The 126,730-nt window shown below is 43.3% G+C and overlaps 2 protein-coding genes across 2 annotated transcripts; one reads left to right on the plus strand and one right to left on the minus strand.

The window, feature by feature from the left end:
- Positions 1-9,665: 9,665 nt before the first annotated feature.
- On the minus strand, positions 9,666-99,129 carry pus10 (pseudouridine synthase 10). Its single transcript, XM_078229916.1, has 18 exons — positions 99,051-99,129; positions 92,960-93,096; positions 81,759-82,007; positions 75,525-75,611; positions 54,775-54,809; positions 41,046-41,157; positions 40,577-40,638; positions 37,067-37,112; positions 34,206-34,270; positions 29,883-29,968; positions 24,962-25,087; positions 23,087-23,143; positions 18,054-18,130; positions 17,918-17,973; positions 17,698-17,815; positions 14,817-14,959; positions 12,177-12,276; positions 9,666-10,086 (listed from the first exon to the last, which is right to left on the minus strand). Exons 2-18 carry the CDS (start codon positions 93,083-93,085, stop codon positions 10,048-10,050), a joined length of 1,584 nt encoding a protein of 527 aa, XP_078086042.1. The 5' UTR covers positions 93,086-93,096; positions 99,051-99,129; the 3' UTR covers positions 9,666-10,047.
- Positions 99,130-99,607: 478 nt separating this feature from the next.
- Positions 99,608-118,965, plus strand: pex13 (peroxisomal biogenesis factor 13). Its single transcript, XM_078229918.1, has 4 exons — positions 99,608-99,779; positions 109,894-110,588; positions 115,676-115,801; positions 117,251-118,965. The coding sequence occupies exons 1-4, from the start codon at positions 99,709-99,711 to the stop codon at positions 117,553-117,555; spliced, it is 1,197 nt and encodes a 398-aa protein (XP_078086044.1). The 5' UTR covers positions 99,608-99,708; the 3' UTR covers positions 117,556-118,965.
- The last annotated feature ends 7,765 nt before the right edge of the window (positions 118,966-126,730 follow it).

Here is a 126,730-nt window from a genome sequence, read left to right on the forward strand (position 1 = left end):
CCTCACTTTTCTTTTTGACCAGTCCCTCAATTTCCCTGGTTATCCACGGTTCTCGAATCCTGCCCTTCCTATCCTTTTTTACAGTGATGATCCAATTGTGCCCCGGGTTTCCCAATCAGCACAGAATTCTTTGCTGATAGCCCGAGTTACTATCTTTCTCCGGATATGCTCCTTCTGAGGGCATGGAACAGTGAGTGGCCCTATTGTTCCTACTGCAAAAAGGATCGGGAGGGTTGGTGTTGCTGTCGTGTAGGTACTGTTGAAGAGGAATACAAATCCCTTCTTAGCCCGGTAGCATTTCGTGTCCTGATTATTAGTTTGTGTATACTGCCAATTGCTCAGTTTACTTGACTCCCCGTTTGATCCCACCACCTGGTAAGTATCAAACGGATATGTCCATTCGGCTGAGCTGACATGAATCCCATTACACTGTCCACAAATGAGCTGCCTCCCCGCGGTTACATTCAGGCATTTCTGCTTATCACAGGTGCAAGTAAACTGACCCCTATTTACCCGACAGTGCTGACGGACACACTGCGTCTGTACGCAGGAATCATTCTTGGGGACCAAGGCATATGCACATCCCCATCCCTGCCCCGAAAAACAAAGCGGATAGCTTGCATTATCCGATCACGCTCTTCCTCTCACCCCTTGGAGCCCCCTTGCACACAGGATCTGTGGGATTTACAAGTTCCACACATCTCCCCTGTATACCCCTTTTATATTTGCCAATTTGTCCCTTACAGAGTGCGTCTGATGTATCTACTGTATATAAGTCATGGGGGGTCCACCCAGGGGTGGCCACAAATGGGGCTTCTACCGATTGGGCTAACGGGTAACATACAGTTCGATTCCCGTGTAAATGTATATGAGCCTTGTAAAATAGGTTATCCTCTAGCCCAGTCAAGTTTACAGTCGCGACAACACAAAGTAATAGTTACATACGCAATCTCATACATGTCAACAACAAGCAAGTATCAATCTTATTACTTCAAGTTATACAATTTTCCAAAAGTTATATTGCCAACCCGAATGTGTCAGTTACTCTTGCTTGCAGTCTTCACCGGTTTTGGGGAAAGCAATCTGGTCACTTTAATTCATTCATTCATTTCTTTGTGTAATTTCAGCTGGGTCCAATGTTTCCATACACCTTTCCCTCTTATGTCTAGACAGGCACAAGTGTCTCCACTAATTATAACTTCATATGGCCCATTCCATCTTGGTGCAAACCCTGGTTTTTCGGGTAATGTTTTTACTAGGATGCGACTTCCCGCTGTTGGGACGTCAGGGAGCATTTCAAGCTTTCTCTGTGCGTCCCTTTTTTCCTGATTATCTTTTACCAATTTACGCATCCCTTTTAGTTGGGCGCTTAGTTCCAAAACATATCTTTTGATTTTATCTTTTAGTGGACCTACATCGGTCCCAGCTGTTATGATGCTTTCTGGTAATTGTATCGCCCTTCCTGTCATTAGTTCATAAGGGGTTAATCCGGTTGTCTGGTTTGTGGTAGCTCTTAGCCCCATTAATATAGTGGGCAATCCTTCTGTCCACATTTTTCCTGACGATTGTATGGCTTTAGCCAGTGCATTCTTAAGTGTTCTATTCATACGTTCCACCATTCCAGAACTCTGGGTGGTAAGGGATGTGGAATTTTTGTTTTATCCCCATCAATTGGCAATACTGTTTTTACCACCTTTCCAGTGAAGTGCGTCCCTTGGTCTGAATCGATTTGTAGGGGTACACCCCACCTAGGGATTACCTCTTCTGCCAATATCCTAGCCACCGTGGTAGCAGTACAATTTGTAGTAGGGAATGCTTCTACCCACCTGATGAACTGGTCTATAATAACCAGACAATAGGTTTTGCCATGGGATTGTGGTAGTGGCCCTGTGAAATCTGTTTGCAGATGTTCCCAGGGTCCCTTTGGTCACGGCTGGTGTCCCATCTTAATTTTTATGGGTCTACCAGGGTTGTGTTGCACACACTGGTGACAGTGTCAGGCTATGTCTCTTCCCATTCCTTTCCACCACCATTGCTTTCCTATACTAGTTATCATGGCCTCTCTACCCGCATGTGAGAGTCCATGGTGTAATTCCAATAGGGTGTTTTGTATGCACTCTGGTGCCATTACCTTATCTTCTTGTCTCCAAATGTTATCAGTCCCTTTGCTCGCTCCCTGTGCTTCCCACTTCCCCTTTTCCTCTTTCAAGGTATCCTCATGTAAGTCCCAAATATCTATTTCGTCTCCTGTCTGTTCTGTTGCTGCTATTGGCAGCTCGCCAACTGTCTCCTGTTCTAAGGCTAACTGTGCTGCTCTATCTGCGGCTTGGTTCCCTTTGAAATTTAACCAGTCTGGGTTATCTCTTCCTGGTTCTTTCTGGTGTGGATTAATTTTTATTACTGCGGCTTCTCGGGGTTTCTCAGTAGCTTTTAGCAATGCCTCAATTCTTTGTTGGTGTTTAATAGGAGTTCCTCCCGTGGTTATGAACCCCCTTCTACCCCATGCTGTCATATAATCATGTATAACCCCGAATGCGTACCAACTATCTGTATATATGTTTACCGTTTTGCCTTCAGATAACTCTAGTGCCTTTGTGAGTGCCACTACTTCTGCCACTTGCGCGGATAGACCTCCGTCAATCCTTTCTGACCTTACTATTTCTAATTTGTCATTTACTAGTGCCCGCCCTGTCCGGGGTGATCGATCCACATATTTGCGTGAACCATCCACAAAAAGGGTCTCCTCAGCTGTTGTTAAAGGTACATCCTTTACCCTACCTTCTTCTGCGTCCATATCTATATCCCCACAATTGTGTGGCTCTCCTGTGTCTAAAATCCCTTCTGCTGGGTTATTTCCTGTGTCCATTATTATTATTATGGATTAGCTTGGACGTAGGAGGACAGCTTCCCATTTAGCCCTTCTCAGGTTTGAGCCAGACCTTAGCTTTCCCGTGTTCAGCATTTCCACCAAGGTGTGTTTGGTGTGGAGGATTATACTCCCTGTCATTATTATTGGCTCGCTAACCTTTACGACCCAGGCAGCACAATCCAAGGCAGCTATGCACCTTGGTAGTCCGGTGACTACTGGCCCTTCTGCAGTTGAATAGTAACCTATGTGTCTCCTTTTGTCGCCATGGTCCTGTGTTACCACTGCGGAATAGAACCCTCCCTCATTACTACAATGTATGTGGAAATCTTTATTGGAATCTGCTAATCCTAGTCCAGGGGCTGATATCAGTTCTGTTTTTAATTTGTCATAAGCCTCTTCTTGCTCGGGTCCCCATTCTACAGAATTTAAAGCTGGTTTTCCCTCTTTGACTAGTCTTTGTATAGGTTCTGCCAATTTTGTGAATCCCGGGATAAAACTTCGGCTACAGCACCTTCCTAACCCCTCTTATGGTGACGGGCCACGGCATTTGTTGTACCGCCTTCTGTTGGAATTTCTTTAAGCCCTTGGAATATAAGGTGTCCTAGGTACAGGATTTGTGTTTTCCCGATTTGTGCCTTTTTGGGGCTCACCTTTAACCCTGCGGTTTTTAGTTCGTTTAAGACTAGATATAGTGCTTCCTGATGTCCTGACTTGGATTCTGAAGCTATTAAGATATCATCTACATATTGTAGGATCATGCTACCCTCTGGCAGTTCTACCCTGTTCAGGATGTCACTCATTACTCGATGGAAGATAGCGGGGCTGTAGTGGAATCCCTACGGTAGGCGAGTCCAAGTGTACTGTTTGTCTCCCACTGTAAAGGCGAATTTGTCTTGGGATTCGGGATCCAAGGGTAGGGACCAGAATCCGTTGGCTATGTCCAATACTGTGAATATTTTGTGCTCCTGTGACAGTCCATTCGGGATTGTCGAGGGACTTGCTACAATGGGGTGCAACTTGGACGTGACTTTATTGAGTCCGGTGTAATCTATCGTGAGCCTATAGCTTCCGTCAGGCTTGCTCACCGGCCAGGTTGGGGAGTTCGTGGTGCTCGTGGTTTCTCTCAGAATTCCTTTTTCCACAAACCCTTTAACTATCTCCACTACAGCTTTCTCTGCCTCTGGTTTTATTGGGTATTGTCAGTGGGGCTTATACTCTGGGCCAGGTACTTTTATTGGGTCCGTTTTAGTTAAGCCGGTATCTAACTTTGTTTTAGCTCATATTCCGGGGACGGAAGCACAGATAGCTCTGAACCCTCCTGTCTCTAATTCCCAATTTCTGGTGGTGGCTGTGGCCACCTTAATAGTTTCGAGGTGACTTGTGAGTTTCCCTATTCTAGTTTTCCGACCGTCCTGTCTTGGCCAGATTAATTCTCCCTTTCCACAGTCTATCAAAATCTCATATTCTTTCATTAAATCATTTCCCATTATTGTACCCTCGTTATTTTTACAGACACAAAACCTCATTGTTATATACAAATTATTTATTTGTTGGTCTCACTCAGATAGGTGGGAGTTTTGTTTCCTCCTATCCCGGTTAGGTAAATCATTTTACTTGTAGTGGGTAAGGGGAGGTCGGTGACAGATATGGATGCTCCTGTGTCCACCAGCATCTCACATTGCCTGCCCTCTACTTGTGCAGACACATAGGTCCTTCCCTCCTTCTTACCCTTATGAATGGAGGCTGCAGACTGTCAATCTTGCTGACCTCGCAGGTTCCTTGGTTCCTTCGATTCTGCTGTGGACATAGATCGGGGGGGGGGGGGGGGGGGTCTCCCATGTTTGTCCCAACGCACTGCTTCTGTGTGTCCATTTTTATTACAGTGATTACAATGTTTCCCACTGTTTCCAAATTTGTTTCCTTTCCTTAGGACCCCGCAATCCCCCGCAAAGTGCCCTTGTCGGCCACAATTGTGACAAGTCAGTTTGGACTTAGTTCTGTTCCCGTTACTGTAAGCGGCTACTCTTTCTTGCCTTACTCTTGTCTGAGATTTCTCCTCTCCGCCTCCTGGTACACCACCAGCCCATCCACTAATTCATCATAATCCTGGGACATAATCACTCCCATTTTTTGGATGGTTTGGTGAGCACTAGAGAGCCCATCCTTGAAAGCCTGGATGAAAGCTCGATCTCCACGGCCTGGATTCCCTTGCCCTGAGCATTCCTGGTATACTTGGAACAACCGTTCCCCGTACTCAGAAGCTCCTTCCCCCTATAGCTGCTTGGTTGTGGTAATTCTGCTCCAGTTAGTAGGAGCATTTCCTAATACTCTCTGAATTTCTGTTTTAAACTGGGTGAAGGGTGACTGTTGGGCATTATTTCTGCTGTTAGGGCGACTACATGTGTCCAACGTCCCCCACTATAATCTTGTGCTGGAGGAGTGGCGGGTCCACCTGCTACCTGTCTCCACTTATCCGCTGGACATGCTGCCCTGACCAGTTGGTGTATGTCTCTCGGGTGTAGTTGGCGTCCTACTCAAATTGCATCTAATTCTTCCCAGAATTTAGTGTTTGCGCTTCTAATTTACCCAGGGAAGCCATTATCTGCTGCCTTTCACCTGGGGTGAATGGTTTATAATTTGCTTTTGGCTGCGCATCTGTTCCCCCTCGGGTTACTAGCGCTAAGTTGTGTTCTAGCACTTCCCACTGCTCTGGAGGAGCGGTTGGTCCCTGTCATGTGGACTCATAAGGAGGTAGAGGAACAGTTTCCCCTCCCCATCGATTCTCTTCTAACACTTGGTTTCGTTTCTCCAGTTCCCTTACTCTGGATTCTAACTCTCTAATCTTCTCTTTATCTTCACTCCACTTTTTAGTAGAGGTGACTACTTGTTCAATTAGTCCAGCTAACTGATGTACTAATAATACCCCTGCCTTCTTTGTCTTGTTTCTCTTTTCCCCATCTATCCACTTTATCTGCTCTTCTAAGGTCTGAGAAGCATCCCAGCCATCCCTTTGCATCCTCTTTATTAATGCTTGCCTGTCTGTCATGTACACTTCAATAAGAGATCCTGCAGGTCCTCTCTTAACTTCTTTATCTGCCATCTCGCAGACTTCACTACCCTGGTCACTATTGCCTCCTTGGCAATGTGTTTTGGGCACCGTATGGCCACCATTACTTCCTAGTAATGTGTTCTCTCTACCGTAGGGACTTCACTACCCCGGCCACTATTACTACTCCAGCACCATGTCTCACTACCGTCTCAGGGTTTCAATTTATACTCACGGCTCCACTATTACTGCCTCGGCAACGTATTTCTCCACCGGAGTCCGGCTCTAGGTCAGAGTTGATCAGCTCCTTTTCCGCACCGCTTTACAACATTGACAGTCCAGTACCCAACTTTACAAACTTTCATGCAAACAGGTGGCAAACTCTGCGTTTGTTCACCACTATAGAGTTTGATGTTAACCGACCTTTGCCACTTGTGCTTCACAATCCTAAGTGCCCTTGGTGCCTCTACGCCCACTTCAGGGTCCTGACCTTTGCATGGGGGATTTCCCCTCTTAACAACCAGTCTAAGGCTGCGCATTTGAGACAGGCACTTCCTTGTCCTCTAGTCGGTCAGCACAAGTAACAGTCAATCAATACTTATCACTATACCATCAGCAGTTAGTACTTATCACTGTAATATCAGATACAATCAATACTTATCACTATAAATACCCCTTTTAAACTATTGTTGATCTCGTCTGACTCCCACAGATTCAGTGATCTCTACCCCGGCTTTCCGATCGTGGCCAATCGATCGAACTTACCAGCAATGAGATCCTGCCGACAACGCCAATTGTTATGGGAAATTTACCACTTCGGAGTCAGACTTGGAGGTTCAACAAAAGTTTTATTTCGGACAAAGCTTTGGGAGAAGCACTGGTACTCCGCAGTACTTGGCAGCTCCCTTCTCAACTCCACAATGGTAGTTGACCATCTTTATACCTTTTAGACGATAGGCAGTACGGACATTAGCCGTTAACACATCGTTACAAGTTGAGTAGACAGATACGGACATCGACAGTTAACACATCGTTATAAGCAGACAGGTACAGACATGGACAGTTAACACATCATTGTACATAGAATGGATACATTCATGCAGTTATGTCCTCTATCAATGACTGGTTTCGATATATATACATTTGTGCATTCATGTCCCCATCAGTGGCTGATCTTATCAAACTCATCCAGTTTCCTGCAGCAATTCAGATACTGCAGGTTTTAACTCTTTGTGTAACTGTCTGTGCCCAAAGTCACTGCTTTTTAATGTCCCTTCCCAGAGTCCATGTTGTGTGCCAGGTAACCATTTTGTGTCCATCACTTTAATTTCACCATAACAATGGCAAAAGCAGGAAATGTCACCTGTATGGTCACTGATATCCCAGGAAAATAAATAAGGAAGGGGACCTGAATAGGATTGGAATAAAGAATGTTTTAACATATCCCACAAAAAGACAGGCATGGCTGAGATCCATGTGAGTTCCCATACCAACAGCTTTTAATTAGAGGAAGTTAATAGAGTTCAAGGAGAAATTCTGAGAAGTTCAGTGAGGTGGAGGAGGATGGTGGTCGACGGAGACTGGGCTTCAGTTCAAGGAAGAATTGGAGAGCCCTCAGGCCTCCTGGTGGGGGATGAAGGTGTAGAAGTGGGCATCCACAGTGAAGTGAGAATTAGGGCTAGGAAACTAGAAACCATTAAAGTAGGAGGGGGCATTGGAAGAGTCACATATATAGCTGGTAAGAGACTGGATATGGGTGGGAAAAGAAGAGTTGAGATAGAAATAAATCAGTTCCATAGGGCACGAACAGGCTGAATTGATTGAGTCTATTGGGTGATCTTGAAGGAGGCAGAAGCAAGCTGTTCCAGTTCAGAGGACTGAAGTTGGAGGCTATGGAGGGAAGATCTCCAGAGGAAATGAAGTCTGTGATAATCATGGAAATGAAGGCTTAATGGTTGGTGATGGGGTTATAGACCAGGGATAGGTGGGGTGAAGTGCAGAGAATTAGCATTCAGCCTCCATCACAGAGGTAAGTTCACCAATCAACAGGCCCAGGCTTGTCAGTAAGTTTGATGACAGTTTTAGAGCTGGACCTGAAAGCTCAAGAGTGTTACAAGTTCAGAAGGAGGTAGGCTGGAGGTAGGTGTGGGGAAGCAGAAAAATTGAAATGTTTGATGTCATGGCAACAGTTCTAAAATATAAAGATCTGGAGAGAGTAGGACGTCAGAGGTCCAGGTGGAGGGAAATCTCTGAAGGCAGGAGAAAATGCCCACTCTGTAGGTAGAAGTCCTAGCCAAAAAAATCCTGGCGCAAAGAGAACTCGGTGCAGTCCATTCATTGAAGTGGCAGTGGAGGACATCACAGAGGTGCTATTGCATATTCTGCAGGAGGAAGAGAGTGAGCCAGACGTACTAATCGACGTCAAGAGGGCAGATATTGAGGCCAGACTTTCAGGAGCTGGCTAGGGAAGAAGTTAAAAAGTTAAACCTCATAGGTAGTGGAGAGTTTTTTTCCCTGACTAAGAATTCTTGATGCTACTTGATCAACTGATGCCTCAGTGCCAAGAGCAGTCACTTCACTTCTCCCCAAACACCAATGCACAATCACACCCACTCACGCAGGTCAATGAGTAGCAAATGTGCGAGAGGAACAGCTAGTAATTTGAGGAACAATTTATTTCTGAATTTTCCACTTCACTTGCCAGCATTTTGAAAACTACCTCTAGGGGCCACATTGAGGCCTTCACGGGCAACGTACAGCCCACAGGCCGCATGTTGGACAGCTGTGTTTTAAACAGTAAATTGGCATGGTACATTGAAGGCTTTCCATACCTTGTATTTTGCCAGGGTCTGTTCTTTGAGTGCAGGTTTTATCTTTTATATTGTAAAATATAGGGAGATACGGGTGTTGTGTTGATGTCATTGGGCTAGTTATCTAGAAGCCCAGGTTAATACTTTGAGAACACAAGTTCAAATCCCACCATTGCAGCCGATGGACTTTAAATTCAATAAATAAATAAAACCTGGATTTGAAAGCCTTGCTGGTGATTACCATGGCCAAAATATGTGGAGTTGTTTAACTTGAGCTAGGCACGACAGAACCACACCCAGATATGGGTTAAGGCAATGTAACCCACATGGCATTTAATCAAAGCATTATGGAGTTTTCTGTGAATAACTCCAGTGGCCTGGTTGGACAATGTGACCAGTTTCTGGTTACATAATTGGCTGAGCGCCAGAAAACTTTCTGGAAGGTTGGGACAGTTTGGGGATAAAAGAGGTGTTTCACTCCTTTGTCTACAGCGATAACTCAGAGATCAACCATTGCAGAGTGTCGTGAAGAAAATCTTCAGAGAAGAAAAAGAACCACCAGAAACCTACATCGGGAACAGACCTGGCCATTTCGTTCTAAACTGGGTTGTATGGTTGCATCTGTTTTCAGTTAAAGAATTAGAGTTAATGTTTAGTTAAAGAGTTAATGTTCAGCGAAGAGTTAAGTTCAGTTGAGAGTTAAAGTGTTGCAACTGTTGTAAGTTTGAGTTTGGTACCTAAAGTGTTAAATAAACGGAAGTTTATTGAAGTGAATCTGAGTTGACTCCTGTCCTTTGCTTTGTCATACTTAACCGAATGCTTGGAAAGAGTTCAAACTAGTAGCCAAATAACACAAGTGATTACTATTTTATTTAAGTAATGGATTCATCATATTGCAGAATGAAAGATTTATCTTGAAAACAAAGTTTTTTTGGTGATAGATATCAGTTTAGATAGATATCAGTTTAACAATATATTCACCCGTTCAAAAGCTGCAGAACAACTTTATTGTAAATGCAGAATGCCAAATTACTAGCTGCAGTGCAACTAGGCTATTGGTCAACTTTGTACAAAAACAGACACGTATGTTAAAACAGGCCAATTTATTTCAAATTTGTTGTTCATAAGCCACAGATATTCCTACTGGTTTACTTTGCAACTGATCCATTAGGGAATGAAAACAAAACTATACTTAAAAAAATACTGTCTAATGTCTGTTTTCTTCTTCAACAGATATGCGTTCCCATGATACATCTGGTAGTCTTTTTGGTGGAAGCTGGAACTGGGCTTAGTAACCCAGCAATTGTACAAACACCAGGACTTCATTCATCCAATTTGGGTGGCCAGTCAACATCTACAGACTGAAGGAAAGAAAGTATAACATGTGTGAATTGTTTTACAACCTGTGAACATGACAGTAAATCCACGGCATTGACTGACACTACAAGACTGTGGTTAGCCATTATTAATCATCCCAAGAGAGTTGCAAAACCAATTTTATGAAGCAGCACCATTACACTATCCTACAGTTTTGCACTCAAATTTTTAAAACAGATCTAGACGTGCAAGGGGGTGGCTAATGATGCACCATCCCTGTAAAATGGATGGGGGGGAAGAGAGAGAGAGAGGCAGGTAGGCATAGGACTGGCCACGCACTGCATTTTATGAGACCCCCACCTTCAAACACACCAATATCCCACCCCATGTGCAAAAGTGAAATTAAGAATTTAATTGTAGACAAAACATTTTCAGTGAAAAGAGTTGCAGTTTTAAGGCGGCACGATAGCACAGTGGTTAGCACTGCTGCTTCACAGCTCCAGGGACCTGAGTTCGATTCCCGGCTTGGGTCACTGTCTGTGTGGAGTTTGCACATTCTCCTCGTGTCTGCGTGGGTTTCCTCCGGGAGCTCCGGTTTCCTCCCACAATCCAAAGATGTGCGGGTTAGGTTGATTGGCTATGCTAAAAAAATTGCCCCTTAGTGTCCTGGGATGCATAGATTAGAGGGATTAGTGGGTAAAATATATTTGGGTAGGGCCTGGGTGGGATTGTGGTCGGTGCAGACTCGATGGGCCGAATGGACTCTTTCTGTACTGTAGGGTTTCTATGATTTCTATAATTTCTATGATTTCTATGATTTTACTCTCTAATACATAATGCCAGCTTGGTTCATTTGTTTTAGGGTCAAACTTTGCTACAAACCAGAAAACACAATCAGACAGGCAATTTAGTTGAATACTGAAGATGTTCTTCATTGTGAGAGATGTGTTCGTTCAGATGGGATGTTAAACCAAGGCTATGCTATTTCAGCAGTAGCAGGGAGATCTCCTGGCCAACATTCCTCCCTCAACCATATCATAAGAACATAAGAAATAGGAGCAGGAGTAGGCCATCTAGCCCCTCGAGCCTGCCCCGCCATTCAATAAGATCATGGCTGATCTGAAGTGGATCAGTTCCACTTACCCGCCTGATCCCTATAACCCCCTAATTCCCTTACCGATCAGGAATCCATCTATCCGTGATTTAAACATATTCAACGAGGTAGCCTCCACCACTTCAGTGGGCAGAGAATTCCAGAGATTCACCACCCTCTGAGAGAAGAAGTTCCTCCTCAACTCTGTCCTAAACTGACCCCCCTTTATTATGAGGCTGTGCCCTCTAGTTCTAGCTTCCTTTCTAAGTGGAAAGAATCTCTCCACCTCTACCCTATCCAGCCCCTTCATTATCTTATAGGTCTCTATAAGATCCCCCCTCAGCCTTCTAAATTCCAACGAGTACAAACTCAGTCTCTCCTCATAATCAGCACCCCTCATCTCTGGTATCAACCTGGTGAACCTTCTCTGCACTCCCTCCAAGGCCAATATATCCTTCCGCAAATAAGGGGACCAATACTGCACACAGTCTTCCAGCTGCAGCCTCACCAATGCCCTGTACAGATGCAGCAAGACATCTCTGCTTTTATATTCTAATCCCCCTTGCCATATAGGCCAACATCCCGTTTGCCTTCTTGATCACCTGTTGCACCTGCAGACTGGGTTTTTGCGTCTCATGCACAAGGACCCCCAGGTCCCTTTGCACAGCAGCATGTTGTAATACCAAAAACAGAACAACTGGTGATTCATCTATTTTTTCTGTAATCACCCTTGCTGTATGCAAATTAGCCTACAAGTGACTATACTTTAAAAATAAACTGGTTGTAAAGCATTTGAAGAACATCCTGAGGACATTTAGATACAAGCTCCTCGTTGCAATATTCAGCATTCGTAAGTCATAGCCAGGTGATGTATATTTTGACATGTTCACAGAAATCCAGCGTTCAAGTATTCAAATTCAGATTGGTGAAACACTCAACCTTGTTCACGATCAGGAGCCTGATTCAAAAATCCTTGCATAAATTCTTGCATGCAAACGTTTGACATAAAACAATACAAACAAAAATTGAAAGGGCTCTCACCTCTACGTCTAGTTCAAGAATATCTGTTGTCATGTTCATTAGAGTGCCAAGATTTGGTTTTGTACGTCCAAAGTCTCCATGCACAAACTCTTTAACATAGCTATTAGACAGTTCAGAAAACTTCTACTTGTTGAGTGGAATATTAAATACAAACCATCAGCACATGTAATCATCTTATCCAGTTTAAAGTTTAGTCAGCTTCAACAAGTTCTGGAACAACCAGATGCTATCTTGTATTTATTAAATAGTCAAACAATTCTAGTACCACAGATATAAAATACTTTCATATATCTATTAAACAAGTAATTAAAGTTCATCTAAAATTTCACTGATGTTTGCACATCAGGCATCCTATTTAGCTTCAAGTTTCTGAGGCACCAGATATTCCCAAAGGTGGTCATAAATCAAAAAACTGCAGGGCTGGATAACTGGGAATGAACATTGTAAGTTCTTGTCTGCACCTTGAAGGGTATAAAATGCAGGGAACTGCAACCAGTCTCCTCCATCCAGAAAATGCCCCTCAATGTCAGGGAGAGAATACATTTCCTTTTTTCTTAAATCCTCCGCTATTCTCCTTCAGTATAGACCACAATTCCAGCCTAGATCCTAATTGGGATCACTTACATTGATTGAAACCCTGGTTCCACCAGCTTAAGCATGAGCAATTTTTCAGTGGTTTGTTTGAGGACCAGGGAAGCAGAACTCCCAGTAGTGGGAGTTCTCACTTCTTTCTATGTTTTGCTTGCCTTGTAAGGCTTCACATCTCCTCCTGCCTCTTTTAGGGCCCTGATGAATCCCAAACTTTAGTCTAGAAACCAGCTGAACACACAGGCCACCCCTACCAGAATTGCAACTTGACTGCACCAGAAGGCCGAGGAATTTTGACTCAAAGAGCCCTCATTGCCTTCAAAGCTTCAGCTGTGCTTCAAGAATTTCAAGTTTCAGGTCATTTTTGCTTTGGCAATGTCAAAGTCTAATATGGGTTAAGGTTGGTGTTTAAAAGTGAAGCACAGTTCCTTTCTGACTGTATCATCCAGATAGGAAATGGATCAAGATCTTTCATTTATTTCTCTACTGAGTAGTTGACAGTCTGAGAGATAACATGGAAACAGGAGGCTGGGTTTCTCCTTCAGCCCCTGAACAATTTATTCATGAAAATCTCTGGTTATGAATGACAGGGAGAAACTGTAGACTTCAAACTGTTGAACTCTTAGATAGCAGTTAGTGCAACCAACTTAGTATCAAAGACAAATAACTGGGGTCAAAGAGCAAACAAAGTCTTCTGGTAATGAGGAATAAATAACCCTCAGTGGAGAGAATATGGAAGTCCCATTTCACCAAGTGTGGTTATAGAGGTGATGCATCGCTCAGTAACAGCACCCAGAGGCAGCAAGAGGCACCAGTGCTAGTGCTGGGCAAGGACTGACCAGTCCTTGTCCTAATGCCTAGACACGCTAACATAAAGCTTTCCATACATGCAGCAAGACACCACGGCTCAGATATTCTGCAGAGTCGTAATCTTTGTCGGATTGCCGCTGTGCTCAAAACTTTTGCATGCCACATTTCTTGCTGAGTCTTCTGACCCTACTCCTTCAGAAATATGGAGTACAGCATCCATCAAAGAATTCCATCACAGTGCTGTAGCGTCAGGAGGAAGACAGGATAAGCCTTTCCTTTATGGCACTCGCTGCCATACGGTAAGATCCAGTGTGAATGCTAGTGAATGTGTGAGTGGATAAATGGGTAGAGTAATGGGGTAGATAGATGGGTGAGACAAGTGGGTGGGGTGTCAGGTGGGTGGGGTGTCAGGTGGGTGGGGTGGCAGTGGATGAGATGGCAGGTGGGTAGACTGGCAGTGGATGAGGTGGTAGGAGTAGGTGGCAGGTGGGCGAGGTGACTAAGATGGCACATGAGTTGAGGTGGAAGCTAGGTGGATGGTGGAACTGACAGGTCAGTTTGGTGGAGTAGTTGAGAGGTGTGGTTGGGAGGGACAGTTGGATCATGTTGGGGGGTGGCTGAGGGGTAGTCAGGGGGAGGTGGCCGGTATGTGTGATTGGGGGCTCTATTCTTTCATTACCCAGTGGTTGGACTAGACATTTTCTAACATTTCCTGCCTAACTCCTCTGACAAATACCACAGAACTCTCCAAATCTTTCAACTCTAGCTCAGAGTTGAAGACTTTTGTGCAGGGACCGGGGAGAAGAGGAATTGCCTGTTGGAAACCGAAAATTTCCACGGAGGTCAGTGCGTCAGGATTTTGGCAAGATCCCGACGCACATCTTGGGTCGTACACCCAGTCTCCAATGTTCTGGAGACCGGAAAATCTGGGTCATAATGATGTATCTGGTGGAAATGACCACCCTGCCATCAAAGAAATGATCCATCAGTCAGAAAAGAGATAAGGGAGACTCTCTGCATTGCCAAGAGCTTCTCAAAGAGACTTACTCTCTGACCTGGCATCCTGGATTTAATTGTTGTAGTATAACTCTGTTTAGATGCTGAATGAGTCAGACGAAAACAGCCTAGTTTCAGCTTTTAAGTTCTGAAAACTGAACACACTCTTAAAACTATGCACATTCTCTAAAACGATCACTGTTACTGAAATTTTCCAGCTTTTTTGCACAAACCATAAAAAGATACGTCCCAGCCTGAGTCTTCAAATAAAGATGAAAATGTTGCTGATCTATATACTCCACTTTCATGCTGTGTATTAACCGAGTTCTTACAGCTAGAGGCCTTCGGTGAAGAACTCGCAATGGAGTCTTTTGGTCAAGCTTCAGGTCCTAAAGAGATGTGTTAAAACATTCAATTCGCATATCATACATTCTCTTAAATTTCATGTATGTTAAAATTTTCTTTCAAAAATATTGCTGCAAGTTTCACATTTTTAAAACTGCTTCAATATTTAGGAAATTCACCATCCAGCTGTAAATCCCTGACCATCACGCTATCCTTCATTTAACACTAATCAAAGAAGCTTTGAAAGAAAAAATGCTTATCCCTTAGAAGGTCTGTCGACAAAATTTACAAACATATTTTCTTTAAACTCTATTTTAAAAAAGCAAAGATCATTAAGACCAACAAACCAGTCTGTTTTGAAACCTTTTCCAGCACCATACTCCTCAATCCATTTGCTCTCGAGAAATACTTACAATCAAATCCATTTATGCTGTCCAATTCATCATCCTTCCCTGGTATCTTATCCTCTAATTAGTTTTAATACATTAAGTCAAACATCCCCTCTTACTCCCATCTCGTTCATTTTGACCCATGCCCCCAATACTTGATCCATTTACCAAGGTGAACAATTTGCTTGGATTTTATGTAGGTTGCCTTAATAACCTTGGAAGTTTCACTGGCATGACCTTGAAGTTTCCACTTCTGTGAGGAAAGCAAGCCCAGCATCTTCAACATTCCTAATATCATGGCACTTCAGTGCTTCAGGTGGTCTTCGATATTTAAATATCTGATTCTGAGAGCAGGGTCCTGAATCTCAATAAAGGTAACTATGATGGTGTGAGGCATGAGTTGGCTGTGATGGACTGGGAAACATTACTGAAGGAAGGACAGTGGAAAAGCAAAGGCAGTAGGCGACAAATAGGTGAACTCCAAAAGTCGTTTAGTCCTGTTTGACGCAAGAATGGAAAAGGAACTGGAGCCAAACCATGATTTACAAGGGAAATTAGAGATGGTATTAGATTCAAAGAAGACGCATACAAAATTGGCAAGAAAAAGTAATAGACCTGAGGATTGGGAGCAGTTTAAAATTCCGCAGAGGCAGGCCAAGGGATTAAGAAGAGGGGAAAAAGTATGAAAGTAAGCCAGTAGGGAGCAAAAAAACTGACTGTAAAAGTTTCTATAGGTATGTAAAGAGAAAAAGATTGACAAAAATAAATGTAAGCTCCTTACAGTCAGAAACAGGGGAATTCATAACAGGGAACAAAGAAATGGTTGAGGAACTAAATTCATACTTTGCTTCTGTCTTCACAAAGGAAGACATGAATAATGTACTGGAAGTTCTGAGAAACACAAGTTTTAGTGAGGAGCTGAAGGAAATCAGTATTAGTAGAGAAATGGTTTTGGGGAAATTTATAGGATTGAAGGTGGATAAGTTTCCAGGGCCTGATAATCTTCATCCAGAGTACTTAGGGAAGTGGCTTTAAAAATAGTAGATCACCTGGTGGTCATGTTCTAAAGTTCTTTGTACTCTGGAATGGTTCCTACAGAATGGAGGATAGCTAATGTAAGCCCACTATTCAAAAAGGGAGGCAGAGAGAAAACAGGGAACTATAGAACAGTGAGCTTAACGTCAGTAGCAGGGAAGTTGCTAGAGTCCATTATCAAGGATTTCATAGCACAGCATTTGGAAGACAGTGGTATAATCAAAGTCAGCATAGATTTACGAAAGGGAAATCATGTTTGACAAATCTGCTGGAATTCTTTGAGGATGTAACTAGTAGAGTTGACCACAGCAAATCGGTGGATGTGCTTTACTTAAGACTTTCAGAAGGCTTTTGACAAGGTCGCACATAGCAGATTACTATGTAAGGTTAAAACGTGTGGGCTTGTGGGTAGTGTCTTGAGATGATTAGAAAGCTGGTTAGCAGACAGGAAGCAAAGAGTTGGAATAAATGGGTCTTTTCCCGACTGGCAGGCAGTGACTAGTGGGGTACCAGGGCAGCCTATTAGGGTTGCATGGAAAGAGTTACTAAATTTGTCTACAATGTTACTACCTTCCTTCCATGTAGCAAAACTGCTAAGTGCACAACAACAGAGAATCGCTGAGCAGAAACTGATAGCCAAGTTCTGCACACATGAGGACGGCCTCAACCTGGATCTTGGGTTCATGTCACACTATCTGTAACCCCCACGACTTGCCTGGGCTTACAAAATCTCACTAACTGTCCTGTCTGGAGACAATACACATTTCTTTAACCTATGCTTAACCCTCTCTCCACTCACATTGTCTGTATCTTTAAGACTTGATAACCTGTAAAGACTCACATTTCAACCATTATCTTGTAAATTGAGTTTGTGTCTTTATATGCCCTGTTTGTGAACATAGCTCCCACTCACCTGATGAAGGGGCAGTGCTCCGAAAGCTTGTGGCTTGTGCTACCAAATAAACCTGTTGGACTTTAACCTGGTGTTAGTGTGAAGATACATAGGCCACGCTAACACTAGGGAATAAGCCAGTGGCATTAGAGTTGAATGGTATCAGACTCACTCAGTTAAAGCTGCATTTATTGGGTTTCAAGACAATGTCATTAAAAGGACATTGTTTTTAGACTGAACTGCAAGAAATGCAAATACTCATTGAACAGGTTACTCCCACAGAAGTGAATTCACATTGAGGCACAAGTCAAAGCCCCAAAATTCATTGGACTTAACAACATTTATAAAGATGCAAGTGATGAACCAGATTCATGGTGCTCACCTCAGAAGATTGTTTCTCTTTTGAAGCACCTTGCACACAACATGCGATTCCAAATATATGCAAACAGCTTGATTATTTTAGTACCTTTAATTCCTCGAGAAAATCGATATTATTTTTTCCTATAGCTTTCTCTGTCCATATTAGGGCACGGTATGACTTTGTCTTCTCTTCCTCACCTTCTTTCATATGTCCTATTGCCTCCCTAAACACAAGTATTAGGAACAAATTACTTGCTTGCTGAGTTAATAAACCATTTTGAAGTGTGGGGCCTGACCTAAATGCTGAATTGGTTGGACATGCTCACCTGGTCACCATCTGTAAATCTCGAACTCGGATTTTATCAGTTGAACCATTAATTTTCTGTAAAGAACATTCCACGTTAACACATAAGTAAACCAGCTCAAGTCCCAAGGAATTCAATTTTTAAACCTCTTAATTACCTCCTGAAGTTCCTTTAGCTCTTGCTGAAGAAAGGATGTTCGATGTGGGTTAAGCAGCTCAATTGCAAAGGGTCTGCCTGAAACAAAGGGAAAGAAGGAGACAAGAGAATCAGTCTCACCCATTTGCTGGAATATTGAAAATTCTTGATGTAGGAATTACTGTTATCAAACAAATTGGTCAATTATTCAAAGCAAACGTAACTTTCATATTTTCTGAGCACCAAAATAATCCATAAAAACCAGTACCCGAAAATATCAATGGTATAAAGCCTTAGTTCAGTGGTACCACCCTTGTTCCTGAGCTAAGCACCTTGCACACAATCTAGACTGGCATTTCAGTGCAGTACTGAAGGGGTGCTCATTGTAAGAAGTGTTGTTTTTAAACCAAGGACACATCCACATGGATGCCAAAGGCCCCTCATTGGAGCGGGGAGACTTTCCTGCTGTCCTTGGCAACATTTAATCTACAACCAGCATCACTAAAATATTTATTTTACAAGTTGTGGAATCCTGCTTTGTCCAAACTGGCTGCTGTGTTTGCCAGCGAAATACCAGTGGACTCGATTTTAAAAATAATTCACTGCCTGTGAAGGGCTAGTAGACATCCAGAGGGCATGGCAGATGCTACATAAATGCAAGTTCTTTCCTTTTATTCAAAACTCACCAAATTCTTCCGACAATAGCTCAGTGAACTCGAGGCGGACACACTGAGAACGTTCATCTTATCTAGATAGCCACATGAACGGAGTGGGAATGGAGGGATACAAAAGAATGGTCTAGTTTGGACCAGGGAGCGGCACGGGCTTGGAGGGCTGAAGGGCCTGTTCCTGTGCTGTATTGTTCTTTGTTCGAATGCCACACACCCATCCCATATACACTTTTTAATGTATGACTCGCACACCTTTTCCTTTGAAATACATTTTAAGAATACACTCACAGCTGTTATTTCAGCCTTCAGCTCAGAAATATCTGGCAATTACATACAATGATAGAAGCAGGAGTAGAGTTTTCAGTCCCTAGACCCCTTAGCACAGAATCTACATGTTGTGATTAACTATCAGCTGCACTTCTGCTTTCAATCTTCTCACTCTGACTGTCTGGTTTGCTCAAGGATGTTTCCTACTTTAACCGCAGGCCTATGTTCACTGTTGCATATACTACCTCCTCAGTACATGCTAACTATCCATAAGAACATAAGAAATAAGAGCAAAAATGGGCTATACAGCCCCTCAAGCCTCCTCTACCATTCAATAAGATTATGGTTAGCCTGATATAAAAGCAATATGCTGCAGATCTGAGAAATCTGAAATTAAAGCAAAAAATGCTGGAAAAACTCAGCAGATCTGGCAGCATCTGTGGGGAGAAAAACAGAGTTAACTTTTTGAGTCCCTATGGCTCTTCCTCAGAACTGCGAAGAGGAGCTCTGAACAAGACATCCTGACTCAAAGTGCTAACTTGATTCCCCTCTCCAGATGCTGCCCAACCTGTTGAGGGTTTTCCAGAATTTTCTCTTATTATGGCTAATCTGATTTTGGCCTCAATTCCATTTTCCTGTCTGTTCCTCATATCCCTGATAGTTCAAATATAGATGTCTAGCTCAGCCTTGAATATATTCAGTGACAGCCTCCACACAGCTCTCTTGAGGTAGAGAATTCCAAAGATCATGACCCTCAGAGAAGAAACGCCCCCTCACCTCCACCTTAAATGGGTGAAACCTTTGGTCTGAAACCTTGCCCCTAGTCCTAGATTCTCCCACGAGGGATAACATTCGTTCAGCATTTGCCCTGTCAAGCCCTCTCAGAATCTTATATGTTTCAGTAAGATCACCTCCTGTTTTTCTAAACTCCAATGAGTATAGACCCAATCTGCTCAATCTTTCATAGAGGACAACCTCTTTGCCCTAGGAATCAATCTAATGAACTCTAAACTGCCTCCACTGCAAGGACCTTCCTTTTAGGTGTTAAGGAATGAAAGCTCCAACAACTGAGGGTACCAATACTCCTCCAGATCGTCCTTTCCCTTCAGTTCCCGCTGACCCCTTCTCTTCTTCTAATCTCACCTATTGCTGTGTATTCACAAGCTGCTTCCCTCCACCCCTTCTTTGGCCAGGACTGCTCCCCATGAACAGCAGACTTTTTCAACTGTCTCCAATATTCTTCCTCCACCTGGACCCCTCCCTTCAGCCTCTTACTACCTTTTCATCGAGAACTCTCGGGGTGACATTGGCCTTTTCAATTTCTCTGCTCCCCTCACACACTCTAACCTGTCTGTCTCTGAATTTGCAGCACTCTGTACGCTCAGGTCTAACCCTGATATTGTTATCAAACCTGATGACAAAGCTGGTGCTGTTGTTATCTGACGTACCGACCTCTACCTTGCAGAAGCTGAGCGCTAACTCTACAAAACTTCCACCAACCTCTCCTGGACCATAATCACACCACCGATCATCAAACCTTTGGTTCTAGCACTGTCACTGACTGTTGCATTCCTGTGACGTGAAACTAAACCCAACACTGCATGTTCAATAACTTTATCCTTATTGCTATATTTTTTACAAATAAACTTTTCTGCCGAACAAAAAAAATCAATGGCTGCTACAAGTAACCTGACCACAGGGTTAGCCTTTTTCTGGGAGCTATCCCCAGGAATTTCAAGGACAAAAGCATTCTTTTCAAAGCTTCTGGAATTTCACAATTCATTATACAAATCCCTTGTATTCAACTAAAGCAGAGGAAGGATAGATTACGGAAGAATAGGGCGGCACAATAGTTAGCACTGCTGTCTCATGGCGCCAGGGACCCAATTCACAGCTTGGGTCACTCTCTGTGTGGAGTTTGCGCATTTTCCCATGTCTGCGTGGGTTTCCTCCGGATGCTCCAGCTTCCTCCCACCCTCCAAAGATGTGCGGGTTAGGTGGATTGGCCATGCTAAATTGCCCCTTAGAGTCAGGGGGACTAGTAGGATAAATGCATGGAGTTATGGGGATAGGGCCTGGGTGGGATTGTGGTCGGTGCAGATTCGATGGGCCGAATGGCCTCCTTCTGGACTGTAGGATTGTATGATTCTATGAACTGACTCCCCCATCCTGAACTATCTCAAATGAGAAAAATCAAAACTCGTTATACTGGAAGCGATATTCAGTAATATGTGGGAACATTAGACATGACTGCAGTGAACAATGGCCCAGTTCACAAGTCTGATGTGGGGCAAGAACAGTTGAACTGAATGGCCGTTGTAAAAGCTTGCTAACAGATCTCACAAACAAGTCTAAACAAGACTCTGAATAACCGGTAACAAGACAAATGAAACTTTTTGGGGAGTTAGTGTGGTGCCAGAGATGGAATGGTATGGGTGATGGAACTTCTTTGGGAAATAGGGCTTGTGAGGTGATAAAGAGATGAGGTAAGAATGACCAGATATGGCCATAATCTGAGCAAGAGGCCTTCAAAGGAAGTCCAACGTAAAGTTTAGAGAAAGAACTCTACTTTGGATATGGTATTTTGATATAAAGTAAATCGTCAGAAGACCAAAAGGCCTCATCAATAATTCATCCACCCTTGAAAATGGGTAAAAAAGGAGACTTTGGAAATGTTCACTGCAGTAGATGGTGGACAAGGACTCTGAAGCAAGACTCCAGTCAAACATTCCTGAAGGGTTCCAGAAGTCAAGATGACTTGAACACTGAGGAGTGGAAGGAGCTGTTCATGCATGTCAGCTGCCCTGCCCAATATGGATCGTTAATTGCTACTTCTTATGGTTCTATGTTTATGCTGTGAACTAGTAAAATTATATCCTGTCATGAACCCTTATTAAAACCCAACATATTGGTTTGTTGCCCCAGAATCCTGATTGATTGATTGGATAGTGAAAACTCTCAAACAACTTTCTAAGTTTAATTTGGTAACTCTCAAAAGTAAAATTCTCATAATGTCACCACCAAACACATCTTTCTCTCCTCCTCCTCCACCATCCTGCCACCACCCCCCCACCCCCCAATACCCACCCCCTTCCGCGATTCCCTGGTCCACTCCCCAATCACCTTCTCCCCTTCACATGCAAGCATTGGAGATGCAATGCCTGTCCTTTTACCTCCTCACATCCCACCTTCTAGAGCCCCAAACACTCCTTCCAGATAAAACAGCAACTTACTTGTACTTCCTTCAATTTAGTATATTGCATTTGCTGCATTGAGACCAGCCGAGGACTGGACAACTCATTGCAGTAACCTCCAATCAGTCCGAGCACTTGATCCAGTGCTACTGCTCACCTGTTACCTTGTCTACACTCTGATCTCTCTGTACTTAGCCTCTTACACTACTCTAATGAAACTCATTGTAAGCTCAAGGGACAGCACCTTGTCTTTGGATAAACATATTACAACCTTCTGGACTCAACACGAGGTTCAACAATTTTGGATCATAAGCTTTGCCCATTTTTTTGACAATTTTGGATTCTGTTATTCCCAGTTGAACCTCCTCTAGACCCACCTTTGCTTCTTTACTTGCACCATTATCATTTTCTTTTGCTTTGCACCATCATCCCTTTTGTCTTTTAATCTCACTCACTTTGCATTTATTTAAAACCAATTGCATCTCTAACTTCTTTCAGTTTTGTTAAAATTCCATTGGCCTAAAGCACTGTCTCTCTCTCCCATAAATGCTGTCTGACCTGCGAAGTATTTCCAGCATTTTGCGCTTTTATTTCAAAGTGCATCTTTCCTGAGGTATGGTGCATGCAGTACTCCAGATGTGATCTGAAAAAGACTCTTTATAACTGGAGAATAATGTCCTCCCCTTTTTATTCCCAGCCCTTTGAGGTAAAGGCCAATATTCTATTAGCATTTTTGATTTAAAACAAATTACACCAGCCTTTACTGATGTTCCCTTTGTCTTAATATATTCCTGGGTGATGACAGAAACACTGTCACAATGTGTGCAACAGGAACATTTTGAACCTTTAAAAAACTGCCGTTCAATCAAGTACTACGTTCCATGTAAAGTAAGACATATCATATGAAGCAAAAACATAATTACCATTTCCCAAGGCTCTGACATCGACATCTTCCCTTCCTGAAGATGAAAAGTTTAAATCTGTGGGTATAGAAATTTTGCAGAATATCAACTAGTGGAGTTTTATAATCCAAACTATAAATTATACAATTTTTAAAAATATTCTTTCATGAGATGTGGCATCGCTGGCTAGACCAGCATTTTTATAGCTCATCCCTAATCGCCATGGAGAAGGTGGTGATGAGCTATCTTCTTGAACCACTGCAGTTCCAGTGGTGTAGGCACACCCACATTATTGTCTGGAAAGTTATCCAGGAACTAAGTTACTAATTTATTACATTAAAGCTATCAGACTACAAGAATCACAATATAAATACATACCTCATTACAGGGGTAAACTGATATGAATTCGATAGGAGGTGAGAGAATAAAAGGGTAGAAGAACTGCTCCAGCCAACATTCGAAATAATGTTTTTACAATGTCACTTAAGTTGGGAGATCAAAATAATTATGAACTCATTCATACCCACACAAGTTATTTAAATAACAACCTGGTTTAAAATATCTGGAATAAGTGGCACTTAACAAGAGAACACATCTTCCATGTTTCATTTTTCTTTCTCTCAGTACTTCATGGGAAAGTTATGTTGCAAATATATAAGCAGAGATTGATAAGTACATAACAATAACAGGGCTGCCTGGCTTATCAGAACAAAAGCATTTCCTTTCATGTATCTGCTGTGCTAGGGAAAGTTTGGTTGCTGCCTCAGTGGTCCCTCATGCTTTCTCACTCAACAGTGCGAGTCTGTAATGTATTGCCGGAGTGTAAGACTAGTTCTTGGCTGGGGCAGAAATTGCATCATATAAAAGTTTAAGTGAATGTACAGCCAACACACACAGGATCAATGTGATTATCTGGATTGGTTTCAATCATCATCATAGAATCATAGAAACCCTACAGTGCAGAAGGAAGCCATTCGGCCCATCGAGTCTGCACCGACCACAATCCCACCCAGGCCCTATCCCCACATATTTTTACCCACTAATCCCTCTAACCTACGCATCCCAGGACTCTAAGGGGCAATTTTTTTTTTTTAACCTGGCCAATCAACCTAACCCGCACATCTTTGGACTGTGGGAGGAAACCGGAGCACCCGGAGGAAACCCACACAGACACGAGGAGAATGTGCAAACTCCACACAGACAGTGACCCGAGCCGGGAATCGAACCCGGGACCCTGGAGCTGTGAAGCAGCAGTGCTAACCACTGTGCTACCGTGCCGCCCTGTGGAGGTTGAGAAGGAATTATCTAGATTCTGCCCCACCACCACCCATTGGGCTTTTTATCTCTCGCAGGAGATTACTTAACCTGCAGAGGGGTTAGGAAGTGTTTGGCTACAGTGGCTCAGGCATCATGAGTGTGAGGCAGGCTTGATGGACTCATATATAACACGTGTAAACATGGTAATAACAACAACTTGTTGGGATTCTTTGAACATTTCAGGTGAATGCACACAAAGTGAAACTTCACTGAACTGTAATATTGCAGCAGTTGAATTTAACAGATTGGAAAGGAAAACATCACTCTGTCCAGAATGATGCTTCACTGGAGTTAGTACAATCAAATCGCCATATACTTTTGTAAACAAATTGTGCATACAATTTCTTAATTTTTAGCATCTATTTAGTTGTCTGGTATTTGATATTTTCCATCTTCCAGGTTAATACTGCACCTCTGAGCAACTGACTATAAATATAGAAATATTAGCTTTGGGCTATGTATATTAAGACTGAATTCCACATCACAAGCTTGGATTGTGGAAAGTGAGCCATCATCATTGAGACACACAACAATGGGGAAAAAAAAATTTAAGCAGTTTATTTTATTCAGGTAACTTACTTTCAACTTTAAACATCTTCTTTAGTGGCTCTCCTATAAGTTCCTCCACTGAAGACTCCATTTTCCTTTCTCCATCTATCACCCAAGGTGTCTGCGGCAGAGTCCTGGAGAACTTGTTGTATCTGCCTGAGAGAAACATAGACATTTACTTTTAAATCATCAAAAAATTCTCCTCTTGTGGATTATTTACCATTTTCATGTCACAATTGCCAACAACAGCACAACATGTTATTATCAAAGTACAAAGTTCAAATGAAGCAAGATAAAGGACATGTTACCCCCTTTAGAACCCTCACAATTAGTATTGTTCTTATCTTAATGCCACTATCAGTATCTTTCTCTAGCCCATCACACTGCCATTAACATTTCCTCTGTCTCACACCCCACACACCTCTGTTGCACTCTCTCCTTGCTCCCACCTATTACTGACCTTTTAGAACAAAGAACAAAGAACAATACAGCACAGGAACAGGCCCTTCGGCCCTCCAAGCCCGCGCCGCTCCCCGGTCCAGGATTGAATCCTGAATCCAGGATCCCCGCCCAATTTTCCAGCCTATCTACATACCAATATCCTATCCACCGAGCTGTCCCTCACAGCTACGATGCTTTGTTCATCACAACCTATTAACTCACCCCAACCCCCCCATTCCAGACCATGTGATCTCCAGGGAGAGGCGAAAACCCAGAGTGAAAACCCCAGGGCCAATATGGTGAAAGAAAATCTGGGAAATTCCTCTCCGACCCCCTGAGGCGATCGAAACGAGTCCAGGAGATCACAATGGCCCTGATCGGAAAATGCTTCCCAACCCTAGTCATTTCCACTTCCACAAACACCATATGAATTCCCTGCCCCCGAGACAGGTTCCCAACTATCCGCAGTCTCGCTCTGTACTGGCACCAGCAAGATGATCATAGAATGAAGCCTTGAAACGAGAAACAAGGAACAATTAGCCCGCGCCGCTCCCTGGTCCAAACTAGACCACTCTTTTGTATCCCTCCATTCCCACTCCGTTCATATAGCTGTCTAGATAAGTCTTAAACGTTCCCAGTGTGTCCGCCTCCACCACCTTGCCCGGCAACACATTCCAGGCCCCCACGACCCTCTGTGTGAAATATGTCCTTCTGATATCTGTGTTAAACCTCCCCCCCTTCACCTTGAACCTATGACCCCTCGTGAACGTCACCACCGACCCGGGGAAAAGCTTCCCACCATTCACCCTATCTATGCCTTTCATAATTTTATACACCTCTATTAAGTCTCCCCTCATCCTCCGTCTTTCCAAGGAGAACAACCCCAGTTTCCCCAATCTCTCCTCATAACCAAGCCCCTCCATACCAGGCAACATCCTGGTAAACCTCCTCTGTACTCTCTCCAAAGCCTCCACGTCCTTCTGGTAGTGTGGCGACCAGAACTGGACGCAGTATTCCAAATGCGGCCGAACCAACGTTCTATACATCTGCAACATCAGACCCCAACTCTTATACTCTATGCCCCGTCCTATAAAGGCAAGCATGCCATATGCCTTCTTCACCACCTTCTCCACCTGTGACGTCACCTTCAAAGATCTGTGGACTTGCACACCCAGGTCCCTCTGCGACTCTACACCCTTTATGGTTCTTCCATTTATCGTGTAGCTCCTCCCTACATTATTCCCACCAAAATGCATCACTTCGCATTTATCAGGATTGAACTCCATCTGCCAATTCCTTGCCCAAATTTCCAGCCTATCTATATCCTTCTGTAGCCTCTGACAATGTTCCTCACTATCTGCAAGTCCTGCCAGTTTTGTGTCGTCCGCAAACTTACTGATCACCCCAGTTACTCCTTCTTCCAGATCATTTATATAAATCACAAACAGCAGAGGTCCCAATACAGAGCCCTGTGGTACACCACTAGTCATGATGTGGAGATGCCGGCGTTGGACTGGGGTAAACACAGTAAGAAGTTTAACAACACCAGGTTAAAGTCCAACAGGTTTATTTGGTAGCAAAAGCCACACAAGCTTTCGAGGCTCTGAGCCCCTTCTTCAGGTGAGTGGGAATTCTGTTCACAAACAGAACTTATAAGACACAGACTCAATTTACATGAATAATGGTTGGAATGCGAATACTTACAACTAATCCAGTCTTTAAGAAACAAAACAATGGGAGTGGAGAGAGCATCAAGACAGGCTAAAAAGATGTGTATTGTCTCCAGACAAGACAGCCAGTGAAACTCTGCAGGTCCACGCAACTGTGGGAGTTACAAATAGTGTGACATAAATTCTGATTCTAGGATCGCATGATAAAGACTCAGGAGGAAAAAAGCAGAAATATTTATGTGAAATAGTGTGACATAAACCCAATATCCCGGTTGAGGCCGTCCTTGTGTGTGCGGAACCTGGCTATCAGTTTCTGCTGACCTGCAGAGTTTCACTGGCTGTCTTGTCTGGAGACAATACACATCTTTTTAGCCTGTCTTGATGCTCTCTCCACTCCCATTGTTTTGTTTCTTAAAGACTGGATTAGTTGTAAGTATTCGCATTCCAACCATTATTCATGTAAATTGAGTCTGTGTCTTATAAGTTCTGTTTGTGAACAGAATTCCCACTCACCTGAAGAAGGGGCTCAGAGCCTCGAAAGCTTGTGTGGCTTTTGCTACCAAATAAACCTGTTGGACTTTAACCTGGTGTTGTTAAACTTCTTACTGTGTACACCACTAGTCACAGGCCTCCAGCCGGAAAAAGACCCTTCCACTACCACCCTCTGTCTTCTATGACCAAGCCAGTTCTCCACCCATCTAGCCACCTCCCCCTTCATCCCATGGGATCCAACCTTTTTCACTAGCCTACCATGAGGGACTTTGTCAAACGCTTTACTAAAGTCCATATAGACAACATCCACGGCCCTTCCTTCGTCAACCATTTTGGTCACTTCTTCAAAAAACTCCACCAGGTTAGTGAGGCATGGCCTCCCTCTCACAAAACCATGTTGACTATCGTTAATGAGTTTATTCCTTTCTAAATGCGCATACATCCTATCTCTAAGAATCTTCTCCAACAACTTCCCCACCACGGACGTCAAGCTCACCGGCCTATAATTACCCGGGTTATCCTTCCTACCCTTCTTAAATAACGGGACCACATTGGCTATCCTCCAATCCTCTGGGACCTCACCTGCGTCCAGTGATGAGACAAAGATTTGCGTCAGAGGCCCAACGATTTCACCTCTCGTCTCCCTGAGCAGCCTTGGATAGATTCCATCAGGCCCTGGGGATTTGTCAGTCTTTATATTCTCTAACAAACCTAACACTTCCTCCTTTGTAATGGAGATTTTCTCCAACGGTTCAACACTCCCCTCAGAGACACTCCCAGTCAACACATCCCTCTCCTTTGTGAATACCGACGCAAAGTATTCATTTAGGATCTCCCCTACTTCTTTGGGCTCCAAGCATAAGTCCCCACTTTTGTCCCGGAGAGGTCCAATTGTTTCCCTAACAACCCTTTTGTTCCTAACATATGAATAAAATGCCTTGGGATTCTCCTTAATCCTGTTTGCCAAGAACATTTCGTGACCCCTTTTTGCTCTTCTAATTCCCCGTTTGAGTACTTTCCTACTTTCATTGTACTCCTCCAGAGCTCCCTCCATTTTTAGCTGCTTGGACCTAACATACGCCTCTCTTTTCCTTTTGACCAGTCCCTCAATTTCCCTGGTTATCCACGGTTCTCTAATCCTACCCTTCCTATCCTTCTTTTTTACAGGCACATGCTTGTCTCTTACTCTGCTCCAGCTGCTCCACCCACTCATACAATACACAATCTATCACATTTCTCCCTCTCTTATCTTTGAAGAAGAGTCATATGGACTCTGTTTCTCTCTCCACATATACTGTCAGATCTGCTAAGTTTTTCTGCATTTTCAGGTTCCTGCATCTGTAATATTTTGCTTTTATTTTAGTATATTTTAGAACAGACAAAATTCAGCTGACTGAGTTGCCACTGGCTGAATGCTCAGTATTGCATCAAAAGTGAGTTGGATTCAAGTTGCTCCTGAATGAGTTAGGTCCAATAGTACCTAGATTTCAGATCTGTTATGTGAAATTACAGGGCCCTCAAGTTATAAAACAATGTTAAACAATGTCGCACAGGTAAAAGTTATGCCTTTGGGTGGCACAGTGGTTAGCACTGCTGCCTCACAGCACCAGAGAACCGGGTTCAATTCCGGCCTTGGGTGACTGGCTGTGTGGAGTTTGTACGTTCTCCCTGTGTCTGTGTGGATTTCCTCCAGGTCTTCCAGTTTCCTCCGGATGCTCCGGTTTCCTCCCACACTCCAAAGATGCGCAGGTTAGATGGATTGGCCATGCTAAATTGTCCCTTAATGTCAAGGGGATTAGCAGGGTAAACACGTGGGGTTACGGGGATAGGGTCTGGGTGGGATTGTTGTCGGTGCAGGCCTGATGGGCCAAATGGCCTCCTTCTGACTTGTAGAGATTCTATGATTTTACATCAGCACACAAGTGCATTTTTCATCGCAGTGCCAAAATTGTAAGGAAATAAAATTTTTAAAAGGTTTAAATTCGATTACAAATAGCCGTGTTTCATATATGAATTTGCAACGTCTGTCTGATCTGGATTTCTATTGTTTATAGGCTTGCATATTTTCAGATAAAATGTCTGGCCTGAAGAATACATCAACACCAACTAAAATATTATGTTTCGCCAATTTCTCAAAGTAAAATTTAATGTAAAAATTATTAACAGCATTCTTTCCTGAAGCAAACTTGATGTCCCCAACATACATAGCAGTTTTCATTACCCTCAGACTTCTCAAAGCATTTTGCAGCTAATGGAGTACTTCTGAATTGTAATCACTGATATTCCAAATGTTATAAATCACCGATTTACAAATCACAAGCTGAGAGGGAATTACTGCAATGTCTTACCTGCCACATACACTGAATTGTGTGTGCACTGAATTTCCTGAACAACAACCGGGCCTTTAGGTGGTTCAAGCCGATGAGGAAAGTGCCTGTCGAAGATTAAAACACAATGGGTGGGATTCTCCCAAAAAAATTCGAAGTGCCGAATTCGCCTAAAACATGGAGTAAATCCCACTGTTTTTTCAGCAGGATTTTCAAAATGAATTTCCCACACTCTGTGCATCACAGAGAGCCCGAGCATGAATCACGCTAAAGATCAGTGGGCGGGGCCTATTCCCGCTGGAGAGGCCGGCAGGATAGTGCTGAGTGGGCCACTGCACATGCACCAAAATTGGCGCATGCGCAGTAGACCGCACTGCCGGCCTCCTGACCGCTGGCCAGCCCTGTGACCCTTGCATCACTGCCCCACCGATACCCCCATAGCTCGATTGCTGGCCTCCTGGACATGTCCGGGAGCCCACAACCCCTCACAACCCCCCGCAGTCCAGACTGACCCCACCGCCCCATCGTAGTCCTGACCCCCCCCCCAGCAGGCTGAACCACCGCGATGGCCAGGTCCGATCGCTGGCCTCCCTCCCTCTGTCACTGATCCCAGTGCAGAGTGGCAGCAGGACCCCCACCAATCATGTCCCAACAGGTCCCGCCCTCTGGCCCCATCCCCTTGGCACTACCCAATGCCTGGTGGGCAGTGCCAAGGTGCCCCCTGGGCATTGCCATTTTGCCCCTTGGGCGGTGTCAAGCAGTCAGGCTGGCATAACCAAGCTGGCAATGCCCAGGGAGCACCCCTCCTTAACCTGACCTCCTGGGGAGGGGCCTCATAACACCCCTTCACTCCAGCGGAGTCGGGCCATCAGCTCCCAGCTAGTGGGGAGCTGTTGTAAACCCCACTAGAGTGAAACATTCCTGGTGGGGGTGGGATGGGACGAGACTTCAGTCCTGGACCCGCTAATAAGATTCAAATGATCATTACAAATCCAGCAGCCAGAGACGCACAGAGGTCATGGTGCCCAGCAGAAAGCCCACTAAACAGCCTCCACTTAAGTCTCCCGGCCCGCAGCGGGCTGGGAGAGTCATCCCACTATGAGTCTGAGACTTAAAAGACATAGGCGTTAGGACAATATTCCATTATAGCCACAGTTAAAATACAATTCACCTCTACAAATTACTTTCCAAAACAACTTCAATAGGGCGGCACGGTAGCACAGTGGTTAGCACTGCTGCTTCACAGCTCCAGGGACCTGGGTTCGATTCCCGGCTCGGGTCACTGTCTGTGTGGAGTTTGCACATTCTCCTCGTGTCTGCGTGGGTTTCCTCCGGGTGCTCCGGTTTCCTCCCACAGTCCAAAGATGCGCGGGTTAGGTTGATTGGCCATGCTAAAATTGCCCCTTAGTGTCCTGGGATGCGTAGATTAGAGGGATTAGCGGGTAAATATGTAGGGATATGGGGGTAGGGCCTGGGTGGGATTGTGGTCAGTGTAGACTCGATGGGCCGAATGGTCTCTTTCTGTACTGTAGTGTTTCTATGATCATTTTGATCCCATACAACAAAATGATTTTGTGCGTCAGGTTACATATCAACTCATCTTTTATACATTTAAATCTGTAGAAGTGAGTCTGTGCAAATAATTTTCAAAACAATTTGCAATACAAGTAAATTTCAGCTTGATTTCATGAAATAAACTAGTTCTGTAATCAGAGCTTTAATCGCAATACTGATATTCTTTAGGATTTCTGAGTTTTAGAAATGCCTTTTAAAAATAGCTTGTCTTACTCATTCAGTCTCAATTTTTGAGTTAGTTGCAAGGGGGGGTCGGGAAGCCAGTACGAGTCTCCTTCTCCATTGCCATGTGCTACAATGGAGAGTTGTCCCAAGTGACTCTTCCATACGATTTTCATTCTTTCCCCCCTCGCTCCCTGGTCAGTTTGATACCTGTACGAAGCTGTTTGACTGATTGCCAAAATAAAAATTGTCTCACCAGAATGTCCATTTGAAAGTTATCGTGCTGTTCAGGGATGGTGATGCAGTGGGGGATTGAATCTGAGAAGCTAAAAACCCAAACGCTTTTATCTACATTGTACTTTTCATTACCCTTGGGCTTCTCAGAGCGCTTTAAAACCAATGCAGCACTTTTGATGAGCGTTCACTGTTGTAATGTAGGAAACACAACAGCCAATTTGCACACAGCTAGCTCCCACTAAATGCGACGTGATAGTTATTGAGGGTTAAATATTGGGCAAAACACCAAGAATAATTCCCCTGCACGTCTTCAAAATAATACCATGGAATCCTGTTTGCTTTGGTTTTGGTTTAACACTCATTCGAAAGATGGCATCTCCAATATTGCACCACTCCCTCCACATGGCACTGGAGTGTCAACCTTGATTTTTATGCTCCATAAGCTCCACCTACGTTCTTGACTTGTAACAAGTTCTGTTCCCTTATCACTCCTGTGCTCCATGACCTATTTCCCGATCAAATGTCTTGATGTTAAAATTCTTATCTTTATTTTCAAACATCTCCATAGCCTTGCCCCTGCCTATCTCTGTAATCACCTCCAATGTACCAGCTCAGCCTTCAGCCAACTGAGGAAAAGAATATTTGAGGACCATGATCTCAAACTTGATACTAAAGTCATAGTTTACTGGTTCAATATGCTTTGGAGACTTGGACAGTTTGTAGCAGGCACCTTTAAACACTGGAGAATTATCACCTTGAAAGATCCTCCACATCGGTGACTGGAAAGGTGGTCCAACAGCAGTTCTCTCCCAAGCCAACTTGCCTAGCATTGAGATGCTAATAAGTCAAGACCAGCTCCGCTGGACATGGCATGTCATCCGTATACCTGACACCAGACTCCCAAAGCAATTGCTCTACTTGGAACTTGGTCATGACAAGAGACTCCCAGGAGGATAGTGGAAATGCATTGGGGTTCATCAAAGCATCTCTGAAGAGGTCAAATGTCCCCCACCGACTCATGGGAGGCCCTGGCTTGTGACCAACCAAAGTGGAGAAGATTTATTCGGGAAGGCAACAAACACATTAAGAGACTTTGTCAGGAAGAGCAGAGGTGAAGTCAAGATGTTGGAGGGAGCATACAAACCCCTGAACAACCCATCTATCCAACCCTTCAAGTGTCTTCTGTCTGCATGTGGCGCAGTCTGCAGATCGCATACTGGATTATCAGCCATCAAATTACTATGGAAGCTAAATAACCTCGATTCCAAGGGGCTGCCTAAGAAAAAGCAGAATCTCCTTGAAATTCTGGACTCATCTATTCCTAGCCTCTTGAGCAGGGATCTAATTGAAATGTATAAAATTCTGATAGGACAGACCAGATGCAGAAATGTCATTTCCTCTGGCTGGGGGGGTCTAGAAGAAGTGGTCACAGCCTCAGGATATGGGCAGGTTATTTATGGAATCATAGAATCCTTACAGTGTAGAAGGAGGCCATTCGGCCCATCGAGCCTGCACCGACAACAATCCCACCCAGGCCCTATCGCTGTAAACACACATATTCATCCTGCTAATCCCCTGACATTAAAGGGCAGTTTGCCATGGCCAATCCACCTAACCTGCACCTCTTTGGACTATTTAGGACTGAGATGAGAAGAAATGTTTTCACTCAGCGGGTGGTGAACCTGTGAAATTCTCTACCACAGAAGGCTGTGGAGGTCAAGTTACTGGGGATATTTAAGAAGAAATTAGATAGATTTTTAGAATCTAAAGGTGTCAAGGGATATGAGATGAGCATGGGTGTATGGCATTGAGCTACGGGATTAATCATGATCATACTAAATGGCAGAGTAGCCTTGAAGGGCCAAATGGCCTACGCCTGCACTTATTTTCTATATTTCTATCCCTGATTTTATTCACTCCACCACTGGTGGCCAAGCCTTCAGTTGCCTCAGCCCTAAGCTCTAGAATTCCCTCACTTTCCTCTCTGCCTCATTTTACATCTTTAAGACACTTTTCAAAACCTCTCTCTAACCGAGTCTTTGGTCTTCTGACCGAATATCTCCGAATGTGGCTTGGTGTCATGTTTTGCAATTTTGACATCTGATCCTTCATTATATCCGAGCTCCATAACCTTCTCCATTGATCTGATATTCCAATTTTTTGCTCCATCAATTATAGTACTACATCATTCAAATTCTTTTGCATTTTTCTATGTGCTTTTCCTTCTCTCTGGGGTTTTTCCTCAAAGTATTTGTTCATTACCAGTGCAATTATAAATTTATCTCAATATCAATTCTGCATAGAAACTGTCCATTTACTAAGAAATACATAAAATCAATTTGAGGGGAAAAAAAGCTACTGTGCACTCACTGAAGGAAGTCATCATCTTTTATCTTTTCCAAGGCTTTCACCACTGCCATTCTAGTGAAGACTGACTGAAAAAAGAAACATCCGTTATAATTGGTTCTCAGAAGTGTAGGTATATATGCAGGATGTGGCGAGGTGAGTTACATCATACGCTCACTTTAAGGCACAACATTACCAACAAGTCAAATGACTTAATGATCAAGCCTAATTCAAGTTTAGTCTCGGTCATCCAGAGAAATTCTCTGGAATTTTCAGAGAATCACTGCAGCACTTCTGGTCAGCTGCATCACCAAAGGCTTCACCACAGCTTCCAGGGAGAGTTTTCTCACAGGCAGCACAGTTCCTAAACAGTGAGCATGTAGCTACTATAACACCAACTCATTTTCTCTTTATGGGTGTAGAATTTAAACAAATAGAGGGGAAGTTCAAAAGGCTAAGAAAGAGTTAAGTATCCTTCGCCCCCTCCCTTGCCTTTCATCTCCTTTCCTCTTTTCCCTCAATCTCTTAGCTCCAGCTGAAAGGTATTTAACTTGTATCAGTCCATCCATCACTGCTGATCCACTGTTTAAACTTGTTTGTTCCAACCAATTGATTTGTCTTGACCATTCTTTCAGTGCCTTGAACATGAAAACATCCATTTCCAAACCACCGAAATCATCAATTTTCCAAACCTAATCCTATATCTTGAACTCCTTTTTTTTAGTTTAGTTCTGTGAAATAATGACCACAACCAAAATAATTTGTAGGACTCATGAGAACTATGGCCAACATCATTGCCCTCACAGAGCTCAAGAGGGATGAAGCCGAGATCGCTGGGGAGGACAGGGATTGCCCTTGTGGGGAAGAGAGATCGGATTGTCTCAGCAACCAAGTATGGGTCACTCCTCCATTAGTTCAGCACATCCTGACAATCAGTAAGTGACATGCCGTTGTATGTTCCTCACGCTCGTGAACTAAAACTTCATCCTCCATTTCGTAGGCACCTGCTGATTGAGGCCGACAAGGGACACCACCAAAACTCCCAGCCCCCAGACCACATCTGTGGAGAAAGATGATGACAAACTGTCACAGCACTTACCTTACACCCTCCAGAGACACACACCTTGGTGGAGCACAGCTCTTGGGGTCACTTTCTGGGGAAGACCCTTACTGACACATCCCTGAAGTAGCTGGAAGCAGAGACAGGCCAGGTCTCTAGCTCAGCCCCAGTCAGGTGATGAGTCTCTGGAAATGGCATTCCAATTCATGGTGAATAGTCAGCAAGAGACAGGGGATCATCACACAGTGATGTTTGAAGTGTCCACAAAGACTCTGAAGAGTGCAGTTGAACAGAGGGATCTGGGAATACAGGTACAGAATTCCCTAAAAGTGACGTCAGAGGTGGATAGGGTCGTAAAGAGTGCCTTTGGTACATTGGCCTTTATAAATCAGAGTATCGAGTATAAAAGTTGGAGTGTTATGGTAAGGTTATATAAGGCATTGGTGAGGCCGAATTTGGAGTATTGTGTACAGTTTTGGTCACCTAGTTACAGGAAGGATGTAAATACGGTTGAAAGAGTGCAGAGAAGGTTCACAAGGATGTTGCCGGGACTTGAGAAGTTGAGTTACAGAGAGAGATTGAATAGGTTGGGACTTTATTCCCTGGAGCGTAGAAGATTGAGGGGAGATTTGATAGAGGTGTATAAGATTTTGATGGGTACAGATAGAGTGAATGCAAGCAGCCTTTTTCCGCTGAGGCTAGGGGAGAAAAAAAACCAGAGGGCATGGGTTAAGGGTGAAAGGAGAAAAGTTTAAAGGGAATATTAGGGGGGGCTTCTTCAAACAGAGAGTGGTGGGAGTGTGGAATGAGCTGCTGGGTAAAGTGGTAAATGCGGGGTCATTTTTAACATTTAAGAAAAACTTGGACGGGTTCATGGATGAGAGGGGTGTGGAGGGATATGAACAAAGAACAAAGAACAGTACAGCACAGGAAACAGGCCCTTCGGCCCTCCAAGCCTGTGCCGCTCCTTGGTCCAACTAGACCAATCGTTTGTATCCCTCCATTCCCAGGCTGCTCATGTGACTATCCAGGTAAGTCTTAAACGATGTCAGCGTGCCTGCCTCCACCACCCTACTTGGCAGCGCATTCCAGGCCCCCACCACCCTCTGTGTAAAAAACGTCCCTCTGATGTCTGAGTTATACTTCGCCCCTCTCAGCTTGAGCCCGTGACCCCTCGTGATCGTCACCTCCGACCTGGGAAAAAGCTTCCCACTGTTCACCCTATCTATACCCTTCATAATCTTGTATACCTCTATTAGATCTCCCCTCATTCTCCGTCTTTCCAAGGAGAACAACCCCAGTCCAAGTGCAGGTCAGTGGGACTAGGCAAAAAATGGTTCGGCACAGACAAGAAGGGCCAAAAGGCCTGTTTCTGAGCTGTAATTTTCTATGGTTCTAAAGAGGACGACCGTCAAAGTAATCAAAAATAAGAGGGCAAACAACTCTGCAGGTTGCCTTTTCCCCTGCTGCGGATGTCAAGGCAGAATTTAAAAGTGAAAGGCTTAGAAAAATAAAAACAATTTGTCTCGCAATGTGTTGCGCGGGTGAACACAAAAATTGTAAACAATTGGACATCTGAAAATATGTTCACTTTCAATGCATATTGTTTCTAATGGGTGGGATGGGAAAACCCCACCCATTACTTCATATGAAAGTATTTCAGACAGCATTCAGAAGCAATGAATCAGACTTAGTCGATGCAAAGAGTACTTACCAGGCCGGTATTTTCACTTTAAACTATTAGGATGCTATCTAAACAATTTAAAGCTGGAGAAACATGTAGAATTAATTCAGGTCAACCATGAAAAATGACTTTAAAAAATACCTGCTTGTTTTTTGTTGGTCTAAAGCACTCTCGACATACAGTGGCCCTAGATTAGTAACAAATACCATAATTAAGAACATTCAAACAAAAATCACAGCTTTAACGTTTAGGTTTATATTTTTTCCTTGAAAATACATGAGGTAACAATATAGATAAAACACTGAGGTTCCATTCACAGAATCTCAAATGTTCTAAAGGTAGCAGAATTCTTATTGATAGAAAACAGTACATACATTGATTCTCCAGTTTTATTCCCCCTATCTCGAGTGATTCAAGTTAGTCAATATATAGCCTGGAAAAGTACCACAATTAAGTACCACAATTACTTCCTTCGCCATTAGTTAAATACAGCTGTGGAAAAGCACAGCATACAGGATATTTAGGGAAGTGTTTAGAGTTTTATCTAGAACTACAATATGTGCTTATACACACACCAGTAATTGTGCAGCTCATCCATCTCAATGTCCCCTCTAAATTTTTCCAGTTATGTACGCCTGTTCATCTTAATATGCATACTTTAAAATTTTTTTGTATGGCCACGTACACGTAATATCTTAAAGAGGACAACTGGTCAGTGGCCTGTATAGTATGATTGGGTTGATAGCCAGTTGCTCTCACATGTGGCTTACATGCTTGTTTTTTGTTGGCCCAAAAAAATTGTAATATGTCGAGACAGGGCGGCACGGTGGCATAGTGGTTAGCACTGTTGCCTCAAAGCTCCAGGGACCCGGGTTCGATTCCCGGCTTAGGCCGCTGCCTGTGTGGAGTTTGCACATTCTCCCCGTGTCTGTGAGGGTTTCCTCTAGGTGCTCCGGTTTCCTCCCACACTCCAAAGATGTGTGGATTAGGTGGATTGGCCATGCTAAATTGCCCCTTAATGTCAGGGAGACTAGCTAGGGTAAATGCATGGGGTTATGGGGATAGGGTCTGGGTGGGATGTTGTTGGTGTAGACTCAGTAGGCCGAATGGCCTTCTTCTACACTGTAGGGATTCTATGATCCTATGTTAAGGAGATAGATCAGTAATAAATATCAAGATTGAAGGAAATCTGACAAAAATCACAGTATCTTAGCTGCGTGACTATTTCCTGTTCTTGAAAAAGCTGCCCAACTCATCACTGTACGTTAGCCTGTATAGTGTTCAGTTCAAAATGGATAAAATACAGGCACGAGAAGTTGCGACACTGTACAAGGAATGCCATAATGGTTCCCCAAACATCTTGTTTCTACTTCAGCAAGGCATCATTATTGCGTCTAACAAAAAGTAACAAGGTTCTGACGCAGGTGTGACCAGGCACTCAAAAGCTCAAAAGACAGAAGAAATTATTCGCTAACAAAATGATGAATATTAAGTAGTGTGCTCCATAAAGGGTATTCCTCTTGCTCAAGATTAGCTTGGCAGACCTAGCAGCAAACCATAACATGACATGGAAATAAACAGCTTTGTGGATCACCTGTTAGATTAGTTAGGGATTTTTGCAGTTAAGGAAACTAAACCAGTCATCAACACTTAAAGGCAAAAGTTGCAACGTGCGATTAACCCCTCAGATACACAAGATCATATTCATAGAGGATGACTTTGCCTATTACAGAAATTGCTGCTGGTATTAATTAACCCTGAGTCACTTCACCAACTGATCAGGCTCATTTATTGTTTTCCTCACGTGAAGGAGGAGACATGCCATTCTCAACTGGACTCTTAAGAAAGTTTCAATGGAATATGGATGCCCCCAAGAAAGGTGTGACAGGTAAGCGGCTCCTTTGTTTATGTCATGAAGAAACTCATGCACCGTGAAAAGGTGAACAAAGAACAAAGAAAACTACAGCACAGGAACAGGCCCTTCAGCCCTCGAAGCCTGCACTGACCATGCTGCCCATCTGAACTAAAACCCCCTACCCTTCTGGGGATCATATCCCTCCATTCCCATCCTATTCATGTATTTGTCCAGATGCCCCTTAAAGGTCACTATCTTATCTGCTTCCTACCTCCTACCTTCCTACCTCCCCCCGCAGTGAGTTCCAGACACCCACCACCCTCTGTGTAAAAAACTTGCCTAGTACATCTCCTTTAAACCTTGCCCCTCGCACCTTAAACTTATGCTCCCTAGTAATTGACTCTTCCACCCTGGGAAAAAGCTTCTGACTATCCACTCTGTCCATGCCCCTCATAATCTTGTAGACTTCCATCAGGTCTCCCCTCAACCTCCGTGAACTGGAAGAAAATCTTGAAGAAACAGACAGGTATCTTTATAGTGCTACTCTAATAAGAAATACATTATGTGGCATCATAAATGAATAAAGAGCTAAAGGGAAACTGGAATCAAAATTAAAAGACAATACAGAATATAAGAAATATTTTGATGCTGAGAGAGAGGAGGTCAAAAAGAAATAAGAACACTTAGGAGAGAAGTTCAAAAATGATGCGGGCAAAGAGAAATTATTAAATCAAATTATCAAGGAATACAAAGTAAAATAATAAAATATTCTACAGATACATGAATAATAAAAGGAAAATTAAAGTTCTGGTTCCGACCCCCTGGAAAGGCCCACTGCTGGTCAGTCAACTATCTGATTGGCACATACTAGTGACTGGCCCTCCTGGTAAGGTATACGCTGGGGTCTCTGAGACGCCGTGGCCAGCACAGGATTCTGCCCATTAAATCACTATTTTTTTACTAAAGAAGATAACAAAATAGACAATTCATTGCAGGATGAACTTAAAAAGAATATTAATCTAATTGGGATAGAAAAGGAGAAAATTAATAGACAAAAAGCAAAACTAAAAGAAGATTAACCCCATTTCCAAATAGTATGCATTCATCAGTGATAGGAAAAATACCGGGATCTATACAAAGTATGCATCTAAAATCAGAAAATAAATAATTAGCATGGATTCCAAAAGGGTAATTCACTTGACTAAGCACATAGCATTCTTCAAAGAGATTAAGGAAAGAGTAGACAAGGGTAATGAGTAGAAGCCATACATCTGGGTTTTCAAAATTCCCTTGATAGGATACCACATAGTAGGCGCATGACAAGGGTTAGGGCATGTGGAGTCAGGTGACAAATAGCTGATTGGAAAACAAAAGGACTGAAAAAAGCATAAAGCAGAGAATAGGGGTAAAGGACAGATTAGAAGTTAGAAAGCAGTGTTCCACAAGAGTAATGCTGGGAACACTATTGTTCATAATTTACATGAACGATTTGATCACTTGCATCTGGGTTGGTACAGTAAAAACACATCTGCATTAGGAGACACTTGGCTGAAAACACATCCTTTACGGTGTATCTTAAACGACTTTTTGTCATAAACAAAACCTGATACAACAAAGAAGTTGAAGTCAAAAGTTCTTTCAAGCACTCCAGAAACTTGATACAGTACTCATGATGCAAGGAAGCATAACTTACTCTCACACAAAATTTGCGAGTGATAATTTGCCTATATATATATAAAACAAAAATATGTTAGCATTCTACAGCAAACAGGGGAGTGATAAATAGGGCAACTTACAGAAAGTGGCAATCCCCATCTGTTTCAGGGTGCGCGAAGATCACACTTACTTCAAATAAACTCTAGTATTGAAAGAAAGGCAGTTCATCTTCAAGCAAAAAAAAGGCAATTTTTATAGTCCCAAAGCTTTTATTTGACCATTTCAGAATACAGTATCAAAAATAAAGCAAACCAGTTTACTTCTAATTTAAAAGAGTATCATTTCAAATAGTCGAGCGTTTTCCTTACATTTTTTTCCTTCAAAATATAGATAATTCTTAAATGTTCTCATAGGTGAATGAGATTTTATTCATTAGAAAAGCAATCAATTTAGCATCCCAGAAGTTAAAGTACAATTATCCTATAATCGATCTATATAATGCATTGCATTACATTTTTACATTCTAACATATTCAACTTTGAAACTATAATGGTAATAAAATAAATACTGCCAAAGATCATCCTGAATTTCTGGAGACATATACTCTACCTTTCCATCCACAGGTACACCAAGTTCCTCAGAAAGCAGAGGATGGGTTATCCACTTGTAGACTTCTTTAAGTTGTAAAATATCATCCTTTGCTAAAACGCTTCCTTGTTGTCTGTCAAACACAGAGTATGATACTTGAAAATCTCGTCTAAGCCTTATGTTGATTAGTGCTCAATTTTATGCAGTAATCTTGTAACGACCAGAATAGAATGAGAATTTGAAAAATTGTGGTCGCTTGGTTTCAGCTGCAGTGAGAACAGCAACATTAAATGTGATCAGTAAAGGAAACTGTACTTAAGACAGGAACTTGATTTGATTTATTATTGTCACATTTATTAGTATACCGTGAAAATTATTGTTTCTTGCACGCTATGCAGACAAAGCATTCTGTATATAGAGAAGGAAAGTAGATAGTGCAGAATGTAATGTTACAGTCGTAGCTAGGGTGTAGAGAAAGATCAACTTAATGTGAGGTAGGTCCATTCAAGTCTGAAGGCAGCAGGGAAGAGCTGTTCTTGAGTCGGTTGGTACATGTCCTCAGACTTTTATATCTTTTTCCTGATGGAAGAGAGTATGTCCAGGGTGTGAGTAATTATGCTGGCTGCTTTTCCGAGGCAGCATGAAGTGCAAAAGGACTCAATGGGTGGTAGGCTGGTTTGAGTGATGGACTGGGCTTCATTCATGACCCTTTGTAATTTCTTGCGGTCTTGGACAGAGCAGAAACCATACTAAGCTGTGATACAACCAGAAATAAAGCTTTCTATGTATGATGCATCTGTAAAAGTTGGTGACAGCTGCAGCGGACATGTCAAATTTCCTTAGTCTTCTGAGAAAGAAGAAGTGTTCGTGGGCTTCCTTAACTATAACATCCACATGGAGGGATCAGGACAGGTTGTGGTGATCAGGACACCTAAAAACCTGAAGCTGTCGACCATTTCTACTTCGTCCCCAATGATGTAGACAGGGACCTGTCCTCCACTATGACTATCTCCTTCATTTTGTTGACATTGAGGGAGAGATTATGGTCGTCACACCAGTTCACTAAATTCTCTATCTCTTTCCTGTACTCCGTCTGGTCATTATTTAAGATCCGACCCGCTACGGTGGTGTCATCAGCAAACTTGTAAATCGAGTTGGAGGGGAATTTGGCCACACAGTCACAGATGTATAAGGAGTATAGTAAGGGGCTGAGGACACTGCCTGTGGGGCACCGGTGTTGAGGATGATAATGGAGGAGGTGTTGTTGTCTATCCTTACTGATTGCGGTCTGTGGGTTAGGAAGTTCAGGATCCAGTCGCAGAGAGAGGAGCTGAACCCTAGGCCACGGAGTCTGGAAATGAGTTTTGTAGGAATAATGGTGTTGAAGGTTGAGCTGCAGTCAATAAATAGGAGTCTGACATAGGTGTCTTTGTTATCTAGGTGTTCCAGGGTTGAGTATAGGGCCAGGGAGATGGCATCTGCTGTGGACCTGTTGCGACAGTAGGCAAACTGTAGTGGATCCAGGCCATCTGGGAGGCCGGAACTGATTCGTGCCATGACTAACCTTTCGAAGCACTTCATAATGATGGCTGTCAGAGCCACCGAACGATAGTTATTAAGGCACGCTGCCTGGCTTTTCTTTGGTACTGGCTTGGTTTGCTCCTACTCTGATATTAGTATTCACGGGACAAGAGGTGAAGAGGAAATAATATTGAATGAAAATAGATAACACAGACGAATATAAGTTACAGAATCTCCCTTCTCCTTCAAACCTTCCAGAAACTAAATAGGTGATATACACCTTGGTAGAGAAGTTAACTTTGAGACAATCAATTAATTTTAAACAAAGTTAGCTGGGTATCTGCTTATAAACAGAATTGAGGATGATAAAGGTAAAAGTGCCTTTTGAAATGTCATAGCAAGGAAGATAATAAGTAATTAACATATATTACATGATGTAAGATTTAATAGGTGTTTTAGAGATTTGCTCAAATTTTCAGGGTGAAACTTCACTGGAGGTTTTCTGAAAAGACTAAATGCATTGGGTACAGTTTGCAATGGAACTGAATATCAACTATAGAATTGCACTTTAACACTGGCACCTATTTAGTTCCGATTCTGGCAGCCCTGCATTTTTCACATTGCTAAATCTGTAATTTTGAGGTTCTATAATTTTACCGGTGGGCCAAGAGGGCGGATCTAGTAAAGAGTAACAAGCTGGTGCATAGACGCAATCAAAACTGAATGAGCATAAGCAGAGAAATATCAAAACAAATGGGCCTGTTAAATGCAGAGAACTTTACTTCTTCCACATTTTCTCACTTAATGACTCACTGCCTTGTAATTCCTTGCTTCTTTTTTTTAAGTCAGCTTGTTTCTCCATTTCCTTCAAAAAGCCCCAACTCATAGCTGAAATGTATTTTCTTGGAATAGAGGTAAAGGGTTTTGATTTATTCACATGATTGCACTGTATGGGAGTGATCTTACCGTATCGTCACGCCAGTCAATCAGCATGGTGAGCCGGTAAGATCACATGAGAGGCTAAAAACTGGTTTGCACCCGGTTTCACGCCTCTCGCGATCTTACCAGCCTCAATCTGCAGGTGTAATCAGCCTTGCGTCCAAGAAGGGTGCAAGGCTGATTTTAATATTTAAATCTGCGGGGTGGTGATTGGCCGGTGGGGGGGGGGGGGGGGGGGGGGGGTTTGGTTTGAGGTGATTGGCTGGGGGGAGGAGCCGCAATCTGCAACCAGGCAATCAGGGGCAGCAATCGAGGGGAGGTGGAGAGGAGGAAGGGGAGGCAGTGTCCGGGGGGTGGGGAGGGGAATAGTGACAATCTCCCAGTGCACTGTGTACTCTTGACACACTGCAGTGGGGCATCAGGGTGTATGTACAATAGTGCCCTCTAGCAGTCATCAGCTGGCTTCCCAGTGTGAATGGACTCCGTCTACTCTCCCTACTGATGAGAATCACACTTTGCCTCTTTTTATTTTAAATGTGTCGTAAAATTTGATTTTTTCTCTCAGCGAAAAAACGGGTCTGAAACTCTCCCGTTTTCATGCTCATTTGGTTTTTGGAATTTTTTTGGTAAGATAGCTCCCTATATGTTTATCACAAGTAGAGGGGACAAGACTTCATGTCACTGAAAACTTTCATACGTTGCACATAACTTCAATCTGCTATTGCAGATTGCTCCAAGTACAGTCAGGTTTCCGCACAACCCACTTCTACATTCAAATCAAAAACTGACTTGGTTGCATTCATGGTTTTGTCAAATTGTCATTTGGAAGTTTTTAAATGGTCTGAAAGACATTTGAAATGAAAAAACAATTCTGCCAAATTTATTCCCAACCCCAAGTGGACAGCAGCAACCAGGAATAATAAACAAGGCAACAAAAAAACATTTAACTGTATATCATTTGAAGGAGAAAGTACTAAGAAGAAGTTAAATTAAAAGAAGTTAAAGGAAATAAATAAATGCTTTTAACAAAAAAAATACAGGGGACAAAAATGGAAAAAATATGGGTTAATTGAATTTTTGTTTCAAGTGTGTTCTTCATTTCCAGAAGTTAGTTCAGTAATAAAGCTATCCTGATATTACTTTATTAAAATACTGAACTTAATTTCAGCATCAGTGTAAGATTTGTAAATAAAAGGAAGATTAGTCAGTATTCGTAGCTAGGAATTCTGGATTTTAAATTTCGTAAATCTGTCACAGTATCACACATATTGCCAACAAAAATTAACCACACAGATGCTCTAACACATTGACCTATCTACCATACTACTCTACATTGTAACTGCAACAGCTACCCTATGCTGAGCTGCCAATCTCATCGGTAATCTGGGTTGAAGTGAAGAACAGCGTTTATCATGTGAGGTGATCACAAAGAGGACAGGGCAAGAATGAGAGCCAGAATGCGGATAGAATCTAGGAACTCTATTTTAGTGGAAATAGTGAATGTCGAGTGTATTTTGTGCAGAACTGCAGAATATTACCCTTTGTTGACCAAATAACAAGGCTGAATTCAAGTTAATATTTAGATTTTTGTTTTGAATAACAAAATATCTTATTGAAGGCTGTTTGCTCATCCTTCCTCCCTGCCCCTTTCCCACATTACCTATTATGTGCAGAATCAAACAAGTATCAGAATACTTAGCCAAAGAATCCCATTTTATTTGTGAAATTCTACATCACAGATTACTGATTCACAATGTTATTAAAACCTTATTTAGCCTTTGTCAATGAATAAAGATCAAAGCTCATTATTCACTCACATTACCAGTCCTAATACGGACAGTAGCCACTTTCACATTAATTACTAGTTTGAAAACTGCAGCGAGAGCCACAAAGACAGTACGAAGTTTTACTTCTTCATTTTCAAGCTTATAAAAAGAAATATTGAACTATGACTCATTAAATCCAGAGCCATTTGCAAATCTTTGCTCTGACTACACCGCTAGTCATGTTACTTTCAAATTAAGATATTCAAATACCATCTATTTAGGCCTATTTAGAAAAGCAAAATTAAATGTCCTTCACAGTATCATTTGGGAAATGATTTTCAATCTTTGTTCATCTGTTAGAGACTGCATCTTCCCCACAGATTTTGGATGGTTTCCTTTTCCCTTCCCTCCCCACCTTATCAACCCTTTTTCTTCCTGCATGTGCACCTCAAAACATATCTCTTTGGTGACTCCTCAAAATTCTGAAGCAGTCTGCACCAGTATGCAGCAAGACCTGGACAACATTCAGGACTGGGCTGAAGAGTGACAAGTAACATTCACACCACACAACTGACAGGAAATAACCATATTCAACAAGACAAAATTGAACCATCTCCCTTTGACATTCAATGGAATTATCATCACTGAATCCCCCATTATCAACATCCTGGGGATTACTACTGATCAGAAATTGAACTGGACCAGCCATTTAATTGCTGTGGCTACAAGAGCAGGTCAGAGCCTGGGAATACTGTGGCACATATCTCTCCAAAGGCTGTCCGCCAACTTTAAGGCACAAGGCAGGAGTACAATGGAATACTCTCCATTTGCCTGGATGAGCGCAGCTCCAACAATACTCAAGCTCGACAAAGCAGCCCACTTGTTTGGCACCCCATCCACCACCTTCAACATTCACTCCTTCCACCATGGATACACAATTGTAGCAGTGTGCACCATCTCCAAGATGTATTGCAGCAGCCCACCAAGGCTCCTTTGACAGCACCTTCTGGACATGTGACCTCTACCACATCGAAGGACAAGGGCAGCGGATACATGAGAACACCACCCCCTGCAACTGCCCCTCCAAGCCACACACCATCCTGACTTGGAAATATATCAACATTCCTTCACTGTTGCTGGGTCAAAATCCTGAAACACCCTCCCTAACAGCACTGTGGCTGTACCTACACCACATGAACTGCAGGGTTGGCATCCAAGCCTGCCATGGGCTCCCAGCTGAAGCTAAAAATCTCAACAAACAAATAAATGATTTATTTGTTTGGTTACATCCTTAATTGTCTATGCAGTGGTTGATAGAAACGACAGAAAATCTATTTCCAGCTGACAAGCAAAGATTTCAGTGCAGATTCAGTCTTTTTTGTCAGTGTAGTGCTTTCTTTAAGAAAGAATGTTAGTGAATCTGTTCACTTTACTGATCCTAATGGAGTGGCACCTAATGGTTCAATTTAAAAATGCAACTAATAAGTTGGGACTTTTACATTCTCAACCTTGCCCCTCGTCTGAGGTGTGGTGACCCTCAGGTTAAATCACCATCAGTCAGCCCTCCTGCTCAAAGAGGAGAGCAACTGCTATGGTCATCTGGGACTTATGGTGACTTTACCTCTACCTTATGACGCATTGCCTCTCAACAACTTAGGGGCACAAATGTAACTGCATCATGCATCACATGTGAACTGCATGGATTAAAAACTCATATAACTTGCATCATTAAAACTGTTCAGCTGCTTTCCAAAAATAGAAAACACAAGTAATATGATAAATAGTCATTAATTTCTGCATACTGTTGACAATAAAAAATGGCATCTTTCTTGTTAGTTTGAAAATATAGCAAACTGACTTGAGTTCCACATATGAATCAATGAACTCTTTTCAGAGACTGTGAATGACTCTCATGTTGCTCTCAATTTGACATCCAAAGCCTTCAACACATCACTGACGTAGTTTCCTGCTTTTCCCCCTCGCCAGCTCTGCTTTAGCCATTTTGTGGCTAAAGTCTATTTCTAGGACTTAAAATCAGTTCAGTTCCACCAATTCACAAGCAAATTACTGACACGCCAGCCAGCCTGGCTTCACAAAGGTCAGGGTGTCATTTTTAAAGGACTGCCCAATCTCAGAGTTCAGTGACAGGCTCCCCTCCCGCAACCCCACGGAAATGATGACCCCCACCGGATGATCAAGGGAGCACCCCCAAACCTTTCACTCTGGAGGGGCAACCTCTCCCCCAACACTAAACGGACGGGTCACCGCACCCCGCATCCCAACCGCGCCACCCCCCCCACCCCGCCGCCCTTGTGACACTCCAAATATGATGTCACAAAATCCCCACTCCCCTCAAGCTCCCCCTTTAAGCCCCAGCCTCTGGCAGTGACACCCAGGCAATGCCCCTTGCCATCACAGCCACTGTCAGTGCCAAGGTGTCAGGATGGGGAGCAGTGCTAGTCTCCCCTATGGCTGGAAGCTACCTCCAGCGCAGGCATGCTATTCCAGCATGAGAGGTTGAAGGAAACCCACTATGAAATGAAAATTCAGTCAAGATCTTCAGAACCAAGAATAAGCTGTTTCAAAAAATTGCAGTTAGAACTAGCAAGCACTTGAGATCAAAGAGAAATCCTGTTTTACAAAAAAACTACCGTTAGAAAAGAGAAAGCACTTCAAAAACAAACAAAGCTACTACCTGCTGTGAAATAGCCTGAACCCATCAATCAGGCGGCTAGTAAAAGGTACTGAAGAATGAAATTGAATGTAAACAAAGCTCTTCAAAACATTTACGCTTCTCAGCATGCCCAGAGACATGAAATGAAAGTGTGGTGTTAGAGAAATGGGGCCAGACTGAACAGATGTGGTGAAAAGAGGAAATACTTGAGGCTTACTGGAACGTGAACTGATTGTATCAACAATAAACTGTTTGATCTACTTTGGAGTTGTCAATCAAAGCAGTTCAAAGCTGGTCAGGCAGCACTGCGCCTCATTCGGGCTACAAAGGGGAATCACCCAGTTAAACTGACCTCTCCTGTCCATCAGAGTACTTCAAAGAGGTCTGGTCATACCTGGGGCTTCTGAGAGAAAGCAAGAAAATCCCTCTAATGAAACTGACATGTCCTGTCAATCAGAATACTCCAAAGGGGTCTAATCACAACTGGGGCTTCTGAATCAACCAAGGGCAATCCCCTCTACAGAATGGTAAGCTGTTGTGATTTTGAAGACTTCCAGGCATTCAGGGGACATGGATATTAAAGAACCAGGCCACTTTAAATGTTTTACAGAACACAGACAATAGTAAAGATTTTTTAACAGAAAGTTGCCTGAAATCACCAAGGTAAGAATGATCTGCACATTTTCCTGGGTGAGAAGAGGAAGTCCAACCACAAGACCTTAATTCCGGAGGAGAGACAGAGGTCAATCCCTCTCCTCCCAGCCTACGCCTACCCAACCCCCAGGTCCCTTGGGGTACCCTTCCTCTGCAGTCTGGTACTGGTAGAAGGGCACATGAGCACATACTTACCCTCCCTTGGAGTCCAAGATGCCAAGTCTACACTTGTCAGGACCTGTATTATTTGGTGGCTGCTGGGGTGGGGGTGGCAGGAGCATACCAGGAGGCCGGAGCATCTGGCCTCAAGCCTAGTAATTAGATTATAATGTCTATTCATGATTATTCATCACGTTCTCAGCCACTGTGGGCAAGGACCTGGTCGGGGCAAAGGCAGCGGACCAGGAGACTCCCAACGGATTTCGCGCCCATCATGAACCACATTACGACTGTCACACCCGATTCAACGGTCTATCGGGAATCCCGCTTGGAGTTAGCGACCCCGGAGAATGCCCCGCCTACACTGCATACTCACCAACACACACACAGACGCGCGCACTCGTGCACCCGCGCACACACACACCCATGCACCACCACACACCAACACAAACACACACACCCACGCACCAACACCAAGATGCACACTCGCCCACGTGCCTCCACGCACCAGCACGCACACACCCATGCCCACACAGATATCAACACGCACCCGCCCGCGCGCACACACCCACCTGCGCGCACACACCCACCCACCCATGCACGCGCACCCACGCACGTCCGCCCATGCGCGTGCCCACCAGCGCCCACCCGCGTCCACCCGCGCTCCCACCCACCCGCGCTCGCGCGCACACCCGCGCGCGCGCACCCATGCACACACCCACCCACGCACACACACACCCACCCACGCGCGCACACACACCCACCCACGCGCGCACACACACCCACCCACGCGCACACACACACCCACCCACGCGCACACACACACCCACCCACCCGCACACACACACCCACCCACCCGCACACACACACCCACCCACCCGCACACACACACCCACCCACCCGCACACACACACCCACCCACCCGCACACACCCACCCACCCACCCGCACACACCCACCCACCCACCCGCACACACCCATCCACCCACGCGCACACACACCCACCCACGCGCGCACACACACACACCCACCCACGCGCACACACACACACCCACCCACGCGCACACACACACACCCACCCACGCGCACACACACACACCCACCCACGCGCACACACACACACCCACCCACGCGCACACACACACACCCACCCACGCGCACACATACACACCCACCCACCCACGCGCACACACATACACCCGACCACGCGCACACACACACACCCACCCACGCGCACACACACACACCCACCCACGCGCACACACACACCCACCCACCCGCACACACACACCCACCCGCACACACACACCCACCCGCACACACACACCCACCCGCACACACACACCCACGCGCGCACACACACCCACGCGCACACACCCACGCACACCCACCCACGCGCACACACCCACGCGCACACACCCACGCACACCCACCCACCCGCGCACGCACACCCACCCACGCGCGCACGCACACCCACCCACGCGCGCACGCACACCCACCCACGCGCGCACGCACACCCACCCACGCGCGCACACACACCCACCCACGCGCGCACACACACCCACCCACGCGCGCACACACACCCACCCACGCGCACACACACACCCACCCACGCGCACACACACACCCACCCACGCGCACACACACACCCACCCGCGCGCACACACACACCCACCCGCGCGCACACACACACTCACCCGCGCGCACACACACACCCACCCGCGCGCACACACACACCCACCCGCGCGCACACACACACCCACCCGCGCGCACACACACACCCACCCGCACGCACACACACACCCACCCGCACACACACACACACCCACCCGCACACACACACACACCCACCCGCACACACACACACACCCACCCGCACACACACACACACCCACCCGCACACACACACCCACCCGCACACCCGCTCACCCGCACACACACACCCGCCCACGCACACACACACACACCCACACACCCACACACCCGCGCACGCACACCCGCGCACGCGCACACACACACCCACCCGCGCGCACACACCCACCCGCGCGCACACACCCACCCGCGCGCACACACCCACGCGCGCGCACACACCCACGCGCGCGCACACACCCACGCGCGCGCACACACCCACGCGCGCGCACACACCCACGCGCGCGCACACACCCACGCGCGCGCACACACCCACGCGCGCGCACACACCCACGCGCGCGCACACACCCACGCGCGCGCACACACCCACGCGCGCGCACACACCCACGCGCGCGCACACACCCACGCGCGCGCACACACCCACGCGCGCGCACACACCCACGCGCGCGCACACACCCACGCGCGCGCACACACCCACGCGCGCGCACACACCCACGCGCACACACCCACGCGCACACACCCACACGCACCCACGCACACGCACCCACGCACACACACCCACGCACACACACCCACGCACACACACCCACGCACACACACCCACGCACACACACCCACGCACACACACCCACGCACACACACCCAGGCACACACACCCACGCACACACACCCACGCACACACACCCACGCACACACACCCACGCACACACACCCACGCACACACCCCCACGCACACACCCCCACGCACACACCCCCACGCACACACCCCCACGCACACACCCCCACGCACACACCCCCACGCACACACCCCCACGCACACACCCCCACGCACACACCCCCACGCACACACCCCCACGCACACACCCCCACGCACACACCCCCACGCACACACCCCCACGCACACACCCCCACGCACACACCCCCACGCACACACCCCCACGCACACACCCCCACGCACACACCCCCACGCACACACCCCCACGCACACACCCCCACGCACACACCCCCACGCACACACCCCCACGCACACACCCCCACGCACACACCCCCACGCGCCCCCACCCACGCGCACACACACACCCACCCACGCGCACACACACACCCACCCACGCGCACACACACACCCACCCACGCGCACACACACACCCACCCACGCGCACACACACCCACCCACGCGCACACACACCCACCCACGCGCACACACACCCACCCACGCGCACACACACCCACCCACGCGCACACACACCCACCCACGCGCACACACACCCACCCACGCGCACACACACACCCACCCACGCGCACACACACACCCACCCACGCGCACACACACACCCACCCACGCGCACACACACACCCACCCACGCGCACACACACACCCACCCACGCGCACGCACACACCCACCCACCCACGCGCACACACACACCCACCCACGCGCACACACACACCCACCCGCACACACACACACACCCACCCGCACACACACACACCCACCCGCACACCCGCCCACCCGCACACACACACCCGCCCACGCGCACACACACACACACCCACACCCACGCACGCACACCCGCGCACGCACACCCGCGCACGCACACCCGCGCACGCACACCCGCGCACGCACACCCGCCCACCCACGCGCACCCACCCACGCGCACCCACCCACGCGCGCACACACACCCACCCACGCGCGCACACACACCCACCCACGCGCACACACACACCCACCCACGCGCACCCACACACCCACCCACACACCCACGCACGCACACCCACGCACGCACACCCAGGCACGCACACCCAGGCACGCACACCCAGGCACGCACACCCACGCACGCACACCCACGCACGCACGCACACCCACGCACGCACACCCACGCACGCACACCCACGCACGCACACCCACGCACGCACACCCACGCACGCACACCCACGCACGCACACCCACGCACGCACACCCACGCACGCACACCCACGCACGCACACCCACGCACGCACACCCACGCACGCACACCCACGCACGCACACCCACGCACGCACACCCACGCACGCACACCCACCCACGCACGCACACCCACCCACGCACGCACACCCACCCACCCACGCACACCCACCCACCCACGCACACACACCCACCCACGCACACACACCCACCCACGCACACACACCCACCCACGCACACCCACGCACGCACGCCCACCCACGCACGCACACCCACCCACGCACGCACACCCACCCACGCACGCACACCCACCCACGCACGCACACCCACCCACGCACGCACGCACACCCACCCACGCACGCACACCCACCCACGCACGCACACCCACCCACGCACACACACCCACCCACGCACACACACCCACCCACGCACACACACCCACCCACGCACACACACCCACCCACGCACACACACCCACCCACGCACACACACCCACCCACGCACACACACCCACCCACGCACACACACCCACCCACGCACACACACCCACCCACGCACACACACCCACCCACGCACACACACCCACCCACGCACACACACCCACCCACGCACACACACCCACCCACGCACACACACCCACCCACGCACACACACCCACCCACGCACACACACCCACCCACGCACACACACCCACCCACGCACACCCACCCACGCACGCACACCCACCCACGCACACACACCCACCCACGCACACCCACGCACACACACCCACCCACGCACACACACCCACCCACGCACACACACCCACCCACGCACACACACCCACCCACGCACACACACCCACCCACGCACACACACCCACCCACGCACACACACCCACCCACGCACACACACCCACCCACGCACACACACCCACCCACGCACACACACCCACCCACGCACACACACCCACCCACGCACACACACCCACCCACGCACACACACCCACCCACGCACACACACCCACCCACGCACACACACCCACCCACGCACACACACCCACCCACGCACACACACCCACCCACGCACACACACCCACCCACGCACACACACCCACCCACGCACACCCACCCACCCACGCACACACACCCACCCACGCACACCCACCCACGCACGCACACCCACCCACGCACACACACCCACCCACGCACACACACCCACCCACGCACACCCACGCACACACACCCACCCACGCACACACACCCACCCACGCACACACACCCACCCACGCACACACACCCACCCACGCACACACACCCACCCACGCACACACACCCACCCACGCACACACACCCACCCACGCACACACACCCACCCACGCACACACACCCACCCACGCACACACACCCACCCACGCACACACACCCACCCACGCACACACACCCACCCACGCACACACACCCACCCACGCACACACACCCACCCACGCACACACACCCACCCACGCACACACACCCACCCACACACACCCACCCACGCACACACACCCACCCACGCACACACACCCACCCACGCACACACACCCACCCACGCACACACACCCACCCACGCACACACACCCACCCACGCACACACACCCACCCACGCACACCCACCCACGCTCACACACCCACCCACGCTCACACACCCACCCACGCTCACACACCCACCCACGCTCACACACCCACCCACGCTCACACACCCACCCACGCTCACACACCCACCCACGCTCACACACCCACCCACGCTCACACACCCACCCACGCTCACACACCCACCCACGCTCACACACCCACCCACGCTCACACACCCACCCACGCTCACACACCCACCCCCCACGCACACACCCACCCGCCCGCGCGCGCACACACCCGCGCGCACACACAGTTTAAGCCTTTCTTTTCCACGTGACTATGTGAAAACAATATCTGAAATGAGAAAAATTAGTTGTCTGTCAAATTTCATTTTTACTAGTTTACAAGAACTAAAAGAGTTTGGAAAGTGCAGTGTTGGAGCAGAAAGTGAATATACTGCATATTAAAAATAAAATTGACAGGTTTCTTAAATCAGAAAAGAAAGGTTTTAGCCAATTTTTAAAATGCTAAGTAATTTCAAAGAATAGTTTATTTGAAAATGAAATCAGTTTCAGATGCTGACTTATGTTATTGCAAAACAAGCAACAAAGAAAAATTCCCTGCAATGATTACTTACCCTACTTCCTGTTTTACCAGCAACCACGTGGCATGCTATTAGGTAGGTGGTCACACCCAGAGGCGAAAGGAAGAAAACAAGTGTAAACAATTAAAATGAGGTAATATTTCTTGATACCGGTGATTGAGTGTCTAAGTTCATCACGAGAGATACAAATCAAAATATTCAGAAGGTACAGCCCATTCAACTAAACATGTCATAAAACAGGAAGTGAGCCCCACACATTTGATACATACCAACTGACATATCAAACCAGTTGTACAAGGATTTTAGAAATCTCCTTTCACTCTACACAGCAATAATATCAATTTTCTGGAACATTTACATTTCTATCTATAATTCTCAATTTTTTTCACATTGAAACCCCTTTTTTATTAGTGCTATATTTACAAATATAAGGAAAATATTTTAACTAGAATTTTCAGGAGGACTGGAAAAAGAATTTTGGTCAGTGATGGGATCTGCAACACTTCCATTTTCAGCACTTCATGTCAGCATCAAGCACCTTTCGATCAGACACCAGGTATAGAGCAATACTCAGTTTCTTCTATCCCACCCCTTTGCAGAAGACCACACTATAGCGAAAGGGTTTTCAGTGTTTTACTTCTGAAGCTCCGCTGCTAGTTTATAAAAGAACCACAGAGTTAGAGTACTTTTTCTGCATTAAAACTGGGGCCTGGGTTCGATTCCCGGCTTGGGTCAATGTCAGTGCGGAGTCTGCATGTTCTCCCTATGTCTGTGTGGGTTTCTTCCCACGAAAGGCGTGCTGGTTAGGTGCATTGGCTATGCTAAATGTAGAGGAAAGGATAGGAGCGAAAGTAACAGGGTAGTTGTTATGGGGGGCTTTAACTTTACAAATATTGACTGGAAACGCTATAGTTCGAGTACTTTAGATGGGTCGGCTTTTGTCCAATGTGTGCAGGAGGGTTTCCTGACACAGTATGTAGACAGGCCAACAAGAGGCGAGGCCACATTGGATTTGGTACTGGGTAATGAACCAGGCCAGGTGTTAGATTTGGAGGTAGGGGAGCACTTTGGTGATAGTGACCACAATTCGGTTACGTTTACTTTAGCGATGGAAAGGGATAGGGATATATCGCAGGGCAAGTGTTATAGCTGGGGGAAAGGAAATTATGATGCGATTAGGCGAGATTTAGGATGCATAGGATGGGAAAGAAATCTGCAGGGGATGGGCACAATTGAAATGTGGAGCTTGTTCAAGGAACAGCTACTGCGTGTCCTTGATAAGTATGTACCTGTTAGGCAGGGAAGAAATGGTCGAGCGAGGGAACCGTGGTTTACTAAAGAAGTTGAATCTCTTGTGAAGAGGAAGAAGGAGACTTATGTAAAGATGAGACATGAAGGCTCAGTTAGGGCGCTTGAGAGTTACAAGTTAGCCAGGAAGGACCTGAAGAGAGAGCTAAGAAGAGCCAGGAGGGGACATGAGAAGTCTTTGGCAGGTAGGATCAAGGAAAACCCTAAAGCTTTCTATAGGTATGTCAGGAATAAAAGAATGACTAGGGTAAGATTAGGGCCAGTCAAGGACAGTAGTAGGAAGTTGTGCGTGGAGTCCGAAGAGATAGGAAAGGCGCTAAATGAATATTTTTCGTCAGTATTCACACAGGAAAAAGACAATGTTGTCGAAGAGAATACTGAGATACAGGCTATTAGACTAGATGGGATTGAGGTTCATAAGGAGGAGGTGTTAGCAATTCTGGAAAGTGTGAAAATAGATAAGTCCCTTGGGCCGGATGGGATTTATCCTAGGATTCTCTGGGAAGCTGGGGAGGAGATTGCAGAGCCTTTGGCTTTGATCTTTATGTCGTCATTGTCTATAGGAATAGTGCCAGAAGACTGGAGGATAGCAAATGTTGTCCCCTGTTCAAGAAGGGGAGTAGAGACAATTCTGGTGATTATAGACCAGTGAGCCTTACTTCTGTTGTGGGCAAAGTTTTGGAAAGGATTTTAATCAATATAATCATCTAGAAAGGAACAATTTGCTTAGGGATAGTCAATACGGTTTTGTGAAAGGTAGGTCGTGCCTCACAAATCTTATTGAGTTCTTTGAGAAGGTGACCAAAGAGGTGGATGAGGGTAAAGCAGTTGATGTGGTGTATACAGATTTCAGTAAAGCGTTTGAAAAGGTTCTCCATGGTAGACTATTGCAGAAAATACGGAGGCATGGGATTGAGGGTGATTTTGCGGTTTGGATCAGAAATTGGCTAGCTGTAAGTGAATCTCTGGAATTCTCTGCCCACTGAGGTGGTGGAGGCTACCTCGCTGAATATGTTTAAAGCGCGGATGGATGGATTCCTGATCGGTAAGGGAATTAAGGGTTATGGGGATCAGGCGGGTAAGTGGTACTGATCCACGTCAGATCAGCCATGATCTTATTGAATGGCGGGGCAGGCTCGAGGGGCTAGATGGCCTACTCCTGCTCCTATTTCTTATGTTCTTATGTAAGAAGACAGAGGGTGGTGGTTGATGGGAAATGTTCATCCTGGAGTTCAGTTACTAGTAGTGTACCGCAAGGATCTGTTTTGGGGCCACTGCTGTTTGTCATTTTTATAAATGACCTGGATGAGGGCGTAGAAGGCTGGGTTAGTAAATTTGCGGATGACACTAAAGTCGGTGGAGTTGTGGATGTTGCAGGTTACAGAGGGACATAGATAAGCTGCAGAACTGGGCTGAGAGCTGGCAAATGGAGTTTAATGCGGAAAAGTGTGAGGTGATTCACTTTGGAAGGAGTAACAAGAATACAGAGTACCGGGCTAATGGTAAGATACTTGGTAGTGTGGATGAGCAGAGAGATCTCGGTGTCCATGTGCACAGATCCCTGAAAATTGGCACCCAGGTTGATAGGGTTGTTAAGAAGGCGTACGGTGTGTTAGCTTTTATTGGTAGAGGGATTGCGTTTCGGAGCCATGATGTCATGTTGCAACTGTACAAAGCTCTAGTGCGGCCGCACTTGGAGTATTGCGTACAGTTCTGGTCGCCACATTATAGGAAGGATGTGGAAGCATTGGAAAGGGTGCAGAGGAGATTTACCAGGATGTTGCCTGGTATGGTGGGAAGGTCTTATGAGGAAAGGCTGAGTGACTTGAGGCTGTTTTCGTTAGAGAGAAGAAGGTTGAGAGGTGACTTAATAGAGGCATACAAGATGATCAGAGGATTAGATAGGGTGGACAGTGAGAGCCTTTTTCCTCGGATGGTGATGGCGAGCACGAGGGGACATAGCTTTAAATTGAGGAGTGAGAGATATAGGACAGATGTCAGAGGTAGGTTCTTTACTCGGAGAGTAGTAAGGGCGTGGAATGCCCTGCCTGCAACAGTAGTGGACTCGTCAACATTAAGGGCATTTAAAGGATCATTGGATAAACATATAGATGATATTGGAATAGTGTAGGTTAGATGGGCTTTAGATTGGTTTCACAGGTCGACGCAACATTGAGGGCCAAAGGGCCTGTACTGCGCTGTAATGTTCTATGTTCTAAATTCTCCCTCAGTGTACCTGAATAGGCGCCGGAGTGTGGCGACTAAGGGGTTTTCATAGTAACATCATTGCAATGTTAATGTAAACCTACTTGTGACACTAATAAATAAACCTAAACAAAAGTTAATTAAAAGTACATTTTTAATACTTATATTTTACTTATAACTTAACAGCTATCCTTCAATCTTTCCCCTTCTTTCTTGGGCTTGTTAAGATTATCTCTATCCTCCACGTTCTGATTTACCAGAAATCTCTATCCTTCCAAACTGAAAATGATTTATACCTTAACCAAGCATTTTTAGTTGGCATAGCTCTGTTGCAAGAAACTCATCTAGATGACAAGGAGCACCTCAAACTCAAGAGGGACTGTATGGGGCGGGGATTTATTAAATCTTTCTCGTCCAGCAATCGAGGGGTAGCAGTAGCAGTATTGGTTAATAAGAATCTGCTGTTTAGTTTCGAAAGCTGCGTGCAAGACAAAGGAGGTCGCTATGTAGTTGTCAAGGGACTGATATATGGGGAGTATGTGTCAAAAATGAATGCTTATGGTTCTCCTAATTATTCCTCGGACTTTATCACTAAGGTCTTTATGTACTTTGCTAAACTGGCTTCCAATTATTGATTTATTGGTGGTGATTTTAATGGCCATCTTAACCCACTAATTGATAAACTCCATTATGAGCAACCTGACATTTCCTATCAATCAGAGTACTTCAAAGGGGTCCAGTCACAACCGGGGCTTCTGAAATTAACCAAGAGCAATCTCCTCTCTGTGATGGTAAACTGCTGTGATTTTGAAGGCTTCCAAATGTTCAGGGCGTTGGTCTCAGCTTCTGAAGAGGTGGGTCATCTGGATGCGTGGAGAACTTTGCATCCCAAGGAAAAAGAGTTCACTTTTTTTTCGCCCCTCATTTGAGTCACGCCAGGATTGACTATTCTTTTGTGCTGAATATGATGTTGCAGTCGGTTGTCTTATACTATAGGGAGTACTGTGACCTCTGATCACACTCCAATTTTTCTAGAATTTTGTCTCAAGGGGGCTCACCGATCGGCCCAGGTCCTAGAAATTTGATGCATCTTTACTGAAAAACCATCGTTTCATCTTGTATTTCAAAACCGAATTTGGTGTCTTTTATTCGGTTAATTCTCCTTCTGATGAGAGTCCCTCTATTCAATGGGAGATCTGCATGATCTTTGCTAGAGGTTTGGTTATCTCATTCTCAGCTAGAAAGAGGCATAGATTAATGGAGTAGCGGTGTCAGCTGAATTGGAGACGGAGTGCAGAAGGAATTCTTGTCATGTAAAGCTGAAGGAGATCGGTGTAGTTCGGGTGGCACTGGACTCTTTGTTGACCCAGCATGCAAAGAGGAGTTTGAGATCTGCTAAGTAAAAGCTGTATAAATTTTGGAATAAACCAAGTAAGTATTTGTTTTTTCTTACAAAGAAGAAATCACGACTCTAGGATGATAGCTTTGGTGGTGGACTCCAAAGGTAATAGGAGGATTAGGGCAGAAGATATTAATAGGGTTTTTATGCCAACTTGTATAAATCAGAACAAGCTGAGGATGCTCTGGTACTTATGGTGCATTTCTTCTCTTCTCTTCAGCTTCCCGCTGTCTCAGAGGATCTGAGAACAGCTTTGAATGCTCCAATCTCTGGGGCAGAGGTGGTCTCTGACATAAAGGAGCTTCAACCTGGTAAGGCACCCACACTTGATGGTTTTGGTGTGAATTCCACAAGGAATTCAAAGACTTGCTATTAGACCCATTAATTGGTATGTATAATCATTCATTTGACATAGGTTTGCTCCGTGAGGTGAATATTTTTATAGACCCATTTCTTTATTGAACGTTGATTTGAAAGTGTTGTCTAAGGTTCTAGTTTTGCACCTGGAGAGTTCCTGTGATTATCCAGGGGATCAGACTGGATTTATTAAAGGTCAGAATGCATGCAATAATGTTAGCAGATTGCTGAATATTATCCTATATTCCTGTTTTGGATGGGTTAGTGATCTCCTTGGATGCCGAAAAAGCCTTTGATAGGGTAAAATGGAATTATTTGTTCTATACGTTGCATAAGTTTGGATTGGGAGGGGACTTTGTGAAGTGGATTCAAGCACTCAATAGGGACTCAATGGTGGAGGTCCTCACAAATAGTTATAGGTCAGAGAATTTCGGCCTTCAGAGAGAGATTAGGCAGGGATGTCCTGTCTCCTCTTTTGCTTGCATAGTTATTGAACTTTTGGCTGAGGCCATTAAATGTGACCCCCAGGTTTATGGGTTGTCCAATGGCAGCATAAAATGTTGCTTTATGCGGATGATGTGTTGCTGTTTGTCTCCAAGCTGAGTGTCTCTGTCCTGCTATTACTGATATGGTGGCTCAATTTGGTCTTTTTTCAGGTTATAAGATTAATTTCACAAAATTGGAGGCTATACCCCTGGGCAGGTTAAGAGGTAGACCGCCTCCTTCTTGTTTTCCCTTTATATGGTCCCCTTTGGGGTTTACTCATCTGGACATTCATACTCTCCTGGTTTTCGGTAGCTATATGAAGCAAACTTTCCTCCATTATTGGTCTCTATTAAGTGTGGCTTACATCATTGGTCATCTACTGATATCCTGGTTGGATAGAATTGCCTCGATTAAAATCAATGTGTTGCCTAGGCTACTTTATCCTTTGCAAATGCTACCTATCCTGTTGCCCGCTAAGATCTTTAAAGAAATAGATGGGTAGTTTAGTTTTTTTGTTTGGAATAAGTAGAAGCCGGATTTAAAATGAGCTAAATTGCAGTGGTCTTGTTGCTAAAGAAGGGCTAGGGATGCCAAATATTAAGATGTACTAGTTAGGTTCTGACCTTAGATTTACATGGGTGAATGGGTTGAGGAGACCCCTTCTCCATATGACTTGACGTTGAAGCTGATCAATCCGCGTACTTCCTGCAGTCACTTTTCTTTCTTAGCGAGCCTAAGGTGGTGTTAGATAAGTGCGATAACCCTATTGCTATTAACACTCAAAGCTCGGAGGATGGTCCGGGAGTTGGTGGGGAGGTCTAATTTTACTCCTGCTTTTACTTCAATTCAGAGTCATCCGTATTTCCTGCCAGGTCTTATGGATCACATCTTGGGGGACAGAGCCTCTGTAAGCTGGGGATAGTGTTTGCTATTATCTTCTGAGCAGTGGTGTCAAGAGTTTGTTATTTGAAACGCTCCTTTTTTTTTAGATATTTGCAACTTAGGGACTTTGTCCTTAATGAAACAACTCTTCTTTTTGATGCTAAGATTTCCCTGGTGGAAATAAATCCTACTATCTATGGAGCCATGACACTGGTGAGAATGCATTGGACACACTGTACTCTTGGGAGAGAGATCTTGCAGTAAATATAGAAGAGGAGATGTGGGGTGATATTTGGGAACGTGCTAATAAAATTTCAGTTTGTAATAGAACAAAGGAAATTCAGCTTAAGGTCTTGCACCGTTCGTATATTAGAACATAGAAAAGCTACAGCACAAACAGGCCCTTCGGCCCACAAGTTGCGCCGAACATGTCCCTACCTACTAGGCTTACCTATAACCCTCTATCTTACTAACTTCCATGAACTTATCCAAAAGTCTCTTAAAAGACCCTATCAAATCCACCTCCACCACCACTACTGGCAGCCGATTCCACACACCCACCACCCTCTGAGTGAAAAACTTACCCCTAACATCTCCTCTGTATCTACTCCCCAGCATCCTAAACCTGTGACCTCTTGTGGCAACCATTCCAGCCCTGGGTAAAAGCCTCTGAGAATCCACTCTATCAATACCTCTCAACATCTTATACACCTCTATCAGGTCACCTCTCATCCTTCGCCTCTCCAAGGAGAAAAGACCTAGTTCTCTCAACCTATCCTCATAAGGCATGCCATCTAATCCAGGCAACATCCTTGAAAATCTCCTCTGCACCCTTTCTATGGTTTCCACATCCTTTCTATAATGAGGCGACCAGAACCGGGCACAGTACTCCAGGTGGGGTCTGACCAGGGTCCTATACAGCTGCAGCATTATCTCCCGATTTCTAAACTCAATTCCTCTATTGATGAAGGCCAGTATTCCATACGCCCTCTTAATTACAACCTCTACCTGCGACGCTGCTTTGAGTGTCCTATGAACCCGGACCCCAAGATCCTTCTGATCTTCCACACTGTCAAGCGTCTTACCCTTAATATTATATTCTTTCATCCTATTCGATCTGCCAAAATGAACCACCACACACTTATCTGGGTTGAAGTCCATCTGTCACTTCTCCGCCCAGTCTTGCATCTTATCTATGTCTCGTTGCAACTGCTGACATCCCTCTACACTATCCACAACACCACCAACCTTTGTGTCATCAGCAAACTTGCCAATCCATCCTTCCACTTCCTCATCCAGGTCATTTATAAAAATCACAAAGAGCAAGAGTCCCAGAACAGATCCCTGGGGCACTCCACTGGTGACCGACCTCCACGCTGAAAAAGACCCATCTACAACCACTCTTTGCCTTCTGTGGGCAAGCCAGTTCTGAATCCACAAAGCAATGTCCCCTTGTATCCCATGCCCCTTCACTTTCTCAATAAGCCTTGCATGGGGGACCTTATCAAACGCCTTGCTGAAATCCATATAAACTACATCTACCACTCTTCCCTCGTCTATGTGTCTAGTTACATCTTCAAAAAATTCAATTAGGCTCGTAAGGCATGATCTGCCTGGGACAAAGCCGTGCTGGCTATTTCTGATCATACTATTCCTCTCCAGATGTTCATAAATCCTGCCTCTCAGGATCTTCTCCATCAACTTACCAACCACTGAGGTTAGACTCACTGGTCTATAATTTCCCGGGCTATCTCTTCTTCCTTTCTTGAATAACGGTACCACATCTGCAATCCTCCGGAACCTCTCCCGTCTCCATTGATGACGCAAAGATCATCGCCAGAGGCTCAGCAATCTCTTCCCTCGCCTCCCACAGTAACCTGGGGTACATCCCATCTGCTCCCGGCGATTTATCTAACTTGATGCTTTTCAAAAGCTCCAACACATCCTCTCCCCTAATGTCCACATGTTCAATCTTCTCAGTCCACTGCAAGTCTGTACTGCAACTACCAAGATCCTTTTCCACTGTGAATACTGAAGCAAAGTATTCATTGAGTACTTCTGCTATTTCTACCGGTTCTATACAGACTTTCCCACTGTCACATTTGATAGGTCCTACTCCTTCACATCTTATCTTCTTGCTCTTAACATACTTGTAGAATGCCTTGGGGTTTTCCTTTATCCTGTCTGCCAAGGCCTTCTCATGACCCCTTAATGCTCTTCTAATTTCCCTCTTAAGTTCCTTCCTACTAGTCGTATACTCTTCTAGATTTCTAACATTACCTAGCTCCCTGAACCTTTTGTAGGCTTTTCTTTTCTTCTTGACTAAATTCGTTACAGCTTTCGTGCACCATGGTTCCTGTAACCTACCATAACTCCCCTGTCTCATTGGAACATTGCTGTCCAGAGCTCCAGACAAATGTTCCTTGAAAATTTGCCACATTTCTTCTGTACATTTCCCTGAGAAAACCTCCTTCCAATTTATGCCTCTAATTTCCTGCCTAATAGCCTCATAATTGCCCTTACTCCAAATAAACACTTTCCTAGCTTGACTGATCCTATCTCTCTCCAATGCTAATGTAAAGGAGATAGAGTTATGATCACTATCCACAAAATGCTCTCCCACTGAGAGATCTGACACCTGCCCAGGTTCATTCCCTAATACCAAATCAAGTACAGCCTCTCCTCTTGTAGGTTTATCCACATACTGTGTCAGGAAGCCCTCTTGAACACACCTAACAAACTCCTCCCCATCTAAACCCCTTACCCTAGGGATATTCCAATCGATATTTGGGAAATTAAAATCTCCCATCACGGCCACTCTGTTATTATCACATCTCTCCAGGATCTGCTTCCCAATCTGCTCCTTCACATCCCAGCTACTATTGGGTGGCCTATAGAAAACACCCAGTAAAGTTATTGACCCCTTCCTGTTGCGAACCTCCACCCACAGAGATTCCGTAGACAATCCCTCTGTGGCATCCATCTTTTCTACAGCCGTGACACTATCCCTGATCAACAGTGCCACTCCCCATTTACTCCAAGCTTGCAGCAAAGGTTTGACCCCGCCATATCCTCGTTACATCAGAAGTGCAAGGTGGATATGGGGGATTACCTGCATTGTTTTTGGTCCTGTGTCAAGATTAAGGCCTATTGGTTTAATGTTCTTAAAGAGCTCGAGAGGATCGTTGAAAGGACCTTGGGGCGTAATTCCTTGCGTCTGATACTGTGACTCTCAGACAAAAAGATCAGCAATGCGAATGGGGAAAGGCTGTACAATATCCTAACATCTGCAGCACAGAAGAATATCCTTTGCTCATGGATTAGTGATGAGCCTCTTTCAATTGGGAGATGGCATAAAATCATTCTGGAATGTGTACCAATGGAAGTTTTGACTTGATTACCTCAAGCTAAATTGGATACATTCTGTCAAGTTTGGGACCCTTATCTTAAAGTTCTGGGCTCCGCACTGTCTAATTTACTCCTGAAAGGTATTCCATAAGTTCTGTGGCTCTGTTGCCATTATCCTGTGAGCTTGGTTGTGCACTGCTGACTCAATTGCAGCTGCATCCTGTAATCCTGATATCTCCCCATCCTTCAATATAGCCTTTTATTACTTGTTTGGTGGGAGGCACTGGATGCAATGAATAATCCAAACCAACCATGTTGGTAAATATTTTTTCTCACTCTCCCTACTTGTATTTGTTTGAAAATGATCCTGCTGTACCAATATTTGAGAGTTTGCTGCTTTTTTTTGTATAAAATGAAAATATTTTCAACAAAAATATATTTAATAAAACCAAGCATTTGTATATGTAATGGTACAGCAGACTGCAACTCAACATTGGGGGGGGATGATCAGCCATGATCATAATGTATGGGGGATCAGGCTCGAAGGCCCAAATGGCCTACTCCTGCTTTTAGTTTCTTTGTAACATGACGGGTAGTGTAGAGGAAAGAGTAAAATAACACACACAAGGTGGAACTAAAGAAAAATGAGAAATGTGATGAAAACATGGACAAAGAGAATTTTGAGTTGACACAAATCATCACACCACAGGGAAAACAAAATATAAAGCTTTAAGTCAGCCTCTCACTCTCTCTCTCCAGCACCAATCCTCCGACTCAGTGTCTTATCTTCTTGGCATAGCCCCTCCTTCTCTTTGATGTCTCCCTCCATGCATTGCATCCCAACCTCTACCTTGCTTATTCTCTCTTTCATGTCTTCTCTCTCCACATTTCATCCAAAACCTATGCAAACACAAAGAGACGCGGATCTCTGATTCAATCTCAATGGCTGCATTCTATGACTGACAAGAAATCATGGCCACCACTTTTTCCAACCAGATTCTGATTGTGTAGAGAAAATAGACTAATGTGACAATAGACCATTCCCTGGTTATTTCTGGCAGACCCTTTGAAATTCTCTTACTGAGCAATCTGGCTCCATAAACTCCTGGTTGAGAACCTCTACCCTTGTGCAATATGTATACATAAGGTAACATAGGGCATACGGCATTGAAACAGGCCATTCGACCCAACCAGTCCATGCCAATGTCTGTGCTCCAATTGAGCCTCCTCCAATCTTGTCTCATCTAAGTGTACCATTGTAACCATCTGTTCCCTTCTCCCTCAAATGCTTGTCTGGTTTTCCCTTAAATGTATTTATACTATTCACTTCATCCATTCCGTGTTAACAAGTCCCACATTCTTACCACTCTATGGGTAAAGAAGATTTTCTGAATTGTCTACTGGATTCTTGATGATTCTTTTATAGTGATGGTCTCTAGTTATGCTCTTCCCCAAAAGAGGAAATGTTCTCTCTGTATCCACTATCAAAATCTTTCATAATCGCATAATTTTAACGATCTCTATTAGGTCACCACTCAGTCTTCTTTTTTTGAAGCAAAAAGAGAGAGTTTATCAATCTGTTCCTGATATGTATACCCACACATTTTTGGTACCATCCTTGGGAATTGTCTTCGCACTCTTTCCAGTACTTCTACATTATTTTATAATATGGTACCCAAAATCACGCACAGTATTCTAACTGTAGTCTAACCAAAGTTTGATACTGGTTTAGTATAACTGCCATACTTTTCAATTCTATCCTTCTAGAAGTAAAGGTTGATGCTTGTTTTTTTTTCTAAATGGCCTTGCTAACCTGTGGCACAACTTTTAGGGATTAACATATTTGTACCCTTTGTTACTCTACCTCACCTAGACTTGTACCTTCCAAGAAAGAAGTGACTTCCCTATTCTTCCTACTAATCTCACAATTATCTGCATTGACCTTCATTTATCAATTATTTGCCTATTCTGCAAGTTTAATGTCCTCCCATAATGAATTTGTTGTAGTCTTCCTCAATATTGACTATCCTCCTCAATTTGGTGTTGTCTGCAAATTTATAAATTCTATTTTTCACTCAAGTCCAAATCGTGAATGTAAATTCTGAACAACCGTGTTTCAGTGTTGATTCTCCCACGTTCTGCCACTTTGACTAACTACCCTTAATTCCAACTCTGTTTTCTGTCAGCAAGCCAATGAGCAAACCATTCTGCCTCTTGTCCCTTGACTTCACATGCTCTAACCTTATTCATTATTCTAATAAAGGAACACCCTATTGAAGGTCTTTTAAAATTCCAGATAAATTACATCTCCTGCATTACCATTGTTGACTCTCTCTCTGTTACCTCCTCAAAAGATTCAAAAAAAGGTGATATAATAAGATGACTGGTTCTATTTTCAACTCCAACTATCCTTTGTGGTCTGAGTGGGACAGTAAACCTGTGCTGAATTTTGAACAGTTTTGTGCTAATAGGAATTGTGTTGAGATTACTTAAATATTATTTCATTTAGGGTATTGGTAGAAAGGGCAAAGCTTTGTGCCATTAGTATGGTGCCACTTTCAAACCCAGAATTGAAAAAAAATTGTGTTGGCCCATCATACCACCAAATTACCTTAGATACCTATTTTTAAAAAGCTCCATCCAACTTGAATGGACAAAAATGCAAAGGACAACCATTGCAACCATGTAGTATTGGAAACTGAGGTTTACCTATTTTATACAGATTTTAAACTCAAAATTACTTCCCCAGTTAACAACATATATTTTATTAGTAATCCAAAATGAAGTTGTATTCAGTGAAATGGCATTGATTTATGGGCCAAATTTCAAATGTAATAAATGAGAGGTATTGAGCTAATGGTTACCTGTTCTTTCTCGGGAGAGCGGAGAAAAGAATCATTGATTGAATCACTCATAGCTACATTTTCACTCTCTTTCCAAGTGGAATCCAAGAAACCCATCCACAGAAACCTATCACACGCCTGTCTCTTGACAAGGAACAGTATGATGCATTTTGGCAGCAGCGGATTGAGGGGAAAAGGAACTGGGCTAAAAGATGTTTGCACTGCAATTTTAAATTGAAAATTTATTCAGGAAACAGAAAGGTGAATAGTGTAACACAAACACATTAATAACTTAATTAATGGCGAAAGTGCACTGCTAAAAATAGTTATTAGGAAGCTATTAAAGTGATGTAAGAAACAATTGCCAAAAGCCCAAACTATCTGGCAGACAGTATGTTTGCACAAAACTTATTTCATGCAAGACTGTGCAGTCAGTTGCCTGTGAAATGCTGTAGGATTAGCTGAATCAACCATTTTCTAATTTCAAAAAGCGCATGCATTGCTGTCTTCTGCTGGATGGCCTAGAAATTAAAGAAAGGAAGACACATAGATATATATACTGAATGTCTCAAAGCATTTTACAGCTAAGTAATTTTGGCTCTGGTATTCAATGTTGTGATGTAGGAAATGCAGCAGCCAATTTGCACACAGCAAGCTCCTACAGACAATATTATAATGACCTGATTATTTTTTTAATGTTGATTGAAAGATAAATATTGGTCAGAACACTGGGAATAAATTCCTGCTCTTCTTTGAAATAGTCCATGTGATCTATATCTGAAAGAATGCACCTCCAACAGCGCATTACTCCCTCTGTACCACACTTTCATCCAGTATCACCTAACATCTTTTGATGAAACCCCAATTTGACCATTAGATATTTAATAAAGGAAAAGGAATTGTAGAATAGCAAATGTGTGATTAAAAATATTTGTGTGGAAAGGCAATAAAAACAAATCTCCAGTTTGAGAGATTATTCTCCCCCATTAGCAGTATTCTTGAGGTGGTCATGTGGCTCAGTGGATAGCACCTCTGCCTCTGAACCAGAAGCTGTGGGTTTGAGTCCCACTTCAGGGCTTGATGGCCATGAAAGGTGCATTCATAAGGCAGTCAAATATGTTGATTATTAACCTTTGCAACCCTCAAACCAATCACCAGATCTAGAAACACAAGCTGTATGTCGTACTTATACTTGGAAATTGACAAATGACACTTCACAGATGAAAATCTGAAAAAGCACAACAGGAAGAAGGGTGAAGTAAAAATGAAACAAACAACAAAAAGGCCGCAGCACCAACAAAATCTTTACTCTCTTCCATGGCAGTCACTCTCCACGATATGGTCCCAGCTTTGCTCCCTCAAATCCAAGAGGCACAGAGATGAGGCACATGTGACGCACAAACTTCTCCTCTGTCAACACCACCCACTAGTCCAGAATCATCTCACATTCCACCAACCCCACCCACCCCTATTTCCAACATCTATTCATCTATTAAAGTCTTACAATGATTGAAATCATAGTTTTTATTTCTACTTTTAATGTTTCTAACCTCTCAATTTCAAGTAGAAACATTACAGTTATGTTTGCAGCACAGAAAATAAAAATGGAGCAGAAACAAAAAGGAGTGGGATGAACTGATTTCAGGCTATCAGCTTAGGTTTTAAAAGCTAAAGTACCTTTGATCCTGTATTTCCAGAATGTATCCCATCCCTCACTGAATATCCTGTCAGTGATGTTGTACCAAAAAGTTGCAGGTTGCGATCCAAGCTGATGGTGCAGTTGTAGACCAGGAGATCTGGCCATATTCTGGCTCCATCCCACCCAATACTGTCATATCCCGCTACTGTAAACAAATAGCAAGGCCCAGGCAATCTAAAGTTGGCTTCAGATTAGGAAGTGAAAATTCAACCTTTAACCCACAATACTGCTTCCCCTGAGGAACAGTGGATTTTTAAACAAATGAGGAAAATGTCATGTAAAGGACTTCAACTTAATCTACATAATTTAGATTCAGATATTTAAAAAAAAGGAATATTCTAGCTGAACAGGAGCAGAGCTTTTAACCCATCGGTTTAGATTTGTAGAATCAGGGTATATTTTGTCTTTAAGGAAGAATGCAAATATAGAACTAAAAGTGAGTGAACATTTGACGATGCTTGTAACACACCCCGTAATTAATTTGGGACCACAGCACAAAACTTAATTATTTGGCACTAAACTGGTGGTCTCATTCAGATAACACGGATAACTGGTACAGGAAGAGTTACCTTCTGAGGCAGGGGTTAAAGCAAGTTGAAGTATTACCCTGGTGTCTTTACTTGGCATCTGACCCAAGTGTTGCTTGATGCTGATGTAGAGAAGTTCTTTATTTCCATGTGTGAGCAAGCCTTGCTTTGTTGGGGGGAATGGGGGGGGGAACTGATTTACCAAACCCTGAATACATACCAATTAGGTCAGATTGATCACAAAGTCACAGCTTTAATTTTCTGACGTGCTTATAATTTAGTGGAAATAAACTGAACAGCTGGAAGTGGAAAGACTTGACGGAAATGGCAAGTTATTTGGTAAATCTAGTTTAGTACGCCACCTGTTGTTCAAAAATTAAGAAGGGGTCAAACCAAGAAATGATATGCCATTCTGGGTAAATTTCTATATAATGTTTTTATCTCACATCAGTGAACCTGTAGAAAGGCATAAATTAATCATAGACAATCAAAAAGACAGTAGACTGGACAGACATTGACAGATGCAGCTCAATGTAAATATATATGAAGCAGTAGATTGTGCAAAAGAGAACAGCCAAAATAAATATATTGTGCATGTTTCATAAAGTTGAGAAGTGAGAATAGAAGAATCATAGAATTCTACAATGCAGAAGGAGACCATTCAGCCCATTGAGTCTGCACCAACCACAATCCCACCCAGGCCCCATCCCACAAAGCCACACACTTACCCTAGCTAGTCCCCCCGACACCAAGGGGCAATTTAGCATGGCCAATCCACCTAACCCACACATCCTTTGGACTGTGGGAGGAAATCGGAGCACCCAAAGGAAACCCATGCAGACACAGAGAGAATGTGCAAACTCTACAGACAGTGACCCAAGCCGGGTATCGAACCCGAGTCCCTGGCGCTGTGAGACAGCAGTGCTAACCACCGTGCCACCCCGTTGATACTCAAGATTTAAAAAAAAAGATAGCAGTGCTGGTAAAACCTGCCATGAAATGCAAATGGAAAATCTGGATTTTATACATTGGAACATGAAGTTTATTTTTTATTCAGTCAGCGGATCTGGGAGTCACTGATAAGCTCAGCATTTGTTGGCCATCACTAATTGCCCTCAGGAGAGTGGTGCTGAGTGACCTTGATGTGCTGCAGTTCAGGCGGTGTAAGTGCTGATAGGGAGGGAGTTCCAGGATTTTGACCAAGCAACAGTAAAGGGACAATGATATATTTCCAAGTCAGGGTGGTGTGGCGCTTGAAGGGGAACTGCAAGCGGTGGTATTCCCATGCACCTGCTGCCGTTCTCAAGCAATGGAGGCTGCAGGTTTGGAGGATGTAGTTGAAGGAACCCTCCCCTGCTGTGCGTCAGTGATAGAAGAAATGAACATTTCAGTGATGGATGGGGTGTCGATCAAGTGGGATGCTTTGTGTTGGTTGGTGTCGAGTTTCTTGAGTTTTGTCGGAATTACACTCTTCCAGGGTAAGTGGAAAGTGTTCCACTTCCGACTTACATCTTGTAGATGGCAGACAACCTTTGGGAGTCAGGTGCTCTTGCAGAAGTTCCAGCCTCTGACCCACTCCTGTATTTATAGGTACAGTATTTATGTCGTCGATCAACCTCGGGAATGTTGATGCTGGGGGATTCAGTGATGGTAAAATCGTTGACTGTCAAGGGGAGGTGATTAGGTTCTCCCTTGGTGGAGATGGTCATTGCCTGATGCCTATGTGGTACGAATAGTACTTGCTACTTAGTAGCCTAAGCTGGATGTGGTCCAGGACTTACTACTTTCAGGCACAGACTGTCTCATTATCTTATGATTTGTGAATGGAACTGAACACTGTGCAATCATCAGTGAACATCTCCACCTCTAACTTTATCATGGAGGAAGGACATTGATGAAGTAGCTGAAGATAGTGGGGCCTAGGACACTACCATGAGAAACTTTGGCAGAAACTGAGGCGGAGGTGAATAGCCTTCAGCAACCACAACCACCTTCCATTGTGCTAGATGTGATTCCAGTCAGTAGAGAGTTTCCCTCTTATTCCATTGAGTTTAACTTACTAGGACTCCTTGGTGCCACACTTGGTCAAATGCTGCCATGATGTCATGGGCAATAACTCTCACCTCACCTCAGAAATTCAACTCTATTGTCCATGTTTGGACCAAGGCTGTAAGGAGGTCTGGAGCTGCATGATCCAAGCAGAATCCAAACAAAGTATCAGTGAGAAAATTATAATGAAGAAATGCCTCTTGATACCACCGATGATACCTTCATCATTTTGCTTTGCTGAAACTAGATAAGCAGATGAGGAAGAAGGAAGTAAATGGATATGATGGTTGATTTAGATGAGAAAAGCTGGGAGATGGGTTTGGCCAAATGACTTTTTTCTGCATCATATATCGCATATACAAAGTACAAAGAAAATTACAGCACAGGAACAGGCTCTTCGGTTCTCCAAGTCTGCACCGACCATGCTGCCCGACTGAACTGAAACACCCTACCCTTCTGGAGACCATATCCCTCTATTTCCATCCTATTCATGTATTTGTTCAGACGCCCCTTAAAATTCACTATTGTATCTGCTTCCACTACCTCCCCTGGCAGCGAGTTCCAGGCACCCACCACCCTCGGTGCAAAAAACTTGCCTCGTACATCTCCTTTAAATCTTGCCCCTCGCATCTTAAACTTATGCCCCCTAGTAATTGACTCTTCCATCCTGGGTAAAAGCTTTTGCCGATCCACTCTGTCCATGCCCCTCATAATCTTGTAGACTTCTATCAGGTTGCTCCTTAATCTCCGTCATTCCAGTGAGAACAAACCAAGTTTCTCCAACCTCTCCTCAAAGCTAATGCCTTCCATATCAGGCAACATCCTGGTAAATCTTTTCTGTATCCTCTCCAAAGCCTCTACATCTTTCTGGTAGTGTGGCGACCAGAATTGAATACTATATTCCAAGTGCGGCCAAGGTTCTATAAAGCTGCAACATGACTTGCCAATTTTTAAACTCAATGCCCCAGCCGATGAAGGCAAGCATGCCATATGCGTTCTTGACTACCTTCTCCACCTGCGTTGCCACTTTCAGTGATCTGTGTACCTGTACACCCAGATCCTTCTGCTATCAATACTGTCAAGGGTTCTGCTATTTACTGTATATTTCTTATTATTAGGCCTTCCAAAATGCATTCTCGCATTTGTCTGGATTAAACTCCATCTGCCATCTCTCCGCCCAAGACTCCAACTGATCTATGTCCTGCTGTATCCTCTGACGGTCCTCATCACTATCCGCAAATCCACCAACCTTTGTGTCGTCCGCAAACTTACTAATCAAACCAGTTACATTTTCCTCCAAATCATTTATATATATTACAAACAGCAAAGGTCCCAGCATTGATCCCTGAGGAACATCACTTGTCACAGCCCTCCGTTCAGAAACACACCCTTCCACTGCTACCCTCTGTCTTCTTTGACCGAGCCAGTTCTGTATCCATCTGGCCAGCTCATCTCTGATCCCATGCGATTTCGCCTTCTGTACTAGTCTGCCATGAGGGAGCTAGTCAAAGGCCTTACTGAAGTCCACGTAGGCAATATTCACTGCCCTACCCTCAATCATCTTCGTCACTTCCTCGAAATACTCGATCAAGTTAGTGAAACACGACCTCCCCTTCACAAAACCATGTTGCCTCTCGTCCACTTATTTCCAAGTGGGAGTAAATCCTGTCTTGAAGAATCCTCCCCAATAATTTCCCTACCACTGACGTAAAGCTCACCGGCCTGTAATTACCTGGATTACACTTGCTACCCTTCTTAAACAAAGGAACAACATTGGCTATTCACCAATCCCCTGGGACCTCCCCTGTAGCCAGTGAGGATACAAAGATTTCTCTCAAGGCCCCAGCAATTTCCTCCCTTGTCTCTCTCAGTATTCTGGGGTATATTGCATCTGGTCCTGGGGACTTGTCTACCTTAATGTTTCTCAAGACCTCCAATACCTCCTCCTTTTTGATCTCAACATAACTCAAACTACCTACACATCCTTCCCCAGGCCGGATGGATTTGCCCTTCTTTCTGTCGGTAGGGCATACCTGGGGAATTTTCCAGGTTGAGTAGATGCCTGTTTATAAAAGCAGATCAGTGATGTGAAATTTGTGCAAGGCATTGATTTGATACAGCATAGAGTTCTTTATGGCACAGAAGGCAGCCATTCAGCCCATCAAGTATAAGCCAGCTCGCTGCAGAATGATCCAATTAGTCCCACTCCTCCATTCAATTCCTGGAGCCCTGCAGGCTGATTTCCTTCAACTACCCAACCAATTTCCTTTTGAAATCATAATTCAAATTTTGGGTACAATTCCAAGTTCCCAGTTAGAGAAAAGATATGACAGCCTTGGAAAGAGAATAATGAAAATTCACTTGAATGATACCAGGAATGAGGGGTAGTAATTCAGGCAAAAAAACTGCAGGATTCTTCAGAGAATGTTGTTCGGAGAATTCAAGCAATTTTCAAAATTAGGAAAGCTTTTCAGAGGGTAAATAGTAAAAGATTGTTTCCACTGCTTTGCAAAATCAGTGACCACAGAGCAAAAATACAAAAGAAAAACTAGGAGAATGAAGGTGGAAAGTAAGAAGAATTCTTTATCCCACAAAAATCTATAGAATCCCTCTAGTGCAGGAAGCCGCCATTTAGTCCATCGAATCTGCACCGACTCTCCGAAAGAGTATCCCACCCAGGCCTTCCCCTCTGCCCTATCCGCGTAACCCCACGCATTTAGCACGGCCAATCCACCTATCCTGCACATCATTGGAATGTGGGAGGAAACCGGGATACCCGGAGGAAACCCATGTAGATGTGAGGAGAATGTGCAAATTCCGCAGACAGTCACCCGAGGCCAGAATCGAACCCGGGTGTAAGGCAGTGGTGCTAACCACTGTGCCACCATGCCACCCCAGGGAGCATTACTGGAATATAGAATGCTTTGCCACAAGCAGTTACCGAGGTTTCAGCATTTAAAAAGGAATTAGAATTGGGTAAGTATTTCCAAATTCCATTTAAGAAAAGAAACCACGGAAAAGTAATGGGATTAGAGCAGAAAGCACAGCTCATGAACCAGCTCCAAGGCAAAATGGTCTCCTTTTGCTCTGTGATTTCTGATATAAATAATCCTTTCACAAATGACATTAGGCCAATAGAAAAGCAAACTGACCAAAAAGACTGAAGACAATATGCTCTGTTAATTGTCCAAAACGACTAACATTGCATTAAGCAAACAACTAAACAGACACGCTCAGTAACAAAAGTAGCTTAATATTTCATTTCTACTCAGAAGAGAGTTTTCATCCCAAGTTTAACCAGTTCCAGTCTAGGATTCTAGACAGAGATTTGTTGGGTGGGTTGAAAGAAAGAGAACAAACTAATTTGGAACGGGCGCCGGAATGCGGCGGCAAGGGGATTTCCACAGTAACTTCATTGCAGTGTTAATGTAAGCCTACTTGTGACTAATAAATAAACTTTAAACTTCACTTTGGATTGTGAAAGGAGGTGCCAAGAACATCACCTCTCCAGTGGAGAGTTCATCACTTGTACCATCCTGCTGCCTTTGTACCAGATTACTCTGGCTGACAAGCAAATTCCCAGTCAAGTCAATTAACAAGGAGAAGAAGCTAAAAAGATTTAACTACACATTTTGTGCTGCAAAAAAAAAGTTTAAAAAATATATGTTGGGAAAACTCACCTCTCTGACTAAGAGCTGGGGCGGCAGTGAAACTGAAAGTACAAGACTGCTAAAATGATAACCAGCAGAGTCCACTTCACTACACACCTGAAAGTAAACAACATTTTCCATTCAGAGCAAAATAGATTTAAAATAACAAAATCGGCAAGGTACAATGACTTTTTTGCATCAATAATCCCTTTAATGTTTGACTGTCTCTCTTACACCCAACCAACTAACTGCATTAAGGTCATGCACACTAAAAGTGCAATTTCTTTTTTGTTTTCCTTTTCCTCTGTACTGACTCATTATTTTCACCTTCCCTCGTAACCATTTGTTATACATATTTTTATACATGTAATTTTACCAATATGGTCCAGGCAACCAATGTACATAATGATTCCTACTAAACGCTTAATTTCTCCTACTTGTTGCTATCAGTTAAGCATGTGGAGGTCACTAGGGGGCAGATGCCAAGTCAAGAAGCATTGTTAACACTAATTTAACTGCTCGTGTCAAGATAATTAGTCTCAAATTAAGTCACCGGGTATTGTGAGGCCAGGTTAGAAAAAAAAAACTTTACAACTAATTGTGTTTTCTGTAAATTAGATACAGGGAAGGCTATATTCATTCTGGGAGCATTTATACATTCTTAGGCTTGATATTCAGTATCCTGATCTGTTGCTGCGCGCCACATTACATAGAAACCATGTGATGGGAAAATGAGGTAATAGCAGGCAATGTTGCAGAAGTGGAAACTTTGTAGCCTTTGGGATGTGAAACTGAACTCAAGGTCAAAAGGAGGTCACATTTGCCAAAAAGTAACTGGGTGGGTGAGTTGGGGGGGGGGGGGGGGGTGGAAGAAGAATCTGTGGTAAGGGAGGAGAGTTTTTGGCACATCATGCCTTTGATCTTCTCAAAGTTGGGCCGGAAAAAGTGATGGCTCATCCAGGATGGGACCAGTTAAGGAAGCTGGTGGAGAGGCGCAGTCAAATGCCAAAAGCATGTGGAAGCTTACCTCAACCTGTAAAGAGAGCTATCAAAAGGCAATATTATTGATATGGAACTGTGCAAGGTCAGGGATTGATTCTAAAGATGGCAGTGCAGAAATGAGTGGAAAATCCATCCTTGTAATCAGAAGGAAGGAAGCCACAAAGCAGTGTGGAGAGAATGGGGAATCATATAGCATCTTAGGTACAGTCACAAAGAATGCCATTCAGATTTTGGTGAGCATCATTTCAGGACTGTGACAAGGGCAGGTGCTGGACTGAGAGGATTTGAGCAAGAGGTTATGAGAACTGGGAGATGATAGTAGACCTTAGAGAAGAGAGAGAGGTTGGAGATGGGACAGTAATTGGAAGAACAAACAGGGAGGATGTTTTGAGGAAGAAAACAAAAGTTATTTTCAAGGGGAGACAGCACAAGGGCCAGAAAGTGGAATTAGGAATGTTATGATCTTGGTAGAGACCGGAACTTTAAAAAGAAATTTTAACTCCCTATTAACTGAAAGCATCATGCTACAAGATTTCATGTTTTAAAACAAAAACCTTTACTGTAGAAAAGTTAAACAAAGCAAACACTCAATACCATATTCTGTAAATACTTTCACTTTATTCAAAACGTATACCTCCCAAACTACAAGTTATACACCTAAAACATGTCAATCATAAAATTAGACAATAGTAAGAGTGGTCATGAGTTAAGTTAGAATGGATTTAAAAGAGTGCAACTCAGACTACATGAGCGTAGCAAGAACAATGCAGAACAATGGTGGTTCAGAATGCAAATGGCTGGGAGACAAGACAATGTTGGAAAGGCTGTTGTAGATATAATCTATCTTAGTCATCATGATGTGATTTTAATTTGTAATTTCATCAGCTTACCAAACATATAATGAACTGTTTAAAAAGGAGTTTTTAAATACAAGAAAAGGCACCAACTAAAAAAGACTGCCATAAGTCACCCAATGTCTGAAATTGCAGGTTGACCAGCTGGAAAGTTCCGCCGTGAACTGCAATTCAGACATGTCACAATATCCTTTTCTGGAATTTCACACCTGAGGATGTCAAAGGAACTTACTAAAATGTACTAGACAGAGCACTCATATCTATAAGACCACCTCTCCATCAGGGACAGAAAATCTGCTAGAACAATGGTTATACGGAGATATGTCTCCCTACCTCATCAAGATGGATAATTATTCATTCAGGGGGTTGGTTAATGGCTGGGACATCACAGAATCTACTCACCACCACTACCACCCACCCCACCCCCCAAACCCTCAAAAGCAACCGCCGGTTCAGACATCAAATAAATAAATCCCTTCTGAAGTTATTATGGAGAGAAAGTGGTCATGGGCAGTGCCAGTGTGCCCCTTGAGCATTGCCAGGAGGCAAAGCTGGCACTGCCCCAGGGGCACCATCCCCATTCTCTAACCTCTTGCGGGGGCCTACATGACCTCTCTTCACTCGAGGGCTCGGGCGGCCTGTTCCCTGTTAGTGGGGAGCAGTTGTAAACCCTGCTGGAAGGGAGATGCTAATGCGGATTATCTGAAATCAGCTCCGCACCGATTACCAACGCGGAACTGATGAAGCTCAAAAGCTTTCAAATAAATAAATCCCTTCTGAAGTTATTATGGAGAGAAAGTGGTCATGGGCAGTGCCAGTGTGCCCCTTGAGCATTGCCAGGAGGCAAAGCTGGCACTGCCCCAGGGGCACCATCCCCATTCTCTAACCTCTTGCGGGGGCCTACATGACCTCTCTTCACTCGAGGGCTCGGGCGGCCTGTTCCCTGTTAGTGGGGAGCAGTTGTAAACCCTGCTGGAAGGGAGATGCTAATGCGGATTATCTGAAATCAGCTCCGCACCGATTACCAACGCGGAACTGATGAAGCTCAAAAGCTTTGCCTGGGAGACTTGCGGAGGCCCAGGCGCCCAGCGGGAAGCCTACGAAGCATCTTCCACTGATGTCTCCCGGTTAGAGAAGCGCAGCGGGCTTGGAGAATTGCCCCCATTGTTTGTGAAATCCTAACTCTCCAGAAACTAGTTATGATGTTGGGAATTTCCTGAACTTCACTGGTGAAATATTTTTGTTTAAAGTAGCTATCTTTGTTAAAATTGTCTCTCATATCCAAAACAAATTGCTGTTAAGTACCTGACTTGTGTCTACCGTCTGAAGATAATCAACCTTGTCTGACATCAGTGGCGATAATGCTAGTAGCATTATAAGCTGAGCATCAGCTTTTACTGAGAGATTTAAAGTGAGAATTCCCTATGAATAATGGTGATTAAACAGTATGGGCGAGACTTTGTGACCCCCTCCTGCAGAGTGCTTTCCAGCAGTGGAGGTAGCTCACAGTTGGCCACCGGCGGGATGGAAGATCCTGCTGATGTCTTCGGCGTTTTGCATGGCTCACCTGTCCCACCCTCAGGGAACCAGCCACGGAGTCACCTTTGGTGAATCTGCAAGATCCCACCAGTGGGAAGGGCCAGAAAGTCCCACCCTGTATATAATTATCTGTGCCCAAAACCCTGAATAACCTTTACCATAATCTATTGTTTGATCTTTTGCCACTCGCTGTCCATACTATACAATACTCATCGTTTATTACTATAATAAACATCTTAAATGAAGATGTTTACTAAATTTATTTTTCCTTCATAATACCTGGTTGCAATTATGTGCAAGGAACTCCATCACTATGTTACGGCCACATGAGTGGGGTGCCACCTCAAAGTCTTGACTGTAATGAGGTTTTGAAAGATCCCGCTGTTTTATTTGGCGGGATTTTCAGATTGAATCTCCCACACTCTGAGCACTGCTCTTATTTTTTAAAAAAGGTTTTCAGCATTGAACTTTAATTTGGCTAAGGAAGTAGGTACCTTCAGTAAAACTTGTAAATTTTGGGTATGTGAATCCGGGTTGCAAAGGTTCGAGAAGCATGGGTTTACTTTAAATACTTGGCTATCTTTACCTGGGTGGGTTTTAACTCATTAAAAATTAACCCATTTTTGGTTTAAACCTTACAGAAGTTAGTCAGACTCAATTGTTTGCAATCTGCATGTAATTTATTAAGCATGGAGTAAATTACTTCATCCTTCAAAATCTTTCAAAACCTCATTACAGTCAAGACTTTGAGGTGGAACCCCACTCATGTGGCCGTAACATAGTGATGGAGTTCCTTGCACATGATGCAACCCAACCTGCACATCTTTGGACTGTAGGAGAAAACCGGAGCACCTAGAGGAAACCCATGCAGACACAGGGAGAATGTGCAAACTCCACACAGACAGTGAACCAAGGCCAGAATTGAACCCATGTCCCTGGCTCTTTGAGGCAGCAGTGCTAGCCCCTTTGAAGTTACCACAAATGCACAACTACACAAGAGCATTTAAAGGTCCTGTGCACTTACATGAATAGGGCGCTCACGACAAAAATAGGGGGACATTACATGACAATGTTATTCTGTATTTAGCAAAAGGAAACTGAAGGAAAAGAAAAATGAGAACAGTTTCTGCCATTTGTAATCAGGGTATCCCTACCGTCCATTAACATGGCTTTCAAAAGGTTCAATAAAAGTTACTTCTGAAGACCAGGAAACATTGAACATAAGGCCAAATGTTAGTGGATTAACATTTTCAAAGGAAACTGAATTTACATTATGGCAATCCATTCAGGAATTGAATATTTCTCAGGAGTATTAGTGAAGAGTCTCTTTCAATGCAGTACCGATGAGATGGGTACAGTGACTGAATTGACTGTCAAAGTAGCTTGGGGTGGCACGGTGGCTAGCACTGCTGCCTCACAGCGCCAGAGACCAGGGTTCAATTCCGGCCTCAGGTCACAGTCTGTGCGGAGTTTGCACGTTCTCCCCATGTCTGCGTGGGTTTCCTCCAGGTGTTCCGGTTTCCTCCCACAGTCCAAAGATGTGTGGGTTAGGTTGATTGGCTATGCTAAATTAATCCTAGTATCAGGGGATTAGCAGGTAAATATATGGGGTTACCGATTAGGGCCTGCGTGCAATAGTGATTGGTGCAGACCCGATAGGCTGAATGGGCTCCTTCTGTACTGTAGGATTTTATGATAATTTAACATGGAAACATTTAGATTGTATGGAAAAGTTTCAGGATTTCTAATCTTACAGAGCACAGGGGCCCAACTCTGTACATGGGGTCTGCAGTACCCAGTACTTTCTTAACTGTACTAACCAATAAGCATGAAACAAATACACTATAGTCTAAATAGCCTGGTCAAGTTCAGCTAAAGGTTACAAGTACAAGCCTTCTTACATTAGACAATTTTGATGTGTGAAGAGGATAGAGCATTTCCACTTTAGGAACCCAGTGTCCAGCTAGTTAATAAATAACCCTTCCCCTGCTCTGCCTCAATCCAAAATTAGTAGAAAAAATTTTCCAAGGCACCAGTGTAAATTTTCCATCTTTCACACCTGCCTTCCTCACAGCTTCATCAATTGAGATACAATTGTCCTGGAGACCAAGAGATAGAATGCTTGACTGTTCAGCTTGTAAGAGTCAAACAGCACTTCAATAATCCAATCAACCACCACCCCCCCCCCCCCCCCAACGCCCCCACCACTACTCAACCCATGTAAAGCAGAACACGGCTTTCCTTTTCAACTCTGATAAATGTGCTCACCCCACAATTTGTTATTGAATATACGATTTAAGCTGGCCACTGGCACATGTGAACAGAGTTATCCATTATAGTCTATATGTCACTGAATAAATGATTAGTACAAGTTTCCAGGGTACAATTAATGTCCTTGCTATCTAATCTAATTCAGCCAGTGTTGAAGACTTTTTTTTACTTTTGGCTCTAATTATTCAGGAAGAAAAACAATCATTAATCACTGTAACATCTGAAAAAAAATCTAAGATTTGCTGCACTGATCAGTCACACCTACAAGTGTCTATACTGTGAACCTAAAGTAATATTTAGCAAAGTGACCACGGCATAATATTAATTTGTATATGTTAAAAAATATCAAAAAGCATCATCATCAAATACTCAAATATAATAAGACCACTAATGGCAGAAAATTAAGACAAAACAAATAAGACACAATTAATGCATGATCTTGACTTTCTGAAACATTAAAATTCCTTGCTAATTAGTATAATTTATGACTTAACTCACCATGCAAAACCTGAACTGTAATTATCAGCATCTTTTTCTGAAGATTTATAACAGATCATGGCTTAATTTATGTAACAGCACTGTAGATAAAACATTTTACCTTTTTCACAAAATCCTTTTCACACAGGTCTTGTAGAATTCCCAGACACACAGTGCAGGTCTGACCCTGGTCACTGCAAAGTATATATTCATTCGACAGCAATTTGGTTGCTTCATTCTGATCTCCATCCTCATCATTCTTTTCAGAATCCTGCAATCGGACTTTCTTACAAGGAGGTTGATTACATTCCACTACTTCAGGGTTACTTTCGTCATCGTTCAAGAACTTGTGCAACTCACTGAACAATTTCTGAAACACAAAATCTTTCTGTTAGTGAGTGTTCAGTTTGCAGTTCTTGGAAAAGCAAACACTGCTCCTCTTTAGATTTTCAATGTACAATATTGCAAATTGGATTGCTGGAACACTTAATTTTCACTATAACATTTTGCAATGATGCTAAGTATTCTCAGCAAACATGGTCAAAGTGTGTAGAATGTGTAGGACCATGAAAAACGTGAAATTGTTCATGGTGGCACCATTTTGTAGCTATAGACCAAATTAACCTGTTTTATATTTGAATGCATTTCCACAATAGAGTGCAAGACACTGATGACATTATATTGCGGGGTATTGGGGGGGTGCTCACCAAAAGCAGAGGCATGGGGCAGAATTTAATAACCTCCCTGTGGCAAGGTTGGTGGCAGGGGGCATTTAATCAGGCAGGCGGGTGGCTGGTCGGGGCCCTGCTGCCTTCTTGCCCAAAATTGAGTTGCGAATGCAGCACCTTGAAATATAAGAAAAAGAAATGCAAGGCTTGAACTTGAACTCCTGAGAGTGAAGCTAGCAAGGAGGAAAAAGATAGAGAAAGAGAGTTTCAAAGAGAGGAAAAAACAAACAACTAGCTGAAGACAAGTTTACACTGTGTTAAAAGAGGGCCACGGATTCAGAAGATGAGTTGAGCCCCACTTTCAGCTTTAGCAAAGATTCTTCACCTAGTGCCTAACTTCACTGAGGATGGAGTCGAGAAATATTTTATCTTGTTCAAAAAAAGTGACCACAAAGTTGGTGTGGCCAAAGGATGCATGGACTCTAATGTTGCAAAGTGTCCTGGTGGGAAAGCAATTGATGTTTATTCTAGTCTTCCAGAGGAACAATTCTCAAATTAATAGACAGTTAAGACTGCAATATTTAATGCTTATAAACGTGTTCCAGAAACTTATCAATTAAAATTTTGGACTGAAGAGAAGGCTGAATGAAACATTTGTAGAATTTGTCAGGGACAAGGAGATGCTGTTTGACAGGTGCTTTCAATCAATGAAATGAGAACAGACTTTTGAGAATGTGAAAGAATGGAAGAATTTTGAAATAGCATTCCAATGGCCATTGGGTCACACCTGGGAGAGAGCAAGCTAAAATAAAGGAAGTGGCAGTTCTGGCTGATGGGTATGATATCACATAGGCAGCAAGGGGGCAGCAGATCTCCATTTGTAAACCCATAAGAAAATGGAGGAATAGAAAAGATTCTGGCTTTAGGAAATAGATAGAAATGGTTCTAGTCAATAAAAATGATCGAAGAGAACAAAGGTGATGTAAAAAGTGCTGTAAAGAAACCAGGAATATTGATAGACGACGTGAATGAAGGCAAGTGTGAGGTTATCCATTTTGGACAGAAAAAGGATCGATCAGGGAACTTTCTAGATGGTATGAAGTTAAATACAGCAAATGTCCAAAGAGACTTTGAGTTCTTTAAAATGCCATGAACAGGTTCAGAAAATAATCAAGGTGGCTAATGGAATGCTGACCCTTAAATTGAATGGCGAAACAGGCTCGAGAGGCTGAATAGGTTACTCCTGTTTCTAAGTTCAATCTGGAGAATTAAAAGGATGAGATGTATGACAAGGAAGAGCCGATGCAGACTTTAGAAGCAGCTACAGAAAAATTTAAACAGAGTAAGGATTTAATGAGCAAATTGAAAGAGTATAAGGAGCAGTCAGCAACCATGGAAGAAAAATCCTGAAGTGAACTGAATGCCTATATAAAGTTATTGTAAGAAGTTTAACAACACCAGGTTAAAGTCCAACAGGTTTATTTGGTAGCAAAAGCCACACAAGCTTTCGAGGCTCTGAGCCCCTTCTTCAGGTGAGTGGGAATTCTGTTCACAAACAGAACTTATAAGACACAGACTCAATTTACATGAATAATGGTTGGAATGCGAATACTCCAACCATTATTCATGTAAATTGAGTCTGTGTCTTATAAGTTCTGTTTGTGAACAGAATTCCCACTCACCTGAAGAAGGGGCTCAGAGCCTCGAAAGCTTGTGTGGCTTTTGCTACCAAATAAACCTGTTGGACTTTAACCTGGTGTTGTTAAACTTCTTACTGTGTTTACCCCAGTCCAACGCCGGCATCTCCACATCATATATAAAGTTATCAGAGACTCTGAAACAAAGGCAACTCTCCAGAGCAGTTGGTGAACTTAATAGTTTACTGGAACAAATCTATAAAAGAATTGAAGGTTGACTGGTTGAGAAACATGCCTCTAAGACCAGAGCAGTTGCTGAACTGAATGAAAGGGTCAACAAATTTTGAAAAAGATTTGGAAAATAAGAGAATAAATAAATATTGGAATGAAATTGCAAAGAAGTGGAGACGAAGGTTCCAATTTTGAAGTGTTGGCATGAAGAGTATGAATGTGTACAGAAGGCTCAGGCACATCTCTTGACTAAACAAGAAAATGGCTTGAGTCTTGGTGAAAGTTTATTCATCTGATATTGAACAAAACAATAAAATGAAAAAATCTGAAGGAAGTGCCTGGGGAAGAAATTTTTGGCTTTGGCAAAAGGTCATCTGGACTCAAAACGTCAGCTCTTTGCTCTACTTACAGATGCTGCCAGACCTGCTGAGATTTTCCAGCATTTTCTCTTTTGGTTTCAGATTCCAGCATCCGCAGTAATTTGCTTTTATCCAAGATAATTTTAAAGCTGATTGGAAATCAGAAATACATACATTCTGTAGAAAACTTAAAGCACCAACTGAAGACATGCTTTCAATGAAAAAAGTAGTAAGCCCCCATATTCTTCTCTGTTGATGCTCGGAAACCTTTGCAAAAGTCAATGCATCATATAGCGTGACTACATCCTTATGTGAAGTGGGGAGGCCACCAGAGTATTGGCTTGCATTTCTGTCAGAAAGGCTGGAAAAACCATGGCACAAAATAGGAAATAAGCAGGTCAAGATGTCTCTGAAGAAAATCCCAATGTACCTTCACTGTATTCAGCTGACCTTGATAAGATTCTGGGGAAAACAATGTAATTGGTGATGTTTGCCCGGAAAGGGCGTCGGAGAAAATTCCGACTCAGAGTTATGGTAATTTTGTGATGTTTAATCCTACTTGTCACATGCATTTGCTGTTGTTTTGGTTAAGCTCTTCCAACTATGTAAATATATATGTATAATTGTGAAAAATGAAAAGATTTCTTGTGCAGTATGTAATAAGCTATTTGTTAGGTAATGCAGTTGGCAGACAAGACCCCCCATTGTCTCCATTAAATCCAGTACATAGTTTCCATTTTTTTCAATTAGTTAATAGGACATGGGAGTTGCTGGTTAGGCTATTTATTCATCACTAATTGCCCTCGAGAAGGTGGTAGTGAGCTGCTTTCTTGAACTGCGTGTTGTGTAGATACACCACCGTGCTGTTAGGAAAGAATTTCCAAGATTTTGATCCTATGATGGCAAAGAAACAGAGATATCTTTCCAAGGCAGGATGGTGTGTAGATTGGAGGGAACTTGATGGTGGTGATGTTCCCATGCATCTGCTGTCCTTGCCCTTCTACATGGTAGAGGTCACATGTTTGGAAAGTGCCGTGATAGGCCATAAATGTTGATGTGGCATTGCCGGCGTTGGACTGGGGTAAGCATAGTAAGAAGTCTCACAACACCAGGTTAAAGTCCAACAGGTTTATTTGGCAGCACAAGCTTTCGGAGTCTCACTCCTTCATCAGGCGAGTGGGGACTTGTGTTCACAAACAGGGCATATACAGACACAAACTCAATTTACAAGATAATGGTTGGAATGCGAGTCTTTACAGGTAATCAAGTCTTAAAGGAACAGACAATGTGAGTGGAGAGAGGGTTAAGCACAGGTTAAAGAGATGTGTATTGTCTCCAGCCAGGACAGTTAGTGAGATTTTGCAAACCCAGGCAAATCATGGGGGTTACAGATAGTGTGACATGAACCCAAGATCCCAGTTGAGGCCGTCCTCATGTGTGCGGAACTTGGTTATCAGTTTCTGCTCAGCGATTCTGCATTGTCGTGTGTTGTGAAAGCCGCCTTGGAGAACCAGTCGGGGAACACTTCAGCAGTCACGGGCATTCAGCCTCTGATCTTCGGGTAAGCGTTCTCCAAGGCGGCTTTCACAACACACGACAATGCAGAATCGCTGAGCAGAAACTGATAACCAAGTTCCGCACACATGAGGACGGCCTCAACTGGGATCTTGGGTTCATGTCACACTATCTGTAACCCCCATGATTTGCCTGGGTTTGCAAAATCTCACTAACTGTCCTGGCTGGAGACAATACACATCTCTTTAACCTGTGCTTAACCCTCTCTCCACTCACATTGTCTGTTCCTTTAAGACTTGATTACCTGTAAAGACTCGCATTCCAACCATTATCTTGTAAATTGAGTTTGTGTCTGTATATGCCCTGTTTGTGAACACAACTCTTCACTCGCCTGATGAAGGAGTGAGACTCCGAAAGCTAGTGCTGCCAAATAAACCTGTTGGACTTTAACCTGACGTTGTGAGACTTCTTACAATAAATGTTGGCCAGCCAGCAACGCCCATGTCCTCCGAATGAATAAAAAAAGATTGTTGGTGAATTGCTGCGGTGCATCTTGTACATGCTGCAGACTGCTGCCACTCTGCATTGGTGGCAAAAGGAGTAAATGTTGAAGGTTTCCAGCTGAGTTTTCTATGTGTTGTCCTAAACTTGTCAGCCGGAATTCTCCACTAAGCAGGCGAATGGGAGCACCATCTGCAAGTTTCCCTCCAAGTTGCACATAATCCTGACTTGGACTGATATCACCATTGCTTCATCATCACCAAATCAAAATTCTGGAACTTTTGACCCAACAGCACTGCTGGGTAACCACATGGAATGCAGCATTTCAAAAGGTCACATGTTTGGAAAGTGCCGTGATAGGCCATAAATGTTGGCTATTTTGTCTTGGGTGGTGTTGAGTGTTGCTGGAGCTGCACTCATCCATCATATCCCTGACTTGTGCCTTGGTGGACAAGCTTTGGGGCCTCAGGAGGTGGGTTACTCACCTATAATTATATTTGCCTTTTGCCAACAAGCCAACTATCTTTGCCATTCAATTAGATGAGTTGTGTAACATTTTAAAAGGGAAAGGGGAAACAAGTGAGGAGAGAATGATCAAAAGGTGGCTGGATGAGGGCAGGGGATAACCAAAATTAACATTTAACATAGATTTTAAAAATCTTAAGTTTGGAATATATCAATGGCTCAGCTAGTAAACATACAATCATGGAAACAGATTCTTGACTAAGCGGTTGTCTCTTTAAAATGCAGCCACAATTATAGAATTTGAAGCCATTTGCAGTTAGAGAAAACAACCTTGGCCCAGCCTAATTCATTACAAATGCTGAAAGGCTAACCCAGACTAGTCGAAAACTGAACTTCCAGCGAGGGCCAAAATTATTTTTGAATAAACACAGGTCCTGTGGTTTGTTCAGTTTAATTTTGCCAAATAGTTTTGAACTGAGAATTAACGTTGATCCTCCAAACAACTCATACCAATCAGGTATGCAAATGGCCGACTCAGTTCATGAAGCAGGGTTACAAGGTAGTAGAACTGATTGGAATTGTCACAAGACAAGGTGAATAGTTAACTTTCACAGACAGAAAAAATGATGGCTGGGGTTCTCCGATCTCATTCACCCTGCCAGCAAGAACGGAGAATCTGCTGCTCAGCCAAAACTCTGTTCACTGCAGCGGGACTGGAGCATCCCAGCCACGGGCAAGGTCAGAGAATTCCGGCTGACAAGTTTAGGACAACACATAGAAAACTCAGCTGGAAACCACAGCATTAGATTCCATGTGTTAGATGACTGTCTAGTGCAAATAGAAAAATGCATTACAGAAACAGAAAATGCAGGAAAATCTCAGCAGATCTGACATCTGTGGGGAGAGAATGGCGCCAACATTGAGTTTAGATGACACTTTGTCATGTCAAATGTATTATTCCATGTTCATTTTTTAGTTAATTCGTTTATATTTTAATTTTAGAATGAGCTCTGAGGTGATGCTCTGTCACTTCCAAAGGCTTGAAAAATGAAGAGAAAGATTTGTACTTATATAGAAGCTTTTACAATATCAGGATATCCCGAAGCTCTTTAGAGCCAATGAAATATTTTTGAAGTGTAGTTGCTGTTAGAAAACGCAGCAAGCTGCCGCAAACAGCAATGTGAAAATGACCAGATAATCTGTTTTGGTGATGTTGATTGAGGGTTAAATATTGGTTAGGGTACTTTTCTTCAAAACAGTGCTATGCATCTTTTACATCAGCTCAAGAAAGCAGACACCTAGAATTAACTGTTTGACAGTGCAGCACTCTCTCAGTACTGCAATGAAGCCTAAACTTTCATAAGAACATAAGAACAAGGAGTAGGCCATCTGGTCCCTCAAGCCTGCTCCGCCATTCAATAAGATCATGGCTGATCTTTTTGTGGACTCAGCACCACTTACCCGCCCGCTCACCATAACCCTTAATTCCATGACTGTTCAAAAATTTATCTATCCTTGCCTTAAAAACATTCAATGAGGTAGCCTCAACTGCTTCACTGGGCAGGGAATTCCACAGATTCACAACCCTTTAGTGAAAAAGTTCCTCCTCAACTCAGTCCTAAATCTGCTTCCCCTTATTTTGAGGCTATGCCCCCTAGCTCTCGTTTCACCCGCCAGTGGAAACAACTTCCTGCTTCTATCTTATCTATTCCCTTCATAATTTTATATGTTTCTATAAGATCTCTCCTCATTCTTCTGAATTCCAATGAGTATAGCCCCAGTCTACTCAGTCTCTCCTCATAAGCCAGAATTCCTCAACTCCAGAATCAACCTAGTGAATCTCCTCTGCACCCCCTCCAGTGCCAGTATATCCTTTCTCAAGTAAGGAGACCAAAACTGTACACGGTACTCCTGGTGTGGCCTCATCAGCACCTTATACAGCTGCAACATAACCTCGCTGTTTTTAAACTCCATCCCTCTAGCAATGAAGGACAAAATTCCATTTGCCTTCTTAATTACCTGCTGCACCTGCAAACCAACTCCTTGAGATTCCTGCACAAGGACACCCAGATCCCTCTGCACAGCAGCATGCTGAAATTTTTTACCATTTAAATAATAGTCCATTTTGCTGTTATTCCTACCAAAATGGTTGATCTCACATTTCATGCTCAGGTCTCGAGTGGGATTCAAACCCACAACCTTCTGATCCAGCAATTCTGAGTGTTACCAACAGAACCATGGTTGACATTTGGAAGAAAAATAAATTCCAGTATTTTAAAAATAGTTTCAGCTTATTATCTATGGAAAGCTTCGCTAGATTTCAGTTAATAGAGACATATTCAGAGATGCATAGAAAATGGGAGCAGGAATAGGCCATTCGGCCCTTCGAGCCTGTTGTGCCATTCATTATAATCGTGGCTGATCATCCAACTCTATAGCCTGAACCCACCTTCCCCCAATATTATTTGATCCACTTTGCCCCAAGAGCTGTATCTAACTACTTCCGGAAAACGTATGATGTTTTGACCTCAAGTGCTTTCTGTGGAAACAAATTCCACAGGATCACCACTCTGAGTGAAGAAATTTCTCCTTATCTCAGTCCTAAAAGGTTTACTCGATATCCTTTGACTATGACCCTTGGTTCTGGACTAGCCCACCATCGGGAATATTCTTTCTGAATCTAACCTGTCTAGTCCTGTTAGAATTTTATAGGTTTCAATAAGATCCCCTTCTCATTCATCTGAACTCCAGTGAATGTAATCCTAACCAACTCAATTTCTCCTCAGACATCAGTCCCCCACCATCCAAGGAATCACTCTGGTAAACCTTTGCTGCACTCCCTCTATAGCAAGAGCATCCTTCCTCCGATAAGGAGACCAAAACTGCACACAATATTGCAGGTATGGCCTCACCAAGACCATGTATAATAGTAGCAAGACATCCCCGTTCCTGTACTCAAATCCACTCACTATGAAGCCAAGATACAATATGCCTTCTTTACCCAGGTTAAAAGAAGTGAGACTCACCCATGAATGGTTCAAATAGCAACAAGGTCTGTATTGGCTGAAAGGAAACTAATGAATGTAGCCTGTCAAAGTCACAGAAATGAGGTGATAGAATATTCCACTGTTCTGCTGGCTGGGAGTGTCATCGCCTAGTTCCATTCCTATCTAACCAGTCAAATCCAATCTCCTGCAATAGTCTCTCTTTCTACTCCTGCACTGTTTCCTCTGGGTTACCCCAAAAGATCTATTCTTGACCCCTCCCATTTCCCGTCTATATGCTGTGGCTTGGGCAACAATCTGAAAAGATGTTAGATTCCACACCTATATCGACAACACCCAGCTCCATTCCACCTCTACTTCTCATGATCGCTCTACAGTCTCTAGGTTCTTTTGCTGTTTTAATTGTACTCAGTGAAAACAAAATATTGAGTATTCATATGTTTTATATAAATAAACATAATGGTAATTGGAAGACATGTCTCTTCTCAGAATTATAGAATCTCCACACTGCAGAAGAGGCCATTCAGCCCATTGAATCTGCACCAACTCCCCAGTAGAGTATCTTACTCAGGCCTTCTCCCCCACCCCATCCCGTAACCCCATGACTAATCTATTCAACCTGCACATCCCAGGACACTAAGGGGCAATTTACCATGGCCAGTCCATCTTTGGACTGTGGAAACTGGAGCATCCGGAGGAAACCCACGCAGACACGGGGAGAATGTGCAAACTCCACACAGACAATCACTCAAGGCTGGAATTGAACCCAGGTTTCCTGGAGCTGTGAGGCAGCAGTGCTAACTACTGTGCCGCTCTCAGTAAAGGCTCTCCCTGAAGGGAGGGGAACACATGAGCTATCACTCCCTAAGATATTAAGGAAAAATGGCACATTAGGTTGTAAAGGACAAAAGATCCCTTTGAGTGATCAGTGGCACCCTACCCAAGAAATATCTTGTACATAAAAAAAATTGTCTCTCTCTCTCCACTCCCATGAACCTTCTTCTGTGTTAAGGATAGAATAACTCCTCTTCCTAGTTTTCTATAAAATTACATTACTGAGAAAGCAAAGAGACATATCAGCCAAAAAGGAGGATATCAAACAGGTTTTAACTTGGCTCAGTGATAGAACTTTAACTCCCGAGTCAGAAGATTGTGGACTCATGTTCAACTGTTAAGTGCTCTGATTATATGCTCAAGTTTAGTGCAGATCATATGTGAAGTACTGTGTACAGTTTTGGTTGCCATGTCACCTACAAGATATAAAAGCATTTGTGAAAATGCAGGAAAGAACAGCAAGAATTATTTAAAATGTAATTAGGATAACCAGTGAGCCAGGCTACTGGTGACTTATCAAGTATAGTTCACTGGATTCTGATGCTGTTACTGGTGTTTGTGGATTGCAAGTTGTAATTATTAATTCTCGGAACACAAAGATTGCGAGCAAGGTCAGCCTTTATGGTTACTCCTCAGAAGCCTGAAAAGTTGCTTCTCAGCTTTTGTGAAGTTGATGCAACTGACTGACTTTCCAGGTCCCTTGCAAAGAGATTAAAGAGTTGACGTGAGGTTTGAATCAGCAAGCAGGCACATCATTTTCTCATGGCAACTAAGGATGGGCACTAAATACAGGCTTTGCCAGCAATACGTACGTCCAGAAAAATTGTTCTTTTTAAATTCAGAAAAATATTTCAAATTCTGGGAAAATCAGGTAATGCTCAAGATGAATGAAAATAAGGATTCTTGTAATTTAAACTTCCTAAATAATGCGTCAGGAACTTGGAAAACAGTCCGTCAAAGCTGCTGAACAAATGGGTTATAATAGAAGCAGAAAATGTTGAAAATTCTAACACCAATGGGCTATTAAAAGAAAGTTAATAATTTATCCAGAAGATTTTGATTAATACTGCTAACACAGTTTACAGATTTACCAGCCACAGAATTATTAAAATACTTTATTAAAGCAACTTGAATTTGATTAGCATTTTTAACGTAGCTAAACGGTCCACTGTACCTCAAAGCTGGGTGTCTACCAGGGAAGGATGAGGAGATGGAGGCCAAAATTGAAGCTGAAGAGATAGGTTAGCAAGGGATAGGTTAGCAAGATGATTTTGAAGGTAGGGAAGGATGTACCAAGGTGAAGGCTGGGATTTTCCAGCTGATCCCGCCGAAGGCAACTCCAGTGGCAGGTTCCCCGGTGGCATGGCTGTCGAGCAATGCAAATGGCCACTGACTCCTTTCCTCCCACACTCCAAAGATGTGCGAGTTAGGTTGATTGGCCATGCTAAAACGCCCGTTAGTGTCAGGAGGACTAGCAGAGTAAATACGTGGGTTAACGGGGATAGAGCCTAGAGTTGTCAGTGCAAGCTCGATGAACCAAATACCCTCCTTCTGCACAGTCGAGATTCTATGGTTCCAATGCAGGATCTTCTGGTCCCACGGGCTGCCAACAGTAATCCGCCTCCACCGCTGGAAAACCCGCCGCAAGTGGATCGGAAAACCCCGGCCAAAGCCGGGATCTTTGGGAAGGGACTTTCAGACTGTTAAAGCAAAATACTGCAGATACTGGAAACTGAAATGTAAATAAAAAATGCTGGAAAAACACAGCTGATCAGGCAGCATCTTAGGAAAGTAACAGAGTTAACCTTTCAGGTCATGACACCTTTCATCAGAACCGAAGAAAGGCAGAAATGTTAAATGGATGAAAGTGCTGCTACCAATGCTGGAACAAAGGGATCAACATTAAACTTGAGATGGAATTGCAGAGGGTACAGGCGTGCAAATAGGACTGGAGCAGTCAAAATGCAGAAAGTGTTGGGCCTATAGAGAGATTTGAGGATTATAAAATTGGTATTTTCTATGTGTCCAAACAGTTTTTTTTTCAAAAAGAGGAGCTTTATCATTCATGAAGATGCACTTGCAAATAAAAGTAAAACATTTCAAAAACCTTGCATGAAAGCCTGTATGTAGTCTGGATCCCAACACAACAGAATCTTAGTACACATCGGGGACAGCACCCTGCACTGAGCAGCACCCGGACCACTCTCCTGTCCTTCTCCTTTAATGGAAACATGACTTCTTATCCTATTCAACAAAAAAAAAGACTGAAGTAGTAGCTTTATTAAAGCTTACAGGTTTTTCACTGAAATTCTTTTTCAATATTCTTCAAAAACAAAATGTTTTATCAGAAACATTCAAATTTACATGAAGCAGTTTTAAAGTTTCTGTTCAAATTCCACCTTTTGTTTAAACAGTTAAGCTTTTTGAGGAATGGCATGCTCAAATATTTCCCTTTTCTATCAAATTATGGCAATCTGTGTCAAATTATTCAGTTCCTGCTGGGAGTTAACATGTCTACAGAAACCACAATGAAATTGTCCGACTCTTGGAACATTGGTGAAAAGAGAGTCTTTTGCCGAAGCTTTTCATCTTGCACTCATCAGGGCAAAAACAAGAATGTCAAATTTCAAATAATCACAACAACTTATACTACAGGAGAAGAGCGTGCTGATTGGTTTGCCTTAGCCCCTTGGACAATGGGAAATTATATACTCCCCAAGCTTGGGTAAGTCAGAAAAAGGCGCATGGCTTGAACATATTCCTTTTGTTTGCAAAGAATGGGCCCTGTGTATGAATGTATGTCATTTCTAGCAAGTCTAGAATCATTTAAATATTCTAAATCAAAGGAGGAAGGCAAGCAAATCACATTTATTCTAACTCAAAGGACTATTCATTTCATTCCAATTCTCCCATCCTTTTCCTATGCATCCTCTAATTTTCCCCCTTTCACTTAAGCCATGATTGATTCTGCCTCCACCCTTGTTTGTGGCGGGGTATTACATATCCCAATAACCTTCTGTATGAGGTCCAAGGAGAATGAAGATTCTTTTTATCTTGACAATCTGGCCTGAATTTGAACCTTGGGACCATTCAACTGTACCCAACCTATACTCTAGCCTTAGAAATAGTTTAAGGTTCCTCACACACAGTAGATAAGTAGCTAACTTCTATATATTCTTTCCATTCATGTTCAGAAAATTATTATAGGGATGTTAAAGACCCATGGCCAGACTTTTATGCTGCCCCTCCCTCCCACCCCGTCAGTTCCAAGGCTGGGTGAGAAAGAGCATAAAATTGCATGGATGGGATTCCTTCCAGGGTCCCGCCTGCCCTGACCCAGATTCCATTTCACGGTAGGGCAGACAGGGCCTCAGATAGGAAGCCTGCCTGTGCTCCTATTAAGGTGCTTAAGTGGCCACTTAAGGGCCTTTTCCCACCGGTCTGAATTTTTAAGTTGACGGGCGCCAGTTCGATCATGGCACCAAATAGAAAAAGTGAACTTTCTTAATCTCAGGAGTGATGGGGGGCCCCAATTTGAAGGCCCCTCCAGATTTGGAGCATTCTCCTCTCAGGGACCTGGGAGCTCTGGCACTCCATCCGCTGCCTCTACCACCAGCAAACCCCAGACACCAAGATCGCGCCCCCCTCCCAACCCCTCTAGGGTATCCCCGACCCTCCCGCCCGAGACCCCCTGCAACTTACCTGAAGAGCGGGCTCAGGTAGAGCACTGCAGGACTTCTTCTGGCCGACAGCTCTCCAAGGCGGGACTTTTGACAAAGGGCAGATGGAAGTCCCGCCTGCTGCCAATCAATATTCAATTGAACATAAATGGCAGCAAACCTGGCGGAATCGGCAAAGATGTGTTCCTGGCCAACTCTCAAGGTGGCAGGTGCCAACCGTTGGCCAATTTGAATATTCAGGCCCACATCTTCTTTCAAGGAATGTGGGAGTCACTGGAAAGACCAGATTTGTTGCCCATCCTGAATTGCCTTCGAGAAGATGATGGTGAGCTGCTTTATTGAACCGCTGCAATCCATCAGGTGCAGGTACAAACATAGTGCTGTTGGGACGGGAATTTCTAAGATTTTGACCCAACGAGAGTGAAGGAATGGCGATACAGCTCAAGCTCAGGATAGTGTGTAGCTTGGAATGGAACTTCCGATGTGAGTTTTGTCCATGTCCATTTAGGTGGTAGAGGTCACTGGTTTGGAAGTTGCTGCAGTGTATCTTGTATATTGTACAACTGCTGCCAGGCAAGTGGAGAATATTCCTTCATACTCCTGACACATGCCTTGTAGACAGTGGACATTGGCAAGTCAGGAGGCGAGTTACCTGCTTCAGAATTACCAAGCTCTCAATCTGCTCTTGTTATCACTGTATTTATTTGGCTGACCCAGTTTAGTGTCTGTTCAATGGCAATCTCCCTCCAGGGGATATTTGTACTGTCAGATTCAGCAATGGTGATGCCATTGAATGTCGGGGAGTGGGTGGCGATTTTAGATTCTCTCTTGTTGGAGATGTTCATTGCCTGGCACTTGCATAGCACAAATGTTACTTGTCATTTATCAGTCCAAGCGTGAATGTTATCCAGATTGTGCTACACATGGACTGCTTCAGTATCTAAGGATTTGTGAATGGTACTGAACATTGCACAATCAACGAACATTCCCACCTCCGACCTTATGATGGCAGCAAAGCCCTTGATGAAGATGATGGGTCTAAGACACTACCTTGAGGAATTCCTTAGCAATGCCCTGGAACTGAGTTGAAGGGTGTCCAGCAATCACAACCACCTTCCTTTATGTTTGGTACGATTCCAACCAGGATGCGTTTCACCCTGATTTGCATTGACTTGTTTGGACAAGGCTCCTTGATGCCACACTTTGCGAAATACTGCCTTGGGCACTCACTCTCACCTCCCCTTGCCACTGAACATAGCTGGTGTCTCAACATCCTGCATTACCTCTGATGTCTTTGAAGTGTCTCAATTACAAATAGAATTTCAGCTAATTAATGTATATTGCAATATTCTCCAAGTGTTTATTTCATAATATTCTATGCTCAAGGGAGACCTAGATTCCTTACATTTGACAGGCTTTTCAAAACATTCATGCCAATACAAAGAAAGCATTACCTTTATCGTATTTTCATACAAGTATCATATTTTCTACAGTAGAAGAAAAAAATGAACTGCACTTTGATTTATCATGTAACCTATTCTAAATGTCTATTTCAACTGAAAAGATTATTAAAACATTAAGCAATTGGAGTCCACGTACAACAGGAAATGTCTTCTTGCAAATAGAACCATGACCATAGAAAAGATCATTCAGCCCATCTTGTCCATGCCAGCCTGAGGACATCCAGGTGCCCTTTCCAATCCCACCTTCCTGCACCCGGCCCATAGCCCTGTAGCTTACAGCACTTAAGGTGCAGATGCAGGTACTTTTTTTTTTTAAAAAAGAGTTTAGGGTCTCTGGCTCCACCACCAACTCGGGCAGCAAATTCCAGACACACCCACCACCCACTGCATAAAAAAGTTCTTCCTTGTGTCCCCTCTACACCTTCTGCCGCTTATCTTGAATCTATGTCCCTGGTTATAGAATTCTCCGCCAAGGAAAACTATTTTATCCTATCCACTCTATTTCTTCTCCTCAATTTTGTACACCTCAATCAGCCCCTCAGCCTTCTTTGTTCCAAGGAAAATAACCCAACCTATCCAATCTCTCCTCATAACTACACTTTTCTAAGCTTTGACAAAAGGTCATCCGGACTCGAAACGTCAGCTCTTTTCTCTCCTTACAGATGCTGCCAGACTTGCTGAGATTTTCCAGCATTTTCTCTTTTGGTTTCAGATTCCAGCATCCGCAGTAATTTGTTTTACACACTTTTTTAGCCCTGGCAATATTCTTGTAAACCCCCTCTGCACTCTGTTCAGAGCAATTATGTCCTCCCTGTAATGTGGTGACCAGAACTGCACACAATATTCCAGTTGTGGCCTCACCACAGTGTTATACAATTTCAACATTATATCCTTCCTTTTGTCATCTATACCTCTGCCAATGAAGAAAAGCATTCAATATGCCTTCTTTGCAACCTTGTCTACTTGAACTGCTGCCTTTAGGGACCTGTGTACTTGTACACCAAGATCTCTCACTTCATCTACCTCTTTTAGTATATTCCCATTATTGTGTACTCCCTTTAACTGTTTGACCTCCCTCAATGTATGACCTCCACTTCTGTGTTAAAATCCACCTGCCATTTTACTGCCCACTCTGCTAACACATCCATATCATTTTGAAGATTATAGCTATCCTCTAAACTATCCACTACTTGGCCAATCTTTGAGTCATCTGCAAATTTCCCAATTGTGCCCCCCCACGTTCACATCCAAATCATTAATCTATAGCATGAACAGTAACATCAAGTCCTGTGGAACACCATTTGAAACAATCTTTTTACATGCCCTCTCTTTGATTTCCTTATTTCTTTTTTTACTTTGTCCCTGCACTTCCTATATTCGTCTAGGCTAGCTGCAGTGCTTAGTTCTTTGTGCCATCATAAGCTTTGTTTTTCTGTTTGATCTTCCCCTATATTCCTCTTGACAACCAAATGGCTGGGAGGGAGGGGTGGGGGGGTGGTTTACATTTAACAGTATCACTCTTATTTTTGGAGGGAACATGTCTACTTTGTGCATTTAGGATCTCACGTTGTAGTGCTTCCCACTGGATTTCCACTGATTTATCCTGTAGCAATGCTGTCCAGCCCACCTCTGCCAAGTCCCTTCTCATTCCTGCAAAATTTGCCTTCCCCCATTTCAAAACTTTTACTCCTGCTTTATCACTATCCTTTCCTATGTAATACTAAATCTAACTGAATTGTGATCCTTATCCCCAATATAGTTGCCAACTGTTATTTCACCCACTTTCCCTTCTTTGTTCCCCAAAACTGGGTGCAGAATTGCATCTCATCTTGTTGGGTTTGCCACTAATTGGTTGAAAAAAACTTTCCCGGACCACTGCATGAATTTTCCCTCCTCAGTACCCCTTATATTGTTTGAATCGCAGTTGTTCTTACAGGCAGAAATTTGCTTACATATTTGTTCTTCTATTTCCTTTTCACTATTTGGAGGTCTGTAGTATACTCCCAGTCGTGTGGCTGCCCTTTTCTATTTCTAATCTCAACACATAAAGCCTCGTTTATTGAACCGTTTAGTACATTATCCCTTCTCACAACTGGAATTGATTCTTTAACATGTGGTGCTACTCCCCCTCCTTTATTATCTCCCACTCTATAGTGTCTATAACCAGGGATATTGAATTTTTCCCCTCCTTTAGCCAGGTCTCCATTATAGCAATGACATCCTGTTGCCTTGTGTCTACCTGTGCCCTCAACTCAGTTACCTTGTTTGTAAAACTCCTTTTAATCCTGTCAATTTCCATTGTTGGACACTTTTTAAACTTTACTTCTCCTGTAATTCCAAGTCCATCACTTCATCTTCGACATCACTAGCTAATGTTCTACCTCCATTTTCCTGATCTGAATCTGACCTATCTGATCCTGCTCCTGGGATCCCATTCCCTGACACACTAGATTAAATACTCCCCAACAGAACTAGCAAAAGTCCCCACAAGGACATTGGTATCAGCTCTACCTGGGTACTGCCGGACTGGTCCCTCCTTCCCCAGACATTGGTGGCACAGTGGTTAACACTGCTGCCTCACAGCGCCAGGGACCTGGGTTTAATTCCAATTTCGGGTCACTGTGTGGAGTTTGCACGTGGGTTTCCTCCCACAATCCAAAGATGTGTGGGTTAGGTTGATTGGCTATGCTAAATTGCCCCTTAGTGTCATGGGATTAACAGAGTGAATGTGTGGGATGATGAGGATGGGACTGGATGGGATTGCTGTCAGTGCAGGCTTGATGGGCTGAATGGCCTCTTTCTGCACTGTAGGGATTCTAAGATCCTAACTGGTCCCAGTGCCTCAAAAATCTGAATTCCTCCCGATTGAAGTCAGATTTCTCTACATACTGAGTCACATGTGTTTTGTAATGATTCTACTAACACAAAGTACATCAAGTAAACACTTAAATAAACCATCATATATTTGTAAATGAAGGCCAATCGAATTATATTCGATTTACTTCGCCCTCAAAACAATTAACATTTAGACATATGGACCCATCACTAAACTCACATTTGTTCGTTATTGCTCAGTTCCGGAAGTGATTCTCAAAAACCTGAAGCGACTCGGATCTCACTTTCTGCCAATTCCTGACTCAGACTCTGTATCCCATTGGTTAATATAACACTATGTTCCATTGGTTAACCTAACTTTGTATCCCATTGGTTAATCTGGCTCTATAGCCAGATATATCTCTCTCTCCTATTGGACAATGTGTCTATTGGGATGTATCTCTCTTTCCTATTGGACAATGTGTTTGTTTGGATGTATCTCTCTCTCCTATTGGACAATGTCTATTTGGATGCATCTCTCTCTCCTATTGGACAATGTGCCTGTTTGGATGTATTCCTCTCTCCTATTGGACAATGTGTCTATTTAGATGTATCTCTCTCTCCTATTGGACAATGTGTCTATTTGGATGTATCTCTCTCTCCTATTGGACAATGTGTCTGTTTGGATGTATCTCTCTCTCCTATTGGACAATGTGTCTGTTTGGATGTATCTCTCTCTCCTATTGGACAATGTGTCTGTTTGGATGTATCTCTCTCTCCTATTGGACAATGTGTCTGTTTGGATGTATTCCTCTCTCCTATTGGTTTGTTTTGAGTGAGGGGTGAAGCTGCTCCGCCGAGAGGTCATTCACTGGGTGAATGTTTTTGGGAAGAAGATTATGGGGTCACAGCCGCCTCCTAAACCCTGGGAAAGACGGATCCCGGGGAACATCAGTGCTCCCTCTTTCCAGTAAGTGTTACTCAGTCTTATCGATGCTGCCTTTTCCGGCCGCGGTTCCGAGTGAAGCCTCACTTGGCCTTTCTGCTGAAAGCAAGACATTCTTGGAAAATATTATCATCTCTAGAACCTGATTAGGTTTGAAAAGAACATTTGGACCCCGCTCAATTGGAGTTTGGAAATTGTGTATTGGAAGGAGTGTGAGCGAGTTGTGCAAATGTTTGCAGAGCCCGTTTTAAGAATTAGTCCAAATGCTTGACGAGCTGTTTCCAACATTTCGTTCCAAGTAGTTTGTTTTTCCAAAGTACAAACTACACCAAGCGCCTGTCTAGAGTAAAAGTAATAAAGATTGATGGTCAGGCCCAATGTTAACCAGTGTTAACCATGAGTTAAGCCTGTTCCAGTCCAGACACGTTCACAGCAGCAAGTCCACATTCTGCTGTGGCTAGATTCCCAGACAGACAGAGACAAATAACAAACCTTGGTTATCCTTTTGATGTGGATGTAATTTGTAGGATTCTTAGAAGATGCCCCGATAATGAGGCTGAAATGCTTTGGGGGCAGTCAGCTCACCTGAGGTGAGTGTTGCGATGTATGTTTGGAGGTTGCAGCAGTACGATATACAATCAGAACTCAAAAAAATGCTTCAAGCTTTAACAACACTGATAATTAAATAATTGCTATTACTTCCCTAATGGTGTCTTCAATGCAGGCTTCATCAAACAAAATTGACAGCCAGCCACATAAAGTGACATTAGGGAAAATGACCAAAAGCTTGACAAAGGGGAAGGTTTTAAGGGATGTCTTAAGGAAGAAAATAAAGTAGAGAGGCAGAGACGTGTCGGGAAGGTATCCCAGAGCTTTTAGGCCCAGGCTGCTGTCATGAAGCAATGTTCAAAAGACCAGAATTACAGGAGCTCGGGTATCTTGGAGATTTGTGTATGTCTGAAATCCCCTTTCACCCCACAACCTCCTTAGATTTCTGCCAGTTATGACTTTGAGGTTACCTGGTTTTAATTGTTATATCATTGGTGGCTGTGATGGCATGGTGGCACAGTGGTTAGCACTGCTGCCTCACAACGCCAGGAACCCGGGTTCAATTCTGGCCTCTGGTCACTGCGTGGAGTTTACGCATTCTCCCCGTGTCTGCATGGCTTTCCTTTGGGTGCTCCGGTTTCCTCCCACAGTCCAAAGATGTGCGGGTTAGGTTGATTGGCCATGCTAAATTGACCCTTAGTGTCAGGGGACAGACAGGGTAAATACATGGGGTTGCGGGGATAGGGCCTGGTTGGGAATGTTTTTGCTGCAGGCTCAATGGGCCGTATGGCCTCCTGTACTGTAGGGATTCTATTATCTGTGACTTCAACTACCCCAGACCCCAAAATATGGAACTTCCTATATCTTTTTAAAAATTTATTATTGTCACACGTATTAACATACAGTGAAAAGTATTGTTTCTTGCGCGCTATACAGACAAAACATACCATTCATAGAGAAGGAAACGAGACAGTGCAGAATGTAGTGTTACAGTCATAGCTAGGGTGTAGAGAAAGATCAACTTAATGCAAGGTAGGTCCATTCAAAAGTCTGACAGCAGCAGGGAAGAAGCTGTTCTTGAGTCGGTTGGTACATGACTTCAGACTTTTGTATCTTTTTCCCGAAGGAAGAAGGTTGAAGAGAATGTCCGGGGTGCGTGAGGTCCTTAATTATGCTGGCTGCTTTGCCGAGGCCGCAGGAAGTGTAGACAGAGTCAATGGATGGGAGGCTGCTTTGCCTGATGGATTGGGCTACATTCATGACCTTTTGTAGTTCCTTGCGGTCTTGGGCAGAGCAGGAGCCAACCAGAAAGAATGCTTTCTATGGCGTGTCTGTAAAAGTTGGTGAGAGTCGTAGCTGACATGCCAAATTTCCTTAGTCTTCTGAGAAAGTAGAGGCGTTGGTGGGCTTTCTTAACTATAGTGTCTATACATTCTTTCCTCTGAAATGCACCTTGGAACATACCTTGATGGCCAAATTTTGGTCTGGCTTCATATCTTATTATGTAGCTCAGTGTCAAACCTTCCTGTGAAGTGCCTTTGGTGTTTTTATTATTACAAGTAGCACTGGGCATTACATGGATAGGGAGTGGTGGGGCCATGGATTAATTTGAAAACAAGGAAAGGAGTTTTAAAATTGAGGCATTTCTTAACCAGGAAACCCATGTAGGTCACAAAAACAGAAAATGCTGAAAATCTCAGCAGGTCTGACTGCATCTGTGGAGAGAGAATAGAGCCAACGTTTCAAGTCTAGATGACCCTTTGTCAGAGCCGAGAGATTTAATAATGGGAAATTAGGAAATGGCCAAGACATTGAACAGATATTTTGTGTTAGTCTTCACAGTGGAAGACACAAATAACATGCCAAAAATTGATGACAAGAAGGAATTAAAGGTTATGATGAGCGCGCTGAGTCCACGTAAAGATCAGCCGTGATCTTATTGAATGGCGGAGCAAGCTCGAGGGGCCAGATGGCTTACTCCTGCTCCTAGTTCTTATGTTCTTATAGCATAGAAGTGGTGTTGGAGGAATGAAGTTTGGTGTGAATTTGAGAGTGGGCAGCAGAGTTTTGGTTGATCTCAAATTTATGAAGGGGAGGAAGTTGGAGGCCAGCCAGCTGAGCATGGGAATATTCAAGCTTAGGGTTAACAAAGGCATCAATGACAGGCTATGGCACAGGAGGAGGCAGGCAATGTTAAGGAGGTGGAAATAGGTGGCCTAAGTGATGGCATAGTTATGTGGTCATAAGCTCATATTGAGGTCAAATATGACACCAAAACTATGAGCAGTCTGGTTCAGTCAGTTGCCAGGGAGAGGGGTGAAGTTGGTAGCAGTTGTGGTATGCATCACATACCATGGATGTCAGACTTCCAAATATTTAGTTAGATTAAATTTCTGTCTCCCATGATTGAATGTCGGACAACGTGTGTGACAATTTAGAAACAGTGGTGATCTTGAGAGACGTGTTGGTGAGGTAGAAGTGGGAGTCGTCAGCATACATATGCTGTAACTACAATGTGGCAAAATGTGAAGCTATTCACTTTGGTAAGGAAAATAAAAAAATATGTCCTTCTACACTAATCTAACATACAAGCAATTAGTTGGCAAATAATATGTTAGCCTTTATTACAAAGGGATTGGAATATAAAAGTAAAAATGATTAACTACACTTATGCAGGACATTGGTGATGCCATATTTGAAGTACTGTGTGTAGTTTTGGTCTCCTTGCCTAAGGCAGAATGGACTTGCCCTCAAGGAAGTGCAACTAATATTTAATAGACCACTTTCTGGGATGAAGGAATTGTCATATGAGGAGAGATTAAATTGACTAGGTCTATATTCCCTGGAGTTTAGAGGAATGAACCCTATAAAATTTCGAAGGGATTTGACAAGGTACTTGCTGAGAAACTATTTCCCCTGGTGGGGAAATCTAGAATACGGGGTCACAGTCTCAGAATAAGGGTTCGACCATTTAATGTGAGTTGTGGAGAAATGTTCATCATTCAAATGACTGTGAATCTTTGGAATTCTCGACCCCAGGAATCTCTGGAATATCAGTTATCCAGTATATTCAAGACTTTCAATAGATTTTTTGGGTGCTAGGAGAAGGGGATATTGTAGGAAAGTGGCGTTGAGGTGGTAGATCAGCCATGATCATACTGAATGACATGGCAGAATCAAAGGAAAAATGGCCTACTTTAGCTCTAGTTTCCCAAGTTTTGGATGATATCGCCAAGGATCAACATGTAAGTGAGAACAAGAGAGGGCCAAGGATAAATCCTTGGGGAACAGCAAAAGCAATGGTCCTGGAGCAGAAAGAGAAATGATTGCAGGTAAATCTCTGGTTATGACAGGGTAGACAAGAATGAAGTTTACCCAGCATGCAGTAGCATGGTATTCGACCGTAATGATAGTCTCTAAATCCAAAGGCTATGTTTACAGGAGAAGACAAAGAGAGAAATGTAAACCCTCAGCATTGTTGTATGATGATCATTCAAGTTGGGGGAATAAATAGGAAAGTAGGATGGTAGAAGGACAGTATAGTTAGGGGAAGAGATGCTGTTCTTTGCAGTTGTAAATGTGAGTTCCAAAGGCTATGTTGCTTGTCTGGTGCCAGGGTTAAGGACATCTCCGCAGGGCTAGAAAGGAATTTGAGTGAAATAAGAAAGATCCAGTTATTGTGATCCATGTAGATACCAATTATATGGGTTAAATTTTTTTTTAAAACCACTGCAAACACTATAAGCTCTGGATCACTACCTGGGCCACAAGCAAATTGCCATAGGGTTGATGAGATCAAAGTTGAAAGCATGACTGAAGGATCGGTGTGGAAGAAATAGGCTTCAATTGATGGATTGCTACCACCATACTTTGGAAAGAGGGAGCTGTTCTGTTGGGACGGGCTTCACTTGACCTATGCTGGAAGGTGTCCTCATAAATCGATTAACTAGGGTTGGATGGACAGAAAGACGAGATCAAGAGTTGAAGTTCAGGAATCAAAAGGGTTGCTAAATAAAATTAACCTAGAAAATGTAACCAAGTATGGACATTGGAAACTGTAGTGATTCAGCCAAATGGCAGTTTCCCATCAGCAACCCCCTTTATTGTGCACCAAAGGAACAGGCCACAGCTGCGGCTTACAGTCAAGTAGTCTTCACCTCAGGACCTTCAGTAACAGTCCGGATAGAGTAACACATTTAAAAACCCCCGCTGACTGCTTCCTATTGGCCGAATCTCCACTCGCTCAACAAGATAGCTTGTACTCTACAAAGCCCATGGGGAGATGTATTGATAATCCCCCATGGCCTTCGTGGCCATCATAACAGAAACAAAGCCTTGTCCTGGCAACAACAAAAGGAGAAATTGAGGCAAAATTCAGAAGAGGAAGGTGAAAAATTGGATGGGTGGTAACTAGCAAGAAATGCAAAAACTGATGATAAGAGCTTCTGCAAATATATAAAAGGACGGTAGAGGATGAGACTGGGGAAACAAGAAAAAGGCTGAGACTTTGAACAAATATTTTGTATCTAAATAGTAGAAGATACAAAAGCATCCCAATAATACTAGAAAATACTAGAAAAATCAGGGTCAAAAGGGAGGGGGGAACTTAAAACATTGGAGAAAAAGTCATTGATGGCAGCTGTCCCTCAATTCTAAGATGACATCTACTTAGGTTTACAAGTTTCTGCCATGGTCTAAACATCCATTGAGATTGTTGAATCGGCAGTGAAAGATTTGTCAGGATGTTGTGACTCAAAGTGTGATGCAGCTTGATGGACAAGTTGTTGCCATTTTGAATGATTCATAGAAAGCTCCTCCCAGTCATTCATATCAATGTTATCACTTTTCAAGGAGAGCTTCAGAGTGTCTTTGAAGCATTTCTTTGTCCTTCCCTGGAATGCTGGCCATTGAGAATTGAGGAAGCAGGACTTAGTGGGGTAGATGCTTTTCGACCATGCAGACAGTATCCAGTCCATTAAAAGCAAATTACTGCGGGTGCTGGAATCCGAAACCAAAAGGGAAAATGCTGGAAAATCTCAGCAGGTCTGGCAGCATCTGTAAGGAGAGAAAATAAAAAGCTTTGACAAAGGGTCATCTGGACTCGAAACGTAACAGGTCCTTCGGCCCAACTTGTCCATGCCGTCCTCTTTTTTTTAAAAACCCCTAAGCTAATCCCAATTGCCCGCATTTGGCCCATATCCCTCTATACCTATCGTACCCATGTAACTATCTAAATGCTTTTTAAAAGATAAAATTGTACCCGCCTCTACTACTACCTCTGGCAGCTTGTTCCAGACACTCACCACCCTCTGTGTGAAAAATTGCCCCTCTGGACACTTTTGTACCTCTCCCCTCTCACTTTAAACCTATGCCCTCTAGTTTTAGACTCCCCTACCTTTGGGAAAAGATATTGACTATCTACCTTGTCTATGCCCCTCATTATTTTATAGACCTCTATAAGGTCACCCCTCAGCCTCCTACGCTCCAGAGAAAAAAGTCCCAGTCTATTCAGCCTCTCCTTATAACTCAATCCACCAAATCCCGGTAGCATCCGAGTAAATCTTTTCTGCACTCTTTCTAGTTTAATAATATCCTGTCTATAATATGGTGACCAGAATTGCACACAGTATTCCAAGTGTGGCCTTACCAATGTCTTGCACAACTTCAACAAGACGTCCCAACTCCTGTATTCAATGTTCTGACCGATGAAACCAAGCATGCCGAATGCCTTCTTCACCACTCTGTCCACCTGTGACTCCACTTTCAAGGAGCTATGAACATGTACTCCTAGATCTCTTTGTTCTGTAACTCTCCCCAACGCCCTACCATTAACTGAGTAAGTCCTGCCCTGGTTCAATCTACCAAAATGCATCACCTCGCATTTGTCTAAATTAAACTCCATCTGCCATTCATCAGCCCACTGGCCCAATTGATCAAGATCCCGTTGCAATTGGAGATAACCTTCTTCACTGTCCACTATGCCACCAATCTTGGTGTTATCTGCAAACTTACTAACCATGCCCCCTATACTCTCATCCAAATCATTAATATAAATGACAAATAACAGTGGGCCCAGCACTGATCCCTGAGGCACACCACTGGTCACAGGCCTCCAATTTGAAAAACAACTCTCTACAACCACCCTCTAGCTTCTGTCAAGAAGCCAATTTTGTATCCATTTAGATAGCTCACCCTGGATCCCGTGAGATTTAACTTTATGCAACAACCTACCATGCGGTACCTTGTCAAAGGCCTTGCTAAAGTCCATGTAGACAACATCAACTGCACTGTCCTCACCTACCTTCTTGGTTACCCCTTCAAAAAACTGAATTAAATTTGTGAGACATGATTTTCCACTCACAAAGCCATGCTGACTGTCCCTAATCAGTCCTTGCATCTCTAAATGCCTGTAGATCCTGTCTCTCAAGATACCTTCCAACAATGTACCCACTACAGATGTGAGGCTCACTGGCCTGTAGTTCCCAGGCTTTTCCCTGCAGCCCTTTTTAAACAAAGGCACAACATTTGCCACTCTCCAATCTTCAGGCACCTCACCCGTGAACATCGACGATTCAAATATCTCGGCTAGGGGACCCGCAATTTCCTCCCTAGCCTCCCACAATGTCCTGGGATATACCTCATCAGGTCCCGCAGATTTATCTACCTTGATGCGCTTTAAGACTTCCAGCACCACCTCCTCTGTAATATGTACACCCCTCAAGACATCACTATTTATTCCCCAAGTTCCCTAATATCCATGCTTTTCTCAACAGTAAATACTGGTGAGAAATATTCATTTAGGATCTCACCCATCTCTTGTGGATCCGCACATAGATTACCTTGTTGATCCTTAAGAAGCCCTACTTTCTCCCTTGTTCTCCCTACTTTCCTCATAAGACCTACCCTCCAAACCAGGCAGCATCCTGGTAAATCTCCTCTGCACTCTTTCCAGCGCTTCCACATCCTTCTTATAGTGAGGTGACCAGAACTGCACACAATATTCCAAATGTGGTCTCACCAAGGTCCTGTACAGTTGCAGCATAAGCCCACAGCTCTTAAACTCCAACCCCCTGTTAATAAAAGCTAACACACTATAGGCCTTCTTCACAGCTCTATCCACTTGAGTGGCAACCTTTAGAGATCTGTGGATATGGACCCCAAGATCTCTCTGTTCCTCCACAGTCTTCAGAACCCTACCTTTGACCCTGTAATCCACATTTAAATTAGTCCTACCAAAATGAATCACCTCACATTTATCAGGGTTAAACTCCATTTGCCATTTTTCAGCCCAGCTTTGCATCCTACCTATGTCTCTTTGCAGCCTACAACAGCCCTCCACCTCATCCACTACTCCACCAATCTTGGTGTCATCAGCAAATTTACTGATCCACCCTTCAGCCCCCTCCTCTAAGTCATTAATAAAAATCACAAAGAGCAGAGGACCAAGCACTGATCCCTGTGGCACTCCGCTAGCAACCTGCCTCCAATCCGAAAATTTTCCATCCACCACCACCCTCCGTCTTCGATCAGACAGCCAGTTACCTGTCCAATCGGCCAACTTTCCCTCTATCCCACACCTCCTCACTTTCATCATAAGCCGACCATGGGGGACCTTATCAAACACCTTACTAAAATCCATGTATATGACATCAACTGCCCTACCTTCATCAACACACTTGGTTACCTCCTCAATAAATTCAATCAAATTTGTGAGGCACGACTTGCCCTTCACGAATCCGTGCTGACTATCCCGGATTAATCCGCATCTTTCTAAATGGTCGTAAATCCCATCCCTAAGGACCTTTTTCATCAATTTACCAACCACCGAAGTAAGACTAACCGGTCTATAATTACCAGGGTCATTTCTATTCCCTTTCTTAAACAGAGGAACAACATTCGCCATTCTCCAGTCCTCTGGCACTATCCCAGTGGACAGCGAGGACCCAAAGATCAAAGCCAAAGGCTCTGCAATCTCATCCCTTGCCTCCCAAAGAATCCTAGGATACATTTCATCAGGCCCAGGGGACTTATCGACCTTCAGTTTATTCAAAACTGCCAGGACATCCTCCCTCCGAACATCTATTTCCTCCAGCCTATTAGCCTGTAACACCTTCTCTTCCTCAAAAACATGGCCCCTCTCCTTGGTGAACACTGAAGAAAAGTATTCATTCATCACCTCGCCTATCTCTACTGACTCCATGCCTTTCATTTATGCAAATTGGTGAGCAGGTTGGGTGGGAAGGCTAGGTGTTTTGGCAGTGCATCCACAACCCTATTTCAGATGGTAAAACCAACTCTGGACACAAAAGGTGCTGCCAATCTTTCCTTTCTAGTAAAAACTATATCCTCCTCCTTGTTCATTCAGTAAAACCATTTACAAAACCTGACATTCCTAAAACTCCCTATGAGACTTGTCAAGACTAAATGTAAGTCTTCAAACATAACAATCTAATAAACTTTGTATTTGTAGCAAACTGTACAAGGCATTGGTGAAATCACACCAAGAACCTGCACACAGTTTGTGTCTCCTTATTTTAGGATGGGTATAATTGTGTTGGAGGTAGTTCAGGGAAGACTCACTAGCCTGATTCCTGGGTGAGTTTAGATGAATGAGAAGTGATCTTATTGAAGCATATAAAATTCTGAAGAGGCTTGACTGGATAGATACTGAGAGGATCTTTCCCCCCGTGGGAGAATCTTGATCCAGGGGGCACACTTTCAAAATAAGGGTATAAATAATGTGTCCACATTTGTGCTGGAGATGAGGAGAAATTTCTTCTCTCAGAGAGTTGTGAATTTTTTCCAGAGGGCAGTGGGGATTGAGTCATTGAACAAAAGTTTTGATCCACAGGGAAGTGGAGAGTTATGGGAACAGACAAGAAAGTGGAGTTGAGGCCAAGATTGGGTCAACCATGATAGTATTGAATGACAGAACAGTCTTGAGGGGCCAAATGGCCTAATACCTGAATTTCTTATGCAGACTCTCCTAATATGTTGCTTGTTGACTGTATGATACCAGGCCTTCTTACCAGTAAAACATTGCTTGTAAAGATCAATCACTACCAAGGAGAAAATCAAACAAAGCATTCGTAACCTTAGGATTATTTCTCACTTCAGAATTCTCTGGAACAACAAAATCACATGGTAAATAACTAAGCACTTGCATCATGGATCATGTTACAAAAACTGACTAGAAGCCTACATACTCAAATTTTGTCTTAACTGATCCAGTTGTAAACAAAACCCAGATTAAAGGATTTTAACGTTTTTTGATAATATTGTTCAGGCAATAACATTAGCACTCATGCAGGAACCATAATTGTCACTATCTTCATGAAAAGCACATTCTTTGGCAAAGCGTTTTTCATCATTTAGAAGTAAATGCTTTAGCGCAAATTCCAAAATGTGCATTACAAGGCTTGAATAATGTAATTATGGAAAACACATGAGACTCTCTCTCCAAGCACATTTGCCAAACATTTTTTTAACAAATTTTCCTTTAAGATAAGTGTGTAATGAAGCTTTCTCTTCTTAGCAGAGCAAATTAGTTTTATGTTTTAAAATTATTTTTGCATTTCTTGTATTTCAGATCTGCTGAACTGTTATCTGGCCTATCAGTGAGACAAGGACAGCCGGTTCTTACAAGAATTCCACCACCTCTTCCCCCAAGACCAGCACAACAGACTGGAATTGGCAATCTCAGTACTTACAGATCTGCTTATAACACCTTCTCTCCAGCATATACACCATATGGAAGCTCTTTATATGGAAGCTATAGCCCTTATAGTTATGGATATGGAGGCCTTGGCTACAACAGATTTCGAACTGATGATGTTCCTCCCAGTAGGTTTGTACGCCAGGCTGAAGAAAGCAGTAGAGGAGCATTTCAATCCATTGAAAGTATTGTTCATGCATTTGCTTCTGTCAGTATGATGCTTGAAGCTACTTTTTCAGCAGTATACAACAGTTTCAGAGCCGTCTTGGATGTTGCTAATCACTTTTCCAGACTTCGAGTGCATTTTACCAAAGTTCTCTCAGCATTTGCATTGATCAGAACTTTGAAGTATATGTATAGGAAGTTACTAAGATTACTGGGCCTGCGGAACAACTCTGAGGTTGAGGATTTATGGGCTGACAGTGCTGGTGCTGTGGTTCCAGCTGGGGCTGAAGACAAAATACCTGGGTCAGGCAAATCCTGGCCTATCTTTTTGTTCTTCGCAGTTGTTCTTGGAGGTCCGTACCTTATATGGAAATTATTAAGCTCGGCTACTTCTGAAGAACCAGGTGAGAAAATCTCTGATAAATAAAGATATATAAATTATTCTAAATGATGGCAAACAGTAAATACAATCAATGACCTGTATCAGAGCAATAATCATTTTAGGCATTTAGCAAGTTATTTTTTCTTATTAGTAATTGTTACCATCCTAGCCTATAATGCTTTTTAACTGGAACAGATGAACACAATAGATGTAATATGAAATTCTATGGACTCAAATTTGACTTTCCACTCTTCCAGGGTTTACCTTGGTTATTTGGTTGTGATGTCAATGAGGGAATGTTGTGTACTGGTTGTGTAGGCAGCAGAGCACTTCAGTAATATCAATTCTAGTTGCTTCCAGCTCAGACTGGAGATTGATGAATTGGATTTGAAACAGGTGGGTTTACAATATTCTGCAAATGAATTGAAGTTCATAAGCAACCAATGTTCTTACATAATCCAAAACATTTCAAAATTGACTTTGAATTCTGTTTTCAATCATTTATTCAATGTACTTTTGGTGAATATTGACACTTTAGACATGGTAAAGAGGACAACAATAAAGATAACAATGCTTAGGTCTGTTAGTCACAAAGAGAGGCTTGAAGAAAGCTCATTACTTTGAAGAGTCGTAGACTGAGGAGAGAACATAAAGAGGTTTATATAACAATTGTGGATTTGATTAAGATATTTTAATTAGATCAAATATTGAAACTAATGGGTGTGCTTTTTAAGTTATGCAGGCAGAGAATCAGAATAAATGGCAGGGTGTGGAGGGGGGTTGGGTGGGGTGAGGAGAGTGGGGGGGGTTGGGTGGGGTGAGGAGAGTGGGGGGGGTTGGGGAGGAGAGGGGGTGGGTGGGGGAAGAGGGGGGTCTGCTGGGGGGTGGGGTGGGGTGAGGAGGGGGTGGGGGGGTTGGGTAGGGGAGGAGGGGGAGAGTGAGGCAGGGAGTGGGTGTGGAGAGGAGTCGATGGGGGGAGAAAGGGGAGTGGGTGTGGAGTGGGAGGGGATTGTTTCCCAATGGCAAATTTAGAGATGTGCAAAAATATGAACAATGTAATGAACACTGTAGCTTCTGCAGTGAAACAAATCACACAGTGATTAATGAGATGCTGAACAACCAAGTTGTAAGCTAACATCTGCCCTAGCATGGGCAGTCCGTGTGAAAAATTCACTTCAAATGGTTAGGATCTGTAGTCTATGTCAGTTGGTCTTTGGGAGAAATCCAGAAATACCTTCAGTGGCGTGTGATCATCCCCCAGCCTTTGAAGGTGCTATAATTAGTTCGACCTTTTATACGCACTTGAATGCCCTACAGGCATGGAGAAGGACATTTAGCAAGCCAGAAGTTTTGAAGAAAATTCGGTGAACCTTACAATATTGCACAAGACCTTCAGAGATAAACTTTAGTCCTGGGGATTTAGTGTACTCTAAAAGAGGGGGTTGGAAAGGTCTGGGTAAAGTAATAGGATGTCATGGGAAGTCCGTAATTCTGCAACATGGTTGTCAAACTACTGGGATGCATTCATCTAGTCTGATCGGGATTGATTATAAACTTGCTGAATCTGATAGCAGAAGGTGATCAAGCATCCTGCACTTCACATACTCATATGTTTGACAGTTATGAAGAGCAAAACACAGTGAATAAGGGGCTGGGTGATGATAGGCAAAGTGATACCAATGCACAAGTACAGCTATTTATCCCAAAAGACAACAATGGAAAGTCAGCACTAGGGTAACATACATACAGACGGGGCCAGTGAATGAAGGAATGCAACTATTGTATGGAGAGCAGGGAAAGCCACTGGCAAATTCAAACATTGGCTAAATGTTGATGAAGAGCTAAGATCTGTGACTGGCAAAATGAGATGGAAGGCTAGAACATGCAATGCGAGTTCCTATAGTGGACCTGGGGTGGCACAGTGATTAGCACTGCTGCGTCACAGCGCCAGGGACCCGAGTTCAATTCCAGTCTCAGGTGACTGTCTGCATGTTCTCCCCCTGGGTGGGTTTCCTCTGGGTGTTCCAGTTTCCTCCCACACTCCAAAACATGTGCAGGTTAGATTGATTGGCCATGATAAATTGCCCCTTGATGTCAGGGAGATTAGCAGAGTACATATGTGAGGTTATGGGGATGGGGCCTGAGTGGGATTGTTGTCGGTGCAGGCACGATGGGCCGAATGGCCTCCTTCTGCGCTGTAGGGATTCTATGATTCCATGATCTGGAAGTGACTCTAGCCCCAGGAAAAGATCATAGTGGACTGCATGTGGGTTTAATGGTACAATCCTTGAATAAAATTTCATCTGTCTTAACAGTTTCCTTTTCTGATTTTGCATAACAACCAGGACAGTTAGATTAATATGTGCGGATTATACTTATGGCAATGTCTAGCCAAAAGGAAGAAATTACTTTCCATCGACATTAAGTATTTCTAGAAATTGCATTCTTCACTATTTTTGCAGGATACCTTTTTTTAAAAATGTTTAATTTCAAACAGTTTGTTTTAAGAAAAAACTTGACATCTCCCATTATCCTGAAAATAATGAGGAATAAATTTAGGAGGAAACAGTATATAAAAAGCTAGCTAAAGTAAACTTGGATCTCTTCAAGGCAGAGAGGGGAATGAGGAAATGGCAGAGATGTTGAACAAATATTTTGTCTGTCTTCGCTGTGGAAGATACAAATTACATACCAGAAATAGTGGGTAACAATAAGCTAATAAGAATGAGGAACTTAAGGTAACTAATATCAGCAGAGAAAAAATATTGGAGAAATCTAAGTAACTAAAAGCCAACAATCCCTGGGATTTAATGGTCTACATCCTTGGATTCAAAAATAGGTAATTTCAGATATAGTGGATGTCCTAGATTCTAGAAAAACCCCAGCACATTGGAAGTTAACAAATATAACACCACTATTCAAGAAAGGAAGGAAAGAGAAAACAGAATGACAGCTCAGTTAGCCTGACATTGGTTGTCATGAAAACGCTGAAATTTGTTATTAAGAAAGTCTTAACAATGCACTTGGAAAATTATAGTATAGACAAAGTCAGCATGGTTTTATGGAAAGGAAATTGTGTTTGATGAAATTTAAAACATATCTGAGGGCACAACTAGTAAGGTCGACAGAAGAGTAACCAGTAGATGTGGTATAACTGGGTTTTCAAAAGGCAGCTGATAAGGAGCCACGCAAAATATTAATACGCAAGATAAGGAGTTGGGGGTAATGTACTAGCATGAGTGAAGGATTGGTTAATTAACAGGTAGCGTTGGTTAATTGACAGATAGCAGATTAGGGATAAACATCGCATTTTCAAGTTGCCAGGCTGTAATAATGGACTGCAGCTGTATCAGTGTTGAGGTCTCCGTTATTTACAAAGAGACAAAGGGTAATGTATCTAAGTTTACAGATTATACAAAGGGAATATAAGCCATGAGGAGGACACAAAGAGGCAGTAAAGAGATGTAGACTGGTTGAATGGGCAACAAGGTGGCAGATGGACTATAATGTGGAGAAATGTGAGATTATTCATTTCAGTGGTAAGAATAGAAAAGCAGAATATCTTTTAAAAAGGGGCGAAGCCTCTAAATGTTGAGTGTGTACTTGTGCCAGGAAAACACAGTTACAATGCAGGCACAAGAAGCAATTAGGAAGGTAAATGATATATTGGCCTTTTATTGCAAGGGGATTGGAGCACAGTGCTACAGGGCTTTAGTGGTACCACATTTGGATGCAGTCTTGTTCTCCATATGTAAGAAAGGCAATACTTGCTGTAGACAGAGAAAGAATGACTACAACAATAATGGCAATATTGGTTTTAAAATGCCTATCCTGGCTGAGAATTAATCATGCTGAGATTTTTGGTCAATTTATAATTAAAACAAGGCGCAGGTTGTAAAGTTACTGAGTTAGGATTCTAGTCTGAGAACTATGACCTGAAACTTCCTGTGTTAACGAAATAAGGGAAGTTGTTTATTTTTGAGTAGACATGGTGGCATTGAGTTTTATTGCCGTTGTGTAAGGGACATGTAATCTGAACTAGGCATAATGACATAGTTCACAAGTAATCTCATTGGCTGTTCAAGCCATGTGATCGGTTTCTGGTTACACAGTTGGCTGGATGACAGAGAATCTACAGGAAGCAGGTGAAGAATTTGTAGATAAAAGACATGTGCAGTCCTTTGTTTGTCAGTGACAACTCTATAAAGATTAACCATTGTAGAAGTGTGCCCTGAAGGAATTTTCCTCAGAGAAGACTACGAAAATAGATTCTACATCAAGGATAGTTCTTTGTCAAGGTTTCCCTAAACCCAGTAGTATACATTTATAGTTAAATAATTAAAGTTAAAGTTCAGTAAAAGAGTTGCAACTATTTGAGTTGGCACCTAAAGTTTTAAATAAGGAGAGAAATTGTTGGATTAATTAAGAGTCGACTCCTGTTCTTGTTTGTCTCATTAAACTGGAATGCTTGGACGGTGTTTAAATTAATAGCTGTGTAATATTTCATTGGAACCAATACAACAAAGGTTCACTAGATTGATTCCTGGAATGAGAGGGTGGCACTATGATGAGAGACTTAAGTGAAATTGAGCCAATTCTCTTTAGAAGAATGCGAGGTGATTTTATTGCGATGTATAATATAGGGGCTAGACAGGTTACACATTGAGAGGTTGTTTCTCCTGACTAAGGAATCTAATCTACAACACGGAGGCACGGTCTTGGTCTCTCTGGAAGTCGAGGGACAGGGAGAGCTGGCAGGAAAGTGGAATTGAGACTGAAGATCAGCTGTGATCACATTGAATGTTGAAGCAGGCTCAAGGGGATGTGTAGACTACTCCTGCTCCTATTTCTTACGTTCTTATAATAGGAATAACAGCCCAACAAAAGAGATACCTCTACTGTCATGAAATGCGATCACTGCTGTCTAGTTATGTGATAATGAAGGCCCCATTATTGAAGATTCACTGTAATTTTTATATGTTTAAGCTACTATCAATGGTGATCACATACTGCATTACAGAATATTTCTACTGTTCTTGTTTTCATGGATTGTTATTGTACACATTAATTTGCTCATGTTAATGTGTATTTCCTCTATTTTCAAATGAGAATCAACAAATTGGGCAAATGGAGAAGATGATCATGTTGTAGCGAGGGCAGAATATGATTTCACTGCCAGCTCAGAAGAAGAGCTCACAATTCATTCAAGTGACCTGCTGAACCTGGCTCCAAAAGGTGAGTTCATCAACTCGGGCAGGTTCAAGAATGCCAAATATTAAAGGGAGAAACAGTTTATCCGACATAAGAAGGGGGTGCTGACTGGTTAGCAAATTGAGTCTGGTTAAAGCATTGTCATGGAGAATGCACCAAGGAACTAATGTCCCCCATTGCTTTTATTTATTTCAAAAAAAAATGCCTGGACATTTCTTTTTGCCTGCAGAGGACAAGTCCCTGTGTTTGATTATATGTAGCTTCTAGCAAATCTAAGTGAGCCACGTTGCAAGCCTAACTGATAATCTTAATTAGGTCTTAGCCCACTCAGAATTGTTCAGTAAGTGCTTTCCAATTGCAGAATCACATCTAACATTAGACTTTATGTTCTGAGCTTTTCAAGCAAGGACTGGTTGAGTATGGTCTGCCTATTGTGAAAAGCAGAAGGAAAATGTTGTTTGATATGATCCACTGGGACATAACAGCCTTCATACTTGGCATCACACTGGCACCAAAATTCATAGACCACACTACTCATTCATGTGGTAGGCAGAACATCTTTCAGAAACATAGAATACATTTTTTGGCCAAGAGACATCAATCTTCAGGATTAAAGCCAGACAAATAAAATAGGAAAAAGAGCAAGGTGGACAAATGACTGTCTGTGCTGCTGAACAACATTTGAAGTAGGTTGAAAGGAAGGGTAAATTGCATGCATAAATGGTTCTGATGTAGTTTTACACATGGTAATCATCTGTACTTTTATATTATAAAACAAATGAAGATATTGGAAGGTTTAAACATGCTGTACAGCAATCTTAATTGGTTTCTTCTTAAATTGTTAAAACTCAGTTGAACATACTAACCTGTGAATTAGGAACAGGAGTAGGCCATTCTGCCCCTTGAGCCTGCTTCACCATTCAGTGAGATCATGGCTGATCTGATTGTGGCTGTGAATCCACATTCCCTACCCTGGTAACTTTGACTTACTTGTCAGTCAAGAATTTATCTACCTCTGAACCTTAAAAATATTCAAGATTCCAACTCCACTACTTTCCAGGGAAAAGGGTTCTAAAGACTCACCATCCTTTCAACATCCAGTCTATTAAGTCCCTCAAATCTGTACATGCTTCAATAAGATCACTTCTTGTTCTTCTGAACTCCAGTGGATATAGGCCCAGTTTGTCCAACCTTTCCTCGCAAGATAACTCCCTATTCCTAGCTATCGATCAAGTAATCAGCTTTTAGCATGGTTATATCTTCTCTTAAATAAAGAGACCAATTTATCACATTTACCCCTTTTGTCTAAATGCAGAAAGCACTGAAAACTTTTCACATTAATTGAAGTTTGAGTAGGCTTTTCAACATTTAGGAAAGAATTAATCAAACACTTGATTAATGTAAGATCCAGTCCCCAAAACTGCATTTGGTACTGATGTAAAACATACTTAATTATTTTCCTTCTCTTTTCAGAACAACAACCCAAAGTACGTGGGTGGTTGCTGGCCAGTTTGGATGGTCAAACAACAGGATTAGTGCCAGCTAATTATGTCAAAATTTTAGGTAAAAGACGGGGCAGAAGGCAAGCGGACCTGGAGCGCATGGCAGAGAAACAGCCACATGAAGCTTCAGCAAATACAAGTGGAACTAATGGCATGGAATCACTGGAGGAACAAGAAGCAGCCTTTGAATCAGTTTTTACGGAAACACCAGAACAAGATAAGGATTCTATCTCTACAGAATCCGCAAATATTGAGAAAAATGTTGTGAATGACTGACAACATTAATATTGGTAACTGGCAAAAACCTTTCCCTTTTGTAAAGCTGGTATATTAAATTACATTAATAGCTTTTAAATTTCTGTTGTACTGAATTATGATCCTTTCATCCTCAACCCAGCAATGCATACTTTGAAAAATGAATCAGGTATATAAGATGTTTAATTTATTTGCCATCTACTAGTCAGTATTCGTATCCTTTGCCGACGTAGACCAGGTGACTCATATCTTTGGCAAATATACAACAGATAATCATCCATTGTTAAAATCTCTGGACCTTTCCTTAAAGTCCTGAGATTTCAACAACTTTTGATGATTAACCCATAAGTCAAAAAACCTACTCTGTGATTTGGTCTGTGAATAAGTTGTCATTCTTGAGAGACTAGAATTTTGTTTCAACAAAACTGGCTTCAATTGTTTATCTTGATTTGAAAGCATAATGGAAAGCTCTATCCATGCCTAAAATTTTTATACTCAGGTTTTTTGTATCTGTGGAACTGATGGTATTCTGGTAAGTTTGGTAGTAGACCTGTAGCTCGTGATATACTACTGCTTGATGAAATTAACTAGATCATTATAATACAATGTGTATTAACTCAAAAATACATTGGTTATAGCAAACCTTTGAATTAAACTTGTGATTACTTTTAAACTATTCACATTATCCACAAGTAATAATTTCACAACCTAAGTTAATATATGTCTGACGATATCCTTAGTTAATTGGATAACCATGAAATTGGTACTAGTTTGCTAGTAGTTTATTGAATTGTTATTATTTGTATCGTAATTCCAACAATGAGCATAGTCAAGCTGTAGCAATCACAGCTGAGTAAAACTGTAGGAACTTACTTGTGATGAAGGGTGAATGTAGTGTCTGGCTCATTGTGACAGTATGGATGTTACCTGATGAAAGTAATAAATATTGAAACATAACTGTAAAGTAAGAATGTAGGAGGTCCGCTGAAAATTTGTATAAATTAATATAAACTGGTCTTTTCATTTGGTTACATAAAGTTCTTAGCCAATTTTCTTAAACATTATTAAATAATATCAGTCAATAAAATATACAGAGATTGAGAAGTTTCCATACAGAGTGCTCTTTACATTGTGAAAATATGCCCATTTTTGTTGTTTGAGGCTTTCCCTTTCACGTATTGTTCCATACTCTATGCTCCATCCATTTTCAAGGGGGTATTGCAATGGATCATTACCTTTGAGATATACAACAAAAGATAGCTAGGTCTCTTTAAATTAGTGTTACGTACAACTGTACAACAATGTATTTATAAGAGTATGTTAAAAAAAATAGTTGCAGGTGCAAATATATAAATTGCTTCCATGGATTTAAAAGTTTCTCCAGTTTATAATCCCTGTGAATTTGAATAAATAGACCTGCATCTATGTGGTATTGAGTCTATGAATCAAGTGGGTCCTCATTTCAATCCCTGAATTAAGATGGGGTAGTAATCAATGTGGTTGAATTGACCCCAAACCCCTTTAAGGCTAGAGAGGTGAGTGATCAGCCACGGTTTGGAGATTTGATGTTAAATCCAGAATTTATTCTAATGACTGTTAAGGCATTGTGAGTGAATTAAGTTTAAAGCTATTTCAGTCTAGTTCCAAAGAGCAAAAATCCAAAAAGGGGCTGATTGAAGATACTAGCATTTATTGTATTAATACCATGGCTCCTAGTACCTAATGTCGTCCCTCAAATGATATGGGCAAAATCCAAAAATTAAATTTATTCTCAAATTTCCACATAATTGCAGTTAACTCAGCGGAAAGGCAGTTTAGAGTATTTTTGGTAGGAGGTGGGTTTTGGAATCTGTATGATTAAGTTATAAACACTCATGAAAGTAGTTGGAAGATTCTTGGTAGATCTGATGATTAGATGAAAAGTAAATGTCAAAATTATTCCCATCGCAAATTATTTATTAGATCCAGAAGGCTTGGAGACCACTACAAGCAAACAGGATTAAGTGATTTTCTTTCATTTCAACAGCCTATTGTATTCATGAAATCATCTTCTACAGTTTAATATTTTAAATACTCTATTTGGTGTTTATATTTAATCGTATGCAGTTTAATTTTAGCAGAGGTTTCCACAAATAATAAATGATCTAACTGGTGTGCCAGCAATTCCGACAAGATTACTTTAGATACCACAAAAAGGATCCAGGCTAATATAATAAATTAAATGTCTTCAATTAGTCCTTTTTGAACATAAATTCTATTAGGGCTACTCTTTTCAGATGAGATAGAGAGGAGGATTAAAAGGGGGGGAGCTGGAGTTGGCAATTTTGATTAGAGAGCAGAGTGAAGAGGGATGACGTTGGAAGGATCATCAATTGAGACCATATGGATTGAGTTTAGGACAAAAAAGGGGTACATTATAGACCCCCAAACAGTCAGATGCAGATCAAAGAGAAAAAATGTGAACAAATCTCTTGAGAACTGCAAAAACCATAGGGCAGTAATTGTAGGGAATTTAACTACCTCTATATTAATGAAGATATTTTTAGAGTGAGAGGAATGAAGGGAACAGAGTTGTTGAGGGACGGCCAAATCTAGAGCCCCTTAGATGTTGAGAGGAGTTTACAGGGTAAGATGAGGCAGAAAAGGAAAACTTATGTCAGAACAATAACTCAATACATAGAGAGTCAAGAGGTGTGTAGAAAGTGGCAAGGTGTAGTCAGAAAGAAAATTAGGAAAGCGGAGAGGGTATGAAAGTATGTTGGCAAGCAAAATATATTAAGAGTGAGGTACACGGAAGACCAAAAATGTAACCTAACCGCTGTGGAAGCGGAGGATGTGGATATAATTCTCGATGAATATTTTGTGCTTTGGGACAGTGCATACATACATTGTAGTCAAGGAGGAGTGTGAAGTATTGGATGTGATAAACATAGCAAGAGGGAAAGTATTAAGAGGCTTAGCCTCCTTGAAAGTAGGTAAATCAACAGGGCTGAATGAAATGTACCCCAGGATGTTAAGAGAGGCCGGGGAGGGAATAGCGGAGGGTCTGACCATCATTTTCCAATCCTCACTGTAATCAAGTGTGTTGCTGGAGGATTCAAAGTCTGCTAATATTGTACTTTTGTTTAAAAGAGGATTGAGAGATAGACTAAATTATTACAGGCCAGTCAGTCTGAACTCAGTGGTGGGTAAATTATTGAAATCAATTCTGAGGGACAAGGTAAACCATCATTTAGGCACAGATTTTCATGTCTGACTAATTTGATTGGATTTTTTTGCGAAAGTAACAAGGAGGATTGATGAGGGTAGTGTAGTTGATGTGGTCTATGTGGATTTTAGCAAGGCTTTTGACAATGTGCCATTTGGCAGACTAGTTAAAAAAAATTAAATTAGCAAGGTGGATACAAAATTGGCTCAGTGGCAGGAAGCAAAGGGTAATTGTTGATGGGTGATTGTGCGACTGAGTGGCTTTTTGCAGTGGTCTTCCACAGGGTCAAGTACTTGGTCCCCTGTTTTTTGTCATAAATATTAATAAATTGGATGTAGATGGAAAGGAGTCATCAAAACATTTGCAGACGACACAAAAATTGGCCACGTAGTTGATAGTGAGGGGGTTAGCTGTAGACTCCAGGAAGATATCAATAGACTAGTCAGGTGGGCAGAAAAGTGGGAAATAGAATTCAACCCCGAGAAATGTGAGAGGGTGCATTTGAGGAGATCAAAACAGGCTTGGAAATACGAAACAAATGGGAGGAATCTGAGAGGTGTAGAGGAAGTGAGAGACCTTTTGAGTGAATATCCACAGATCACTGAATGTAGCAGGACAGTTCAATAAGGTGGTTGAGAAAGCATTTGGAATCTCTTAATTTATTAGCTGAGGGATAGAATATAAGGGCAGGGAGGGTGCGCTGGAATTCTAAAACATTAGTTAGGCACAACTTAAATACTGTGTGCAATTCGGCTCACCTCATTACAGAAACAATGTAATTGCATTAGAGAGGGTATAGAGGAGATTTACAAGAATGGTGCCAGGACTGGAAAATTGCAGCTATGAAGAAAGATTGGATAGATTGTTGTTGTTCTCCTTGGAACATTGGAGGTTGAGGGGAAATGTGACTGAAGTGGACAAAATTGTGAAGGACCTGAGTAGAGTGGATGGGAATGAATTAATTTACCTTACCTGGTTAGGGGGCATAGATTTTAAGTGATTGGTAGAAGGATTAGAGGGGAGATGAGGAAAAGATTTTCAGCCAGACGGTTGTAGGGGTCTGGAACTCACTGGCTGAAAGACGAATAGGGGCAATCACCCTCATCTCATTTAAAAGATGTTTGGTTATGCACCCGAGGTGACGCAACCTGCAGAGCTACGGACCAAATGCTGGGAAGTGGGATTAGGCTGTGTGGCTCAATTTCTGACTGATGCACAAACACTGGGCCAAGTGGCCTCCCTCTAAGCATAAACGTTTTATGGTTCTATTTCTCAAGATGTTTTGGGGCAGCATTTCATAATACTATCTCGTTTTAAATTTTGATTTTCTGAACTTAATATCAGATTTTGAAAGTCAGCCATGAGGTTTTGATTTAATTTCTAGATCAAACCACCATTTAATCAAGTCAAAATTACTTAAAGTAAAATGAAAATGCACTTCAATTTCTTGTAGCTATAATTTTCTGCATCTATCAATGTTTTCTGCATATATTCATGTTCTCAATAAAATGTTGAATCCTGTAGCTTACCCACAATGTTCAGTTCAATGAAATTAAGTTTCAAAATCAGGTGATCAAAGCAAAGAAGATCAAGGGGCGATCAGATTATTTCTGAAGAAAGATGGAATCAAAAGATATGATGAAATGATAAGGTTCAGATTTGCCAAAACAAAAGGAGGCTTTTTAAATGATTCTTCTTGGCATGTGAATGACTCTGGCAAGGCCACGTTTATTACCCAACTCTAGTTTGCTTGAGAACTTGTTCTTGAACTGCTACAGTCCTTGTGGTAATGGTGCTCCCTTAAACATGCAGATAAGGAACATTGACCCAGCACAATGGATTTCACAGTGGTGATGAAGGGGAACATGGATGTGATACTTCTAAGGTATTGCTTCTTTTCTACATCTTGGAAGAGATCACAAGGGAGGGAATCACTTCAATGCATCACATAAGTTGTAAGCTAGTGACAGGAATTTCATTACGACAAATGGCCTTTTTCTAACATTTTATCTTCCTTTTATGACATTGAATAGAAAGATGGATTAAGAGTGAGGTGATTTGACTTTGATCAAGAAAAATGTAGAAAAGGACAAAAATGTATTCATGTTTCATTCCCAATTTTCTCTCCTGAAGACATTGATTCCTTGCTTGAAGTACAGTTCCATGAGCACCAGGCAGCCTCTGTTAGTGATCATTATTTATTTGTGAATTTAAATGATGAGTGTCAGTGGACAATTCAATTTCAAACAGTTTCAACCCTCCTTTCACTCTTCTTCCACGCATCGGCACTTATCATAGAATGGAATCATAGAATCCCTACAGTGCAGAACAGGCTATTAGGCCCATCGAGCCTGCACTGACTCTCTGGCAGAGTATCTTACCCATGCCCTTTCCCCATAACCCCACACACATTTCCCCTTGCTAATTCATCTAACCTACACATCTTTAGACACTAAATGGCAATTTAGCGTGGCCAATCCACCTAACCTGCACATTTTTGGACTGTGGGAGGAAACCGGAGCACCTGGAGGAAACCCACACAGACATAGGGAGAACATACAGACTCCACACGGACAGTCACCCAAGGCTGGAATTGATACCAGGCCCATGATGCTGTGAGGCAGCAGTGCTAACCACTGTTTTGGCAGGCATCATTTTGCAGCTGGTGGACAAGGAAACCTGGTGTTGAGACCAGTAATTGATCAGTGAACCCAGTATAGATCAAGGGCACAACTTAGACCTTCCTGATCTATAAGGTTCAACCTAGATAAATTTGGATAATCATAAACACCAGAATCTTTCCTGTGTCGAAGCCATTAGTTTACAGTAGTCATTTTCATGCAGCAGAGATCGTTTTAGCAGAGTTGAATCTTCGGTTTACCTGTGGTTAATTATGATTTTGAAATGGTGAACGATGAGGTGAAAATAATGGGTGCTTTTTAGGATAACAGCTCTTTCTAACTTTTTGGGATCATAGTTCTTTCAGACTAAAATTGTGTTGGACAGTTTTTCGCTCTTACAGAACACTCACTGATAGAAATCAACTGTCCTAGGTTTGTTTTTACCATAGCCTTAGCGGGGCCATTGGCATCAACATCTTTCTTCTCTGGTTTTTCAAGTCTCTCTGTCTACATCTCAAATGTTACCTCCCCATCAATTCTTTTTCTTCCTCTGTTTTTACCCTCAATTTCTCCTTCAATTGTTACCAGAGCAAGGCTATTGGATCTTTGTTCCCAGTGTCTGTACTTGTCTATCTTTCTCACATTTTACTTGGCAACCATTTTGATCCCTGAACTTCTATGCTGATCTAACTCACTCATTTGGTTTTTCTGTCCATCCAGCTGATTCTGAGCATCCTTCTCCGCATTCACATTTCAAAATCTATTATCCTCTTTTCATCCTCTTTCTTCAGAGTCCAACTCACATCTTTAGAATGCAACACTCCACACTAGAGACTACTTTCTGTAGAAATGGCGTTTGATTCTGGATCATTTTACTCTTTAATTAAAAGTTGAATTTTCATTGTATAGAAGAGGAAGGACCAGAGCCAAATTTGTGACACTGATAGGCGTCCCACCTCCTGGTGATTTTGGTGGCATCATTGTATAGTGGGTAGTGGTAACCCACCTGAAAGTGGCAGACCATCTATTGACTATGCAAACAAGCCAACTGAGCTTGCTGATGAGCAAAATTAAATATCAGAGGGGAGGCACAGGAAACATACACGGTCACAAGTACATCCACGGAGAGGAGGTGCCAGTGACGCCAGTCATAAAGGGGAGGTGACCAATTCCTAACAATTAAAAAAAAGAGGAGGAAAGAACAAAGTGCACCTAATGCATTGCACATAGTGGCCATTGCTTAAAAAGAGCTTGCTAAGAGTTTAATATGTAGGCGTGGGGCAGTTGGAAATGCATATTGTGGGATGCAGGCAGCCATTACAGTGCAGCTGGTAGCAAATTTAGCCCTCTGGACATGAAGATCAGCTACTTTGAATTGGTGACGAGCAGCAATGAGGAAGAGCCACTCCAATAACAATAATCTCTCCCTCAATGTCAAAAAAATGAAGGAGATAGTCATCAACTTCAGGAAGCATAGTGGAGAACATGCCCCTGTCTATATCAATGGGGACGAAGTAGAAATGGTCGAGAGCTTCAAATTTTTAGGTATCCAGATCACCAACAACCTGTCCTGGTCCCTCCATGCTGACGCTATAGTTAAGAAAGCTCACCAATGCCTCTACTTTCTCAGGAGGTTAAGGAAATTTGGCATGTCTGCTACAACTCTCACCAACTTTTACGGATGCACCATAGAAAACATCCTTTCCGGTTGTATCACAGTTTGGTATGGGTCCTGCTCTGTCCAAGACCGCAATAAACAACAAAGGGTCGTGAACGAAACCCAGTCCATCACTCAAACCAGCCTCCCATCCATTGACACTGTATATACTTCCCGCTGCCTAGAAAAAGCAGCCAGCATAATTAAGGCACCCCGGACATACTCTCTTCCACCTTCTTCTGTCGGGGAAAAGATACAAAAGTCTGAGGACACACCAACTGACTCAAAAACAGCTTCTTCCCCGCTGCCATCTGACGTTTGAATGGACCTACCTCGCATTAAGTTAATCTTTCTCTAAACCCTAGTTTTGATTATAACAATACATTCTGCACTCTCTCCTTTCCTTCCCTATTTACGGTATGCTTTGATTGTATAGCATGCAAGAAACACTACTTTTCACTGTATACTAATACATGTGACAATAATAAATCAAAACAAAAATGCAGTCCTTTGGTCTTGAGGCATGCAGAAATGATGCATGAAAGGCAGGCAGAGCACAAAAGCCCTCACCATTGTGTCTATTGCCAAATAATCAGCTTCTGGACATGTCAGAGCATCGCTGCCACAACTGCCGGTGCATATCAAAACGATCGCATAGGCACATCTTACTGTGAAATTGGTAATGGCACTGAATTTCTTTGCTTCTGATTCATCGTAAAAGGCATAAGTGACATATCACAAGTGATCACCTATCACAGCATCAAGCAAGTGATGGGTGCCCTGTGTGAGAGGGTATTGGAGTACATGTGTTCTGCTATGTTTCAGGAATATTTCTTAATTAGACTCCTCAATACCTTGCACAGCCTCCGGGAAAGCAGACACTTGGGCACACATCTCTTGCTGTGGCGCCACAGGTGAGTGCAATAAAATACACAGATAACAATCAAGTCTCCACTTCTGTAGTCACCAGCAGTCCCTTGAGCTGAGTGGCCTCAGGGCACATACTGCTCAGGGAATGTAATCATATTTGTGCCCAGAGGCATGCCTGAGCCAGGGACAAAGATTTGGTGAAGGAGGACACCATCGTCTTAACTCTCTTGTTCTTGATTTTGCAGGAAGAAAGAGCACCCTCACTCATGCTGGTGGGAGGTATTTAACCTCAACAGCCAGACTGTTGGACATTTTTACCAGACTGCTTAGTGACCGACAGTGTGGTAACTATCTCTGCGCAGACTGGGTGGATTCCTATTGTGCTATCCAACTGCTCCTTAGTCTTTCCACATTTCATTGCAGCTCCAAACCCCTGCGTGATCTTTCCTGCATTTGGACGTCACTTGTGTATATCTATCATCGGATTTTGATCTTGGTTGTTGCAGATAATCCTTGCATAACACTTGTTGTTATCCATTGTCTGATGTGGCTGTGCTGTATCAGATGCATCTTCCTTCTATAAATAGATGCTGAAGTCACATTGTGATGCTTGAGGCTCTTCCACAACTGGTTCTGCAAAACACAAAGGATCCGATTTTACCATTTTGATTCTAAGTGCTGAATCTGGGCGTAATTCAGATCCGACTTGGAAAACTGTTCTCAGGCGCCCCCATACGCACTTAGCCTGAAAGACAAGTCACGAGTCTGAATCGCACTGTGGGCGGGGCTTATCACAAAACGCTGCAGCTCCAATTGGAGCTTTGAACTGCGCATGCGCAG

Source organism: Mustelus asterias, chromosome 15 (assembly GCF_964213995.1).
Source record: "Mustelus asterias chromosome 15, sMusAst1.hap1.1, whole genome shotgun sequence".
Lineage (NCBI taxonomy): Eukaryota > Metazoa > Chordata > Chondrichthyes > Carcharhiniformes > Triakidae > Mustelus > Mustelus asterias.

What these genes read in the sequence shown, in the direction of transcription:
- pus10 (XM_078229916.1), bottom strand. Translation starts at nt 93,085, where the DNA reads ATGTTTCCATTAAAGGAGAAGGACAGGAGAGTGGTCCGGGTGCTGCTC. An exon ending in GACCAACAAAAAACAAGCAG is followed by an intron (nt 34,271 to 37,066) that starts GTATTTTTTAAA and finishes TTCTTTTTTCAG; the next exon opens with TCAGTCTTCACTAGAATGGC. An exon ending in CAATTCAGTGTATGTGGCAG is followed by an intron (nt 25,088 to 29,882) that starts GTAAGACATTGC and finishes TGTTTCTCTCAG; the next exon opens with GCAGATACAACAAGTTCTCC.
- pex13 (XM_078229918.1), top strand. Translation starts at nt 99,709, where the DNA reads ATGGGGTCACAGCCGCCTCCTAAACCCTGGGAAAGACGGATCCCGGGG. An exon ending in GGCTACTTCTGAAGAACCAG is followed by an intron (nt 110,589 to 115,675) that starts GTGAGAAAATCT and finishes TTTTCAAATGAG; the next exon opens with AATCAACAAATTGGGCAAAT. An exon ending in GCTGAACCTGGCTCCAAAAG is followed by an intron (nt 115,802 to 117,250) that starts GTGAGTTCATCA and finishes TTCTCTTTTCAG; the next exon opens with AACAACAACCCAAAGTACGT.